This window comes from Oryctolagus cuniculus, chromosome 21 (genome assembly GCF_964237555.1).
Source record: "Oryctolagus cuniculus chromosome 21, mOryCun1.1, whole genome shotgun sequence".
Lineage (NCBI taxonomy): Eukaryota > Metazoa > Chordata > Mammalia > Lagomorpha > Leporidae > Oryctolagus > Oryctolagus cuniculus.
Window position 1 is genome coordinate 22,522,585 of NC_091452.1, and position 109,610 is coordinate 22,632,194.

Here is a 109,610-nt window from a genome sequence, read left to right on the forward strand (position 1 = left end):
CTCTCCGTGCATTCTCTTCGACGGTGCTCCGGCAAGACAGGGGTGCAGAGTTCTGCAGAGCCTGCTGGAGACGGGGGTGGGGGTGGGCGGATGGGGTGCGGTGGGGGGAGCAGAGGCTCCAAATTGTGGAGAAGGGGCAGGCCGGATGGCACGTGGAGGGTGTGTGTTCCCCAAGGAGGAGGCGTGGCAGGCTGGCTAGGGGCGGAGAGGGTCCCTAGATTCCAATAAGAAGCCCAGAGGATTCTTGAACTTGGGAATGACAGTGAAAACAAATGATTCAGTAGGAGTCTCCTTGCCACCCCGCCGGTCGTGTGGGTGGGGGTCTGGCCTTGGGAGCAACCGGGGTGGGGGACGGGGCCGCTGAGGGGAACTAAGGCTCGGGGAAGGGCGAGGGGCATTCAGGGGCAGGTGCTCTAGGCGCGGCGAGTCGGCACACGAGGGCAGCCGTTCCCGCCGCCGCCGCCGCCGAGCCGCGCGCAGGCCCGCACTTGCAAGCCCGGGACTGGGGACTTGAAAGCGCCGGGCGCACCGCCCAGACCTGTCCCGCCGGGCGTCACCGCTGCGCTTTCGGCGGGAGCCGTAGGAAAATCCCCCTCTCGCCTCGGGGGCTGGGGGAGGTGCGGGGGCGGAGGGAGGCCACCGGCAGACTCCGGGTGCGGCTGGGGAAGATCTGGAGGGGCCGAAGACATGCCACACGCGGGCCGGGCGTTCCAGGAAGCCGCGCGCTGCCTGCGCCCCAGCACGGTCCCATCCAGCCTTGCAAGCTCCCGGCCTGTCTCATCTTTTCTGATTCCTAGTGTGCACACGGCCGAGGCTCCGATCCGGAAACCTGCCCTGACTGCACTAGTATGGATGTTCGGTGGGGTTTAGAACCGGGGTTCAGGACGCTGCTTCCTTCCAAAAGGGGCGCGCGTAAAAGTTTCCATGCAAGCGCTCTGGGGGAGCCGTTGCCTTCATTGCCCCCTAGAAACCCGCCCGGTGTCCTGCAGCTGTCCGAGTGGGATATGAGACCTCACAGACTGACACCAAAGCATCCATTTTTCAAATCACCCCAATGGGCCAAGAAAGGAAAAGCGGTTTGCAAACTGCTGTTCTGACTATTACCGCTGTATTGGAGCCCGTGTGTGGTTACGGCCCGTGGGAAGGTGGAGCGGGGGTCACTGGGCGCCCGGTCCGCGGGCGGACTCGGAGGCAGGGCCCCGGACCGCGCCCCGCACCTGCTGGCCCCGCCCGCCTGGCGCGGATAAACGAGGCAGCCCGCCCTGTGGGTCAGGTGAGGGGGTAATGGGCGTGGCCTGGTGCTTGAGTGGCAGGCGCGGCGTGCGCTCGGGATGGGGCGTGCGTGCGCACAGGCTCCGCCCCTCGGGCCTCGCAGCGCAGCCGGGCGGGCCCCCGGCTCGCCGGGGCGGTGGCGGCGCTGAGGAAGGCGGGCCGGGGCGGGGCGGCCGAGCGGCCGGGGCGGGGCCGCATTCGAGCCCCGCGTCCCGCTCCCATGGCCGCCCCCGGCTCCCCGCGCTGCCCCCTCTCCCCCGGGCCGCGCCCCGGGGCCCCGCACTGACGGCCCATGGCGCCGCCCGCCGCCCGCCTCGCCCTGCTCTCCGCCGCCGCGCTCACGCTGGCGGCCCGGCCCGCGCCCAGCCCCGGTCTCGGCCCCGGACCCGGTGAGTGAGCGACCCCCGGCGCTCGTTCTGCGCGGAGCCCGCCCGAGCGGCGACGCGAGCCGACTCGCTGGGGGAGCCCGTTCCCTCCCGCCTCGGGACCCCTTTCCCAGGCCCCTCAGCGACGCCCCGGGGCCCGGTGGTGTCCTCCGCCTCAGGACTTGGTACTTCTCAGCGACGCCCCTAGGCCAGGACGCTGCCTCAGTGCCTTCGGGAACCCCTTCTCTCTAGTCCGTCAGCGACGCCCCCCACCCCGGGCTGAGCCGTCTCCTCTGTTTCAGGACCCGGGACCCCGCCGCCCAAGTGCTTCATTCTGTCCCCGGGCCGCCCCCCTGTACCCCAGTACTTCCTGGGATCCCCAAGTCTCGGAGGCTGCCCCCGGGCCGGCCCCCCTGCACCCCAGTACCTCCTGGGATCCCCAAGTCTCGGAGGCTGCCCCCGGGCCGGCCCCCCCTGCACCCCAGTACCTCCTGGGAACCCCAAGTCTCGGAGGCTGCCCCCGGGCCGGCCCCCCTGCACCCCAGTACCTCCTGGGATCCCCAAGTCTCTCGGAGGCTGCCCCCGGGCCGGCCCCCCTGCACCCCAGTACCTCCTGGGATCCCCAAGTCTCTCGGAGGCTGCCCCCGGGCCGGCCCCCCCTGCATCCCAGTACCTCCTGGGATCCCCAAGTCTCTCGGAGGCTGCCCCCGGGCCGGCCCCCCTGCACCCCAGTACCTCCTGGAATCCCCAAGTCTCTCGGAGGCTGCCCCCGGGCCGGCCCCCCTGCACCCCAGTACCTCCTGGGATCCCCAAGTCTCTCGGAGGCTGCCCCCGGGCCGGCCCCCCCTGCATCCCAGTACCTCCTGGGATCCCCAAGTCTCTCGGAGGCTGCCCCCGGGCCGGCCCCCCTGCACCCCAGTACCTCCTGGAATCCCCAAGTCTCTCGGAGGCTGCCCCCGGGCCGGACGCCCCCTGCAGCCCGGTACCTGCGAGGATCCCGTCCCCGAGTCTCAGCGACAGACCTCTGGCTGGGACGGCTGCCCCACATCAGGACACCGCACCCCTCCTCTCAAGACCCCCCAGCGACACCCGCCTCGGGCCGGGACCCCTCCTCCTGCCTACCCCGGTGGACCCAGGCGCCTCCCCGCTGGAGCGGCCGCCCAACCCCTGTCTCCGCCTGGGTCCCCGCCGAGCCCGCTCGCCCCACACCTAGCTTCTTGTGGAGCGACTCGTCCGCCCCGCTAGGGTCAGGTCAGGGTCCTCGGGCGACCTGCTGTGCCCGGCCAGGACGCCCCCTCCCTGCCCCCCGGGGCTGCTTTGAACTTGCCCGTGACTCAGGTTATGGCTCCGTGGGGAGGATGGGAGGGAAACTTCCCCGCTACAGAGCTCCTGCTGAGAGTGCACGGCGGGGGGGCCCCCTGGCTTGGGTAACCCCATACTTTAGAGAGGTCGCCTGCTCCCCAGGCAAACCCAGGTCTTCCCTAGGTGGGGGGCCCTGGCTGGGGCTGAGATGGGACTTAGCTTCTCCACTCTGCTTTCCTCACGGTAGATGCCTTCCAAGTTGACGAGCGAGCAGCAGGGTGTTCCCTGGTGGGGCTGGGTTTCTGTGCGCGTCATAGACCTTTGTGAAAGGCATGGGAAGGGTTCATTACCTCTGTCACCGGAGTGGGAAAACCGGACCCAGAGTCACAGCCGGGACCTTGCTGGTGGCAGAGAACTCAGCTGCTGTGTTTACTCATCCACTTGGATTAGTGAAAAGGCTTGGACTTGCTGTTGGTCCCTTACTGTGTGACACTGGCTGTGCCTCCAGTTCCCTGAGCCTCAGTCACGTTTGGGAAGGGGGCGGGGGGAATGATAACTCCTTTGCGGGATGCTGGGAAGAGAACATGATGCACTATAGGTAACACATGGCATGCAGGGAAGGCAGTCAATAAACATATTTTAATAATCCCTTTTATAGTGCTTCACAGTTCATCAAGTGCTAGACACCTCATTTGCCCCCGGACTGCTCTGAGCTTCCCGTGCGGTTAATCCCCACAAAAGGCAAAGCTTGGCGTTAGATCAGTAGAACGGGGTCTCCAAGTGCTGTAAACCTGAGGCGCGCAGTAAGTGGTTTCGGAGTGTTCACTGCCTTCGGAGGGACTCCTACAATTTGATCACTGCTACTGTCTGCCATATGTGAGGAGGGAGGGAGGAGGGAGGGACATTCTCAGAGCCAGGATATGTCAACAGAGCCGTCACCTAGTAACCCCTTAGCTCCAGTTTGCCATCTGCGTGTTCAGGATTGCATGTCCTCTACAGAGAGGCAGGGAGGGTGGAAACAGACTGGGTCCCCTCCTGCAAAGGGCAGGCGTGAGCTGTCGTGTGCTTACGCTTGTGGCAGGTGCAGTCCTTCTCCCAGGTGCTTTGCTTTGCAAGGGTCCGATGCAGCAGCATTGGGTGTGGTTTTTATCAGGAGTCTGGGATAGGGGCAAATAAATAACTATAGTGAAATGATTTATGATAAGTGACAGTCCTCAAACATGGGTGCTTCTAGTCCCAGAAGCAGTTTGGGGAAGATACCATACAGTCATCCGCATCACTTCCTGTTGAGAAACTGCCCGCTCGTTTTTAAAATCCTTTCCGATAAAAAACCACGTTTTCTTTGAGGATATGCCAAGCTTACCATTTTTACATTTCGTGATACTGTAATTTTCTCTAAAATTTTGTGGATGGAAAAAATTATTCCAATACTTATATTCTGCACAATTTTGTAATATTTAAATTACTGGTGGTTTGCATTTTTGAATGCTGACTTTATAAACACAGTTAGCTCATTCCCCATCAATGCTACTTCTAATTACAGTGTAGCTAACCCCAAATGATCCTCCTTTCTTCTCCCCCATTCTTTCCTAGAGATTCTCTCCCTTCTTTCACTACTGATAAGAAGGAAGATAGAGGTTAATGGGAGCTAGAGGAAGGCAGCCAGGGTCCTGGGGCCCGTGGGCTTCAGAGTGGGCTCCCGGCATAGGGCACAGGTGGAAGCGGGGAAGTTTCATGGGTGTTTTTCTGAATTTGGGAGCTCTCAGGCATGTGTCAACAGTTTCTCTGCTTAAGCTGTATAAATCTAAACCGATGCTCATTCTTTTCTAACTCTTCGTCTGGAATGTGTCCTATCAGCCCAGAGCATGTCCTGCCATAAAAGCTGTGAGTTGGGTGAACATTAAGACATCAACAGAGGGCTGGCTCTCTTGGGACTTGCTTAATGCCCATAGAAGTCCCTGTAGGAGCCTGGGGGCTGAGACAGTGAGGGAGTGGAAGCAGATCCCCACACATGCCAGTTACCAAAGGGCTCCTCTCGGAGTGTTTTAAGAAACTCCATTTTGACCTGGTGTCAGGGCACTCTGATCCTTTCGTGAAAAGTTGTCTCAGTCTCTGGACAAACTATTTAAATGTTAGAGATATGCAGTGAACACTTTGATTTGTCTTAAAACAAGAAAGCGTTTCACTTAGGTTCACTGCCAACAAACAGCAATTTGGTTCACTCTGTAGATCTTATTGAAACACTGGTGGTTCCCCATAGTGGGACTAAAAGCCATGAACAATTAAGATAAAATATATTACTTTAAAATAGCCTCAAAATATACAGATTGGAAACTTCTGGTGGTGGGCCATACACCATCTTTAGAACTGGGAAGGCTGGAATGCCACCCGCAGCTCTAGGTCCGGTGTGGACACACATTTTTCATGAAGGGTGAGACAGTAAATAACTGGGGCTTTGTGAACCACATACTGTCTGTTGCAGCTACGCAACTTCACAGGACAAAAACAGCTATAGACAAAATGTAAATGAACAGGTGTGGTTGTGTTCCAGTAAAACACTATGGATACTGAAATTTGAATTTCACATTTTTTTTCTGTGTCACAAAATATTGTCATTTTTTTCAGAATTAAAAAAGTTGAAAACCCAGTCTTAGCTTGCAGGTCCACAGGCTGTACTTCGCCAAGTCTTGCACTAGTTCCATGTCTATTGATTTTTTTTCAATGTTCAGTGGTCTGGAAAAGGTGATATGGAGGCCTGATTTTGGTAAATGATGAATCTTTTCTCATTTATTGTTAACTGACATCAAACGGGAGAAAAGGTTGAAATGGTAAACTTTATATTCTAGCAGAAAGAGGTATGTATGAAGAAAAGTTCAGGCATATACATGTGAGTCTTTAATATGACTTTTTTAAAAAATGGCTTTAAAGAGAGATTCCGTGGGGTCCAGAAGACACAGCCTGCCTTGCTTCGTTCAGCTGGACCTGCAGTTGTAGCTAACCATGGAGCGACCTGCTTCTCAGAGGAAAGGCCAGGCAGCAGGTGGCACCAGCCCTGAGACATAGGAAACCAGCGAGAAGGGGGAAAAAAGAAGAAAGCAGACCTCTGCCACTTTGCTAAGCAGTTAACTCTTATTTCCATAGCAGGACTGTTGTATTTAAAGTCTTAAAGGCAAAAAAACCAACCCAACAATGTGCTTAGCATGGCCGATTATGTTGCTTTAATTAAAACATTTTTTGAAAAAGCAAAATGAAACATTCAAACATACCAAGTTGATTGTGTTTGTCCTGCGGGACAGTTAATGCAAAACACTTGAGAGAGGCCGGAAGTTTGGATCTGTAGCTTTTGCCTGGGTTTTTGCAGAATCAGGCCAACACAGAAGGAAGTTGGTGTGTCCCTTGGCAAACCAACCATCCACGTTTTGAGGTGAGATCCCCAGCACCAGGATACCCTCTTGGCAGGTTTAGTTCCATGCATGTTCAGCGTGACCTTGAGAGACAGCTGGAACCTGGAAGTGTTCCTCGAGGGGGAGGGGGAGCGGTTTCAGGTCCCTGTTTTTTCTCCTTCCCCTGCCTTCATTGCCTTCCTCCCGGGCGGCAGTGCTTCTGCCCCGACCTCACCCTCTGAGACACTGGATTCCGACTGAGCAGGAGAAGGAAAGAGACCATTGTAGAGATGTCAGGTGGGTGTGCCGATGCCTCGCAGATTGCCACTCTGCAGAAATGTGCCTTTTCCTCCTCTCAGGGAATCCTCCACCACCACCACCACACACACACACACACACACACACACAACCTTCCTTTATTTTAAGTCTTCTTTCTAGGTAAACACCTCCCTAGCCTGGACTTGTACCAGACTGAAGAGGAATGAAGAGCCGGGCGCTAGGAAGCACCTTGGCAGACAAAAGATTTCAGGCCACCTCACAGGCAGAGTTGCTCCTCTCCCTCCCAGTTATACAAGAGGACCCTCCCTGGGCTGCCCCTCTGCTGGGCCCAGCTTCTAGTTTCCCTTGCCACGGATTTAATCCCTGGCAAGAAGCCAGAGCATTAAACTTTTATTGTTCAATTTACCACAAGGGCGGGGCCCTGCTTCTAGTGGGCTGAGGAGGCTGCAGCCGCTTCCAAACCAAGTGTCACACCACATTAGCAACTGCGCACTCTGAGGACGGCATTGCATTCAGTTTGGTTAGGTTTTTGGTGAGAACCAGAACAGCGTGCTCACACTTAAAGTTTGAAAGCCAGGACGTAGTGCAGACGGCATAGGCGGCTTTTAAAGATGACGCCCGACAGTTGACGCTGTCAGCAGGTTCTGCTGACTGCCTGGTGTCTTTGCACCACGCACCTTCCTGAGTGCCCCGACGTCAGATGGAAACATGGCGACCAAGTGGATCTCCTCTGGGATAGCAGGACTGCTGGCCAATCCCAGCACAGTATGGAAATTACTTGCTGCTGTTCAATCTATAAAAATTCATCTTCAAAGAAAATTATTGGGCTGGTAAAAATATTTTTAATAATGACCACAGAAGCCATATTTGTTTTCCTTTGATGTTCTTCCGAAGACTCTTCTGGTTCTAATCATATTGTTCCCACATAAAATAGAGTGGAAATCTACAATAATAAAATCCCTATCCCTCCGTCTATGGGGAAACAAACAGGATGGGGACTGTCTTTTTAAGGGGCTTTCCCCTGCCCTCTCCCCAGACTCAAAGCCTCTATTACTGGTGGGTGTTTTGGCATCAGTTAAGGGCCTTCAATCCTTCCCTTCCTCCATGTTTTGCTCTTTCATTAAAGTGTTTCTGTTGTCTAATTATATCCTTTCAATCAAATTAGAGACTACAGCATCTGGTGAGGGCCCTAACTGCTGCCATCTGCACCTCGCACACGCAGGCCTCTTCAGCTGAGAATCGCTCAGCTTCCAAATGGCAGGAAGAGATTTGGAAAAAGTTTAGTTGGAGGAGAGTTTGACTTAAAAGGCACATCTTCAAAGGCTGGGTGCGACGCCCTGCTCGCTGTGATGTGTGCTCGGCCGTACGGAGCGTCACTGGCTCGCTTCACCGAGACTTCTCCAGCGATTCCGGCAGGGGAAGGCTGTCTCAGCTGGGAGGATCAGGCCTTCTCCTCCCTGTTGTGGGCTTGCAGGGGCCCAGGCAGAGCTGAGAATGCCTCTCTTGAGAGCAATCTTTTGTTATGTGACCACTGGTTAATGGATGTGACACTTTTCTGTTTATTTGACCATTTCTTCTGACCCAGTGATTTCAACTGGAGGAGATTTCGCCCCCAAGGGATATTTTGCAATACTTGGAGGCGTTTTTTCACCATCTCAGCTGAGGGCGGACTGCTGGCATGAAGCAGGTAGAAGCCAGGGATGCCGCTGAACGTGCCAGAAGGCCCGGGCTTGTCCTGGAGGTCAGTGGTGTGCAGGCTGAGACACTGTCCTGTGTCATTCTCTTGTCCTTCGTGCAGTTTTCTCTCCTGAGAAAGCAGATTCTCCACTGTCCACGTCCAAACTCCGTAAGTGTTTCTGAGAACAGTGTTGGAGAAACGAGTGGAGTGAGGAGGCCTGTGATTCACTGTCTTTCCACTCTCTCACCCAATTACATTTGAGTCTCAGATAAACCCCAAAGCATTGTTTCAGTACATTTCAATTTACCTGCATTTTTTTTTTATTTGCTAAATCTGGCTACCCTATTCCAGATCCATAAAACATCACGTGAAACTTCACAACCAAAATGAACCTGTGGGCCACCATCTGCCCTTACTTCTGTTGCTGGGTGGCAAGAGAGGACAGCACTGCCAGTGCCTGCCTGTTCATAAGCCGGTGCCGCATGGAGTCCTTCCTTCTGCGTGAAGCTGTCTCCCTCTTGGAACTCCTGACAGCTGTCTCTTGAGTCATATTTGTATGCTGGGACCAGTCACCAAGGGCTTATCAATGCCTGCCGTGTGCCCAGTGTCTGCGACCAGGACTCATCCCTGTGCCCGTTCACAGAAAACCTCAGCTTTTGTGCTTCAGGTTTCTCTTCGAAGATGTGCTCTAGAGACAGCAGCTCCTGGACCAGCTGACGAAGCTGGAAAGTCCGGAGTCTGCTCTCCGCAGAGCACTGGCCGCCCCACCACAGTCAGCAGTGTGAAACTTGTCCAGAAGCTGGACTGCTTCCGGGTCTGATGGAGAGCTGCAGATAGGGCAGAATAGGACTGTGCAAGAGATAATGGAAAAGGGTGTCGATTCGAGCAAGGTGTGCTCCAAACAAACTCAGAATGTAAAAATGTATATTTGTTAAAAAGGGGACGGATTATTGCTCCATTAGCCCATCATCAATGTCAATGATTTCCTTTAAATAGCGGAGTCCCCTGGTGTAAGTAGCCAACATTTTACTCTGAGATACTCAGTTTCCATAAACATTCCGGGAACTTCTCCTAGGTCGTTGCTAGGTCTAGGTCCTGAGGCTGGCCTAGAAGCCGAGGCACTCTGACTGTGTCTGTAGTGGGCACGTTTCCAGTTCCCCAGTCACCTGCTTCCCTCACTCAGCAGACGTTTGTCAGGTGCCTTCTGTGTGTGGTCTGTAATTGCTGAGCACGCGAAGATGAGTAAGATGTTCGAGAAGCTCATGGGCTGCTGGAAACAGGACCAGGTGCCTTTTCAGCAATTACAGTAGATGAGTTGTGCGGCAGGTGCTGTGGGACTTGTTTTGGATCTCTGACTCTTTTTTTTTTTTTTAATGTATTTATTATTTACTTGAAAGGCAAAGTTACAGAGAGGCAGAGGCAAAGAGAGAGAGAGAGAGAGAGAGATGTCTTCCATTCACTGGTTCACTCCCCAAATGGCTGCAACAGCCAGAGCTGGGTTGATCTAAAACGAGGAAGCCAGGAGCTTCTTCTGGGTCTTCCACATGGGTACAGGGGCCCAAGGATTTGGACCATCTTCTACTGCTTTCCCAGGGGCCCAGCAGAGAGCTGGATCAGAAGTGCAGCAGCCGGGACTCACACTGGCGCCCACATAGGATGCCAGCACTGCAGGCGGCAGCTTTACCCAATAAGTCGTAGCACCGGCACCTGGATCTCTGATCTCTACCGGGGTCTTCAGGTTAAGCGTTCTTTTATTTTTTCCTTAAACATTTATTTATTTATTTGAAAGAGTTACTGGAGTGGGGGAAACAGAAACAGAGAGAGAAAAGAGAGAGAGTGAATCTTTGATTCACTGGTTCACTCCCCAAATGACAGCAACACATGGAGCTGGGCTGATCCGAAGCCAGGAGCCAGGAACTTCTTCCAGGTCTGCCACGAGGGTGCAGAGGCCCAAGGACTTGGGCCATATACTGCTTTCTCAGGCGTATTAACAGGGAGCTGGACCAGGAGTAGAGTAGCCAGGACTCGAACCAGCACCTACATGGTATATGGCTTTATCCTCTATGCCACAGCACTAGCCCCTAGGTTAAGCATTCCTAATCTAAAAATCCAAAACCCAAAACATTTTGAGCAACGACACGACACCTGAATTCATTTGACAGTTCCCAGTTCAAAACATAGGTACTGGGCAGGCATTGTGAACTGGATTAAGCTGCCCCTTGGGATGCCTGCGTCCCATAGCAGAATGCTGGCGTGAGTTCTGGCTCCTCTGCTTCTGATCCAGCTTCCTGCTAACGCTTCTGAGAAGCTGGTGGATGATGGCCCAAGTGCTTGGCTCCCTGCCGCCCATGTGGGAGAACTGGATGGAGTTCCAGGCTCCTGGCTTCAACTTAACCAGCCCTGGCTATTGCAGGCATTTGGGGAGTGAGCCAGCAGAAGAGGATCCATCTCTTTCCTTCTCTCTCTCACTTTGCCTTTCAAAAAAAAAAAAAAAAAACCTTTAAAAAGTAAAAAGCATGCAAAAAAATATATATAAAATCACCTTCAGGTTATATGTGTAAGGTATAAATGAAAAATAAATTAGTTTTGTACTTAGGCTTGAGTGCTCTTCCCAAGATATCTCATTATGTCTATGCTGATAGTCTAAAATCTGAAAAAAATATGAAATTTGAATCACTTCTGATCCCCAGCATTTTGGATTTGTGGTGTCATCTCTTCTATACCCAGAGCTTTCAAATGGTTCTCTACCTTGTATCTTGCTTTTTGTTTTCTTTAGTTCTTTTTTTTTGCCTCTTTTTTTTTTTTTAAGATTTATTTATTTATTTGAAAGAGTTACGGAGAGAGAGGAGAGGCAGAGAGAGAAAGAGGTCTTCCTTCCAATAGTTCACCCCCAGATGGCCGCAATGGCCAGAGTTACGCCGATCTGAAGCCAGGAGCCAGGAGCTTCTCCCGGGTCTCCCACACAGGTGCAGGGGCCCTAGGACTTGGGCCATCTTCTACTGCTTTCCCAGGCTATAGCAGAGAGCTGGATAGGAAGTGGAGCAGCTGGGTCTTGAACTGGCACCCATATGGGATGCTGGTGCTCAGGCCAGGGCGTTAACCCGTTGCGCCACAGCGCCAGCCCCTTCTTTAGTTCTGACTTATAATAAACTGAGGTATACCCTTCAGAAAGCTGGACTTGGAGCTTTCAAATATTTCATTCATCCTGTGTCCTAATCTGGGAACTTTGTAGTGTGCAATTCTAGTTTAAGATCGAGGTGGATATTTATAAATAAATATCTAAAGTAGATCTGTTTGTACTTATTATGTCCAAACACTTGACGCTGGCAGAGCATGACTGAATATGTTCTGTTCTTTCTGATGGTAAAGTCCATCAAGGTACTTTGGTGAACGATGAAATGTTTTTTCTTAGCATTCTATTGAGCTGGTGTCTTCTGACCGAGTTGTGGCTTAATCTCTCAGTATATGTTACAGAGCTAGATGCTGATAGGTTAACGATTTTTTTTTTTTTTTGACATGTAGAATCACAGACAGTGAGAGAGAGAGAGACAGAGAGAAAGGTCTTCCTTCTGTTGGTTCACTCCCCAAATGGCCGCCATGGCCGGTGCTGTGCCAATTTGAAGCCAGGAGCCAGGTGCTTCCTCCTGGTCTCCCATGCAGGTGCAGGGGCCCAAGCACTGGGCCCATCCTCCACTGCTTTCCCAGGCCACAGTAGAGAGCTGGACTGGAAGAAGAGCAACCAGGACTAGAAGCTGGCACCCATATGCCATGTCGGTGCCGCAGGCGGAGGATTAGCCTAGTGGGCCACGGCGCTGGCCCCTGATCCTTTTTTTTTTTTTTTAAGATTTATTTATTATTTTATTTATTTGAATGACAGAGTTACAGAGAGAGGTAGAGACAGAGAGACAGGAGTCTTCCATCCGCTGGTTCACTCCCCAGATGGCTGCAGTGGCCAGAGCTGCACTGATCTGAAGCCAGGAGCCAGGAGCTTCTTCCAGGTCTCCCACACAGGTCCAGGGGCCCAAGCACTTGGACCATCTTCTGCTGCTTTCGCAGGCCATAGCAGAGAGCTGGATCGGAGAGGGAGCAGCCGGGACTAGAACCATATGGGGTGCTGACGCTTCAGGCCAGGGCTTTAACCCACTGTGCCACAGCACTGGCCCTTAATGATCCTTTATCTCAAAAACTATCTTTTTGTCTTCAGTTTGATGACTATATGTGTTTATAATATCCCAAATGATAACTAGAAATTCCTTAAGCACTGCTGCTTATTTGTAGTGACTGTTTCCAGCACAGACAGCTACCCTCTCACAGCAATGGCTGTGGCATGTTTTCCAGTGGGTCCTGCCTGGGTAGGAGGGAGCAAATTCAAGATGAGAGCCAGATGGGAAAAGAGTAGCACCCACGCCATTGTGTGCTGGGCCTTCTCTGTCTCAGCAATATTTGTTTTCTGAAATTTTACTTAGCAAGTAACAATTATTTTACAAATAATGACAAATGTTTTCATGTGTTTTCCAAATTTAAACTTCTAATCTTCTCCTTACGGTAGATTCAATATTTCTTGGAATGGTCTTTTAAGTAATTAAAATTTCATCTGTTAATAGCAATTATGAAATTAGAGATTCAAATAGGAGACTTCAAGCCCCCTTCCAACAGTATAAATTCTTTAGTTTTGAGAGGCACAGCCTTGTCTTCCGTTACTGTTTTTAATTAAGGACACCGTCTCCCTAAGTGAAAAAGAAGATCTAGAAGGTGTCTTAGGGGCAGGCATTTGGTGCAGTGGTTGAGTCTGTGCTTGCAATGCCTGCATCCCATATCAGAATGCCTGGTTCAAGTTCTGGTTCCTTTTGCATCCAGTCAACTTCCTGCTAATGGGCACACCCTTGGAGGCAGCAGTGATGCCTCACGTACCTGGGTCCTTGCCACCCACCTGGGAGACCTGGATTGAGTTCCAGCCTCCTGTTTCAGCCTTCCCAGCCCTGTCTGCTGCCGCTGCTGGGGGAGTGAAACAGCGGGTGGAAGATTCTCTCTTTCTCTGCCTTTCAAAGTAATTAATTAAATAAATACATTTTAACCAATTTTCTAAAATAAAGGTATTTTAATGGAAAAGCTACTGAAAAACTTTAAAAGCTTTAAAAACTACAGTGATTATTTCTGTGGCAATCCTACTTGGGCAGAAGTACAGCTTGGTCTGTGATCATTATGTGCTGTTAATATGTAACCCAAGAACATGATGCATGAATGTCTGCCTTGATTTTTAGATGGCTGAATTTATGGCTGATTGAGTTCTTGAAAAGAAACTAAGATTAACTGCAAAACAACATGTTTTCAAGATATCTTTAGGGGCCAGCAGGTTTAGAGGTTTAGAGGTTTAAGCAGCCATCTGCAGTGCCGGTTTAAGTCCCGGCTGCTCCACTTCTGATCGAGCTCCCTGCTAATGCGCCTGGGAAAGCAGCAGAGGGTAGCCCATGTGCTTGGCCCCTGCACCCACATGAGAGACCCAGAAGAAGCTCCTGGCTCCTGGCTTTGGTTTGGCCCAGCCCTGGCCCTTGTGGCCATTTGGAGAGTGAACCAGCATGTCCTGTCTCTTTCTGTAACTCTGTCTTTCAAATAAATAAATACATAAAAGATATATTTTAAAAAATTTGAGAGATGGAAAGATCTTCATCTGTTGGTTTCCTCCCCCACTACCCACAACAACTAGGGCAGGGGAAGGCTTAAACTGAATGCCGACTCAGTCTGGGCCTCCTATATGTGTTGCAGGGACTCAAGTACTCCATCCATCATCTGTCTCCAGGAGCGTGCATTAGCAGAAAGCTGAACCAGAAGTGGGGTAGCTGAGACTGGTACCAGGCACTTCAGTATGGATGAGAGCATCCCAAGCAGAAACTTAGTTGCTGCAGCAAATACCTGCTCCTAAAAATTTTTTATTTATTTATTTATTTATTTATTTATTTTGACAGGCAGAGTGGACAGTGAGAGAGAGAGACAGAGAGAAAGGTCTTCCTTTTGCCGTTGGTTCACCCTCCAATGGCCGCCACGGCCGGCGCGCTGCGGCCGGCGCACCGTGCTGATCTGATGGCAGGAGCCAGGAGCCAGGTGCTTTTCCTGGTCTCCCATGGGGTGCAGGGCCCGAGCACTTGGGCCATCCTCCACTGCACTCCCTGGCCACAGCAGAGAGCTGGCCTGGAAGAGGGGTAACCGGGACAGAATCCGGCATCCCGACCGGGACTAGAACCTGGTGTGCCGGCGCCGCTAGGCGGAGGATGAGCCTAGTGAGCCGCGGCGGCGGCCCTAAAAATTTTTTATTGTGGGAATTTAAGACGTAGAAAAATAGAAGAAAGTTAGTAAGTTATGTGTATCTATCACCCAGCTTCCATAATTATCAATATTATTTCACCTCTACCTGCTTTCTTCTCACTAGATTATTATTTTTAATAACTTTTTAAAAACATTTTAAAGTACCTCTTTATTTTATTTTATTTTTTTTTTGACAGGCAGAGTGGACAGTGAGAGAGAGAGACAGAGAGAGAAAGGTCTTCCTTTGCCGTTGGTTCACCCTCCAATGGCCGCCGCTGCAGCCGGCGCACCGCGCTGATCCTGGCAGGAGCCAGGAGCCAGGTGCTTTTCCTGGTCTCCCATGGGGTGCAGGGCCCAAGCACCTGGGCCATCCTCCACTGCACTCCCTGGCCATAGCAGAGAGCTGGCCTGGAAGAGGGGCAACCGGGACAGAATCCGGCGCCCCAACCGGGACTAGAACCCGGTGTGCCGGCGCCGCAAGGTGGAGGATTAGCCTATTGAGCCACGGCGCCGGCTCAGTACCTCTTTATTTTTTTTAAAGATTTGGGGCTGGCGCTGTGGTGCAGCAGGTTAACACCCTGGCCTGAAGCGCCAGCATCCCATATGGGTGCTGGTTCAAGTCCTGGCTGCTCCACTTCCGATCCAGCTCTCTGCTGTGGCCTGGGAAAGCAGTAGAAGATGGCCCAACTCCTTGGGCCCCTGCACCCATGTGGGAGACCAGAAGGAAGCTCCTGGCTCCTGACTTCAGATCAGCGCAGCTCTGGCCGTTGCAGCCAATTGGGGAGTGAACCAGCGAATGGATGACCTCTCTCTCTCTTAAAAAAAAAAAAAAAAAAAGAGAGATTTATTTATTTAAAGTCAGAGTTACTCAGAGAGAGAGAGAGAGAGAGAGAGGTCTTAAATTCCCACAAGCAATTGGGCCATCTTCTGCTGCTTTCCCAAGCGCTTTACCGGAGAGCTGGATTGGAAGTGGAACAACTGAGACTTGAACCGGCACTCATAGGGAATGCTGACATTGCAGGCAGCAGGTTAACCTGCTGTACCACAGTGACAGCCCCCAGTTCTAACCATTTTGCTGATAATGGTAGAATTTCATTCTTTTAATAGCTGAATAATATTCCATTGTACATACACACACACAAATTTTCTTTATCCATTCATCTGATGATGGATGCCTTGATTGATACCATATTTTGGCTATTGTGAATAGTGCTGCTATAAACATGGTGGTACAGGTATCTTTTAGATATAGTATGTTCATATCTTTTGGGTATATAGTCAGTAGTGGGATTGTTGGGTCATATGGTGAGTCTATTTCTAGTTTGTTTCTATAAGAAATGTCTGTAGTGTTTTCCACAGTGGCTGCACTAACTTACATTCCCACCAACAGTGTATAAGAGTTTCCTTTTCTTGCCAGCATTTGTTCCTCCCTGCTTTTTGGATAATAGCCATTCTGACAGATGAGGTGCTATATGATTGTGGTTTTGATTTGCATTTCCCTGATGACTACTGATATTGAATCTTTTTTCATGTCCAGGTCCTTTGTTCATTTTTTAACTGGATTGGTTGTTGTTGTTGTTGTTGAGTTTTTTGAGTTGCTGATATATTCTGGATATTAATCCTTTGTCAGATATTTTCTCCCATTCTGTCAGATATCTCTTTAATGATTGTTTCCTTTGCTGTGCAGAGGCTTAGATTATTTTTGAACAAATTTGTTAAATTTGTAAATATTTCAGCATATATCTCTAAATGATAAGGATTTTAAAAAACACACAGTAACAGTACAATTATCACACCTTAAAAAATATGGCCGGCGCCGTGGCTCAATAGGCTAATCCTCCGCTTTGCGGCGCTGGCACACCGGGTTCTAGTCCCGGTCAGGGCGCCGGATTCTGTCCCGGTTGCCCCTCTTCCAGGCCAGCTTTCTGCTATGGCCTGGGAGTGCAGTGGAGGATGGCCCAAGTGCTTGGGCCCTGCACCCATGTGGGAGACCTGGATAAGCACCTGGCTCCTGCCTTCAGATTAGCGTGATGCGCCAGCCACGGCGGCCATTGGAGGGTGAACCAATGGCAAAAGGAAGACCTTTCTCTCTGTCTCTCTCTCTCACTGTCCACTCTGCCTGTCAAAGATTTAAAAAAAAAAAAAAAACAAAACGGGCGGCCAGCACTGTGGTGTAATGGGTAAAGCCGCTGTCTGCAGTGTTGGTATCCCATATGGACACCGGTGTGAGTCCCAGCTGCTCCACTTCTGATCCAGCTCCCTGCTGTGGTCTGGGAAAGCAGTAGAAGATGCCCCAAGTCCCTGGGCCCTTGCACCCGTGTGGGAGATCCAGAAGCTCCTAGTTCCTTGCTTCGGATCGCCTGAACTCTGGCCGTTGTGGTCAGCTGGGGAGTGAACCAGCGGATAGAAGATTTCTCTGTCTCTCTGCCTCTGTCTCTCTGTAACTCTGCCTTTCAAATAAATAAATCAGTACTAAAATAAATTAATAGTAGAGGCGAGGGTTGTGGCGTAGTGGATAAAACGGTTCAAGTCCTGGCTACTCCACTTCTCATCCAGGTGCCCGCTAGTGTGCCTGAGAAAGCAGCAGAAGATGGCCCAAGTGCTTGGGCCCCTGCATCCATGTGGGAGATGCCGACAAAGCTCCTGGCTTCAGACCGGCCCGGTTCCGGCTGTTGTGGCCATTTAGTAAATGAACCAGCAGATGGAAGATCTCTATGTCTCTCCTCTGTCTCTGTCTCTGTCTCTGTCCTTCTCTCTCTCTGTAACTCTGCCTTTCAAATAAATAAATACATCTTTCTAAAAAAATTAACATTCTGTAATGCCATCAAACATCCAGTCGTTTTTCAAATTTCCTTGATTATCTCATTAATATATTTTACAGTTCATTCATAATGTGGGTCCCAAGTCTCTGTTACCCCATCCTTCAGTTCTGCCACCTGCCTCCTGAGCAGTAGATAATAGAACCCACTTTGCAGGGGAGGAATCTGAGAGGATAGGTGAGCACCGGGAGCTTGTAAGCCATAAAGCCGCGGCAGACTGCAGAGCCCTTGGCTTGTACTTTCTGTGCTGTGCCGCATCGTTGCTCTAAGTACAGACGAAGCTTTCCTCGGTTCCCCCTCCCCCCCCCCCCAGGCTGTGCTGTCTGAGCCTGTGTTGCTAAGTGTGAAATGTCGCAAGGCCCCAGGGCTCAGCCTGGAAGTCTGTCCACACAGGGTACTGCTGTCCTCTCCACCTGGAAGGGCTGGTGTGTGTGTGTGTGTGTGTTGGCTACCACATTTCAGCTCTCACCTAAGCCTCCTTCCTCAAGTTCAGACTCACATAGCCATCTGCTTATTCTATATCTCCTCTCAGTTTTCCCAAAGGTGTTTCAAACTTAGCCTGTCCAAAACTAAACCTTAATTTCACTGCCAACACGCTGTCCCCCCCGAACCCCCTTTCCTCTGTAGTAAATGGCCTCACTACTCACCCTGTTGCTCTGGCCCCAAACTTGGTGTTCTCTACCCCACCCCTGTTTCTCCCAGACCCTGTGTCCCAGCAAATGCTTTTGGCTCTACCCTCAGAACATATGTGGCACAGCAGGTTAAACTGCCACCAGTGCAGCATCCCATGTGGGTGTCATATCAAGTCCCGGCTATTTTACTTCCAATCCGACTCCCTGCTAATGTGCCTGGGAAAGCAACAGAAGGTGTCTCAAGTGCTTGGGCCCCTGCCACCCACATGGGGGACCTGGATAGCGCTCCTGGCTTCAGCCTGGCCCAGTCTCAGCCATTGCAGCCATTTGGGGAGTAAACTAGTGGGTGGAAAGATCTCTCTCTCTCTTTCTGTTTCTCCCTCTTTTTAACTTTGTTTTTCAAATACATGCATGAATAAATCTTTAAAATCTATCTATTATCTAGAGTCTCACCACTTGCCAGCACCCCACAGCGGCCATCCTTCCTTCTAACCGCCCTGCGGTAACCCCAGTCCACCCCTTGCCTTTCTGCAGCGCTCCCTCCACCCACAGCTGGACAGCTCTGTGAAAAGCTAAGTCAGATCGTGTTATTTCTCTGCTCAAAACCCTCCAGAGGCTTCTCCTCACACCCAGAACAAAAACCAAAATCTAGTTTATGTAACCCTAGAGACCTTCCTGCCCCTCCCTGTCGCTCACCCCCTCCAGCGATGCCAGAGGAGCCGCTTCCCAGTTCCAAAACCTGCCCGGAACAGCGCTGCACGCGGGGCTTCGCACTTGCTGGGCCCTTGCCCGTGATGCTCTTTCACCGCCTCCCTGTGGTTTGCTTTTGCTCCCTCCCTTCATCCACCTCTCTGCTCAGGTGTCTCCTCTCCAGGCCCCTGCCCCACTCTGTCCACAGGAGAACCCCCACCATCCCACTGTGCCCCCTTTACCCCATTGTTCCCTATGGCACTTACACTGGCTGATGCTCCATTATGACTGTGCACTCCTGTTAGCATGTACGCTCCATAAACATAGGGGCCTCGGTGCTGTGATGCTGCCAGGCACAATAGTAAGTCTTGAATCAATATTTGTAAAATGAAATATGACTAATATCCTAGACATTAGATCTATTGCCTTCACTCATTCTCTTTTATTGAATATAATGAAAGATTTGTGTGTGTGATTTTTTTTTTTAATAATATGTTTAAGCCAGTCGTTGCTTATCTGGCCAAAGCTTATGTCAGTTTCATAACAGCAGAAAATAAGAGAGGCAGGGTCCATGTTACCTGGCACACACCCTATTATTCTGATGAAATCAAGACACACAGATAGCTTCATGCTGAGACAACTGCGGTTTGCTCCTCCTGCTTCTTCCACATTGACACGCACAGGGCAAGTCTGGTCCAAAAATGATCCTTAAGTTCTGGTACACTGCCTCAGTTTCCTCAGTGTAACTGTGAACAGGGTTGTATCTAAGAATAGACTGAAACAAACAAGCCTGCCCTTCCGGCTCCGCCTCTCAGATGCCATCTCATTCCCATTCATGAGGACTGTCACGTGTGTGGATGGCTGCCATCTCCTTTTGTATCACAAATCTAGCCGGCTGAGTCGCAGGGAACACAGCCCCACCCGCCCTGCAGGTTGCTGTATATGGCTAGGGGCTGGCATCTGTTGGCCTACATTTCTGGCTCCTGGATAACTCCTTGCCACTTTTTTTTTTTTTTTTTTTTTTGACAGGCAGAGTGGACAGTGAGAGAGAGAGAGACAGAGAGAGAAAGGTCTTCCTTTTTTCCGTTGGTTCACCCCCCAATGGCCGCTGCGGCCGGTGCACCGTGCTGATCCGAAGCCAGGAGCCAGGTGCTTCTCCTGGTCTCCCATGCGGGTGCAGGGCCCAAGCACTTGGGCCATCCTCCACTGCACTCCTGGGCCACAGAAGAGAGCTGGCCTGGAAGAGGGGCAACCAGGACAAAATCCAGCGCCCGGACCAGGACTAGAACCTGGTGTGCTGGCGCCACAAGGCGGAGGATTAGCCTAGTGAGCCACAGCGCCGGCCCACTCCTTGCCACTTTTAAAATGTATTTTTATTGTATATATTTTATATATAGATCACAGTGTTTTGATAGGCAAGATCTATCAGGAGAGAGATGTAGTAACACCCAGCAATTAAAATTGTAGCAGTTGGGAAAGATTGTCCTGATGTTGCTGGAATCATCTAGACTAGCAGCTTGTTAAGCTGATCACACAACAGAGTCACCTGGGCAGGTTTTTAGACACACAGGGTCCCAGGCCTCACTGTAGTCCGGGGTTGGAATAGGACTCTAGTTTTCTCTCCTCCCCACCTCCATCTCTCTCTGCAGTAGATCAAATATAGATATCTCTTGAGACCCACTGTGGATTGGTTCTAGGAAACCCCAAGGATACCAGAATCTGCAGAAAAATAGGAGAGAGTATGTTGGGAAGGGCTTTTTGGGGAAGTTACATTTTGTCTGCCATGGGGCGTATTAGGGGAAGAATATTTCACACAGGAAATAGCGTGGTGTGTTCAAAGAATTAAAAGCAGACCAGCATGGCTGGAGCACAGAGTGGCTGAGGGACAACTCGGCTGCTGGGGGGTGAAGTGGCTGGGGCCGCTCACAGAGGCCTTGTGAGCTCCCATGAACGGTTTGGGTTTCCTTTCAAGTACTTTTCTCTAAAGAACTTCAAGTTCTGCGGGAGAATGAATTATAAGAGAACAGGTTGGAGCTTTGAGACCTGAATTATTCTCTGATGATGAACCAACAGGCCTAAACAAGTGGCACTGAAGATGGAGGGGAGGAGGCAGTTTCACATACACAAACACACATACATGTGCACATATAAAAAGGTATATATATTTAAGGATTATTTATTTGAAAGGCAGAGTTACAGAGAGAGAGAGATCTTCCATTTGCTGGTTCACTCTCCTAATGGCCACAACAGCTGGGGCTGGACCAGGCTAAAGCCAGGAACTCCATCTGGGTCTCCCATGTGAGTAGCAGGGGCTCAACCAATTGGGTCATCTTCTGCTACTTTCCCAGGCACATCAGCAAGGAGCTGGATTGGAAGTAGAGCAGCTGGGACTCCAACCAGCGCTCACATGGGGTGCTAGCGTTGCAAGCAGCAGCTTAACCCATTGCACCACAGTGCCAGCAGCATGAGGGTGTATATTTCAACAAAGTCAGCAGAACAGGCTGGTGAGGGAAAGGATGGGAGAAACAGAGAAGACACCTGGGGGTTCTGCTGGAAGCAGTGTAGGGTGTGGTCATGTACCCCCCGTGGCTTTTTCTGTAAAATGGGGGCATAATAAGGTACCTCTCTACTGGGTGAGTAGCTACTGACGTTAGGACAGCACTTAGCACTTAGGACAGAGGTTGGCACACGACCAGACGCTCTGTGGGTAGAAGTGATGTGGGTGATGGTAATTTGTCCAGGGTCACACAGCTGGTCAGCAGCAAGTCCAGGACAAGGAGCCAAGGCAGAGCGTTTTGGTTTAGTGTGTTTCATGCTACACTGAGCTGCCTCCTTCAATTACCTTTGAACTTTTTTGTTTATGTAGACACTTGGTAGAGGGTTTGGTTGTCTTAGTCCAGGATAAGTCGCACTTGCTATAACATGTGAGTGTTGCACCAAACATGACAAATTGCTAGGGTTTTCTGCATAGCCTAGAATTCCAGATTATTTTGGCTACCCATAATACATGCCATTCCAGACAAAACACAGGACCCCGACAGCAGAAGGAAGGGGGTACTGGAAGAGAGATGTTCTGAGGATGGCTTTTAAATATGAAAAGCAATATCTTCCAGAACGCAGACATGCTCATGTTACCCACATGCATAGGCTGGAGTAGGCGCGTACCCTACAACGGGAGGGAGACAGCATTAAGAGTCCTGAATACTGGAAGTGAGAGGTCAGCGCATGCCAGGCAGGGGAAAGAAATAAAGCTCAGAATGTTAGCGCAACTGCCCCAGATCGTCAGGTTTCTGGTGCTACATCTTCAAGAAGTGTTTGAAGTGCTTCTATCTGTCAGTTTCAACTAAGCTAATTTAAAAATATGGCTCTTTGTATTGTGCCTTTCTCCTGAGCCTCTGTGAGCGTAATGCATCCAGTATGTGCGGGGAGAGCCTGCAGCCTCAGCTCCCCCGCCCCGCCCCACCCTGCCCCGCGTCTGAGAGGCAGCGTCGGGAGGCGCGCTGTTGCACCTGCAGGGGTCTGTCATGTTACCGAGTGGGGCCCGAGACCACTTTCAGCGTGTCTTGTTGGAAAGTTCCAGATAACAGTGAGAGAAATGCCAGCTTGGCCCTTCTGCCCTCGTGTTCACCGTCTGTTGTGTTGCACCTCTATCTCAAACAGCGTGGGGACGACTGTTCTTCATTACCAGGGAATGTGAGTCATTCCCAGATTTGTGTGATTGGGATTCCAAAGCATTGCTGTATCCCATGGTCTTATTAAATCCAAGTGTCAGTGCAGCCTTGCAGACTATAGGGGAGAACTCAGTTACAGCTGGTGACCTGGTTCTGGTTACCACACAGAGTAACTGGCGAGAGAGCCTTGACCCCCCCCTCCCCCAGTACCCAGAATTCCACACGCATGGTTGTTACCAACTGCTCTCCGGTTTGGGGGTTTCCTGGTTGGTTCACTTCATGGATTTAGTGCATTTCAGCTCCCTGTTTATATTTCCAGTGGGGATCTGTATGTTTTATGGGAAAATGTTCTAGTGTCTGCAGACAAGCTAGTGCCAAGATTAGCCTGGCGTTTAGAGGGAGTACCTCGTTGCAGGTTGATTCAGCCCTGGCACTGTTAACTGCACTGTGTCCAGGATCTAGCAAGACATTATCCATTTCCAACTTGGTCCAAAGAAAACAAATAAAACATCAACCAGAGAGGGAGGAGGCTGTAAATGTTGCCAGCAAATTAGTGTGCTCTGTCTTTTCTTTCTCCTAGAGTGTTTCACAGCCAATGGTGCAGATTATAGGGGAACACAGAACTGGACAGCACTGCAAGGCGGGAAGCCATGTCTGTTCTGGAACGAGACCTTCCAGCATCCCTACAACACTCTGAAATACCCCAACGGCGAGGGCGGCCTGGGTGAGCATAACTACTGCAGGTAAGACGGGACCACTCAGTACTGCAAGAAATCTCTAGTCTCCTCTTTTTTTTTTTTAAGCTTTATTTTATTTATTTGAAAGGTGGAATTACAGAGAGAGGTAGAGACAGAGAGAGAGAAGTCTTCCATCTGCTGGTTCACTTCCCAGATGGCCTCAATGGTCAAAGCTGAGCTGATCTGAAGCCAGGAGCTTCTTCTGGATCTCCCACACTATGCAAGGGCCCAAGGATTTGGGCCATCTTCCACTGCTTTCCCAGGCCATAACAGAGAGTGGAATAGCCGGGACTCGAACCTGTGCCCATATGGGGTGCTGGTGTTGCAGGCCGGGGCTTTAAACTGCTGCACCACAGTGCCGGCCCCTAGTCTCCTCTTGTATTCCTTTCCAACCCTACTCACAACGAAGGGAAGCTTTTCTTTCTCCTTCTGGCCATCTCAGAAGGCCTTTCTAAATGTTCTCCCACACCTTACACCTCTCTCTCCACACTTGATCTTAGCCAAAAAGCCGAGAAGCAATCTCTCTCCCTCCCTTCCCCTCCCTCCCTCCTCCCCACCCCCACCCCGCTCTTTTCAGGTTGTTTGTTTGATTCTGGCTTGCAGAGTTTTGTTTTCTGTGTCATCACTTACTTTTCTCTTTGGGAAGGTTGTCTTAGTTGGCCCTATCACCAGAGGACGGTGCACAAGCAGCAAAGCTTCCTAAGCACTGAGGATGTAGTTGGTCAAACCATCTATGACCAGCCCTCTGCTTCTGCCTGCAGTATCCTACCTCTGGCCAGTCCCACATAGCCTTGCTCTGGGAGCAGGTGTATCCATCAGATGGGTGCTGTTTACTTCCTTTCAACAGACTAAGATGTTTGCTTTTTACTTCCTGACTTCCTGACTTCCTGTCTGACTCTAGCAGGGGCTCTTTTTTTTTTTTTTCTCTTAAGATGTATTTATTTATTTGAAAGTCAGATACAGACAGAGAGAGAGAGATCGATCTTCCATCTGCTGGTTCACTCCCCAAATGGCCACAATGGCGAGAGTTGGTGCAGGGTGAAACCAGAAGCTAGAAACTTCTTCCAGATCTCCCACAAAGGTGCAGGGGCCCATGGACTTGGGCCATCTTCTGCTGCTTTCCCAGGCACATTAGCAGGCAGCTGGATCAGAAGTGGAGCAGCTAGGACTCAAACTGGTGCCCATATGAGATGCCAGCACTGCAGGTGGCAGCTTAACCCACTGTACCAGAACGCTGGCCCCTAGCAGGGGCTCTTAATCTGATACACATGATGCTTCACACGTTATTCATGATTTTATGGGAAGATGATCTGTGGCTTCAAGTAGGTTCTCAGAGTTATCTATGATTAGCACAAGTTAAAAATCACTGGGCCAGCGCCGCGGCTCACGGGGCTAATCCTCTGCCTAGCGGCGCCGGCACACCGGGTTCTAGTCCCGGTCGGGGCACTGGATTCTTTCCCGGTTGCCCCTCTTCCAGGCCAGCTTTCTGCTGTGACCAGGGAGTGCAGTGGAGGATGGCCCAAGTGCTTGGGCCCTGCACGCCATGGGAGACCAAGAGAAGCACCTGGCTCCTGCCTTCGGATCAGTGCGATGCACCGGCCACAGCGTGCCAGCCATGGTGGCCATTGGAGGGTGAACCAACGGCAAAAGGAAGACCTTTCTCTCTCTCTCTCTCTCTCTCACTGTCCACTCTGCCTGTCAAAAAAAAAAAAAAAAAAAAAAAAAGAGAGAGAAATTAAAAAAAAAAAGATAAAAAAAAAAAAGAATCACTGGTATGTTTGGGGCCAGCAGTGTGGAATAAGCCACTGTCTGCAACACCAACATCCTATATAGGAACCCATTGGAATCTTGGCTGCTCCACTTCCAATCCAGTTCCCTACTAATGGCCTGGGAAAGCAGCAGAGGATGGCCCATTTGCTTGGGTCCCTGAACCCACATGGGAGACCTGAAAGAAGCTCTTGACTCTTAGCTTTGGTCTGGCCCAGCCCCAGCCATTGCAGCCTTTTGGGAAGTGAACCAGCGCATGGAAGATCTTTCTCTCTTCCTCTCTCTCTCTCTGTAGCTCTGACTTTCAAATCAGTAAGCCTTAAAAAAAAAAAAAAAAAAAAAAAAAAAGCACTGGTATTTAGAGACAGATTCTAAGCACTTTGGTTGTACATTTGTGCAGCTTAAAAAAAATTTTATCTGGGGCCATTGTTGTGGCATAGTGGGTTAAGCCGCCACCTATAACAGCACCAGCATCCCGTATGGGTGCCGGTTTGAGTCCCACCTGCCCCACTTCTGATCTAGCTCCTTGCTAATACGCCTGGGAAAAGAGGGGGGATTGGCTCAAGTGCTTGGGCCCCTGCACCCACGTGAGAAACTCAGAGGAAACTCCTGGTTCCTGACTTTGGCCCCAGCTGTTTTGGCCATTTAGGGAATTCACTCTAAGTGGAGCAGCTGGGACTTGGGCCAGCAGTCATATGGGATGCCAGCATCACAAGTGGTGGCTTAACCCACTGTGCCACAATGCCAGTCCCACATATTAGCTCCTTACTTCCAAAATCCTAGAAATTTGACTCATGGCTCAGCAATATGGTGAATCGAACTGTTAATAGGACGGATACAAAGGAGCCATTGGAAGAGGTAAGAGCGATTACTGAGCTCCACTGGAGCGCCACACTGCATCCGTGGTTCCACCAGCACATTGGCATCTCAGCCATATGGCACTGTTGATCCAGCTGAGCCAACATGTGTGTTACTGTTTATTTTGCGCGTGCTATGTACTCTTGCTAACACTCGAGGGCCCTTCTGATTGTCTTGAAGTCATCAGGCCTCTAGCCCAGGTTTGCTTTATGCTGGTACCTTCAACTCTCTCTCACCTCTGTCTGCACTTATGTCAACTGACCATCCCCCTATATTTGCTGCTGTTATAGCCTTCCATTTATTATTATAAAAATACAAACAGCTTGTTCTAAAAAAATTTCTCAAACACTAAAGATATATTTCTCAATCACTGCTGAATATGTATATATGTATATACATAAATACACTCACACAGATTGTTTAAATAGTTAAAGTTTCCCATTTTACCTCTTTCCCTGAAACCCCCCTCACCAAATTCTACTTCCCAGAGGTAATAATTTGTAAATGTGCTGATTTATATTTTGCTATTTGTTAAGTTTATTTTGTTAAAATGTTCTGGGAAGGCATTCAGGATAGTGGTTAAGATGCCATCTGAGATGCACATATCCCATATTGTGTTCAAATCGCAGCTCCACTCCTGATTCCAACCTTCTGCTAACGTGTACCCTGGGAAGCAACAGGTGTTGGTCAAGAACCTGGGTCCCTGCCACCCCTGTGGGAGACCCAGATTGAGTCCCAGGCCTCCAGTTTCAGCCTGGCCCCGCCCAGGCTGTTGAGGGCATTTAGGGAGAGAACCAGTGGATCCGAGACCTGTGCCTTTCTGTCTGCCTTTCTGTCTCTCTGCCTTGCAGATAAATAAATAAGTTAAAAAACTTTTAAGTTACAGATGCTCGTTAAGAATGCTTTTACATTCTATTTTAAAAGTTGTACATGTTAATTTTTTTGCATAAGTCAAAAAATTAGTCCCACTTATCTCTGGGTTATTGCCTTCCCCTAGCTTTTCTATTTGTAGGAAGAGTTGGGCCGGGCTGGAAGGAATGTTTAGGAAGAAAAGTAGTGTTTGGTTTTGGTTTTATGTGGTTAACTTACTCTCTTGTTCTGAAATGTCTCTTGGTTTATTCTACTACTCTTGCTTCCTGTCAAGCAAATCTTCTTAGAAGAACTCCTGTTTTTAAGTCTGGTTTTAAGGTAAATGAAAAATTTCCAGTGAGGCATAATTTATATGAAAAACATTTTTTTTTTCTAGTAGATGAACACGTATGTCTACGACTTGTATTCCAGAATCTCACTAGTAAATATCCATCCATTAAGAGAAAAGTGGGAGCCAGCATGGCCTCCTTTTTCTTTAGCTTTGGCAGGGTGCAACCCTACCCTTTGATTTGATGGAATGTACCAGACCTGAACTACCAGTTTATACTTCAAAAGGGGGAGAGGCCGAAACTGTTGATTATTATCACATCTGAGTCCAGGCCTTTTGTTTTCGTGCGGGGGCAAAGTAAGGATGAATTTGCTTGTTCCTTATTAAGCTGTTATGATGCTTCTCAAAATGGTTTTGACATTGATAATAAACAGTTGTTTTCTAAGGGCTTTACCCAATACTACATCAAAGCTGAGCAGTGAACAGAGGGCAGAAAATGACAGTGAAATACTGTTTAAAGAGGCCTTTGTACAAGCTCCCCGCCTTTGATTTCTCAGCTGACACCCGACACCGCATTTGTCCTGTGTGACTTTTTTCAGATCCATTACATTTGAGATGTCTGAGTGTTGTCGAGCGATGGGAACACACTTCTTTGGGCTGGGCTCGAAGTGTCTGGATTAGAGGGGGAGGCAGAGACTGGGGAAGAGCAGAGTTGGCACTGGCACCTGCCTTTGGGCCCAAGAACTAAAAGGACCCTTTGTGCCTGGGGGAAGCTTATCTTCTGGGCTGCACAATAGGCTTATCCCACTCTGGCCTGATAGGGGTTGCTCCAAAGCTGGGCTGCCGGGTCTTTGTGCCTGCTTCCGGCCTAACCAGAGTGTCAGGTTTCCCGAATTGTGAGGCGGAATCAAAGGGCTTTTCTGTGTGTCCATAGCCCCTGCCCCGGTTTGATCTGCTTCAGCAGTGCTGCCTATTTTATTGTCATGGCATCTCGGAGTTGAAAAGACCTTCAAAGGGCATTATTATTCCAAGCCACTGTCAATTTAGAAATGTGAAATAAAGGTTTCAAAAATAGTGTTGGTACTGGGAGAGCGGGATCACAAGTTCTGAGACTCTGGCACAGTTTTCTTCATAGTTCTCTGAGGGGTCAATATTTTGAGGAAGAAAAAGGATCCTTTTCTCTCAAACCGGAGTTGACCAGTCTGAGCCTGGTGAAAGATTGCCAGTAGAGGCTGTATCATGTGAATTTTTTTAATGCTAAAAAGTTGTGCAATTAGCATAATTTGTTGTTGTGGTAATGAGAAAATAAAGAAAACCAGAAAAAAATGAAGTTAACAATAGTCGCCTCATCTAGAGCTAAGTACTTACTTTTTTTATTTGAAAGACAGAGAGCTATCAGCAGCTGGTTCACTCCCCAAGTGCCCATAACTGGGAGCCGGGAACTCAGTCCAGATCTCCTGTGGAGGGGGCAGGAACCCAGTCACTTGGGCCCACCACTGCAGATATGGGATGGGGGGGGTCTTACCCCTAGACCAAACCTCTGCTCCTATAGATACGTACTTTCAAGAGTTTTGTAAATATTTTTTCCTCACTGTGTGTTTTCAAAACATGGAAATGTGTCATCTGTTGTGTTTTTACAATTGCCTTTAACAACAACAAGAACAACAAACTGGAAAGGCGTTGTATCTTTCTGTACTGATGTGAGGCTTCCGTGCCACATTCGCCTTCAGCCCTGCTGTCTAGCGTTCCCCTGTGTGGCCATGCCATGTTTATTTAACCGTCATTTATCACTGGACATTTAGTGTTTCCAGCTTTTTCATGAAAATGCCTTACTAAACATCTTTATAAGTAAACATTGCCTTAGAATAAATTCCTGAAGAGGAAATTGCCACATAAAGGGTTTGCATATTTTTAGGGCCTTTGACTGTAATTACCAAATTGCTGTCCTGACCATTTGCGTCAGTTCACATTCTCACTGGCATGCTGAAAACACCCGTGCTCGTTCCCCATGTTCACCTTGAAGGTGCCCATGCTATTCGGCGTGATTAGTTCTGTGGCCAGTTGTCCTAGTTACACCACAGAGAGTCTGTCTGAGCCTGTGATCACCTTTTGTCACTTCCGCTAACTCAGGTGCATCAGAGCTGACAGATCTGCTCTTGGAATAATACCATTCTTTGCCCTCTTGATGAGAGAGAGCACTGAGCTGCATAGAGTATAGAAGCTAGAGCAGTTCTGCTTCTGAAGAACTGAACAGAAATGATCTGCTTGACTGAAGACACCCGAGATGGCCTTGTCTGTATTCTTTCCCCCGACAGAAACCCAGATGGAGACGTGAGCCCCTGGTGCTACGTGGCAGAGCATGAGGACGGTGTCTACTGGAAGTACTGCGAGATCCCCGCTTGCCAGAGTAAGGCTGCGCCGTGTGGTCGCCGGGTCGCGGGCCGTGAGGCCGTGAATGCTGGGGTTGCAGGGCGGAAGCTTCCCCAGAGTCAGTGGTTCGGGCTGGCTGAGTCTATCGAGTAGCTGAAAGCAAAAGCCGTCTTGGCTGAGGACCCTCACCTTTCTTGTTGAGGCTTTTCAAGAAGGGGAAGGCCGGTTCCTCCTCATCCTGCTCTATGAGTATTTCCTTGGTCGGTAAGCCCAGTGAGAATGGCTTCTGATGGTTAATTTCTTTCTTTCTTTTCTCAAGATTTTATTTATTTATTTGAGAGGCAGAGTTACAGACAGAAAGGGAGAGACAGAGAGAAAGATCTTCCATGCACTGATTCCCTCCCAAAATAGTCACAATGGCTTGGGCTGGGCTGATCTGAAGCCAGGAGCCAGAAGCTTCTTCAGGGTCTCCCACCCAGACATGGGCCATCCTCCACTGCTTTTCCTGGTCCATTAGCAAGGAGCAGGATCAGGAGTGGAGCAGCTGGGACTCAAACTGGAGCCCATATGGTATGGTATGCCTGCACTGCTTTAACCCTCTGTGCCACAGTAGATAGAGAAGGCACCAGCTCAATAGCAGACTGGCGGGGTGGAGGAGAAAGGATACATTACACTCCTTGGAATGCATTTGGAATGAATTTTCTTGGATTCAACCTCTTTATACACAGTGTAGCTAAATCATGACCCTGCCTATTATTATTTGGATTTGAACAGATGTGCTGAAAAATGATATTCATTAAATACCACATAAAGCTGATATGATAATTTTTGTCCACATTACCATATAATACTCTGTTTTTTATGATAATAACAACCCAGTGTCTTCAGCCTTTTACTAAATGGACTGTTATCTAACTTTATTCATTCATTCCTATATTCAGTGTTTATTATATGCAAGGTGCCAGGAAAAGAACACCCTGACCCTCAGGTTGTGTAGGCTGGAGGGATTTCTTAAAAGACACTTCAAAACAAGGTAGAGGAGCAGGGATTGGGGTGCATTCAGTTAAAGCCCTGCCCGGGTTGCCCCATTCGATGTCAGAGTGCTTGTGTCCCAGCCCTGCTAAAGCACACCCTGGGAGGCAGCAGATGAAGGCTCAGGTACTGGGGCCCTGCACCCACGTGGGGGACTGGGTGGAGTTTCTGGCTCCTGGCTTTGGCCTGGCCCAGCTCCAGCTGATACAGGCCCTTGCTCTGCCTTTCAAATAAATAAATAAATCTTTTTTTAACAATCAAATAAATATAAATAAATGAACTTTTAAAAAAAGGTAGAAAATATTGTAGAAAGGATTTGCAGAAGGCGTGAAGTATAGAAACTAAAACTAAGTCTGATGCTACAGTTATCTCTCATTATCTCTAGGGGACTGGTTCCAGGACGCTCACCATGAGTACCAAAATCCTCAGATGCTCAGGTCCCTTATATAAAATGTCATAGCATTTGCAGAGAACCTACTCACATCCTCTTGCATTTGAAAGGCAGATATACAGAGAGAAAAGTGGGGGAGAGAGAGAGACAGAGAGAGGTCTTCTGTCCACTGGTTCACTCCCCAAATGGCCACAATGGCCAGAGTTAGGCGGATCTGAAGCCAGGAGCTTTTTCTGGGCCTCTCACATGGGTACAGGGGCCCAAGGTCTTGGGCCATCTGCCACTGCTTTCCCAGGTGCATTAGCAGGGAGCTGGATCAGAAGTAGAGCATCCATGTGGGTTATTGGCATTGCAAGTAGAGACTTAACCTTCCACACCACAAGGACAGCCCTTCTTGTGTTACTTTGAATCATCTCTCGAGGGGCTGGTGCTACAGTGCCTGCATCCCATATGGATGCCTGTTCGAATCCTGGCTGCTCCTCTTCCGATCCAACTCCCTGCTAATGAACCTGGGAAAGCAGCCGAAGATGGCTCAAGTACCTGGGCCCTGGTACCCATGTTGGGGACCTGGAAGAACTTCCTGGCTCCTGGCTTTGGATCAGCCCAGCTCTGGCCATTACAACCACTTGGGGAGTGAACCAGTGGATTGAAGTGCTCTCTCTGTCTCTCTTTCTCTCTCTCTGTAACTCTGTTTTTCAAATAAATAAATCTTTAAAAAAATTATCTCTTTATTACTTATCATACCTAGAATAAGGTAAATGTTATGTAAATAGATGTATACTGTATTGTTTAGGGAATAACAACAAGAAAAAAACTTCTGCGCATGTTCGGTATAGATGCAATTTTTTTCTGAATATTTTCAATATTTAAAACTCAACACACAGATCTGAATAGCTGGTTGTATATAAGGAGTTTATTAATATATGATTCAGAATGTGTTTTTACTATTTTTTTAAAGATTCATTTATTTATTTGAAAGTCAGTTACACACAGAGAGAAGGAGAGGCAGAGAGAGAGACAGAGAGGTCTTCCATCTGCTGGTTCACTTCCCAAATGGCTGCAATGGCCAGGGCTGTGTTGATCCGAAGCCAGGAGCCAGGAGCTTCTTCCGGGTCTCCCATGTGGGTGCAGGGGCCCAAGGACTTGACCCATCCTCTGCTGCTCTCCCAGGCCATAGCAGAGAGCTGGATCAGAAATGGAGCAGCCGGGACTCGAACCAGCACCCATGTGGGATGCCGGCACTGCAGGCAGCAGCTTTACCCACTGTGCCACAACACCGGCTCACGGAATGTGTTTTTAAATATGCCAAAGGAACAGGGTTTCTCAATTCCTGAATCTGAAGAAAAGGATAGTTCGTTCGTAATTGTACCTGGTTTACTTGGTCTTTTTTTTTTTTTTTTTTTTTTGACAGGCAGAGTGGACAGTGAGAGAGAGAGACAGAGAGAAAGGTCTTCCTTTTGCCGTTGGTTCACCCTCCAATGGCCGCCGCGGCCGGCGCGCTGCGGCCGGCGCACCGCGCTGATCCGATGGCAGGAGCCAGGAGCCAGGTGCTTTTCCTGGTCTCCCATGGGGTGCAGGGCCCAAGCACCTGGGCCATCCTCCACTGCACTCCCTGGCCACAGCAGAGGGCTGGCCTGGAAGAGGGGCAACCGGGACAGAATCCGGCGCCCCGACCGGGACTAGAACCCGGTGTGCCGGCGCCGCTAGGCGGAGGATTAGCCTAGTGAGCCGTGGCGCCGGCTTACTTGGTCTTTACTATTCAAGCCCACTGCATGCCCTGCCACCCTTCTCACTGCTCCGGAAGGGAGGCTTGTGCGTGCAGAGGGCACAGAGGGTTATGTGTCCTTCCGCCTCACGCCCAGAGAGCTGTCTGAATTCTGGTGCCTCAGGAGAAGAGGCAGCCCCTGAAGCAGCGCCGCAGGCCCATTCCTCGCCTTTCAGAACTTGAACTTCCGAGCGTCACCACTGGCTGGCAGTTAGGCCCCAGCTTCCCACCTGAGTGTGCCTAAATTTAGTCCCCAAATCGAGAAAACAGTAAGGATCAAAAGAATGGGCTTTTGCTCAGTCTGCGTAATCAGATGTTTAAAATGAAAAGCATTCATTTGGCTCTGGTTATCTAAAGAAGGGGCAGGGGCGAGGAAAGCAGATTTTCCTCGGTCCATTTGCTCGACACAAAGATGGCCTCTGAGAAGCAGCCTGTGTCACTCTCAGGAGTGGCGAGAGGGGATTTCAGTCTGCGCACTTGTGTTCAGAAAGATAATCTTCAACTTGCACTTATAAAATATAATTTGAGCCAATAGGATTCGATTCATGTGGTCATTGAAACTAGGTTCCAGGAGAGGGGATAGTAGCAAAATGGCACAAGCCATTTAGTATTCCTCTCATTCAGAACATGAGAGGTCTTTGGAAAGTTTGTGGAAAAATGGAATTTAACCATCAGCTTACTTTGGTGCAAAAAAAATTTGAAATCCATACCTACCAGAGATCTTCAGAAAGTTGATAGAAATACATATGAAAAAACTATGCATGGATTTCAGAATTTTTTTCACATGAAAATAGACTGTCTTTTAGTTCCATTTCCCACAAACTTTTTTTTTTTTTTTTTTTTTAATTTATTTACGGGGCTGGTGCTGTTGTGTAGTGAGTTAAGCTGTCTTCTGCAATGCTGTCATCCCATTTGGGTTCCAGTTCGAGTCCCAGCTGTTCCACTTCTGATCTGGCTCCCTGCTAATCTGCCTAGGAAATCAGCAGAAGATGGCCCAAGTGCAGGGGCCCCTGCACCCACTTGGAAGACCCCGAAGAAGCTCCTGGCTTCAGATCAGCCCAGCCTCGGCCATTATGGCCATTTGGGGAGTGAACCAGCAAATGAAGGATCTCTCTGTTTATCTCTGCTTGCCTCTCTGTAACTCTGACTTTCAAACAAAGAAATAAATCTTTTAAAAAGATTTTTCTATTTGAGAGATAGAGTTACAGAGAGAAAGAGGCAGAGGCAGAGGCAGAGAGAGAAATCTTCCATCTGCTGGATCACTCCCCAAATGGCCACAACAGCCAGGGCTAGGCTGGACCAAAGCCAGGAACCACGAGCTTCTTCTGGGTCTCCCACATCAGTGAAGGGGCCCAAGCACTTGGGTCATCTTCCACTGCTGTCCCAGGTGAATAGCAGGAAGCTGGACTGGAAGTGGAGCTGCTGGGACTCGAACTGGCTCCCATATGGGATGCCAGCGCTGTAGGCGGTGGCTTAACCCTCTGTGCCACAGCACCGGCCCCCCCCACAAACTTTTTGGAGTATCCTCGCATTTTCTAGATGTGCCTCACTGTTCCAAAATAGGAAAATTAAATATTTGAATTTTTTTCTGGGCCTTTGATAATCCTCTCAAAGCTTTACAGCTGGCCTTGAAGTGGTCTGGGTAGGGAGACTTGCAGAGGTGAGGAGTTAGACCTCAATAGCACCTGGTTTGTTTCTGGCTTTGGTTCTTTGGAAAACCCTTTAGTTGGCCCCGTGGGCACCAGGGCTCCCCAGAAAGCTGAACCTCAGCCCTGGAGTCTGGCTAAATATTGTGTTTCTCATGTGTCTGTTTAACATGGATTTAAAAAAAAAAAAAAAAAAAAAAAACACTCTTGCACTGTTTGCAGCAAGAGACCTTGGTAATTGCCTGGTGGATTTAACAGAGATACAGCCTGCCTATTTGGGGCCACTTTTGCCCTATTTCTGGAGTGAAGTCAGAGTTTTCATGAAGAATACTAACCCTCTGTGTGAAGCCCACTGTTCCTGACTAGCATTTTGCTTGTTATACAGGAAAAAGCCTGTGACAGGATCAGGTTCCTGGAAAGTCCGTATCTGAATATGACAGAGCCAGCAGGCGTGAGGGCATGAATGTTTAGGGACAAAGCAGAATCTTGTTGGATGCTAGGCCGCTGTGCAGACTGGAATCTGCCACTTGACGTGTCACATGGCAAGCTGCAACAGGCAGGACACAGAGACGAAGAATGACTCGAAAAGTGTCAAATAGAAATTTGACCTACAGAGCATGGTTCAGAACTTACTGCTGACAGGAAAACAATTCCGATTTGCAATTGCCCTTCAAACTGCTCCTGCCAGTATTTTTCTCAGAAACCCAAGTTCTTACTGCGGCCGGGAGAAATACAGATTTTACTATTTTTTAATTTTGATTTTATAGTTTATTTATTTTAAAGGCAGAGAGAGAGATCATCCATCCACTGATTCACTCCCCAGACGCTCACACAGCCACGGCTGGGCCAGGCTGAAGCTGGGAGACAGGAACTCAATCTGGGTCTCCCACACGGATGGCAGGGACCCAGCTGGTTGAGCCATCACCTGCTGTCTCCAAGGGTTCACATTAGCAGGAAGCTGGACTCAGAAGCAGAGCTGGGACTTGAACTCAGTTACTCTCATGTATTTTGCTGCCATTCATATCTTAACCCTGCACCACATGGCCACCCTGAGATGCAGAGTTTAAAAGCAAATCCCAACATGATCAGTTTTCACAGCAGCTGGAATCCTATCCCCTAGGGCTCTGAGTTCTATTGGCTTGGCTGTTGAGGGGGAAAATCATTTGATTTACAATCGATTGGTCCTTTGTATGTTTCTCTTTTGTGAAGTGATCATCCTCACCATTGTCATTTCTTTCCATTGCATGTCTTTTGAGGGATATGCCTGTGTGTGCCCAGCATGGTCATTGTTTTACTCTGTTTCACCTGTAGGTTCTTTATGCAAGTTTCGTCAGGTTTTTAGAAAGTTAACATTGTGAGTTAGAAGGACCTAAAAATGGTGTTTAAAGGCAGATATAATTTTTAAAGTTTTACTTATTTATTTGAAAGGCAAGGTTACAGAGAGGCAGAGAGATTTAAATCTAGGGGGCCCTAGAGTATGACCAGTGCCGCCGCCTTCTCATTCTAAAGAAGAGCCCCGTTTTCTTTATTTCCTTGAAAACATTGGCCCTGGTGGATTGGGACTACTATTGAGGTCGTTCTTCAGAATTTCCTTTGTGGATTGTCTGGGAATTAAAGTTTGAAATTCTGATAGTGTGCTGTATTATTAAGATTGCCTTTCTGACATCGTGGAAACCAAAGGATTAACTTAGTGGCGACAGAGGGTCTGTCAGCTCTAAGTCATTTTCTTTTCTTCTTTGGGTTTGGGAAATCCCAAGCCCTGGGAGCAAAGCAGGCTGCAAGGGTATCCAGCAAACATTTGCTGCGTGGGAGAGCCTCTCTCTAGAATGCTGGGCCGTCTCCGCGGGTGTTCCCGGCCCAGCTGTTGTCAGCTGAGAAAGGGGTCCCCGGGATTGGACCCTCTGCACCAAACACTCCATCAGCAGCTTTGTCCAGGCCTCGGGGCCTCTCCCAACACCACGCTTCACTGCTGTGGACTGGAGTTCCTCCTCTCTGAATGACACCTCTGTGTGCACCACTGACACTTTACAACTAGGAAGAAATCCTTAACTGTAGCCAAAAGCCCAAGCAATATTGAAGGGAGCTTTAATGATATAAATTATGCAGGCTAATGTGTTCTTTCTTTTATCACTTCTGCCTTTCAATTACAACTACTCCATGTCTTTGTTGAATGGAACACTTTTAGACTGCCCAAATTAGCATGCTTAAAATTCTGTTTCCTTGTTTATTCTTATTTTATGTGATTAGTTTTGTTTTCCTAACCAGATTTAGCTGTGCAGGAATGGGGACTGCCCTGGGATCTCTGTGTAGGAGAGATTAGCGTAGAAAGAGGGCCTCCAGGGCTTCTCTTGAAACTGCATTCACAGAGCAGGCATCTGGGTTGAACCTGGATTTTGTGTGTTTTGTGGAAGGTGCTGATGGAATTTATGGTGCCTTTTCCCCCTCCAGACTTTCCTTGGCAACCACTAAAAAGAGCAATGTATTTCAACAATCTTCTGCCACACCAAGCACAGAGGAGGCCGTAACAGGTGCTTGCTAAATATTCTTCCTTGATGTCCTGAAGTCACGTCCCTTCCCACAGGAGACACCACAAGCCAGTGGAAAGAATGTGGCTTCAGAGTCACCCAGCTTGAGTTTGAATCATTACTCCCTGAATAGCTTTAGGCCAAATGACTGCCCTCTGAGCCTGGGCTTCCTCATCTGTGCCTTCCAGGGTGATTTTGAAGATTAAACAAAGAAAATGAACACCGGTCCAGGACCCGGCTCATGTTAGGCATGGAGGTCCCAGCAGGCATTGTGGTGATGAGCTTTCCCCGGGGAGTGGACTACCATCGGCCTGTTCCTGTCATCCAGCTCCTGGACTCTGCTGGCATAACCTGCTTTTTATTTTGTCCATCCCTTCTTGATCAGGGGGTTTTGTGTTGGGTCTCAGCTGCTGCAGCGGCTGATCCCTGGGGCCTGCTGTGGCGTTGGACACAGGCAACATAAGAGGCCCCACATTTGTGCTTATAATGCAGTTTTATGCTTTCAAACCTGGCATGGACTCCAGTATTTTTTGTTTTTGGCAGTGCATATTACTTAATTTTCCATTAAAGAAAATACAGAGTTTCTGAACCCAGTGGACGTTTTCCTTGGTGACAGAAACAAAGGGCTTTAAAGCACAGTGAGTAAAGCACACTGGCAACATAAAAGGAGGAAATCATTCGGGTCAGAAAGGGTGACTGCCCTGAAAATCTTGCCCCTAAGGAATACACATAAAGCTAAGCTACGGCCCCTCGGTCTTAGGATGTGATCGGGAATCTGAGCTGTAAACATAGCATGAACCCGGAAGCTGGCACAGCAACTGCATGAATGAGTACTGTGTTGTGGAGGGTGTGCTGTGAGGTTTTGAAGAGGAGAACTCAGCCAGGTTTGTAGGAATTTGGAGTCAAGTGAATGGGGCCTGGATGGGTCCAGGCACAACAGGTCAGGGAACAGCATGATGGAGGCTTGGAGGAAGGACTTGGAAGTGACAGACATGTAGGTTGCGATCCAGGCTTCCTGGAGTAGAGGAGTGGATTTAGAAAGGAGTCAGGCCAGACCTTGAAAGCCAAAGTTGATTAGATGCAACTGATAGGCTAAAAGCCTTAGATTAGGAAGATGAGCCCAGTGTCCGTTTACAGGATAGATCAGAGGGAGGAAGTTTGGGGAAGAGGAGGCTGGGTGTAGGTTTCTTTTTTCTTAAGATTTATGTATTTATTTGAAACACAGAGTTCCAGAGAGAGAGAAGAGATGGAGGGAGAGAGACATCTTCCATCTGCTGGTTCACTCCCAAAATGGCCACAACAGTCAGGACTGAGCAAGGCCAAAGCCAGGGGCTTCTTCTAGGTCTCCCATGTGGGTCTCCAAGCATTTGGGCCATCTTCTGCTGCTTTCCCAGGCACATTAACAGGAACCTGGATGGAAAGTGAAGCAGCTGAGACTTGAACCCGCACCAATATGGGATGTTGTGCTGCAGGCAGTGGCTTAACCCGCTACACCGCAGTGCTGGCTGGCCCAGCGGAATAGATTTCTTTGTGTGTGTGTGTGTGTGTGTGTGTGTGTGTTTTAATATTTATTTATTTGAAAGGCAGAATTACAGAGAGAGAGAGGTCTTCCAACTGCTGGTTCACTCTCCAGATGGCCACATCTGCCAGAGCTGCACCAATCCAAAGCCAGGAGCCAGGAGCTTCTTCCAGGTCTCTCACGTGGGTGCCGGGGCCCAAAGACTTGGGCCTGCTTTCCCAGGCCATAGCAGAGAGCTGAATCGGAAGTGGAGTAGCCGGGACTCGAACCGGTGCCCATGTGGGATGCCGGCACTGCAGGCGGCGGCTTTACCTGCTACACCACAGGCCGGTCCCTGTGTATAGATTCCTAAATGAAGAGATAAGAGCTTGGGCTATAATAGGAGCACTGAGATAAGACAGGAAGGGTTAAATCCAAGATGCACTTAGGAAGAAGCTAGCACTTGATGACAAGTGGAATATCTCAGAAATGAAGCAGCGGGAAGAGTGGAAGATGGCTCTGTGATTCCTTGCCTGGGAGATTTGTGGCGATGTCCCTGAAAGAAAACAAACAGAAACACAAAGTCCAAGCCAACAAACTGAGCTCTCTTTCCCAGGGACACAGTTGTACCATTCTTCTTGAACTTGTACTGACCTTTTATCAAATAAGGTGTTTCAGTTGTTCACTGCTGCGTAGCAAACCACCCAAGCCATGGTGACCTCAGCCACCAGTTCTGGGAGCTGGCTGCGTTTCAGCTGGGTGGCTCTCCTGCCCCTCTCACCCAGGCTGCTTCTCTCAGGTGGCTGCATGCTGCTGCACGTGCTGCAGGGGCCAGGATGTCCAAGAGGGCTTCAGCCTTCTACCCAGCAGCTTCTCTTTCTCAAAGGGACCTCAGACCTCTGCTTATGGTAGTGACTTCCGAGAGAGGGGAAGCAGAAGCTGCCAATCCTCTTAAGCCAAGAACTCAGAAGTCCACCACATTTACTGATCAAAGCAAGTCACGAGGCCAGCCCAGGCTGGGGAGGAGGGGAAATCAATTCTGTCTCTTACAGTGGGAGCAATAGCATGTTTCTGGAGGAGAGAGATTATTAGCGCCTTCTTTGAGATTATCTAGTATATTAAATTACCAAGAATTAAGTTTTAGAGAAGCATTTCCCACCAGGAGGACACTACTGCTATGAAACATCTAGGCCCTGTGGGATCAGGATTCTTAGAAGCTCTTACTGCCTTCTCCTAAAGGTAGAATTTCATAGAGGAAGAAAAAGATGTGCTTATTTATTTATTTGGGTGACTTGATATGAGATTCAGAGGTATGTGTAAGGTTATTTGAAAAAAAGAGTTCATGTTTAGTTCTATAAAGTTATAGGTAGGGTGAGACTATACTATGATAAGGATTTGGACAAAGATGGAAGGTAAGTTGTGGATGGACAGGGCAGGCACAATGTACTCATTTTTTAAAAAAGATTTATTTATTTATTTGAAAGGCAGAGTTACAGAGAGAGAGAGAGATCAATCTTCCATCCACTGGCTCACTCCCCAAATGGCCACAGCGGCTGCAGCTACACCGATCCGAAGCCAGGAGCCAGGAGCTTCTTCCAGGTCTCCCACATGGGTTCAGGGGCCCAAGGACTTGGGCCATCTTCTGCTGCTTTCCCAGGCCATAGCAGAGAGCTGGATTGGAAGTGGAGCAGCCAGGACTCAAACCGGTGCCCATGTGGGATGCTGGCACTGCAGGTGGCGGCTATACCTGCTACGCCACAGCGCCGGCCCAGGCACAGTGTACTCATGGCCATGAGCCTGAGAGCGTGGATGATTCTGAAAGAAGGCTTCAAATGCTTCGTTCTCTAACAGAAAACTAGTGGCATCGTTGCATGCGTATTTGCTTCTTATTCCCGTGGATGGGATAAACTTAGCAGCTAATCAGGCACCAGCATGGGGATGTCAACATGAGGTTAAATGACATTTAAAGTAAGCAGGGTGGGCAGTGAGGCACAGGGGGTTAAGCCGCCACTAGGGACTCATGCCAAATCAGAGTGCTGGTTTGGGTCCCAGATGCTCCACTTCCAATCCAGCCTTTGCTGATGCATCCTGGGAGGCAGTGGAAGGTGGCCTTGTTTCTGAACAGGTGGATTTCACTTGTCACCAAAAAAAAAGAGGAATTCTGCAGAGCCTTGGAAAGTGTTTTCTAAAATATAGAAGAGCTTTGCTCTAGTTTCATAAAGCATGTATCCCAGTTCTTTTCATAATACTGGAAGGGAAAACATAGTAGCCAGGGCTGCTGCTTACATGAATTACTTAGCATTACTTACATATGGGGTACTTTCTGAAAATATGTACTCAAATTGAGTCTTCTGTCCTTGACAAGGATTGTTTGGTTGCCAGGACTGGAGCTCACTAACCTGAACTAAGGGAATTTATTGGAACGACATTGGGGTATATCACAGAACTCAACCCCTGTCTCCCAAGAACCGAGAAAGCAAGCATGTACGCCAGCCCTCTCTGGGGCCACATGGCCTCCCATCTCTGCCTCTCTCTCAGCTTGTTGTCCGTTCTTCTTCTTCTTTGTAGACCAGCAAAATGGGCTCACTCATCCACTCATGTGGCTGAACATGAGCTTTGTTGCCTCAACTCCTATTGACAGTCCATTCATTAAGTAGATCCCAGTTCCAGCCTCCTAGAAGATAGCACCTAGTGCCCCAGGGTAAGTCTGTGCAGGCTGTTGCCTGCACCCAGCCAGCAGACTGAGAAGGTGCCTTGGGTGGTAGGTGGTTCTCAGGGAGGATCAGCCCAGCAGTCAGCTGTCGAGACCCTCATGGTGGCATGTGTGGCACCCTCACAATGAAGCCAAGTATGATGGGAGTTTAGTAAGCTTGCGTGGTTGCTTCCCAGAAGTGCTTTGTGGTAGTAAACAATAGTTCCAAGGTTAATCTGAATGGAGGACCATCTCCACTCAGTTGCCCCTAAAGTTTTGATTGTGCTGAACTCTGAAGAGGATGTTGGTACGGTGGTCTTCCTTACCCATGGTTTTGCTTTCTGCAGTTTCAGGTACTTGTGGTCCAAAAATATTAGCTGGAAAATTCCGGAATTAAACAATTCATAAGTTTTAAATCACACCCATTCTGAGCAGCATGGTGGAATTTCATGCTGTCCAGCCAGGAGCCAGGAACTCCATCTTGGTCTCCCACGTAGGTTACAAGGGTCCGAGCACTTGGGGATGCATAAGTAGGAGGCTGGATTGGAGCAGGGCGACCAGGACTCCTACTCTGATGCTGTCGTGCCACAGTGCTGGCCCCATGAGTCATCCCTTTTCCGGTGTGTCCACCCTGGATATGCTGCTTGCCTGTTGGTCACTTGGTAGCTTTCTCAGTTATCAGATTGACTGTCGTAATTTTGCAGTGCTTGTGTCCAGATAGCCCCTATTTTACTTTATAATGGCCCTAGAGCACCAGAGGACTGATGCTATCAGTGCAGGTATGCCAAAGAGAAACCACAAAGTGTTGCCTTTAAAAGTGAGAAGACAAGGGCCAGCACTGTGGCGTAGTAGGTTAAGCATCTGCCTGTGGTGCCAGCATCCCTTATGGGTGCCAGTTCAAGTCCTGGCTGCCCTATTTCCTACCCAGCTCCCTGCTGATGGCCTGGAAAAGCAGTAGCTTGGGCCCCTGTACCCAGGTAGGAGACCCAGAAGAAGCTCTTGGCTCTTGGCTTCAGATCAATCCAGCTCTGGCCATTGCAGCCATTTAGGGAGTGAACCAGCAGATGGAAGATCTCTCCCTCTCTCTCTAACTCTGCCTCTCAAATAAATAAATAAATCTTAAAAAAAGTAAATAAAACAACAATGATAAGGTAAAAGTTTTCTACTTAAGGAAAGAAAAATATCATAGGTTAAGGTTGCTAAGATCTACACTAAAAATGAATCTCTACCCAGAAATTCATGGTAAAGTTGCTGTCACATCTCATCCTGAAAAGCTATGGACACAGTGCATGATAAATGTTTAGTTTAGACAGAAAAGGCATTAAATTTGTTTATAAGAATACTTCAAAATTTTGTGGGAAAATTAGATAAGTTTATTTTGGTTGCAAGAAAATCTTGAAGTCCATGTGTAGTTTTTTTAAAATGACACGCATTTTCTATGAACTTTTTGAAAACCCCTCATGTATGTGAATAGGAAAAAAACTGCACAGGGAGTCATTACTGTGGTGGTTTCAGGCATCCACCAGGGGGCTTGGAACATATCTTCTGTGGATAAGGGGGCTCCCGTCATTAATTGTCATGAGTTCAGAAGCCTCAACTATGATAAACAAGGGGTCTATTTGTAAGCCAGGGTGATTTCTTACAAATTGAAAATGTTGAAGCCTCTCTGGTAAGAGGAAAAATGCATGACCCAGCCACAAGGACTTTAAAGTGGCCTTGAAAGTAAAAAAGAATTTGAGAACAAATATCCTTTTTCAAACTGACTTTTCCTCCCTGCTTCTGGGAAGAGCTAAGGGTGGGACACAGTCTGGAAATCCACTCAGTTGACGGGCAGTGCAGGGCTTTTGAAGACTCCATGACGTGTCCTCCCCGGCGCGACGTGGAGCCACACTTTCCAGTGCGAGTCAGGCAGCACCCCGACAAGCTGCCCACCTCGCAGAGGCTCCCTCCTGGTGCGGAGCGTTGAGCGGTCAGGCTTGACTCTCAGAGCTCACTGTCACTCAGTTCCCCAGACTGGGCCTCCAAGAAACAGGCAGGAGCACCGAGGAAAGCGGCACGGAGTGGGAATCTGCAACCCCAGAGCTCTCCCCTGCCCCCAGTTCCATCTTGTGTGTCCCCGGGCAAGCCCCGGACCTTTGTCTGGTTCAGTCATCCATTCTGCCCTGCTTCATGTGAGATGACATGCATGAAGTTCACTGTGTGCCATGCACATGTGAGGCATTACAATTTTAATATCCAGAAACAAACAGTTTGCTGAGGTGGCTGCCTTTGATTTGGTCTTTTAAGCCAGTGCTGTTTTCCTTTTCTGTTACTCCGTGAGTTGTTCTTTGGGGATTGATGACAGCCATGTTACGTACAAGACAACAAACACTCTATCAGCTCATGTTGTCCTTCCGGGCCTTTGGTACTTTATTTACATTATCTCATTTTGTTTCTTACAAGAACCCTTTGAGGCCTGTATTGTTGCTCATTTTCAGTTGATGAAACTGAGCTTAGAAAGGCCGTGATGGAGGAGTCGGTGCTGTGGCACAGCGGGTTAAGCCACCACCTGCAGGGCCAGCATCCCATATCAAGTCCCAGCTGCTCTACTTCCAATCCGCCTGGGAAAGCAGTGGAAGATGGCCCAGGTACTTTGGCCCCTGTGCCCATTTGGGAGACCCGGAAGTAGCTCCTGGCTCCTGGCTTCTGGCTTCAGCCTGGCCCAGCTATTGCTGGGGAGTGGACCAAAGGGTAGAAGATCTCTATCTCCCTCTTTCTGTAACTCTGCCTTTCAAATAAGTACATAAATCTTTAAAAAAAAAAAAAAAAAAAGAGAGAGAGAGAGAGAGAAAGGCTGTGATGGAGGGGCCAGAATTTACCCTTTTGCCCTAGGGTTTATCTCACTGCAAAATGCGAAACACACACAGCTGCTGCCGGCCACACGAAGGCACCTGTGTCCTCCAGACTACTGCCAAGCCCTGGGGAAGGGAGTGAGCAAAAACAGCTCCTAAGCTGTCCTGCGGCTGAGCAAGTGGGGAGCATAAAGGCCCTTGCTGTTTTAGAAACTGTGTGTTCGCATTTTCCATGCAGTTCTGACAAGCTTTATCATTTTCTTTTTTTAATTAATGTATTTGAAAGGTGGAGACAGAGATCTTCCATCCACTGGTAATGGTCACATCAGCCAGGGCTGGGCCAGGCAGAAGCCAGGAATTCCATCTGGGTCTCCGACATGGGTGGCAGGGGCCCAAGTACTTGGCCCATCTTCTGCTGCCTTCCCAGGCACGGTCACAGGAGGCTGCATGGGAAGCAGAGCAGCCAGGACTGCATCAAGCACTCAGATATGGAATGCTGGTGTTGCCAGCAGCAGCTTAGCCAGCTGCGTCACAGTGCCAGCCCCCAAGCTCCATAGTTTTGTTCTAAACCAACAGAGTAGAAAATTAAGAAGACTGAAGGCACTGATGCTAATAAGCAGATGCGCCCTGAAACCCTTCAGATCTGGCGTTCTGGGTTTCAGCAGTCCTGAGAGCAACCGCTTCAAACTGAGCGTCTGAGTCTCCTCAAAGTTCTTATGCTGCGCCCTAACCCCTAACGTGATATTACTTGGAGATGGGAGGTAATTAGGTTTAGGTGAGGTCACAAGATCGCAGCGTCCCTGTTGGGGTTGTTCTCCTCATAAGAGCGGTCACAGCAAGAAAGTGGCGTCTGCCAGCCAGGAAGAGGGTCCCTTCAGGACCTGTCTGCTGGTCCCTCAACTTTGGGCAGCCAGGGAGCTTTGAGGAAGGGCCCCACGTGCCTCCGCAGCTACTTCTGCTTTTCTCTCTCTCTGTCACTGGTCACACTCACTTTGCTGTTGTTCTGACAAAGGTCAAGGTCTTTCTTACCTCGGGCCTTTGCCCTTACTGTTCCTTCTGCCTGGAATGTACAGTAAAGATTACTCCGACTGCAGTGCACTGAACAGACTGAGTACAGTAAGCCTGGGGATAGAGTCCAGTGAGGTGGTCTGAATGGGAGGAGGTGGTGACCTGAACTGGGGCAGTGGTGGTGCATGGAGAGGCATGGGCACAAGTGTGTGACTTTAGGAGATAGAATTAGCGATTGGCTTGGGGGGGCAAGGATGACACTCCAGGCGGCAAAGTTTGGTCTGATGCCACATCATTCCCCGTGTGGTATGGTTTGGGACATCACTGTCCCACTGGAATATAGGCTGTCTGGGTTTCATCACCCAATCATGTTTCAGCTGCTTTAATGCAAATCGTGGCCTTACGTCTAACCTTAACATTTATCACTGTATTTCTTGAGCCTTCTATAAACTAATGTGTAATAACTTGTGAGCATAGTGAAATAAATCAGACAAAAAATCAGAGTAAATAATAAAGATGATATGATTAAGTAGTTCTTGTTAAGAAGCATTAAGTGAGGGCCAGTGTTGTGGAGCAGTGGATTAAGCAGCTGCCTGCGATGCCGGCATCCCATATGGGTGCCAGTTCGTGTCCCTGCTGCTCCACTCTGATCCAGCTCCCTGCTAATGGCCTGGGAAAAGCAGCAGAGGATGACACAAGTGTTTTGGCCCTGCATCCATGTGTGAGGCCTGTAAGAAGCTCCTGACCCTGGCTTTGGCCTGGCCCAGCCCTGGTCATTGAGGCCATCCGGGAAGTGAACTAGCGGATGGAAGATGTCTCTCTCTCTCTCTCTCTCTGCCTCTCTCTCTTTCTCTCTCTCTCTGCCTCTCTGCCTCTCTGTAACTGACTTTCAAGATACATAAATAAATCTTTTTTAAAAAGAACCATTAAACGCATGGCTCAGTTTTCCATATGCAAGGGCCTTTAACTAACTCAGCTGATATCATTTGCCTCTTACCAGAGATGCTTAACTCACTGCAGTTGTTCAAACCCTAAAACCCAGACATTGCCAAGCCAGAACCCCACTGAACACTGGATTCCTACTGCACAGAGGTCTTGTGTTTACATTTGCTACTATAGAGATTTGGTTTGTTTCCGAAAGATGCATTTTAACATTTGTGTGGTGAGCCACATTTGTTATATTTGAGCCATGTGTGACGCAAGGGAGAAGAGTAACCACTTAGCTTAGGGGGGGTGGGTGAGTCTTGGGGTTAGCAGAGGTACTTCCTGCCAATTTAAAATGAGCTGGTTAGATGATGGAGAAATAAAAATCACGCATATATTTTTATATGTTCAAAAGCCTAATGTGGAGATTAAGTTTATTAAACTGGACAGTGCTGCCTTCCAGTCATACACATCAAGGAAGAATGCTATCTAGGAGTCTGTGTGTCTGTCACTTTGAAATTGGATAATACATAACTCTCAACTGACCTAGAAGTCTTCTAGGAATAGAACTCATTCATGTCTTATTATGTCTTCATTTATATAAATTGTGAGGAGCTAAACAGGAAGGGAAAAGGCTTCAGTTGATGGTGGATGACACCATACATTAACAGCACAGATGGGAAACCAAGGTCCACGGCCCACAGTGTATTCATTCTTTTTTCAATAAATATTTATTTAATGTGTGTTATGTAACTATTAGTTATTTATTTAAGAATAATTTAAATTATTCTAAAACTTAGTGAATTAAAACAGCATGCCTTTATTGTCTCACTCAATCTGAGCATGCAGACATCTGGATGATTTAGCTGCATTTTCTGCTTCAGGGTCTCTCACAAAACTGAAATCCATGTTGCAGTCTCCTCTGATGGCTGGACTGGGGAAAGAGCCATATGCAAGCTCACCTCGCTGTCGATGGAAGTCAGTTCCTTGTGGACTGTTGGACTGCAAGTCTGTTTCTTTCTGGCTGTTGACTAAAGGCAGCCCTCAACTCCTGCCACACGGCATCTGATGTGGCGGCAGTAGGGAGAGCCTGCTGGCTGGCTGAAGTCGCGGTCCTTGTACCCTAATCACAGGAGAGCCTTCCCATCAGCCTCGCCACGTTGTCTTGGTCAGAAGCGAGTTGCTAGTTTAGCCCACACTCAGGGGGCTACACAAGGGCATGAATACCAGGAGGTGGGGATCTGTTTTAGGCCGTAAGGGTTGCTACAGCAAAATGCCATAGACTGATGGCTGAAATAATAGGCATTGTTTCCACAGTTCTGGAGCCTGGGAAGTCCAAGTTCAAGGTGCTGGCATATTCGGTGTGTGGCGGGCCCCCTTATCACCCTCTTGCTATATGCTTACATGAGATAGAGGCAAGACTTTCCCTTCTTACAAGGCACCAGTTCCAACGTGGGGCTCAACCCTCAATACCTCATCTAAACCTAATCATCTCCCAAAGGCTCAACCTCCAAATACTGTCCCACTGGGGATTTGGGCTTCAGCATATGTATTTTGGGGGTACAGGGGATGAGGGGGCTGCATTCTTCCTTTGCATTTATAATTCACGGCTAACACCAGATATGTGAGTGTTTCCCAAACCAACCAATTCTCCAACTCTGGATACCAGTTGGGTGCCCCATAAATAAAGTATGACACTGACTACCTAGAGTTAATGCAGCCATAGGCTAATGGTGATGCACCCCCCATTCAGATGCCAGTCACAATTAGTGGGTCCCCAGGTTACCCACCCTGGAACAAGAGATGCTGCACTCACCCAGGAAATTCTAAGTAATCAGGATCTGTGGCAGAAACTGGAGTCACAAACCAAATATTAGAACAAAAGCCGCTCTGACCACTGTTACTACCCAGGAAATTATAAAGGCTTTGGGAGCTCTGTGCCAGGAACCAGGCAGGGACCAAATGTGTATTTCTTGTTATGTCACGCAGGCCTACAGACGTTGAGTCTGCAGCAGGATCTACCAGAGATACCGCATATGTTTAGATTCCTTTATTCTGAGAGCTTTCCCTACTAGGCCAAGCCTTCTCATGTGTGGTTTTGATGCACTGATAAGCTCACCGTGAAGGCTGAATAATGGTCCTGCAGAGATGTCTACTTTGCAGTCCCCAGGGTTTATGAATACTTTCTCTTGGATGGCATAGGGACTTTGCAGATGTAATTAAATTAAGGGTTTTGAGATGCGGGCTATCTTGGCAATCTGCAAGCTTCCGGTGTAATCACAGAGTCCTCATACAGAGAGGCAGGAGATCTGAGAGGCGGTGAGGGGACAAAGGAGCGAAGGAGGGTAGCAGAGATGATGGTGGAAGCAGCGGGAATGGTGCAACCACAAGCTAAGGAATATGGGCAGCATCTGGGAGATGAACAAGGCAAGGAGCAGCTCCTCCCCTGGAGCCTCCAGGAGGAACTGAACTCTGCTGGCACTTTGATTTTAGCCACGTAAAACCCATTGAGTGCTTCTGACCTCCAGATCGGAAAGATGACGCATTTATGTTGCTAGCAGCCAGTAAGTCTGTGGTGATTTGTTCCAACAGTACTACTCAGCAGAAGTCCTGGGGGAAATCCGTTTGTGGTGCATTTTAAGGAGCAGGGGTCAGCACTATGGCATAGCGGGTAAAATTGCTGCCTGCAGTGCCAGCATCCCATATGGGCACCGGTTCCGGTCCCGGCTGCTCCACTTTCAATCTGGCTCTCTGCTATGGCCTGGGAAAGCAGTGGAAGATGGCCCAAGTGCTTGAGCCCCTGCACCTGCATGAGAAGACCTGGAAGGACACTCCTGGCTCCTGGCTTCAGATCAGTGCAGCTCCGGCCTTTGCGACCAACTGGGGAGTGAACCAGCGGATGGAAGACCCCCCCCACCCCCCGCCTCTCCTTCTCTCTCTGTGTAACTCTGCCTTTCAAATAAATAAATAAATAAATCTTTAAAAAAAAAAAAAAAGGGAGCAAAGAGTTATGTAAAAGGGATGGGACGATAGTCCTCCAGGGGTTGTTCTTGCCTTCAGTGACTCCGAAGCATAGTTTATAATCGTGCTTCTCTGTTTCTAGGAAATTGTTCCTAGTTCTCTTCAATACAAAATTCTGTCAATGCTGAACAGGTAACAGATGTCTTGGGGCGGGTTAAAGAGGGACCTGGGTTTCACATACTCGTCAAAATAAACAAAAACATGGTGTTTAGCAGAAGACACCAAGGCTTCCTAATTTTTTTTTTAAACATTTATCTATTCACTTGAAAGAGAGAGAGAGAGAATCTTCCATCTGTTGGTTCACTCCCCAAATGACTGCAACAGCTGGGCCGGGCTGAAGCCAGGAACCAGGAACTCCATCCAGGAACCAGGAACTCCATCCAGGTCTCTCACATGAGTGGCAAAGACCCAATCACTTGGGCCATCTTCTGGTGCTTTTCCTGGCACATCAGCAGGGAACTGGATCAGAAGTGGAACAAGGGCCCACGTTGTGGTGTAGCGGGTAAAGCCGCTGTTTCCCATATGGTGCCAGTTCGAGACCTGGCTGCTGCACTTCTGATTCAACTCCCTGCTGATGTGCCTGGGAAATCAGCAGAAGATGGCCCAAATGTTTGGGCCCCTGTACCCATGTGGGAGATTCAGAAAAAGCTCCTGGCTCCTGGCTTTGGCCTGGCCCAGCCCCACCCATTGCAGCCATTTGGGGAGTGAACCAGTGAATGGAAGATCTCTCTCTCTCTCTCTCTCTCTCCCTCTCCCTCTCCCTCTCTGTCTCTCTCTATCTCTCTCTCTCTCTCTGACTCTTTCAAATAAATAAAAAATAAATCTTAAAAAAAAAAAAAGAAGAAGAATAAGTGGAACAGCTGAGACTCAAACTGGAGCTCAAATGGGATGCTGGTTTTACAGGTAGCAGCCCAGCCCCAATGCACCACAACACTGGCCCAGGGCTTCCATTTAAAAAAAAAAATGTATTTATTCATTTGAAGGGCAGAGTTACAGAGAGGTAGAGGCAGAAAGAGAGGGGAGGGGGTGTCTTCCATCCACTGGTTCACTCCTCAGATGGCTGTAGCAGCCAGAGCTGCACTGATCCAAAGCCAGGAACCAAGAGCTTCCTCTGGGCCTCCCAGGCAGGACTTGGACCATCTTCTACTGCTTTCCCAAGCCATAGCAGAAAGCTGGATCGGAAGTGGAGCAGCCGGGACTCAAACTGGTGCCCATATGGGATGCCAGCACTGCAGGCGATGGGTGGCTTTTCCTGCTACACCACAGTGCTAGCCCCAGGGCTTCCATTTTTAAAGCTTGCTGTTTATTTACACCTCAGTCAGGAGTGGGAATATTAACCGAGATGAAAGTATCTGGCACAAATCCGTTTTCCTTCTTGCTGTTTCACAGCCAGATGTTGTAAAATTCTTTTGTTGTTTTTCCCCCCTCCAGTGCCTGGAAACCTTGGCTGCTACAAGGATCATGGGAACCCCCCTCCTCTGACTGGCACCAGTAAAACTTCCAACAAACTTACCATCCAAACTTGCATCAGCTTTTGTCGGAGTCAGAGGTTCAAGGTAATTGCTCTGTGGCTATGTAACTCTCAAGAAAGAGAAAGTGTGAATTCATTTTCCTGAGTTAGTTTAAAACTATGTGTAAATTTAAAACAACAACAACCTGTCAAGCCATACAGCTCTACTTTCCTGCCAAGGAAAAGTCAGAGGCTTTGGAAGTGCAAGGCAGTGTTCCTGTCTGCAGAGGAGGCGGGGGGGGGGGGGGGGGGCAGCCCACCGTCTGCCTCCCTGTTCCACCTCCGACAGAGCCCCTGCTGCCTTGTGCTCTTGTGTATTGTGAGCAGGACAGCTGGGGCTCCACAGAGGGGCTGAGAATAAGCCAAGACGGTGCTTGACTTCCCTGCTAGCTTAAGGGGCCCTAAGCCTGGATCCCAGTCCAGAATGGTTTCCTTTCTCCCCTCCCCCTTCTTTTCCCTTCCCCTCCCCCTCCCCTCCTCCTCCCCTTCCCTTCCCCTCCCCTCTCCCTTCCCTTCCCCTCCCCTCCCCTCCTCCTCCCCTTCCCTTCCCCTCCCCTCCCCCTCCCCTTCCCTTTCCCTTCCCCTCCCCCTAATCTCTCCCTCCCTTTCCCTTCCCCTCCCCTCCCCCTCCCTTTCCCTTTCCCTTCCCCTCCCCTCCCCCTCCCTTTCCCTTTCCCTTCCCCTCCCCCTAATCTCTCCCTCCCTTTCCCTTCCCCTCCCCTCCCCCTCCCTTTCCCTTTCCCTTCCCCTCCCCCTAATCTCTCCCTCCCCTCCCCCTCCCCCTCCCCTCCCTTTCCCCTCCCCTCCCCTCCCCCTTCCTTTCCCTTCCCCTTCCCCTCCCCTTCCTTTCCCTTTCCCTCCCCCTCCCCTCCCCCTCCTCCTCCCCTTCCTTTCCCCTCCCCTCCCCCTCCCCTCCCCCTCCTCCTCCCCTTCCTTTCCCCTCCCCTCCCCCTCCCCTCCCCCTCCCCTCCCCCTCCCCTCTCCCTCCCCTTCCCCTCCCCTTCCCTCCCCTTCCCTCCCCCTCCCCCCCCCTTCTCTTCCCATTCCCTTATTATTCAGCCTGCACTCATTAATCATTCGCAAGCAAAGATGGCAGCCTGTCACAGTTCAGAGTCTGTGTGAAGCAAGGGCCCCAGTAAGGCAGTTGACTCAACATGACCTAGTGATTGGTTGCTTGCAAAGGGATTGGGCGTATAAATGAATGCATTGAGGATAGTGGCAATGAGGTTTCTTACTGTTGGGGAAGGAAGTTACTAATATGGAAGCCTGAAGCTCAGGGAAACTGGAACAAAGCCTGTAGTATTGGATGGGAAGTGAAGTTTTCAATATAAGGCATGGTTTTTTGTATGTAGAGAGGTAGATGCAGAAATATATATCAATGTGCAAGTCTGTGTGTGTGTGTGTATGTGGTGTGTGTGTGTGTGTGTGTGTGGTGTGTATGTATGTATGTGTCTGTTATATATTCCTTAGCTTTGTCTACTGAGGGCCTTGGAGCAGTGCCATGCAGAGAGCGGAGTACACTCAGTACTCTGGTCCCTCCCCTCCCCCTCCCCCTCCCCTCCCCCTTCCCTTCCCTCCCCCTTCCCAGGTCCTGGTTTCTAAGCACTATTCTCCACTGAAAAGAGCTAGGACTCCTTGAACAGGGCTGGTTCTGAGAAAGTGCGAGGTGAGCCTGCAACGTCTCACGCACAGACATAAGGAATGATGTGGACTTGGTAAAAAGACAGAAGAGACATCTTGAAGGGTCAACCACTGACCTGATGTAACATAATTTGAGCTTCTAAACAAATAATGATAGTGATAAACACATTCTATGGGAATAGAGAGAGAAAGTTGCATGAAGAACAAAGATTTCCCCATAGGGGCCAGCTCTGTGGCGTAGCGAGTAAAGCCGCCACCTACAGTGCCGGCATCCTGTATGGATCCTGGCTCAAGTCCCAGCTGCTCAACTTCCAATCCAGCTCCCTGATAATGCACTGGGAAAGCAGCGGGAGGTGGTCCAAGTCCTTGGGCCCATGTACCCACTTGGGAGACCCGAAAGAAGCTCCCAGCTCCTAGGTTCAAATAGGCCCAGTTCTAGCCATTGCAACCATCTGGGGAGTGAACCAGCGGATGGAAGACCTCTCCCTCTTTCTCTGCCTCTGCCTCTCTGTAACTCGGCCTTTCAAATAAGTAAATAAATCTTTGAAAAAAAAAAAAAAAAAAAACTCTCCAGGCTGGCACTGCGGCTCACTAGGCTAATCCTCCGCCTTGCGGCGCCGGCACAGGGGGTTCTAGTCCTGGTCGGGGCGCCGGATTCTGTCCCGGTTGCCCCTCTTCCAGGCCAGCTCTCTGCTGTGGCCCAAGAAGGCAGTGGAGGATGGCCCAAGTGCTTGGGCCCTGCACTCCATGGGAGACCAGGAAAAGCACCTGGCTCCTGCCATCGGATCAGCACAGTGCGCTGGCCGTAGCACGCCGGCCGCGGCAGCCATTGGAGGGTGAACCAACGGCAAAGGAAGACCTTTCTTTCTCTCTCACTGTCCACTCTGCCTGTAAAAAACAAAACAAAACAAAAAAACAAAACAAAAAAAAAAAACTCTCCATAAAATACTTACTAATTATAAAGTGAAAACAAGCAGTTCTGCAGTGGAGAAAACTGGCCTATACTACCTTACTCAAGTGGTTAAAGTTAGTACTACCAGTGACATCATGAAACACAGAGGTTGTAGCCCACCTGATGGGACAAGGGCACAACATCATTGGTGATATTCGTGCCCGGAATGCATGATATAAATGTAATCATGAGAAAACGTCAGGCAAATGCAGACTGAAGACCATTCTACAGGACAGGCGCCCTTTATTCTTCAGAGATGTCCCAGAGGTCGAGGAAAGACTGACTGACAGCTCCAGATAAAGAAAATTGAAGAGATCTGGCAGCCAAACACGTCTGTGGGCCTGGGTTGGCTCCTTTTTCTGCAAAGGATACAACTGAGGCAGTTGCCAACTTGAATGGTGTCTCTCAATGAAAGGGATGTAGCAGCTGTTTGTACCATTCTTGCCGTTTTTCTGAAATTACTTCAAAATAAAAATATAGGAAAAACACAATACCCATTAATGATAAAAGTCCTCAACAAACTAGGGATACAAGGGAATTTCTTCAACTTGATAAGAGTGTCTACAAAAATACCTGCAGTTAACATTAACCTCAATTCTGGAGGGTTCAGTGCTTCTCACCCAAGGTGAGGAATAGATAGTGATCCCTCTCTCATTTCTTCTGCTCAACATTGTACCAGAGGGCTGTTTTTGTTTTGTTTTGTTTTGTTTTGTCAAGGGAAGGAAATTGGGCAAGAAAGAAGAAAAAGAAGGCATATCGTTTGAAACAGAAATTTTTCTTTATTTATTGACAACGTGAGCATGTATGCAAACAGTCCTAAGAAATCTACAACATAGCTATTAGAACCAATAAATAAATTAGCAGGATTGCAGGTTGTAAAGGCTGGTACTAGAATGTATGTGGAACGGCACAGGACCTAGAATAACCGAAGGAATTCTGGGCAGGGCCAACTCTGGAGCTCTCACTCTACCTACCTGAAGACTTTCAGTAACGCTGAGTAGTCTAGAGTCTAGGGTGATATTGGCGCAAGGTTAGTCACAAGAATCGTGAGTCAGCCAACAGCGGCCAAGTTGTACCACCCACTTTTTGTTTGTTTGTTTGTCTTTGGTAAATAAGGTTTTCTTGGAATATAGCCATGCCTGTTCATTCACATATCCTCTATGGCTGTTTTCGTGCTGCAACAATAACTGTGAATAGTTGAGAAAGAGATTGTATGGTTCACAAGGCCAAAAACATTTACTGTCTAACCTTTTATGGAAACAGTTTTCCAACTCCTGCTGTTAGATCAGTGGAACCCAAAAGGGAGTTTGGAAATAGATTTGCATTTTTATGCACAATTGATTTTTTTTTTTTTTTTTTTTTTGGACAGGCAGAGTGGACAGTGAGAGAGAGAGAGACAGAGAGAAAGGTCTTCCTTTGCCGTTGGTTCACCCTCCAATGGCTGCCGCGGCCGGCGCGCTGCAGCCGGCACACCGCACTGATCCGATGTCAGGAGCCAGGTGCTTCTGGTCTCCCATGGGGTGCAGGGCCCAAGCACTTGGGCCATCCTCCACTGCACTCCCGGGCCACAGCAGAGAGCTGGCCTGGAAGAGGGGCAACCGGGACAGAATCTGGCACCCCGACCGGGACTAGAACCCGGGGTGCCAGCCTCACAGGCAGAGGATTAGCCTATTGAGCCAGGGTGCCAGCCGCACAATTGATTTTTTAAAAATCTTTTTAAAATTTATTTCCATCTTTTTGTTTGAAAGTCAGAGAGAAAGAGAGACAGAGAAGTCAGAGAGAGATCTTAGTTCACTCCTGAAATGCCCACAGCAGCCAGGGCTGGGCCAGGCAGAAGCCAGGAGCCAGGAGATTCATCTGGGTTTTCCACATGGGTGGCAGAGGTCCAAACACTTGGGCTATCTTCCACTACTTTTCTCAGGCACATAAGCAGGGAGCCAGAGCGGAAGTGGAACATCCAGGACGTGAACCCAGCTCCCATATGGGATGCCAGCATTGTAGACAATGGCTCTACCCACTACACATTTTTTTTAAAGATTTTATTCATTTATTTATTTGAAAGGCAGAGTTACAGAGAAGCAGAGGCACAGAGAGAGAGAGAGAGAGATAGGTCTTTCATCCGCTGGTCCACTCCCCCAGATGGCTGCAGCCGCCAGAGCTGTGCTGATCTGAAGCCAGGAGCAAGGAGCTTCTTCTAGGTCTCCCAAGGACTTGAGCCGCTTTCTCCTGCTTTCCCAGGCCATAGCAGAGAGCTGGATCAGAAGTGGAGCAGCCGGGACCCGAACCAGGACTCACATGGGATGCCAGCATAGCAGGCAGCAGCTTTACCCACAGTGCCCCACCCCCCACTACACATTTCAAATAAATCTTCTTAAAAGAAAAAGAATATGGAGTGACTAGAACTCTCATACATTGTTGTTGCAAATATAAAATTGTACAGTCATTCTGGAGAAGTTTGGCAGTTTCTTATAAACACACCCTTACCATATGAGCCATCCGTGCCATTCCTAATTATTACCCTAGAGAAATGAAAACCTGTGTCCACACAAAAATCTGTGCACACCTCTCTCTCTTTGTCTCTCCCTCTCTCTGTAATTCTGCCTCTCAAGTAAATAAATAAATCTTAAAAAACAAAGAGAGAGAGAGAGAGAGAGAAAGAGAGAGAGAAAGAAAAAAGAAAAGAAAAGAAAAGAAAAGAAAAGAAAAGAAAAGAAAAGAAAAGAAAAGAAAAGAAAAGAAAAGAAAAGAAAAGGTGGAGCAGCCAAGATTCAAATTCATGCTCTCATGAGCTGCCAGCATTGCAGGCGACCACTTAACCCCCTGTACCACAGTGCCAGTCCCAGCAATTCTGTTGTTAATCATGAAAAATTAGAAACAGCCCAATGGATGAGCCAACTGTGGTGCGTCCATACAATGGACTGTGCTTGGCGATAAAAAGGAGGAGCACACACCGATCTGGATGAACCTCAGTGATACTATACAAACTGTTACCTTGGAAAACTGGTCCCTGGTTGCCAGCGATCGTGGGGATGGCTGCAGAGCAGCATAAGGGAAGTGTCCGGGGCAACGCAGCTGTCCTGTATGCTGATTGTACTGGGAGTTCTACCAACCTATACCAGTGTTAAAATTACAGAACCGTATGGTAATATAAAAAAGAAACAGAATGAAAATTTTACATGGGGCCCGTAGTGAGTTTTTTGTATCAGCTATTAAGCACTTACTACCTGGCCCATAGTCAATTAGTCAATAAAATATTTAGCTGTTTTATTGATGGTTCAAGTTTATGGGATCATCTCCCTGTGCCCCCACATTTTTAAGACTTATTTGTTTATTTGAAAGGCAGAGTTATGGGCGGGGGGGAGTGGAGAAACAGAGAAAGAGAAATCTTCCACTTGCTGGCTCACTCCCCCAATGGCTACAACAGCCAGAGGTGGGCCAATCTGAAACCAGGAGCCAGGAGCTTCTTCCAGGTCTTCCACATGGGTGCAGGGGCCCAAATACTTGGGCCATCTTGCACTGCTTTCCCAGACACAATAGAAGGGAGCTGGATCGGAAGTGGAACAGCCAGGACACAAACTGGTGGCCATAAGAGATACCAGTGCTGCAGGTGGAGACTACCCGCTACGCCACAGCGCCAGCCCCGATCTTCTCCCCTTAAAAGTAACATAAGTACGGTGGAAGTGTAACATTAAGAAGAGATGCTCACTAACAGAGCAACACGAAGCTACTGGTCAGCCTGGAATCAGTATTGGGAGGGGAGCTGGAGAGAGGTCCCAGGAAAGGGTGACCTGGGACGGCGAGCCAGGTACTGGGGCCCGAGCTTGCCAGGCTCTGTCAGGCCGGCTGACACCTACGGTGATGCTTCTCTGTTGTGGCAGTTTGCCGGGATGGAGTCAGGCTACGCTTGCTTCTGTGGAAACAATCCCGATTACTGGAAGTATGGGGAGGCAGCCAGCACCGAGTGCAACAGCGTCTGCTTCGGGGATCACACCCAGCCCTGCGGTGGCGACGGCAGGATCATCCTCTTTGACAGTGAGTATTCCCTGTGCTGTCACTGCCCGGGTGCAGAACCCTTGCCCCAGCGCCGCAAGCCTGCCTGCCCTGCCTCCCTTTCATTCATTGGTTTTCTCACTTGGCAGTTCTTACGCAGCTTCCTGTAAGCCAGGCACAGATCACACTCAGCGCTGGCCCTCCACAAGGGAGGACAGACACTGAGCAAGTGGTTAGCTCCAGTTCCTCCAAGTTGTTTGCAGAACGTGGCCTGTGGTGAGATGCTTGGACAGCCTAGAAAAGATAACCTTTCCAATTTTGCATAGATAGATAGAGGTAGATAAAATTATTCTGTATCATCCTTCATAGTGTCTCCTTTCAGTAGAATTTCTAAGCCCTTTTTGTATTTGGAATTCACCTCTTCATGTAAAGCATCCAAGAGAGCATGCCTGGCGTTGAGTCTGCCCAGACCCACGTGCTCTCTGGCCTGCCACGCTTAGGAGATGCTAGCTCGGGGCAGAGAGAGAGTGTGTGTGTGCGTGCGCGTGTGTGTTGTTTTGAAAGATAGACACACACACACACACACACACGAGAGAGAGAGAGAGCGCAAGAGAGAGAGCTCTCCCATTTGACAGTTCACTTCCCAAATGTCCACAGTAGCCAGAGCTGGGCCAGGTCAAAGCCAAGAGCCAAAAATTCACATGGGTGGCAGGAACCCAACAATTTGAGCCATCACCTGCTGCCTTCTGGGTGCATATTAACAGGAAGCTGGAACTGGAAGTGGAGCCAGGACTTGAACCTGAGCACTCCTAGACGGGATGTAGGCATTAACTGCTGTGTCAGATGCCTGCCCCACAGAATGTGTCCAGAGTGGGGTGTGAATCTAGCCCTTGACCTCTCGCCTACACCGTGTTCTAACCATTGAGCATCCTGACCCCTGTGGTAATTTACCTGCATCCCCTCAGTGGTGGTGAGACTTTGTGAGAGGCACAGCACCCACACAACACCAGATGTTAAGATGATAGAAAGGACATGGTCACCACTGAGGCAGGAGAAAGAAAAGGCCTGAGAATCTCAAGGAGTACTATGATGTCTGTAGTGTGTTTGCTGGTCTTTGGGCTAGAGGAGACGCTCCTGACATCTCAGCCAGGCAGTGGCTCAGTTTTGAGCAAAAATGTCAGATGGTGTATTAGTTTCCTAGAGCTGCCCCCACAGTGATCACGAACGAGGTGGCCTTACACAGCAGAAATGTGTGCTCTCACGGTTCTGACGGCTGGAAGTCCAAACCGAGAAGTCAGCAGGTCCACACTCCCTCGGAAGTTTCCAAGGAGACCTTTTTGGCATCGGGCGTTTGCTGTCAGTCGTTGGCATTTGTGGGCCTTATAACTGCACCCCAGTCTCTGCCTTTTCTTTCACATGCTGTCTTCTGTGTGTGTGTGTCTCCTAAGGATACCAGCCATTGGATTTAGGGCCCACTCTTACCTAGTATGGAAAGTACCCTGTCCAATTAGGATGTCAAGACAAATACTCAAATTGCTACTCTTGTTGCGGCTACAAACAGAACCTTGGCTAATGTTTAAGGGACTTGCTGCTGTTCAGTTGGCAGATGATCATGCACTTCACACTTCTTTAACCTTTCACTCCAGGGTTCACTGTTACACAGTCCTGAGCCTTGACACCTTGATCCAGAAGAATATATGTGCTGAGTTTACACAGTGGTTCATATACTTTTAAATAAAGAAAGGAAACACACATTTCTTGAGTACCTTGAGGCTTTCTGTTATGTTTTGGGTTTTTTTAAAGGTTGGTTTATTTATTTGGGAGGCAGAGTTACAGAGAGGGAGATGCAGAGGCAGAGAAAAAGAGAAATCTTCTGTCCGCTGGTTCCCTCCCCAAATGGCCACAACAGCAGAGACCCAAGCACTTGGGCATCTTCTGCAGCTTTCCCAGGTGCATTAGCAGGGAACTGGATCACAAGTGGAGCAGCCGGGACTCAAACAGGTGCCCATATGGGATGCTGGTGCAGCAGGTGACAGCTTAATCTACTGTGCCACGGCACTGGCCCCTTTGGGGGCTTTCTAAAAACCGTCACCTGAGGGCCTCCTGGCAGCATTGCTAAAATGACTCTCACTTTACAGAAGAGAGCCCGAGGACGTGGAGAGAATCAATCACTTGCGGGGCTCACGCTGCCCCGAAGCTGTGGGATGAGAGAGGAAACAGGAGCAGGGTATGTGGTTTTCTCCCTGTTTCTCAGCTTTAAACAGAATGTGGTGGCAATCGGAAAATGGAAAACAAGCCTTGGTAGTGACGTGGAGGAAATGAAACCTCTAGTGCTGGTGGGAAGGCGGAGTGACGCCACAGCCATGGAGAGCCCTGGCAGCTCCTCAGACGTGAAGCACAGAGCAGCTCACGGCCCAGCAGTCCCCGCCTGTGTGTACTTCCAAGGGACTTGGAAACAGGATGTCCACAATAAGATTCGTACACGGCTCTCTATGCAGCATGATTTAAAAAAATAACCAAAAAATGGCCACAAGTCAAAGGTCTGTCACTGATGAATGGATGAACAAAAATGTGGTCTATCCATACTACGGAATAACAGCCATAAAAAGAAACCCACTGGAGCCGGTGCTATGGTGTAGTGGATAAAGTCACAGCCTGGGTCACCGGCATCCCATATGGGCACCAGTTCAAATCCCAGCTCCTCCACTTCTGATCCAGCTCCCTGCTAATGCACCTGGGAAAGCAGCAGCAGATGGCCCAGTGCTTGGGCCCCTGCACCCACGTGGGAGACCTGAATGAAGCTCCTGACTTCCGCCTGGCCTGGCCCCAACCTTTGCGGCCATTTGGGGAGTGAACCAGCAGATGGAAGACCTCCCTCTGTGTTTCTCCTTCTCTCTCTGTAACTCTGCCTTTCAAATAAATAAAGTAATTCTTAAAAAAAAGAAAACAGTGCTGATGCATGCTACACCATGGGTGAACTCTGAAAATGTCCAAATGAGAGAACCAGACACAAAAGGGCCGATGTTTTATGATTCTGTCGATATGAGGAAGTATCCCGAATAGACAAATCAATATACACAGCAGGTAGGTTGATGGTTTCCAAGGACTGGGGAGTGGGGATGAACAGAAGTGGTCCCTGCCACCCAGATGGCAGCCTCGGACTGACTTCTAGGGTCCCGGCCTTGGCTGCAGCCTAGACCTGTCTGTCGCGGACATTGAGGAGCAAACCAGTAGGTGGGAACTCTCTCTCTCTTTTCATCCCCTTCTCTCTCTCTCCCTACCTCTAAAAAACAAAACAAACAAAACCACAGAACTTGTTACATGGTTAGCTGCTTTCTAGCTCACTTGCATGCCAGACTTTTCTTCCTCCCGTGCTCTGTCAGGAAACTGTGTGGCCTGACTGCTCAAAGCCGCTTCAGAGTGCTTAGAATTAAATTCCCAGTGGTCGTCTTGGGTCCTCAGCTTCTGAGTGTTGAGCTCTTTGTCCCCAAAGTCTGCTTTTTAAAATCCCAGCATTATGCTGTGCCCCAGGGAATTTGATGTCCAAGATGTTGTTTACAGATCCTGACATAGATGGGAACTTGCAGATCAAAAACAGGAGTCCAGAGCAATCAAGCATGGCTGGTCCAGAACACCAGGGTCTAGTAGGTTTCCTCTGTGCAGGTGTCCTTTCTTGTGCCTCAGTTTCCCATTTGAGTACTGAGCGTGGACCTCTCACGTGAGTGTTGTACCCTGAAGGAATTGCAGATGGCCAAGCAGCCACAAGCCCTTCTCTCTCTGACTGCGCCTCGTCGAGCGTCTCCCCTGTGGGGAGCCCCGAGTGTGTTCACGTGCTTCATCTCATCTGTTGTCACACCGTCCTGTGATACGGGAGCAGGTGCGGGGCTCCCCAGCCCCCAGACTGAGAGAAGCAAGAGGCCTGGGGTCACGTGGCCCTGCTGGTCCCAGATCCAGACTCTCCGACTCCTCTCCTGCCCCACTGCAGGCCACTCCACTGTGCTGTGTGCTAATTCTAAGATCCCCTGGGCAGACACACAAAAGACTCCATAGTCGTTTGTTCAGGGGCTAAGTCATTCATTTTGTGATTTGATCCTGCCACATGAGATGATCTGGTTTTATAGATAAACACAGTATCCCAAGTGGTATCACGTTCGTGAGGAAGAGTTGTTGTCTGCGCCACCATGCCCTGGGGTGGGGCCCAGCCTGAGGCCCCGGTGTCTTTGTCTCTCACAGCCCGTGTTGGCGCCTGTGGCGGGAATTACTCAGCCATGACTTCCGTGATCTACTCTCCTGACTTTCCGGACAACTATGCCACGGGCCGCGTCTGCTACTGGACCATCCGTGTGCCGGGAGCCTCCCACATGCACTTCAACTTCACCTTGTTCGACATCAGGGATTCTGCAGACATGGTGGAGCTGCTGGACGGCTACACCCACCGTGTCCTGGTCCGTTTCAGCGGGAGGCACCGCCCCCCTTCGTCCTTCAATGTCTCCCTGGACTTCATCATTCTGTATTTCTTCTCTGATCGCATCAATCAGGCCCAGGGATTTGCTGTCTTATACCAAGGTAAGACAGCCTCAGCAGGGGCTGTGTGGGCCTCTCTTCCTCACCGAGGTGACCTCCAAACCTCGGGCGGCTCTCGGCGGGCAGACCAGCAGTCAGGAGCTACTGACTCAACTTGTGGATTCTCCCAGTGTGGTGGCCCTTTCCCCGTCTCCCATTTCCTAACTTGTTTATGTTTCATGATACAGCAGAGATGAAACCTGTCAGTTTGGCTGCTTTAGTACAGTCATACACCACTAATGACATTCTGGTCAACGATGAAGTGTGTATACACAGTGACCCCATAAGATTATAAGGGAGCAGAAATATCACTGTCTCCAAATATTTGTGCTGTACCTTTCCTATGTTTGGAAATGTTTAGACACACAGACACTTCCCGTGGGTCACAGTTGCCTCCAGACTTCGGTGCAGTAACATGCTGTGCCGGCCTGTAGCTCAGGAGCAGCGGGCTGTCCCACAGAGCCTGGGGCTGTAGCACGCTGCACCGTCTATGTGTGTGCAAGCACCCCCTGTGATGTCCACACAGTGATGGAATCACTTTACAGTGCGTCTCTCTGAACACTTGCCCGTCCATGGTTTTAGTGCTGGTAACGGCTTCCATGGGAGGGTTAGAAGAACAACCAAAAGTAGGAGCTGAGGCCTGTGGAATGGGAAAACGCTCCAGAGGTCATTTGGTTCACCTAGGTACCAGCCAGCCCAAAGGCTGACTGTCTTCAGACCCTCCACACTCTGCCCTCGGATGTGAACATGTGTGTGCTGGCCACCTCTCCACCAACACACAGGAAGCGGAGGGGCCTGGATAGCAGACCTCCAGAGGAGTTCAGGTGGCATGTGCTGTAGGAGATACCGGGAAGAGGAGCAGGTGGGATTTGGGCTGAGAGACGGGAAGAGGCCTTCCAGGCAGGGAGAGACAGCTGCAGAGCACAGGGTGGGGTAACCCGAAGGCGTGGTCAGGTGTCGGCCGAGAGACCAGGCATGTAATTAGAACTTAACGGCCACTGCCTCCTGCCTCCTGCCTTCTGCACAGCTGGAGCCAGAGCCCAACAGGTTCTCCTTTGGGGCCAGCAGGACCAATGGAAGGAATTGCACCCAGTGGCGAATCAATGAAAAAGACCTCTTCATAACCAGCGCCCTCCGCCCCCCGCCCTCCGCCCTCGCAGTTCCTGGTTGTGGCCATCCGCTTTCCCCAGTTAATTTGATGTTTTTAATGCCTTCCAGCTGTCAAGGAAGAACCACCGCAGGAGAGGCCCACTGTCAACCAGACGGTGGCCGAGGTGATCACAGAGCAGGCCAACCTCAGTGTCAGCGCTGCCCGGTCCTCCAAAGTCCTCTATGTCATCACCACCAGCCCCAGCCACCCGCCTCAGACTGTCCCAGGTAGCAACTCCTGGGCTTCATCAGTGGGGGTCGGAAGCCACCGAGTTGAAGGTAGCGTTGTTGGCAATTGCAGAAACAAAAGTGCTCTTGGGTGTTTCTCGTTCAGAGGCAGATTGGGCTGCTGGCTCTGTGGCCATACTTTGTCCTGGCCTCTGAGGGACATTTTCCTATTAGCTTGGAGCCTTAGTCCTTAGAGAAAGTTCTCACCTCTGAAGATCCAGCCTGTCGCTCCCCCTCTTCGTGGAGGAACGACACAGGACCCTGCGCTGTTCTTTTGTCTGCTCGGCCCTCCCCGGGTTTGCTGCTGGTTCTTCCCGGGTTGGCTACCGACCCTTCCACCTCCGTGGAAGGGCGGTTCCCCCTGCCACCTTCCCCACTTCCGCGGGGGAGCGGCACACCGCCGGCCGGCTCTCTCGGGGGCTGCACAGGTGTTCCTTCAGATAGATGTTCCCGGTGCGTGTTGTCTCTCTCCTCCTTTATAGTCCTCTTCCACCAATCCCAACTCTGCTACCCACACGCCGAGTACGCTGCTCTCCTCCAATCAGGAGCAGGTCCTGCTGTTTATTGGTTGAACTGGAGGCAGCTGCGTAGAAGCTGCTTTCTCCTCTCCCAGCGCCATATTGTGGGAGAGCAGATGCATAGAATAAGTCTTAATTCCAGTAACTTAGTCCAGTCCGAGTTGCTCCCCACAGCCTGCATGCCTTTTTGTACATCGTTGACTAATCAGCAAATCCAGATTTTCTCACTTTGAGACTCTCTTTCTGGAGCCCCAAGTTGTACCCCTTAAAGTCATTAACATGTGCAGTTCATCCATCCAGAAGGCGTGTCAGTGCTTCTGTGGGGCCAGGCACCGGCCGAGACCCTAGACCGCACCAGAAGCCCAACACAGTCTCTGCCCTGCCGTGCCAGGTGCCGGATGCTGGCTCACTTGGGTGCATCCTGCCCCAGTCCCTCTTTTCCGCCGAGGAAGCGGTGCCTCTATGGGTGTGGACAGCTCGGGGGACGGGGTGGTGACGGCTGCAGGCCCGTCACGGCAGGCAGGGAGACGGCTCTCCCTGCCTGCTGTGCTTCTGTCAGCCGTGGATTCTGTAGGATTTCATAGGTCACACATCTCACTGGGCCCCACAGAGCCCTCACAGGTCATCTGTGGTTGTACAATGGTTCCTGTGGCACAGAAGAATGTCCACCACCCTTCTGACTCTGAGTCCAGGGTCCTTTGGACCTGGCACCAGCCTCTCCTGAGAGGCAGTTCTAGAACCAGGCAATGTAGAACGGAGAAAGCCCGGGGTCCCTGCTCAGCCTGGCTGTCAGCCAGTCCGCTACCTTTTGCTGGCTACCTTCCCCGGTGCCCACCTGCAGGGGCCCCTCAGCCAGCCCTGCCTCTCCAAGCTGCCAGTGTTCACTTGGGGCTTTTGTTAGACCTCAGTTTGGAAACAAGGCACAAAGAGGCCCAGTAAACTCTGTCTGTTCACTTGCAGGGTGGACAGTGTATGGCCTAGCAACTCTCCTCATCCTCACAGTCACAGCCATTGTAGCAAAGATACTTCTGCACGTCACATTCAAGTGAGTATGCGAGAGAGCTGCCCGTTCCGGGGGTGGGGGTGGGGCAGAGAATGCCTCTTCTAATACGCTTCGTCACTCAGGGCACGGTGGTATCAGAACGTGATTCCAAATCCCTTAGTCCTGGGCAGCAAAAAGCAGTAACCCATCCTCCTCCCTGGAGTGAAATGTGCAACTGGACAGAGCCCACTGGGGCCTGAGCATTAGGTCTGCCCCTGTGTCCAAAGGATCTGATTTCAAGGAGGATTGAAACAGCCCTGGCATGAAAGCAACCCTTTCCCTGTGTTGGCTCATGCTGGGCTCTTACTCAGAGATCTTTATGAGAGAATGAAGATTCCTGGGACAGAACCACACATGTTCCCGTTGTCTTCCAGAAACTGGAAAGCGTTCTTGGGAAAAGAATTCTAATGTTTTGTTCACTATAGTTTAATAATTGTTTTTAAAATGTATTTAAGAAACTTACAGAAACTTCACCCTTTGATTCTGACCAAGTTCATTAAAAAAAAAATTCCTCCCTTGACTTTGCTGTTTGGGTTTAACAGTTTCACCTCCTAGGAGAGGGGAGTTTGTTCTGATGTTTGTGAACCTACAAAGGGGAGTTGTCCTTATTTTTTTTCCTAACTTGTATTTATTTATTTGAAAAGCTGAAAGAGAGACAGAAGGGGTTCCCCTCTGTTAGTTGGGTTCCCATCTGCTAGTTCGCTCCCCAAATGCCCATGCGGTTAGGCCCGTGCCAAGGACAAAGCCAGGAGCTGGGAACACAGTCCAGGCCTCCCATGTTGGTGGCAGGAGTCCAGCTAGTGAAGCCTCGCTGCTGCCTGCCGTGCACTGACAGGGAGCTGGAGTCAGGAACCAGAGGCATTCGGGTAAGAAGTCTTGACTCCCAAGTCAGTTGCCCACCCCAGTTCTCCCTAATGTTTTCTAGAGCCCTGGTTGGTCTTTCCTGTGGTTCCCAGTTCAGGCTCTTCTCCCAGTTCAAGGCCTTCCGGAACAGATGTTCTACAGAGGCCTCTTTCCTCTGACCTTCCCCCCACCTCGGCCACAGACTGTTTACATGTGAAATGCAGGCCCCTCCATTGTCCTGCGAAGGCCGCCTGTGGCAGTGTTGGGGCTGCCGTAGCAGACCTCCCCGCCTGGTCGTGAACTCTCTCCAGTTGAAGCAGTTTACTGAACTCCTTCATGCTTCCTCTGTATACAGTTGTCTCTCAACATCCTCGGGGGATCGGTGCCAGGATCCCACTGGATACCAGAACCTGCAGCTGCTCAAGCCCCTTGTATATAAAGTGGGGGAGGAGGCGGGTGCTTGGCGCAGCAGTTAGGATTCCACTGGGGACACGTGCATCCTGTGTCAGAAGGCCTGGGTCTGTCCCAGCTCTACTTCCCACTCCCAGGCTCCCGTCAGTGTACACCGTGGGTAGCAGCAGGTGATGGCTGCCACCTCGTGGGAGTCCCAGGCTCCTGGCCCAGCCCCAGCTGTTGTGCACATTTGGGGAGTGAACTGATGGTTGGAAGATCTCTGTCTCTCTGAAGAGAAATAACTTTTTTAGACTGTAGTGTAGTATTTGCCTATAATCTGAGCACATCCTCCCAGTCCCTTAGGTTTCTTATAATACCTAACACAATGTAAATGCCGCACGAGTAGTCACTGTACTGTTGGGGAATAACCACGCTATAAAGAACATAGAGAAGCACGATATTGTTGGTTAAACGTGCCGGTGTGGACGCTGTGTAGATGGAGGGCCAGTGGTTTTTCCTGCATTTTGTCAGTTACGGTTCACACGCTCTGGGGAGGCCGACTGCACGTTCCCCACAGCAGCAAGAGAGCAGGACGCTTTCTGTGAGGCATCACTGGGCACGCCCCTGTGAAAAGGCACACCGCGCTCTGTGACCGCAGGGCCAGCGCGGAGGACGGCAGAAGCCGAAGGGTGGGGTCCTTACTTCAGGCTGAGGGGGTTTGCTTTGTCCTGTTTTAGCTAGGCTGCCTTCCAGGTAAATGGCATTTGAAGAAAGAGCTCTTTTATTTAAAATAATAATAATAATAATAATAATAATAATAATAAAAATGAAGCGCAATCTGAACACTCGCAATCGGCCGGAGCAGCGCTCTCTTACTGGCAGAGCTGCCGAGGTGAGGCTGCCCCGGTGCTGTGCTGCCGCAGGCCACTGCCCTCACCAGCAAGGTGCCTGCTGCACGTCCCGTGTGAACGTCAGTGTTGTGGGTGCTTTGTCCCGTGCTACTTTGAAACTTTCTGTTTGGCAGATCCCATCGTGTTCCTGCGTCCGGGGACCTTCGGGACTGTCGTCAGCCAGGGACTTCAGGGGAAATCTGGAGCATTTTTTATAAGCCTTCTACATCGATTTCCATCTTCAAGAAGAAGCTCAAGGGTCAGAGTCAGCAAGATGACCGTAATCCCCTTGTGAGTGACTAAAACCCCAACGTGCCTAGGACGTGCGGTCCCTCTTAGACTCAAGGCTGGTGGGGTCGACCTCTCCTGGGCTCCTCGGACTGACTCTTCGCTGCCGCTCCCTCCCCCTTGGCCTCTCCTGGGACGCCCTCCTACAGACCAGGAATGGGTGCCGCACAGCAGGGGTAGGCCAGCCCTGAATTCCTCCTGCTGCACCGGCAGGAGAGAGACTCGAGGCCTGGCGCCCAGCCCTCCCTGCGTCCCTCTCCCTGATCTGACGGTGGGGGTGTCAGTGCAGCGGGGCCAAGGAGACGCAGGTGGCCGTGGCTGGCCCCGGCTCAGGGACGCTCTGGATGCGGTAGGGTGGTGGGTAGGGTTAGCACATGTTAAGGTTCCTTGATTCTCTGTTGTGCCACACACGGATCGGTTTCTCCTAGGAGAATTCTCAGGTTCTTTTGAGGGCTAGCTGGTCCTGCACAAGTGTGGACTCCTGGCGTTAGCACCCGCAGGTGTGAGGAGAGCCCATGCTCTGTGCTGGCCCTGGCGCTTGGCTCTGTGGGTACTGGCCTGGGATGCACCTCCTCCAACATGGAGGGCCTGAGAAGGGGGTCTCGTAGTCCCCTCATGTCAAACCTGACACCTTCCGCACGCAGGCTTCTTTCGTGGCCTGCAGAGCAGCTTCAGGAGTGCTCACAGAGAACATGGGGCACACCCTGCTGGGGGCCGTGAGGGGCGCTCGGTGCCCACATGTGGGATCGGGGTTGCCTGGCCTCACGGTCATGTGGAGCGCGAGCCAGCCCTGGTCTGCCCGTGTTCTCTCAGCTGACTCCCAGTGCAGAACAGGGAGGGTAACTGTGGTGTGGCCTCTGGGCAGCGCTGCTGAGACATGGGGCCTGCCACCCCCCTTTGGGTGTCTCCCATTTTAGAAGAAGATGAAAAAAACACCGAGAGTTGTTCTCTGCACTCAGTGGGCACAGAATGGCACTAGGAATGGCTCAGAGGGGGAAGAAGGGGGCTCTTGTCCACGCCCACACCACCGTGTCCCCCACACAAGGGGGTGAACTGCAGAGATGGCTGTGTGGAAGGGAGGGCTTGGGAACTGGAGATCAGGCAAGGATAGGCCCTAAGATTGAGAGCTCCAGCTGCACGGCACGGCCATCTGTGACATGGAAGTCCCCACTTTCTGGAAGCAGGCCTTGTCAACAGCAGCTGGGCAGGGCAGCTTACGCCTCTGAGGGCCGGGCCCAGGCTTTTATCAGAGCCTGGTTTTCCCACAGGCACTTGGGCCCGATGGTTGTTCTGCCTTTGGCTCTGGCTCCTCCTCCCCACTTGGAGCACTTTGCTTACCTCTCCCAGGTCCCTAAGCAGTGCCTGCTGCAGCCTTTCCTGGGGTTCTGGTCGCCTGTCTGTGCAGGTGCTCCTGGGAGGGCAGTGAGGGGGTGCCTGCAGGGGCAGGTGGCACTCAGCACCCCAGATCCCCTCCCAGTGAGAGGCGCTGGGAGGCAGCAGGGGCGTCCAGAGGAGGGAAGCAGGGCGGCATGCCCACAGGGGGCGGGGGCGCTGGCCCAGGCGCCGTGCGAGGCCTGCTGAGAGTCTGGAGTGCTCAACGCTGTCTTCATGCTTTGATCTGGAGCAGCTGGCCACTGGCCGCTGGGCCCGTCACACGTGAGGTCCCCTGGAAACAGACCGACATGTGCAGTCTCCCCTCCAGGCTGATCGGGGCTTTTGTGGAATCTCCTCTCAAAGGCAAGCGACAGGTGCGTGCCGTCACAGCGGGCCCCGTGCCCTGGGTAGATGTCTGTGTGGCACAAAGGGAATGTGGAATTTGGCCCCAGGGAGGGCTTGCCTGGCTGAGGAGCGGTTGTTCAGCTGCCCTGGGACTTCCTGCAGGCCCACCCTGCCCTCCCCACGTCTCAGGTCCCCGGAGGCCAAGCCCAAGGCGTGTGTCGTCTGAGCAGCAGCTGGAGCATCCCTTTCTCAGAGCCCAGGAAGGGCTGGTGCCGCCCCCGCGCTGGCCCTCCTGGTGACCCAGGCACAGCCCAGCACCTCTGGGATCAGCTTACTATCCAGGGAGCTGCCGCGGGACAACATGGGAGGACAAGGGCCGTAAATCGTCCCCGCCCAAACCTCCGTAAACATCAGCTCCAGCCACAGTCTGGCCCCAGTTAGGGCCCGTCAGCAGCGCCCCACACAGGGCCGCTTGTGGCTAAGGAAGCACCTGACAGATGAGTTATCGCAGGAGAGCTGAGGTGAGCTCTGAGGAGAGGGCACTTGATCTTGTAAGACTCGCCTTTAGAAGAGAGGAGGGGTCGGAGGTTAGGAGAAGGGTCACCCGGAGGAGAGTCGATGAAAGAACAGAGCAGGGAGGTGCTCTGAGGCCTGTCCTCGGGGGACAGCAGGCACCCAGGCCCTGCCTTCTCGCCTGCATACCCACAGAAGGCCCTCGTCTGCCCATCTTGTCACCTCCCATGGTGACTGTGCCTGGGGAACACCTCACGGCGTCCTCGGTCCCTCTGACGAGGCAGGCAAGAGGTACACGGTGCCACACGATCGCCCCGCTGGTCCTGTTGTTCGCGAGGCAGAGGACGAGCAGCAGTGAGCCCCGGGGCCGCTGCCACACCGGGGCAGGGGTGAAGCCTCTCTGGTGTGAATGAGGCCCTCGAGATGTTCTGCCGTCTCAGTGTGGGCTCCGGCTCAAGATGCCAATCAGCCAGAAGCCCACAAAGAGCAAAGCACTAGCAAGTATCGCTGCCCTGGCCCTCGGGCCGCCCCACCCTTGTTGACAGTCGGCCTGACAGATCCAGGACCCCGCCCGCAGTCCGGCCGTGCTGGCTCAGCACCAGCGGGCTCCAGGCCGTCATCCACCCCGTGCGTCCTGGGCACCACGCACTTAAGCTTCACCAGCACTTAGAGGTGGCGGCCTCCGCGGTCCCACCTTCCTGTCTGCTGAGGCCACGCCAGGTCTCCACCACGCCCCAGCCCAGGGAACTGGGTTTCCGATCTCCTGTTTGGTGTTGGATGTCTGCTTTCCTTACTACCTTGGGAATTCGTAGCCTTTTGATGGTCTCATCTGGTGTCTCTGTTTACCTTCCTCACTGTTCTACCTCCTGGCCAGGCGTCTCAGCTCAGCTGCCCTGGTGTGGGGTGTTTCTCAAACCTTCCAGCCGCAGCTAACCCCCCTCAGGCTGGATGGCTCAGGGGTGACGGGGCTTCACCCCGCCTGCAACCCCCGGTGGGCCTGTCTCACAGGCATCTGTCTTGCTGAGGTAAGCATACTCCACGAGGCAGAAGTGGGTGTGGAGGGAAGTCCGAGGTCCGACTCCCGCTTCAGGATGGAAGCGTCTAGAAGCACGGGCTGGAGGCCCTTTCCTGCCTGTGCGAGGAGCTGCGTGGAGACTGCCCGCCTCCAAGTGCGCCTCCCAGCAGGGGCTTTGACTTTGGATGACAAGGCTTTATGTGTAAATATGCTCTTAATATGCAACTTTGAGAATAAAATAGAAACATCATGTATTTTAAACTATAAGATGAAGTGTGACGCACTGTATACAATTTAATATATATTTTTAGGATTTTTGTTATTTAAGAAAATGGAATGTAATGGTACTTAACTTTTACAAAAGAAAGAAAAATGTTATTTTTACTGTCTGGAGAAAATAAATATTCTCATTGTTGTAGACACGGTGATGGGCCCCAGGCTGTCGTTTTTCCAATGGTCTCTCGTGCCGCCAGAGACTGAGGGGCGGAGGAAAGTGGCACGTGGTGGGGTTTGGAACTTCCGCTGTCGCGCCTGGTCCCGCTCACCATTTGCCTGCCTGCTTTTTCCTCGTAGTATTTCCGGGCTTCCTCCAGTCTTGTCGCAGCTTTACCGGCTGGTAAGATCTGCAACAGTAGGAATTCCAGATAGACACGGGCTGGGCAGAGGCGGGGGGAGGGCCAGGAAGAGCACGCTGCTCTGACGGGAAAGATGAGATTGAACTGGCCCCGAGCCAGTCAGGCCCCAGCGTCCCCACCGGGAGCTCCGGAGGCTGCGAAGAGGAGCCGAGGAGGTGTGTCCCCAGTGCTCACGTGACTGCCCTCCAAGTGCTCTCTACTCCGCCCCCTGAGCGGTCAGTTCTTCCTCTGCACCGCTGTTCTCCCCACGCTGCCCTTGCCAATGGTGCGCGCCAGGCGCTCCACTTAGGAGAGCCCTCGACGGGGTACCGTCGTCCTCACTGAGGCAGCCTGGGACAGCGGTAGGGGGCACAGCCCTGGGGTCGTCCTGCTGGGATCTGGGGGTTCAGATCCCTCCATTCATGGGCTGCAAGGCCAGGGAGGGGGAAACAGGGAGAGCCTTTGAAGGGCTTCAGCGCCGAGTGACGTCAGACTCCCCATTTAGAAGGCTTTCCTCCCTGCATTCAGAAAAACAGACGAGCCCGGGGTAAGAGCGAGGGCAGAGAGACAGCCAGGAGGCTCGCGGATATACACGTCTGGCCGAGAGACCGGGGAGGGGGGCTGGCCAAGCCCCCAAGCCAGTGCTGTGAAGAGGGGAGGGCTCACCACCCCCACAGGTCAGGGGCCGTGTGACCTTGGCTGAGTAACCCAGCCCTGTGCGCCTGTTTTCCCATCTGTCGGGTGGGGCAGTCACAGCACCGTGGTGAGCGTGAGCTTGCGTGTGTCGCTGCCTGCACTGCGTTTTCACTGAGCGGTAGCTGCTGCTCTTGCTCCAGAACAGAAGTAGAGTTAACAGCAGTGGTGGCCCCGATGATGCTCGGGTCCTCTGAGCTGGGGGCTGTCCTCTGCAAGAAGGTGTGAGGGAGCACCTGCTGAATTCGTTCAGACCATGTCCAGCGAGGTCACTGTGGGATGGCGAGGCAGAACTGTCCGGTGGGCCTTGGACGTGTGGCCTGAGACCCAAGGAAGGATCTGGCCTGAGGCGCACAGACCATGGGAACATGGGCACAGACGGCCTCCTCGGGGGGGAGTGTGTGGGAGTTCCCAGGAAGCCACTGAGGACAGTGTCGGGGCCCCTGGGCAGGACAGGATGAAGGGACTGGCAGAACAGGGGGCCTCCCCGAGATGCCAGGGTCAGGGTCAGGGTCAGGGTCAGGGTCAGGTTCCAAATCAGGGTCAGGGTCAGGGTTAGACACGAGTAGTGTCTAGCCTGGCTGTTTCAAGCACCTGCAATTCTAAATTCTCAGGGGATTATGGGTGCAGTGAGGACTCCCTGGCCTAGGCAGTTTGTGCCAGGGTTTAGGGCTCTTGGAGAAAAGGTGGGACAGGCCAGTCCCACCAGAGCGTCACCACCACCTTAGACACAGACCTGGGAGTCTTTAGTCAAATGCAGCTTCCTAGGCTCCGCCCCAGAGCTACCACATCAGAGCTAAGAAATTTCCAGGAGGATTTTTTTTGAAAGGTAGTGAGAAGGAGATGTCTTCATCCACTGGTTGATTCTCCAGAATTCTGCAATAGCCAGGGCTGGGCCAGGCTGAAGCCAGGAGCCACGAACTCCATCCTGGTCTCTCCCACATCAGTGGTTGGGACTCACGTGCTTGAGCCTTCCTAGGCACATTAGCAGGGAGCTGGAATGGAATCCGAGCGACCAGGACTCAAACCGGCACTTCCATATAGGACGCGGGTGTTGCAAGCAGCAGCTTAACCCACTGTACCGCAGTGCTAGCCACCCCCCTTCTTAACTTATTTATTTATAATATTTGTTTATTTATTTATAAAGGCAGAGAGAGAGGGAGAGATCTCCCAAACATTGGTCCACTCCCCAAATGTCCACAACAGCCAGGGCTGGGCCCCGTGGAATTCCGGAGCTGGGAACTAATCAAGTCTCCCACAATGGGGGCAGGGACCCAAGTCCTTGAGCCATCACCGGCTGCCTCCCAGGGTGTGCGTTAGCAGGAAACTGGAATCCAGATCAGCTCTGGGACGCAAACTCAGGCACTCCGTTACGGCATGCGGGCGCCCCCCCACCCCAGCATCTCGACCCCTGTGCCAGGCACCTGCACCTGCTGGACCGGGGACATCCTGGACAGATGATCGCTAAGGCCTACGGAATTTGGTCCTAGACAGAGCCACGCAAGTTCCCAGCAGTATGTGGTGGCAAAGAGGGCTTCCTCCCAGAGACCCCCTGCAGGGCAGAGAGGTGGGGGGGAGGGGGCACAGCAGGTCTTGCGATGCTTCTCCAGGAGGGTCCTCACCTGGACCTGAAATGTGTGCCCTGCCCTTTGCCACCGTCCTCCCCCAGCAGCCGGCCCTGACGCCGCGGCGGCCAGGCGGGTAAAGAATGTTTATCTTCTCGCAGCTTCCCTTCTCTTTCCCAAAAGCTCTTTCCTTCCACGAAGGAAACTATTTTTAATGGCAGGAAACGGCTGGTGGAAAACACGTAGGGTGGCCCTGCTGGTCAATTCTTAGAGTCACACTGGGCGGCAAGAGAAAAACAAATAAGTAAACGCAGCCAGAGTGCGCAACCGTCCCGATCCTGCCTCTACAGCGCGACCCCGGATTGAGGGGCAGCGGGGCTGGGAGAGAAATCCCCGAACCCATCCGAGTGCACTTGGGGGGGGCCTCACATTGTCAGACCCACCCTCCGGGAGCCAGCGCTGGGCGGCGGGCGTCAGGCAACCAAAGGCTCTTCTTCCTGCAGAGTGGGAAAGGGCCCGACGAAGGTGACCTTGTCACAGGCCTGGAAGTCACGTGACCAGCTCCTCTCCCCGCAGGGCTGTGCGTGCCTGGAACTGCACGGAGAACTGGAAAGCTTCTGTTGCCCTGGCCGGCAGGGCCGGGTCCCCATGGGCGACTGTTTTTGCTCAGCTGAAAGGGACCCTGGTGGGGGTGGAATATTTCATCCTCAAGAAGCAGCAACATTTGCTTGTAGCTGGAAGTCTTCACTCCTGGTCTCCAGCTGTTGTCTGGAGCCACCAGGCCCCCGCCGAGTGGGCCTACGCCCAGCAGCGGGGTGGGCCACGGCGGGCAGAGCCGACCCGCCGGTGCAGTTTATAAAACCCTCGCGTGCTGGGAAATGCTTTTCTGTTGACTTTGCCTACCGCCTGCTTAAAACTGTCCGAGGGGCCGAGCAGCCACAGGGGAGCAAGCCCACCGGCCCTGGCTGTCGAGTCCCAGCCAGGGGCTCCTCCCGCCGCCTCTGACGCAGTCCTCACGGCAGCTGTGCGGGTTCGGCACTGTTGCACGGCTGGCCCTTCACCAGGTGCGGGAAGGAAGGCTCACCGAGCTCCCTGGAGAGGCACAGGAGGCAGGGCTCGGACCTCCCTCCACGCCTGCGCACTTTCCGGGGAGATGAGATGGGTGAGCTCCAGTTGTGGAGACAGGAAGGGGGGGTGGTAAGGGGGGGTCCTAGTGCCTGGGGCTCCCCTGGGCCCTGGGGGCGCCACAGTCTTTGCTTGAAGGGTCTTCGCGGCAGGGGAGGGCCGGCGGCTGAGCTGTTCCCCCAGCGGCTCCAAGGATGATAGAGGCCCCAGATCCAGGCCGGCTGGTGGCCCTCGCATTGTTCCGCGTCTCCCAGGATCTCTTAATTATCAGCAGTGTGCTACCCTCAGCAGTTCCTCGTTTCCCTCCGCTAACAACCCCGCTCTGGACCGCAGGCCCAAGGGTCCGTTGGTGAAAGCTGGTCCCTTTCCCGCGTAGGGAGTGCTCCGGTCTCCTAGAAGCCTACCTTTCCCCCCAAGCCCTGCCAGGCCGGCAACGCCCACCCTGTTGCTTGCTGCCCGGCTGGGCCGGAAGTCGCCATCCAGACCCCTCGGAAAACGGGGGAGACCGAGCCTGCGTAACTTGCTCCAGCCGCTTGCCCCCCACAGCCGTCCATCTTGGAGGCTCAGGCGGACCCTTCCCCGACTTCTCCGTCCCAGGCTTCCATAGGGGCAGCTGCCCCAGAAACGTCCTCAGGGCGTTACCTGTGCATTGTTTGGGGCGACAGGGACTGGAAGCTGGGGCTGAGGAAGGGTGAAGGTAGGGTTAACCTTTAACCTCCACTTACTCATCTGTGAAATGGGCTGTTGGGAAGAGTAAATGAGATAAGAAAAGTCACACGTGCAGCCCAGTCACTGGCAGGGCTGAGCCAGGCCAACACCAGGAGGGAGCTCGGAACTCAGCCCAGGTCTCCCACGCGCGCGGCAGGGACCCGATTACCTGTGCCATCACTGCCGCCTCCCAGGGTGCACACCGGCAGGATGCCGGACTCGAACCCAGGCCTCGTATTGCTGTGAGGCGCTAGCACCCACGCAGTCTCTTCACCAGTATCAACCACCGCACCAAACCCCTGCGCCTTCACTATTTTGTAGCCACCAACTAAGAATGCTGGTGTCTGGGGGGGCCTCTGTGTGCCAGGGGCCTGGCTCGGCGGAAGTGCCGCACACGCCCGCCGCGGGGAGCCCAGCGGGGCCCTGCCCCTGGGACTGGAGAACCCCATTTAGAAAGCGCACTGCCTTCGAACAGAAGTCCCGAGCTGGTTCCTTTAGGAAGCTGGTCTCCCCCAAACGCTCCCTCTGTGCCCCACTGCATAAAACTCTGCTGCCTCCCCCCCACCCCCAGCCGTGGCTCTTTGGGGTGAAAGCGCCCTTCTCTGATGGCCTAGAAAAGGGAACCAATACAGGATTCGGGAGTCCTAGTGTCTCCCTCAAGGCCCCCGGCCGAGCCCCGCCCTTCTGTGGGTGCCCGCCCCGCGCAGCCTTGCTCACCAGCGCCGCCCCGTGGCCAGGCTGGCGACCTGCGGAAGAAGGCCGGCGCTGAACCGCCTGGTCCGCCGGTCCCTGCTTGACTGTCATGGACGGCTGACCCTTGGGGCTCCGAACCTGGACGTCAGAGCAGGACTCCCGCTCCCACCGCGGCGCTCGGAAGCTCTCCGATTCGCTGCCTGCCCAGAGGCAGTCCCGAAGGCCCTGAGCCCACGGGACCCAGCAACAGAAGGGCATCCTTAGAGAAACGATGCTGCCTCCACACTACAAATACCGACATTGCCCTTCAAATCGACGGCACTCACCTTTGCAACAGGGAGAAAGGAGGCGAGGAAGTGGAGATGCTCACACTTTATTTGATAATATTTGCATTCAGGAATTACAGGTGCAGTTTTGAAGATAAAATCCACATTGATTATTCCAAAAAAAATTTTTTTTGGAAAGCCCAAAACCAGAGAGCAGTGTAAGTGTCTCACCATCCTACTGTTCAAAGGCCAGGAGCACTGCCGGGTGTCACTCCCCCTGCTTGGGCAAGTCTCTAGGGGTCCTGCGGAAGCCCCTCAGCTGCCCGGCATTGCCCCCGCCACCCCCCCAGAGACACCTGCCAGTGTGCAGACAGGGCTTCCCTGGAGCCAAAAAGGTCCTCTTTGTGAACTACAGTATAAACATCTCCAGGCCCCAGGCCCACTTGCAGTACAAATGTTTATGTCTTTGGAAAGAGAAAAGGAAGAAGGGCTCAGGCCAGTTCCCCCCAGCAGTGGGGCGTCTGATCTGCCAGCTCACGTCTGCAGCAGGGCCAGGGCCGGAGGATGAGCCGTGTGGGCCCGGGCCTTTGGGAAGGGCCCCACTGTGTCATTAAAACTCCACCGCCACAAGCCTGGCACACTGGGGACCCCCGGGGGACAGGTCACCTCCAAACCGTGACAGCAGCCATGGCAGGAAGAGGGGCAGGAAGAGCCAGAGTGAGAGGCAGCGAGCAGCCCCCGGACAAGCACCCAGGGGAAGTTCACGGAGGCCTCGAGGGGAGGCCATGCCGGCCGGCCGGGAGTGCTGGGCAGCTCAGCAGGAAGCCGGGGAAGCGGGGGAGAGAAGCAAGCCCAGGCCTTGGGGAATTAATTCCAGCTCATCAGCGGGCGGCTGGAAGGGTCCCTGGGCCAGCGGGCGGCTTCATGAGTGGGACCTCCGCAGCCCCACGCCCAGCTCCAGCTGTCGCTCGCTTGAAACACTCGATCATACTTGAGGAAGGGGCCCCACGTTTTCATTGTGCCCTGTGCCCCACGAGTCACGCAGCCAGGCTGAGTCCAGAGAGAGCAGCCGGCACGGTGCGGCCACGGTTTGTCCTCATCTGAAAGCCACGTTGAAATCTGGGGGCCACTGGGGCGGCGTTGGGAGTTGGGGCCCAGTGGGAGATGCTGAGGTCATGGGGGCAGAGCCCTTGCGAAGACAGGATGATGGGAGTGGCTTCGTTCTCATTCATGAGATCCTGTCGTTATGCAGGGAGGTGTCCCCTCCGTCTGTGTCTCTCCTGCACGCACCTGCTGGCCCTCTGCTCAGCCATGAGTAAGCAGCGCAAGGCCCTCGCTGGCAGCAGGCTCATGGGACTCCCAGCCTCCAGCACCACGCGTCCGAATCCGCTTCCTTCCCGAACAGCCACCCGCTTTCAGGAGTCTGCTCCAGCAGACAACGGTTCAGGTGGCCCTGCCCCGGGGCCTGGGTGCTGCCGCTGGGGCTGTGCTCCGGCCTGGTGGGACAGCAAAGCCACCAGCAATGGGCCCGGAGGAAGCCCCGGGGTGCCGTCAGCTCAGGCGTGAACGTGCGGGAGGCACAGGCCAGACGCAGGTGCTGACCTAGAGGGATTTTTTGTTGTTGTTTTTTTTTTTTTTTTAGAAATTTTTATTTATTTATTTGACAGAGTTAGACAGTGAGAGAGAGACAGAGAGAAAGGTCTTCCCTCTGTTGGTTCACTCCCCAAATGGCCGCTACGGCTGGCGCTGTGCCCATCAGGAGCCAGGTGCTTCTCCTGGTCTCCCATGGGGTACAGGGCCCAAGCACTTGGGCCATCCTCCACTGCACTCCCTGGCCACAGCAGAGAGCTGGCCTGGAAGAGGGGCAGCCGGGACAGAATCCGGCGCCCATATGGGATGCCAGTGCCGAAGGCAGAGGATTAGCCAAATGAGCCACGGCGCTGGCCCCGACCTGGAGGTTTTCACAGAGGACCACGCACTGCGGAAGCCACGTGATGTTGAGGATGGGGCACGTGGGCAGATGCAGTCCTGGGTCCCAAGAGCAGAAGGTGGGGCGTCGGCTGCCAGCAAAGCAGCAGGGGGAGGGAGAGCCCGAGGCGGTGAGCGCTTCCTGACTTCTTACATCCAAAGCAGCTTGCTTGCTTGCTTTTTAAAAAGATTCATTTATTTGAAAGACAGAGTTACAGAGAGAGGGAGAGACAGAGAGAGAGGTCTTCGATCCTCTGGTTCACTCCCCAGATGGCCACAACGGCCGGAGCTGCACTGATCTGAAGCCAGGAGCCTGGAGCTTCTTCCAGGTCTCCCACGCAGGGGCCCAAGGACTTGGGCCGTCTTCTACTGCTTTCCCAGGCCATAGCAGAGAGCTGGATTGGAAGCAGAGCAGCTGAGTCTTGAACCAGCACTCATATAGGATGCCGGCGCTTCAGGCCAGCTTCAGGCGACTGCGCCACAGCGCTGGCCCCCAAAGAAGCTTTCAACAATGCCTGGCTTTTTTTTTTTTTTTTTTTTTAAACACACACACACACACACACACACGGAAGCCACGATGCCTTTTATGATGCAGCCTCGGAAACCACACGCCATCATTCTCGAGGTGTCCTGGGGGTGTGAGGCCTGCCCTGTTCAGTGGGAGCCGCGACTGCACCACGGTGTGACTACCAGGGCATGCAGCTGGCTGGCGGCTCATCCTGGAGCCTCGCCCTCACCACGTGCCACCCTGGTGATGTCACTCACTCATCTCAGCGTGCTCAGTGGCAGCACTTCCCCCTGCAGAACAGAGACTGCCACAGCTCAAACAACCCGGGAGTGGCAGCTCTGGGTCCTGCGAGCTGTCCAGGGACACAGCGGAGGTCTGTGGTGAGCTGGGACCGCTACATAAGGACTGACAAATGCTCACCAAACACCATCTGGTTCAGCAGTTAAATTGCCGTCTGGGGCACCCACATCCCGTCGCGGAGTGCCCGGTTCAAGTCCTGGCTCCTCCACTTCCAATCCAGCTCCCTGCTAATGTGCACCTCCAGAAGCAGAGGGGATGGCGCAAGTTACTCGTGTCCCTGCCCACCCATGTAGGAGACCCCGATGGAGCTCCTGGCTCCTGGCTTCAGCCTGGCCCAGCCCTGGCTGTCGTGGGCATTTGGGGAGTGACCCAGCAGATGGAAGAGGTCTGTCCCTCTGCCTCTGCCTTTCAAATGAATGAAGATAAGTAAATTAAAAACAAAACAAGGCCGGCGCCACGGCTCACTAGGCTAATCCTCCGCCTTGCGGCGCTGGCACACCAGGTTCTAGTCCCGGTCGGGGCGCCGGATTCTGTCCCGGTTGCCCCTCTTCCAGGCCAGCTCTCTGCTGTGGCCAGGGAGTGCAGTGGAGGATGGCCCAGGTGCTTGGGCCCTGCACCCCATGGGAGACCAGGAGAAGCACCTGGCTCCTGGCTTCGGATCAGCGCGGTGCGCCGGCTGCAGCGCACCAGCTGTGGCGGCCATTGGAGGGTGAACCAACGGCAAAGGAAGACCTTTCTCTCTGTCTCTCTCTCACTGTCCACTCTGCCTGTAAAAAATAAATAAATAAATAAATAAATAAATAAAAACAACAACAAAAACAAAAACAAAAAAAAACCCCTGCTCCATTAGATGCTGGACTGCAGGGACAAGACCTTGAGCTGCTCTCCAGCTGCCCCGTCAGGCAGGGAGTAAACAGGCTCCCAGCAAGGTGCTGTCTCTCCCCAGCTCCCCCTCTGTTCTCCCCAAGACCAGCGGCTGCCACTCAGATAGGGCCAGATCGCAGGACAGGGTCTGGGTCACGTTTACCGGTGGGCAGGGTCACTGTTAGAACATGTATCTCAGGGCCAGCATTGTGGCATAGCCCGTGACACCGGCATCCCACATGGGCACCAGTTCGAGTCCCAGCTGCTCCACTTCTGATCCAGCTCCCTGCTGATGCACCCAGGAAAGCAGTGGGAGATGGCCCAAGTGCTTGGGCCCCTGCACCCACGTGGGAGACCCGGGAGAAGCTCCTGGCCCGGCCCTGGCCGTTGCAGCCGTTTGGGGAGGGAACCAGCAGATGGAAGATTCTGTCTCTCCCTCTCTCTGTGTAACTATTTCAAAATAAACATTTAAAAAAATAAGAAATAAAAAGAACATATATCTCATACACGTGCACACGCATGTGCAAGCAAGCGTGCAACATGCCTAGGCACACACCCTACACACGCACTCTCCTCTTAGCCTTCTGCCTCTGAGTGACAGTGACCAGATGGTTCATTTTTCCCACAAGTGTTTGTTGAGCACCTGCTGGGTGCCTGGTGTGGTGCTGAGTGCTAGTGACACACGGCATGGGCCGTGGCACCACTGGCCACGCACCCTCGTGGGGGTCACTTTTCATCTCACGCCCACTGCAGCTCACTCACCTCTTTGATTTTTTTTTTTAATTTTTGACAGGCAGAGTGGACAGTGAGAGAGAGACAGACAGAGAGAAAGGTCTTCCTTTTGCCGTTGGTTCACCCTCCAATGGCCACTGCAGCCGGCGCACCGCGCTGATCTGAAGGCAGGAGCCAGGTACTTCTCCTGGTCTCCCATGGGGTGCAGGGCCCAAGCACTTGGGCCATCCTCCACTGCACTCCCTGGCCACAGCAGAGAGCTGGCCTGGAAGAGGGGCAACCGGGACAGAATCTGGCGCCCCAACCGGGACTAGAACCTGGTGTGCCAGTGCCGCAAGGCGGAAGATTAGCCTAGTGAGCCACGGCGCCGGCCTTCTCTTTGATTTAACATTTGGGTGCAGCAGGGGAAGTTCCCCCTAGACCTTGAACCTGAGCCTCGAACCCCAGCCCGATTTACCAGAAGCCAGAACTAGCTGAACGGGTTTCCAGCAGCATTCTAGGGCCTGTGAAAGTCACAGGTGCCCAGCCTCTCCCCGTTGTTTTAGACACAGTAAGATGGGACTTTCAGGAAATCAAGGTAAGGCAAAATTCTTCCTTAATGTCTATCTATTTATTTGAAAGGTGGAGTTACTGAGGCAGAGAGAGAGAGAGGTCTTCCATCCGCAATGGAATCCGGACTGGACTGAGTTACTGGAATTAAGACTTATTCTATGCATCTGCTCTCCCACAATATGGCGCTGGGAGAGGAGAAAACAGCTTCTACCCAGCTGCCTCTCACCAACTTGACAAGCTGTAGGACTTGCTCCTGATTGGAGGAGAGCAGCGTACTCGGCGTGTGGGCAGCCGAGTTAGGATTGGCAGAGGAGGACTATAAAGGAGGAGAGAGACGGCATGCACGAGGAACATCTAAGGGGAACATCTAAGGGGAACACCTGTGCAGCCCCCGAGAGAGCCGGCCGGCAGTGTGCCGCTCCCCTGCGGAAGTGGGGAATGTGGCCAGGGGGAACTGCCCTTCCACGGAGGTGGAAGGGACGGTAGCCAACCCGGGAAGAACCAGCAGCAAACCTGGGGAGGGCCGAGCAGACAAAAGAACAGCGCAGGGTCCTGTGTCGTTCCTCCACGAAGACGGGGAGCGACATAATGGTGCCGTGACTCGGATAGGAAACCTAGGAGGGAAGAAATGGGAAGAAGTGGAAAATACCGGAGAGAGAGACTAGCAAAGAGCCTAGGGAAAAGCCGGACAGAAAAGGTGCCGGAAGAAGCTATCGAAAGCCTAGGCATAGACTCGGATATGGACTGTGGGAAAGAAGTTAGGATTTAAAGTGAAAGCAAGAAGAAACTTAGACTCAGATACGGACTGCAGGTTGAAAGTGAAAGTGAAACCTATAAGAAACTTAGACTTGGATACGGACTGTGGAGAGAGGCCAGGAGAAATGAGGGAGGAATATTGTTGGAAGAAAACTTAGGGAAACATACCGGGTAGAGAAAAATGTTAGGGAGGATGAAGCCGCGAGTGCAGGCCGAGGCGGAGACATAAGCCACCTTGGAATTCTTCAAGTCACCCCGGGGAGCAAGAGGCGAAGATCTGGAACCAGAGGCAGAGACGTGGGCCGCCAGGATTCGCCAGGTTAGTCCGGGGAACTTGGACTGAATGCCGGTGGTGGCAGAAACATTCGCGGAAGCCGCCGCGTGCAGAGAGAGCACGGGGCGTGAATAGATAGGGAACGCGGGGCTGGCGCGAGGCCGTGGTGCGGGGGCGAAGTGCGTGGAGACCGCGAAGCGTGCGCGCAGAGCCGGGAACCCGCCGGCGGGGCGAGGCGCCGGGAAGCCGCGCAGAGCCGTGAAGCTGCCGCGGGGCGAGGTACCGAGAAGCAGCCTCGGGGCGGGCGCCGCTGGGAAGCCGCAGGGATAAGAGAAACAGAAGTTTAGAAGTAAAATGAGAGAAATAGGAATGCTGGAAGATAGAAGTAAAATGGGAGAAATAGGAATGCCCGGAGATAGAGAAGTAGAGAGATAGAAAGGCCTCCCCACAACACTGCAATGAGAAGGCTTGGATTCGGTCTGCCTGATTAGTGAGGCGATGAGCACCTGCGGGCGGCTAGCAGCTTATGTGCCGCAGGTCACCGAAAACAGGCACGTTATCAACACCAATAAGTCACCCCACAACATGGCAATGAGAGAGCTTGGATTCGGTCTGCCTGATTAGGGCGATAAGCACCAGCAGGCAGCTCGACCAGAGTATGAGCTGCAGGTCACCGAAGATAGGCACGAACCAACACTAATAAGTCTCCCCCACAATACGGCAATGAGAAGGCTTGGATTCGGTTTGCCTGATTGTTAGGGCTTGTAAGCCCCTGCAGGCAGAGCAGAGCATGCGCTGCAGGGCACCGAACACAGGCACGCATCAGCGCCTAAAAACCTCCTCACAACATGGCAAAGAGAGGACCCGGATTCGGTTTGCCTGATTGATAGGACTTGTAAGAACCTGTGGCAACTCTAGCAAGTAGAGCAGAGTGTGTGCCGCGGGACACCCAAGACAGGCGCGTATCAACGCCAAAAATAAAAAGAAAGGGGGATCTGTGGGGAGCAATCCGGACTGGACTGAGTTACTGGAATTAAGACTTATTCTATGCATCTGCTCTCCCACAATATGGCGCTGGGAGAGGAGAAAACAGCTTCTACCCAGCTGCCTCTCACCAACTTGACAAGCTGTAGGACTTGCTCCTGATTGGAGGAGAGCAGCGTACTCGGCGTGTGGGCAGCCGAGTTAGGATTGGCAGAGGAGGACTATAAAGGAGGAGAGAGACGGCATGCACGAGGAACATCTAAGGGGAACACCTGTGCAGCCCCCGAGAGAGCCGGCCGGCGGTGTGCCGCTCCCCTGCGGAAGTGGGGAATGTGGCCAGGGGGAACTGCCCTTCCACGGAGGTGGAAGGGATAGTAGCCAACCTGGGAAGAACCAGCAGCAAACCCGGGGAGGGCCGAGCAGACGAAAGAACAGCTCAGGGTTCTGTGTTGCTCCTCCATGAAGAGGGGGAGCGACAGCTGGTTAACTCCCCAATTGGCTGCAATGGCCAGAGCTGTGCTGATCCGAAGCCAGGAGCCAAGAGCTTCCTCTGGGTCTCCCATAGGGGTGCAGGGGCCCAAGGACCTGGGCCATCTTCTGCTGCTTTCCTAGGCCATAGCAGGGAGCTGGATTGGAAGTGGAGCAGCCAGCAATCAAAGCAGCACCCATATGGGATGCCGGCACCGCAGGTGGTGGCTTCACCCGCTACACTACAGCCCCAGCACCCCCCCCCCTTTTTTTAAACTGTTCTTTCGTTCCCTGCTTCAGATTGTGGTGAGAAATTTTTAAATTTTTCAAAATTTAGTTTCATTTGAGAGACAGGGAGAGCTCTCCCTCCTGCTGGTTCACTCCCTCCACCCCCAAGTGCCTGCAACAGCCAGGGCTGGGCCAGGCAGAAGCCAGGAGCCCAAAACTAAACTCAGTTTGGGTCTCCCAAGAGGGCGATGGGGACCCAAATGCCTGAGCCTCACCACGCTGGCAGGAAGCTGGAATCAGGAGTGGAAGCAGGGGCCGGTGCTGTGGCTCAGTTGGTTAATCCTCCTCCTGCAGCGCTGGCATCCCATATGGGTTCCGGTTCGAGACCCGGCTGCTGCCTTCCTATCTAGCTCTCTGCTATGGCCTGGGAAAGCAGTAGAAGATGGCCTAGATGCTTGGGCCCCTGCACCTGCATGGGAGACCTGGAAGAAGCTCCTGGCTCTTGGCTTCAGATCAGCCCAGCTCTGACCATTGTAGCCATTTGGGGAGTGAACCAGCGGCTGAAAGACCTTTCTCTCTGTCTCTCCCTCTCACTGTCTGTAACTCTACTTCTCAAATGAATAAATAAAATCTTAAAAAAAAATGGAGGCAGGAAACACACGCAGGCCCACTGACAAGAGTACTGGTGTCCCAAGCAGCATCTTCATTACTGTGAAACACACCCGCTCCAGGAGTGGCTTCCAGACATCACTCGTTCTGCTACTGGCCTTATCCTGCCCAGAGGGACCCATGCGGGCTCCCCGGGCACAACTGGGTGTGGCCGTCAAGGGGTAGAGGGACGTCCTCATGTCTCTTCTGGCAGAAGCAGTGAGCCCAGGCCCAGCGCAAGCTTTCCCAAGAATCTTCCAGAACCAAGTGGCGTGTTGACTTGCTATTCATCAGTGTCCTTGTGCCCACATCTCACTGAGGGACCTCACGGGAAGCGAGATTTAGGCATTCCTTGGGGCTGGACACCATCCCTGAGCACTTCCCAGGGTTGCTGCGACCATAAGCCTTTGGCACCAGCTTGGGGGGAGATGAGGATAGGGTGTTGAGCGACGGCAGGTGGAATGGGCTCCTGGTGGGTGGGCCCGCCTGTGCAGCACATGTGAGAGACCCTTGCACCTGCCCATGGAGCTCATTGCACCACACAGCCGAGAGGCTCACCTGTCCAGCCTTTGGACGCGTATCGGCCCATGAATTTGTCCAGACCACTCTCTGAATCCCCTCCCCTGGCCTTCATCCTTTTACCCTGCCCCTCCCCAGGCCTGGCCCATCACTTGCTAGCGGACAGCAGCCACGTGGTTCAGTCGCCCCTGGGGACACCCACATCCCATACTGAGTGCCTGGGTTTGGGTCTTGGCTCTGCTCTCTGTTTCAGCATCCCAGCTTCCTGCTAGTGGGCACCCTAGGGGGGCAGCAGTGATGCCTCAAGTAGTTGGGTCCCTGCTACTCCCATGGGAGACCCGGATGGAGTTCCAGACTCCTCGCTCCTACCTACCCATCCTCAGCTATTGAGGGTGTTTGGGGAGTGAACCAGCCAATGGAAGTTCTCTTTGATGCTGTCTCTGTCTCTCTGCCATCTAAATACATAAAAACCATCTCTAACAGTGATGCCATCGACAGCACTGAGCACAGCACCTCCCAAGCTCCAGGCACTGTTGCAACACCCTCAATGCACGAACTCACTTTGTCTACACAACAGCTGCAAGGATGAGAGCCGCCTCTTGGCTCCACCTTGCCCTCGGCGCCAGGGCTCATGCAGCCCACATCCTCCCTCCCCCAAGCCTTCACACGCAGCCTTCCCTGAGCCCTGGACACCCCGTACCCTCACTGTGCCAGGAAGTCCCGCCTCCTGACAAGTTTTGGGGGAGCCCCGCCCAGTCGCAGGTGGATGCCGTGCCGCTGGCTCCCCTCCATGTGCTCCCCACACTGGCAGAAGTGGAGCCTCCAAGGAAGCCTCTGAGGGTGGTCAGAAGGTGGGGGGAGGGCTCTGTTCTTCCTGTCCCCCACCCTCTTCCTGGCTGAGTCCTGTTCTCCCGGGGTCTCTCCGTCCCTATTGGGTCTCCAGGCCTGGCTCCGTGCTCTGCCATCTAGTAAGAAACTTGGACTGAGTTGCAGGCTCCTGGCTTTGGTCTCACCTAGCCCCAGGTGTTGCTGGCATTTTGGAAGTGAACCAGCAGATGGAAGATATCCCCCTGTGTCTGTCTGTCTATCTGTCTCTCTGTCTCTCTCTCTCTCTTTCTCTTTCTCTCTGCCTTTAAAAAAAAAATAGAGGCATTTTGTAAAGAACACTGCTGGGATTGGTAATGCGTTAGTGAGGGCTGGGTGGTTTGTAAAGAAGAACAAGGCTTTGGACACAGGCTGGAGGTGGAGTAGACGGGCTCAGGGTGCAGGTTGATGGAAGGTCACAAGTTTGGTTGTGAACATCTCAATTCACGCTGCGTCTCAGGGTCTGCGTTAGCAGGAAACTGGAGTCAGGAGCCAGAGTCAGGAATCAAATCCGAGTATTCCAGTGTAGAATGCAAGTATCTTAACCACCAGGCTAACTGCCCAGCCCTCACCCTTGGTTTTAAAGGACAGTCGTGCTGAATGTAGGATCCTTGGTTCACCGTGGTTTTCCTGGCTGTTCTTTGCCTTCCAGTCTCCATTGTTTCTGATTAGAAGTCAGCTGATGGGGGGCAGGCGTTGCGGTGCAGTGGGTTAAGCCATGGCTTGGCTTGTCCACATCCCATAGGGAAGAGCCAGTTTGAATCCCAGGTACTCCACTTCCAATGCAGGTCCCTGTTAATGAACCTGGGAATATGGCCCTCTGCCACCCACGTGTTTCTGGCTCCTGGATTTTGCATGGTCCAGCCCTGGCTATTGTGGCCATTTGAAGAGTAAATCAGCAGATGGAAGATCTCTCTCTCTCTCTCTCTCTCTCTCTCTCTCTCCCCCTCCTCCTCCTCCTCCTCCCTCCCTCCCTTCCTCCCTCTTTCTCCCTCTATCCCTCCCTCTCTTTTTCTCTTTCTCCCTTCCTCCTTCTCTCTCTCTCTCTCTGTCACTCTGCCTTTCAAATAAATAAATAAATCTTTTAAAGAAACAAGTCAGCTGATGGTTTATTGAAGGGCTCTTGTATGTGACGAGTAATTTTCCTTGTGTCGCTTTCAAGAATCTCTCTTTGGGAGCTGGCATTGTGACACGATGGGGTAAGCCACCGTCTGCAACGCTGGCATCCCATGTGAGCACTGGTTCAAGTCCCAGCTGCTCCACTTCTGATTCAACTCCCTGCTAATGCACCTGGGAAAACAGCAGAAGATGGCCCCAGTGCTGGGGCCCCTGCACCCACAAGGGAGGCCCAGATGGAGTTCCAGGCTCCTGGCCATGGCATGGCCCAGCTCCGGCCCCAGCCCTAGCCATTGTGGCATTTGAGGAGTGAGCAAGCAGATGGAAGACCTCTCTCTGTGTGTCTGCCTCTCCCTTTCTCTCTGTAACTCTGCCTTTCCAATAAACACTTAAATCTTTAACAAAAAAAAAAAAGGAAGAATTTCTCTTTGCTTTTGAGCATGTTTACTATGTTGTGTGTGAGTGTGGATTTCTTTGCACTTTTCTACTTAGAGTTCGTTGAGCATCTTGGATGTGTGGATGAGCGTTCTTGTCAACTTTGGAGTCACCAGCTATTGTTTCTTTTCTTTTCTTTTCTTTTCTTTTCTTTTTTTTTTTTTTTTTTTTTTTGACAGGCAGAGTGGACAGTGAGAGAGAGAGACAGAGAGAAAGGTCTTCGTTTTGCCATTGGTTCACCCTCCAATGGCCACCGCGGCCTGCACGCTGCGGCCGGAACACCGCGCTGATCCGATGGCAGGAGCCAGGTACTTCTCCTGGTCTCCCATGGGGTGCAGGACCCAAGTACTTGGGCCATCCTCCACTGCACTCCCTGGCCACAGCAGAGAGCTGGACAGGAAGAGGAGCTACCGGGACAGAATCCGGTGCCCCGACCGGGACTAGAACCTGGTGTGCCAGCACCGCAAGGCGGAGAATTAGCCTAGTGAGCTGTGGCGCCGGCCGCCATTGTTTCGTAAGGTATTTTTTCTGCTCCTTTCTCTCTCTCCTCTCCTTCGGATGATCCCATTATGCTTGCTGGTGTGCTTAAAGCTGTCTCACATCTCTTTAAGCTTCTGTTCATTTTTCCGTATTTTTTTCTCTGTGTTCTCAAGAATGCATAATCTCTGTCAATCTCTCCTCAAGGCCACCAATTCTTTCTCTTGCCTGTTCAAAGCTGCTGAATCTCCCACTTGAAGTTTTCATTTTAGTCACCATACTCTTCAGCTCTAGAATTGCCATTCGGTGCTATTTTACTATTTCTGTCTCTTTATCGATATTCTCTATTTCATAAGACATTTTATCTTCCTTTATTTCTTTAGGACTTCTTTTAGTTATTTGAACATATTTACAGCAGATGCATTGAAGTCTTTGCTAAGCTGGATTCTGAAGCCTCTTAAAGGTGTTTTTTGTTGCTTGTGTTTTTTTCTATGGATAACCACATTGTACTGTTTCTTTTCATGCCTCATAAATTTTCATTAAATCTGCACGTTTTAGTTTTGAAGCAATTGCCTTCAATTTAATTTTTTGAAGACATATTTATTTATTTGAAAGGCAGAGTTACAGAGAGGTAGAGGCAGAGAGAGAGAGGTCTTCCATCTGCTGGTTCACTCCCCAAATGGCCATTACGGCCAGAGCTGGGCTGATCCAAAGCCAGGAGCCAAAGGTTTCTTCGGGGTCTCCCACATGGGTGCAGGGGGCCCAAGGACTTGGGCCATCTTCCACTGGTTTCCCAGGCCACAGCAGAGAGCTGGATTGGAAGAGGAGCAGCTGGGACTCAAACCGGTGCCCAGATGGAATGCCAGCACAGCAGGCAGTGGCTTTGTTAGGCAGGAAGTTAGGTAAGAGCTTATGTGTGTGTGACAAAGGCCTCTGGAGAAGACTTCTACGTCCAGCATATGCATCTACATCTCAAAGTTATCCCGATAATGCTTCTGGGGCAGCCCAGTGTTCGCATCCTGCCCTGCCCCCTTCTACCTGGTAACCTGCCAGGTGGAGGTCCCCGCCCCTTCTGCCTGACAAATCTTCCACAATCTCCCAGATGCAGCCCAGTATCTGCATTTCAAACACCCTGCTCCGGATCCCCATTCTCTAGGGGGTCCTGCTCACCCTTCCTCTGAACCCAGGATGGCACCAGCTAGGCTTCCTCCTGTCTGATACCTTCAAGGAAAAACTCAGATAGGAGCTTCTTAGTATTTACAGCCATAAAATCCTTTGTTTCAGGAGGAAATGTGTGAAGACAGAGACCCATCTCCTTAAACACCCCCCCCCCCCAACCACGCTCAGCCCTCTGCCTCTCTGCTGAGTTGCCCGCCTGGTCTGGTCAGGTGTAATCTCTGCACTCTCTCTCAGGTCCTGTCTGGAGAGGTGCCCATCCGCTCTTGCGGATGTCCCTACCCTAATAAACTTTGCTACTTCTACTTTCCACTACTCTGTCTCACGCCTGAATTCTTTCTTGCGCGAAGACAAGAACCCTCCAATTTCTCCGGTAACAGCTTTACCCACTGTCACAGCACCAGCCCCTCAATTCATTTTAAATATTTATTTATTTATTTGATTTGAAAGACAGAGCCAGAAATCTCCCATCCTCTGGTGCACTCCCCAAATGCCCACAACAGCCAGGGCTGGGCCAGCCTGAAACTAGGAGCCAAGAGCTTAACCCAGGTCTTGCACATGGGTGGCAGGGACCCAAGGACTTGAGTTGTCACCTGTTAACCTCCCAAGGTGCCTGTTAGCAGTGTGGGAAATAAACCCACCTGAGACCACCGACCCAGCCAAGGATGGGCTCAGCAGCATGAAGGAAGCCGAAAGCGAGGCGTTTATTGATGCCAGGTCTCGAGAGAGCAGCGACCAGCAGGTGGAAGCAGGCACCTCCCCCCCCCCAGACTTAGCTCCTTTTGTCCCTGCCGCACAGAGGTCCCCAGTTCCTCAATGGCTGAGAAGAGGTGCAATCTAAACCCAACAGGGCGCCTAAGGGAGGGTGAGGGAGGGTAACGGGGTGAGGGTTCCTGGCAGACCTAAGACAGGGAAAGGGCAATTACATCGGGTATCATCAAGGCTCCAGGACCTGAGACCTGGGAGCACCCCGTAACAGGCCTCCTGGGGCTACAGATTACAGAATTGCTGAAGGTTGCAAAGATAACAAGTGGTGCAAGGTTTGCAAAGCGAGTGCAGCAATTGACCTACTTTGGGTTTGCAGCCCTCTGTCCTACATCCTACTGAGGCCTAGCATCATGGCTGCACTAAGGCCAAGCAAAGTCTTATGAAAGTACACCCGGGTCTTTCTCACAGAAGGAAACTGGACTCCAGAGTGGAGCTGGAACTCAAACCCAGGTACTCTGGTATGAGATGCAGGCATCCCACGTGGTGTCTTACCAGCTGCACCAAATGTCTCCCCCTCCCCCCCCCCCCGACAAAACTTACCATTTTGGACAATTTACTAAAGCAGCTCTAAAACCTGACACTCGTCTTCTTTCAGGACATGTTGGCTTCTGTGTCTGTCTAGAGACATGGCTGGACCGTTGCGTGAAGCCTATCCCTCCTCAACGATGCAGCCTCTGGTTTCACTCCTCAGAGCAAGCAGCCCTGGGCATGTGCACAGTCACCCTGGGTGACAGCGGTTTTGGCCGGACTCTCCTGCTCTGTTCCTTGATTTCTCTGTCAGGCTGTCTGCCCCTGTGGGACTCACACCAAGCTATTAGATGATTGTTCTCAACAGTGCCTTGGGGGAAGGAATTGCTCCACTTCCCAGGCTCCTCTGCAGGGGTGCTCTTTGAGGTCAGCCTCTGAGGTTTGTTACAACCCCAGAAGGGTCCTTCTTCTTGGTCTCTTGGTCCAACAAGCTCCTGGCTGGCTATGGTTTAGCCTCCTCTTAATTGCTTACCGCAAAAATCTCCATCGCTTCCACCCTGCAGCTTGAACTGCTCCACACTCAGTTTCCTGAGAAGGCTCTTCCCTCGGGCAAAGCTTCAGATCTCCCTGCAGGCAGAACCTCTGCTCAGCTGCCTTAAATCTGGGGGTGAGGAGAGCAGCCTGCTTCCCTCAGAGTGACACCCTCTACAGGAAGCTGGCTGGGGCAGTAGCTTCTGGTCTCCTTGGCTCACACTCCCGACATGACACTTCTGCCCTCCGTAGAGCTGGAGCAGACACATGTGAAGGGTGGCCCCAGAGCATTCCATAGACGCCATAAGCTAAGGGTGGTGCCCAGAGATGCAAATCACCTACCTGGAGGTGCATCATGGGAAAAACCCACCATAACTAAGAAGGTACTGCAGTTACAAGTATGCTCCTTGGTTGAGTCCATCTTGGAGCAGTCTCTGGCTATCTTGCTCATTACTTCCTTGCAGCATGCTCAATGAAATCTAGCCCCGACCCTGTTCATACACTGAGTTAGGGAGCTGTCCCCCAGCCCCCACCCCGTCTGACTGCTCTGCTGGATTTTCTATTTTTTTAAGATTCCTTTGTTCACTTGAAAGGCAGGGTTACTGAGTGAGAGAGAGGAAGAGGGCAAGGAGAGATCTTCCATCTGTTGCTTCATTCCCCAGATGGCCTTAATAGCCAGGGCTGGGCCAGGCCAGAGTCAGGAGCCCAGAGCTTCTTCCAGGCCTCCCACACGGGTGCAGGGGCCCAAGGACTTGGGCCATCATCTGCTGCTTTCCCAGGCCATAGCAGGGAGCTGGATCGGAAGAGGAGCAGCCAGGACACAAACCAGTGCCTGCATTGGGTGCCATTATCTTGGTTGCAACACTGGCCTCTCTGGTGGCCTCTCTTGCCACCCACAGCACCAGCCTCAATGGGTGACAGCAGCCAGGTGTTTTTGGGCCTCCTTCCCCTGAGGCAGAGTCCACCCTATGAGAGGGTGCCCAGACCTCTCAGCCGCACGATTCAGAGCCGGAGGGGGAGAAGTGCCCTTGTCCTGCCCTTCCCGCGATAGGTAGGAAGACTGAGAGCAATAACTGAGCTGGAAGGTTCCTCATAACTTCTCCACACCCTGCTCTGTAACTCCACCCCCTCATGTGTCAATCCAGTATGCCCGCTTTCCCATGATGCACCTGCGTCACAGGTCCAGGAAGGAGAAGGCGCCCTTATGGGCACGTGGAAGTTAAACTCCCTGTGGAGTCACCATGAAACTCCCAGAAGGCCTCACACACACTAAAGCCCGCCCAAGCCCCCACCCTGTTCATACACTGAGTTAGGGAGCTGTCCCCCAGCCCCCACCCTGTTCATACTCTGAGTTAGGGAGCTGTCCCCCAGCCCCCACCCTGTTCATACACTGAGTTAGGGAGCTGTCCCCTAGCCCCATAAGAGGGACTGTCACACTCAGGAGTGGCCCTTTTGCCTTTTGTCTTCCTGAACTCATTGTTGGGCCCCCTCCCACACGCCGGCCTTAGGCAACTCCCAGCCCACTCAGGCAGGCATCTTGCCCACACTCACACGTGGAGTTTACCCACCCACTCAGTGGAACAAGTCCTGCTCTCACCTGCGTGCCTTACCTGAGCCCCTGCTTTAAACTCTCATCTGTGGGGGCAAGAACTTGGAGTAAAAATGGAGCTACGCATGTAACGCATAGCCCTCTGCTGAGCCGGCGGGGGCCCTGGGTTCCCGGCTGCACTCACATGGAGTAGAATTTCCCTCAAGCCGAGCCACCCAGGGCGCACGGGGAAGGAGAGGAGGGGCTGTGGCTGAAATGCCACGGAAGCGCGCTGCTCTGAGAGTCAGAACATTTTCTTGAATAAATATTTCTTCACTTGCTGTAAGCCCCTGCGACAATCCCCAGGGGATTTCAATGGTTGTTTAATTTTTTTTAATCACAGTTGTTTCTCTGGGGAGAGAACTTTGGAGCTCCTCACAGCGCTTTTCCGGAAATTATACGTGTCCCTGAATATGCGCATAATACAGTACACGAAAAGTTATACTGGGGCCAGCACTGTGCAATAGTGGATAAAGCCACCACCTGTGGCGCTGGCAGCCCATATGAGTACCAGTTGGAGTCTCTGCTGCTCCACTTCTGATCCAGCTCCCTGCTAATGCACCGGGGAAAAGCAGCAAAAGATGGCCCCAGCGCTTGGGCCCCTGCACCCACGTGGGAGACCCAGAGGAGGCACTTGGCTTTTGGCTTCTGCCTGGCCTAGCACTGGCCATTATGGCCACCTGGGGAGTGAACTGGCAGATGGAAGATCGCGCTCTCTCTCTCGCTCTTTCTCTCACTGTAACTCTGCCTTTAAAAGAAAGAAAGAAAGAAAGAAAGAAAGAAAGAAAGAAAGAATTAAAAAAGAAAGGAAGGAAGGAAGCAAGAAAGAAAAAAAAAATAGTCACATAGCACAACCAAGTGAGGTTTCTCCGAGGCATGCAAAATTGCTTCAGCATTGGGAAATCAATGCAATTTACCATATTAACCAACTAAAAAAATAAAGTTATAAGATCATTTCAACCACAACAAAAAGCCATTTGGTAAAATCCAACATTCATTCCTGATTTGTTTCAAAAAATGAAGCAAACCGGGAACGGAAGGGAACGCTTTGCCTAATAGTAGACACCTACACAACAAGCAGAAGGGGGGACTGGCGCTGTGGTGTAGCGGGTGAAGCCATCGCCTGCAGGGCCAGCATCCCACATGGATGCGGTTCAGGTCCCAGCTGCTCCACTTCCGATCCAGCTCTCTGCTATGGCCTGGGAAAGCAATAGAAGATGGCCCAAGTCCTTGGGCTCCTGCACCCGCACGGAAGACCCAGAAGAAGCTCCTGGCTTCAGATCGGTGCAGCTCCGGCCATTGCTGCTATTTGGGGAGAGAACCAGAAGATGGAAGACCGCTCTCTCTCTCTCTGCCTCTGCTTCACTGTAGCTCTGCCTTTCAAATAAAAAAATAAATAAATCTTGGCCGGCGCCACGACTCACTTGTTTAATCCTCCGCCTGCGGCGCCTGCACCCTGGGTTCTAGTCCTGGTTAGGGTGCTGGACTCTGTCCCGGTTGCCCCTCTTCCAGGCCAGCTCTCTGCTGTGGCCTGGGAGTGCAGTGGAGGATGGCCCAGGTGCTTGGGCCCTGCACCCCATGGGAGACCAGGAGAAGCACCTGGCTCCTGGCTTCGGGTTGGCGCAGCGCTGGTCATAGCAGCCATTTGGGGAGTGAAACAACGGAAGGAAGAGCTTTCTCTCTGTCTGTCTCTCTCACACTGTCTAACTCTGCCTGTCAGGATAGATATAGATAGATAGATAAGAAGATCTGAAGAAGGAGAACTCCTATAGCTAACATTCAACACTGTCTTTATTGAGTTCCAGACTCCTGGCCTCATCTTGGTTCAGTGCCACTTGTTGCAGGCATTTGGGGAGTGAACCAGCGGATGGAAGAACTTTCTCTGTCTCAGTCTCTCTCCGCCTTTAAAAACAAACAAAAAGGCCGGAGCCGCGGCTCAATAGACTAATCCTCCGCCTGGCGGCGCCGGCACACCAGGTTCTAGTCCCGGTCAGGACAGCGGATTCTGTCCCAGTTGCCCCTCCTCCAGGCCAGCTCTCTGCTGTGGCCAGGGAGTGCAGTGGAGGATGGCCCAGGTGCTTGGGCCCTGCACCCCATGGGAGACCAGGATAAGCACCTGGCTCCTGCCTTCGGATTAGCGCAGCGCGCCAGCAGCATCGGCCATTGGAGGGTGAACCAACGGCAAACGAAGACCTTTCTCTCTGTCTCTCTCTCACTGTCCACTCTGCCTGTAAAAAAAAAAAAAAAAAAGAAAGAAAGAAAGAAAAATAAATTAATTAGAATTAAAATTTTAAATGGATTATCAACCTAAATGTAAAAATATAAAAACTTCTGGAAAAAAATATAAGAGAAAAATTCTGCAACCTGGGCTGGGAAGAGTTCTTGGCTACGATGCCAAAATCATGATCCATAAATCAAATATCAATAAACCAGACTTTACTAAAATTACAGAGCTTCCGTTCTTTGAAAGATACTGTGAGAAGAATGAAAAGACAAATCACAGATGGAAATAAGAAGTTTGTAAATCAGGTAGCTGATAAAAGACTTGTAACCAAAATACTTAAATGACTGAAACTCAAAACACACAAAAACAAATCCTTTTCTTTTTCTTTTTTTTTTTTTTTTGACAGGCAGAGTGGACAGTGAGAGAGAGACAGAGAGAGAAAGGTCTTCCTTTTTGCCGTTGGTTCACCCTCCAATGGCCGCCGCTGCAGCCGGCGCACCGCGCTGATCCGATGGCAGGAGCCAGGATCCAGGTGCTTTTCCTGGTCTCCCATGGGGTGCAGGGCCCAAGCACCTGGGCCATCCTCCACTGCACTCCCTGGCCATAGCAGAGAGCTGGCCTGGAAGAGGGGCAACCGGGACAGAATCCGGCGCCCCGACCGGGACTAGAACCCGGTGTGCCGGCGCCGCAAGGTGGAGGATTAGCCTATTGAGCCACGGCGCCGGCCAAAAACAAATCCTTTTCAAAGAGTGGCATGGGGAACTATGTGAATGCAAACTTTACCAAAAAAAAAAAAAAAAAAAAAAAAAGGATGGGTGGCAGAAGTACCGTGCACACGTGCAAAGACGCTCACATGTGAATTTGAGCCGCAGGAAGCCCCTCACACACCCAGTGGAAGGGTCAGCCTGGCAAAAGTGGGGGAGGCACGCCAGCCTCTGGACTGGCTGGCCGTTTCTCTCACAGCTCGCCTACCCCCGCCCCACCACCCAGCGGTTCCGCTCCTCGGTCTCTCCACCCGAGAGTAGCGAAGATGTCCATTAACCCGAGACTCTGCATGTCCGTGATCCCAGCAGTTGCCTCCTAGCAGCCCCCAGCCGGACACCGCCCAGACGCCCGCCAACAGGCTGCACCTAGGAATAAAAAGCAAGGGACCACTGACGCATACAGCAGCACGGGTGCATCTTAAAACACTCTGCGACGGAAGAAGCCAGACCAAGAAACAGTGCATACGGTGTGATTTCACTTATATAAGGTTCCAGGACATGCAAAACTGTCTGTAGTCACAGAAAACACAGCAGAGTTTGGGAACTGGGGGCCGGGGGCGGATAAGGAATCTTGTGGGGGTGGTCCTTAGATGCACTGTCTGGATTTTAGAGATGGTCTCCCCGGGTGTAGACAAATATGAAACTGGATCTAAACTGTCCACTTTGCTGTCCGCTATGCCTCCGTGAGCCTGTCTAAAATGGAGAACATGGTCTGACTCGGGATGTAAAGTTGCAGGCGCTCCTGTGCTGGGCGCTTAGAGGCCGTCTCGCCTGTGTTACCAGGGGAGTCGGGGTGCAGAGTGGATGCCCTGCCCCAGAGCCGGGGCCCTGACCTGAGTGTCTCCTGCCTCCCAGTCTGCACCCAGAGTGGTCGTCTCTGGGGCCTCCAGGGCACTAAGATTCTCCTGGGTACAGTGCAGGGCCCAGGGCCTCTGAGCCCACACGAAGCCTGTCTGAGGCTTCCCTTCGTCTCACTCTGAGGACAAAGACGCTGTCAGTCAGTCTGGCATTGCTGCAACGAGATAGCCACAATGGGCTAGCTTTAGAAAGAAGGGAGTGGGGCCAACGCTGTGGCATAGTGGGGAAAGCCGCCGTCTGCAGTGCTGGCATCCCATATGGACGCCGGTTCAAGTCCTGGCTGCTCCACTTCTGATCCAGCTCTCTGCTATGGCCTGGGAAGGCAGTAGAGGATGACCTAAGTACTTGGGCCCCTGCACCCATGTGGGAGATCTGGAAGAAGCTCCTGGCTCCTGGCTTCGGATCAGCACAGCTCCGACCACTGTGGCCATCTGGGGAGTGAACCAGCGGATGGAAGACCTCTCTCTCTCTCTCTCTCCCTCTCTCTGCATTTGCCTCTCTGTAACTCGGCCAAAGGAAGGAAGGAAGGAAAGACGGGCAGTCCCTCCAGCCCACAGTAGTTCTGGAAGTTCAAGGACACGGCACTGGCCTTGTCTCAGCTCTGAGCCATGTCACATCGTGGCAGGAGTGCCTGTGGGAGGAGGGATCACACCTCGGAACAGGAAGCCAGAGGGTGGTTCAGGGGTCAGGTTCAGACTTGATGAGAACTTGTCCTCCCTCACTCCAGGAGGCCATCATTCCCTTCCAAGGGCAGCCTCTGCTGGCCCAAGGGCCCCCCACCCCAGAGGCCCCACCCTGAGCACCAAGTCACCCATGGACTTTGGGGGACAGACAGCATGCAAACCACAGCAACAACAATGGTGATTTTTCTTGTGCCGCATGCCTTGGCCACTGCCAGCTCCTTAGGAACAATCCCGGCCCTCGTAATGGCGCAACGCTCCTGTAAAGTCGCACAGGGCTCCTTCCCCAGGAAACACCAGCCTCCTCCTCGCCCGTCGTCCTTCAGCTCTCGGTTAACAAACATTCTCTTTGAGGCCGGTGGTGTTAAACCGCTGCCTATGATGCCAGCATCCCATATGAGCGCCGGTTCAAGTCCCAGCTGCTCCACATCTGATCTAGCTTTTCTACTAATGCGCCTGGAAAAGCAACAGAAGATGGCCCAAGTGCTTGGGCCCCTGCCACCTGTGTGGGAGACCCGGATGGAGTTCCAGGCTTCTGGCTTCGGCCTGGCCCAGTCCTGGCCATTGTAGCTGATGGAAGATTCTTCCTCTCTCTCTCTCTCTCTCTCTCTCTCTCTCTCTCTCTCTCTGTAACTCTGCCTTTCAAATCAATAAGTTAATTAACATTTTTTTCTCTAACCTGTATCCCCAGCCCTCCCACACCCCCTCTTTGTCCCTAAACAACATTTCCCGAGCACAGTTGTGTGTCAGCAGGTGGATCTCAGGTCTGTCTGTGTGGCTGGTGGTGCCTGCTCCGAACTCCCAGTGCAGAACCCGAGCCTGGGCTGGGAGGAATCACTCGGGGAATGTGTGTGGGACAAGTGAGGACATTCCGCTGGAGCTACCCAGGGTGCTCCTGGCCGTGAAAGTCCACGGTGGCACGCCCGGCAGGAGGAATGCAGAGCTACCCTTCATTCAGACCCACGGAGGGGCCATCCCCCGAGTCAGGCCCCAAGACAATCTCGCCCTTTGTCGGGGCTGTGGGAGTCTCACTGAGGCGCAGAGAGCCGGCAGTCTCAGATCAGTCGCTTTTTGAAACCATTAGCTCACGAAATTAAGGATTCCGTTGGCGTGCCCTGAATTTCTGGGCCCAGCAATTAATGCCTTCCAGATTAAAGGATTGTTGTGTTTCTGATACATTATTATGCGGAGTGGGCTTGCTGTGAATTCTAAAACTTCCACCAGAATCCTCATTAACTGGGACCCTTTATCTGTGTGCAACTCCTAGAAGCGTCCAACAGCCAGAAAGCGAGCCGATGCATCCAAAAGCACATTCCGGGGGCGTCCTGGCCCCCTGCAGGCAGCTGCTCCCCCTCTAGTGGCGCCAGGGCCATGGGCTGGCGATGGCTGCAGGCCGTGCCTCACCCCAAGGGAATCTTCTCCTGCCATCTCCTGCTTACACAGGAGGTGGGGGCCACTGGTTAGGTGCAGTCCCTGGCTAGGCCAGCGGGGGGCCCGCATCTATCAGACCCCCAGGTCCCGGCCCCGGCTCCTGGCTTCCACTGTGGCCCCAACTCCCTAGGGGCACAGTGTGGGTCAAGTGTGACCCCAGGGCCGCTTAGCCACCATGCACCCAAGCGCTGCCCCGACTCAGGACGGTGTCCAGAGCCACTTCAGTGGGTCCTGGGAGCAGTTTAGGGTGGAGTGAGCAGGTCCAGTCGAGCGTGAAGCTGACCCGGGGGCCACTCTGGGAGCACTCAGTGTCCAGGCCCAGGAAGGCTACTCCACACTGTCCGTCAGGAGCAGGCTCCTCCCCCCTCCCCAGCCTCAGTCTTCCTCCTGCTGTATCTGGGAGGTTTTCTAAGGCAGATGCCAGCCTGGAGGCGGTGATGGCAGAATCAGAACTCGGCAGCAGTAGCCTGTGAGGGGAGGCATCCCAGACCCCATCAGACGATTGGCTGAGCTGCTCAAAAATAGGCCTGGGTCCCTGCAGCGTTTTGGCAGCTTCCCAGTTGTGGTTCACGCAGGTTCACCCACCTAGCATCTATGCACACAGCTGCTTCCTCACCCCAGCGTGCCCGGAACCAGCACAGCCTAGCCCAGGCTGGATCCCAGGCTAGAAGCCAGGGCACCTGCTGTGAGTGTCCCCAGAGCTTGAGGTTGAGGGGTGGTGGGACCTTTAAGAGGTGGGGCCTAGCGGGAGGTGGTTTCCCGTGGCCCCTCCCCCTCGCTCTGGCTTCCAGTCTTCACCTGTGATCTCTCCCTCTCGCAAAGGTTCCACAGCCCTTGTGCTGCCTTGTGCCGCCACGGGTCCTCACCAGAGCTGATCTGACGCCAGTGCCATGCCCTTGAACCTCCCACACGGTGAGCTCATCAGTCCTCTTTTCTTTATAAAGTTCATAGGCACTCCTCTACCATTCCCCACTCCCCTCCCACACCTGGGAGGCTTCCAGGATCCTAAAACACCCCCTTGCAGCTCCCCAGAGGAGGGGGAGGGAACAAGGTGGCCCCCAAGGCAGACGCTGTCCCTGGGCTTTCTTGTCCCGCGGCCACAGAGGCAGAGGGCCACCAGTGCCCCAGCCGAGGGGACTCAGGCCTTCCCACAGCACAGAGCAGTCCGCAGTGTTTTTCTCCCAAGGAAGAAAAATTCCACCACCTCACACCTGTTCCTGTTTCCAGACAAACAGAGAAGAACAAGCCTGGGGCGAGCTGGAGAAGCTGGAAGCTTTGGGCCATTCCAGTGGGAATGTCAAAGGGCGCGGCCGTCTGGGGAGTGAACCAGCGGGGCGGAAGACCTCTCTCTGTCTCTCCCTCTCTGCCTGTAACTCTGCCTCTCAAGTAAATAAGTCAATCTCTCGCTCGCTCTCTCTCTCTCTTTTTTTTTTTTTTTTTTTTTTTTTTTGGCCAGGCAGAGTTAGACAGTGAGAGAGACAGAGAGAGAAAGGTCTTCCTTTTCCGTTGGTTCACCCCCCCCAAATTGCACTGCGCCAATCCGAAGCCAGGAGCCAGGTGCTTCCTCCTGGTCTCCCATGGGGTGCAGGGCCCAAGCACTTGGGCCATCCTCCACTGCCTTCCCGGGCCACAGCAGAGAGCTGGACTGGAAGAGGAGCAACTGGGACAGAAGCTGGCCTCCAACCGGGACTACAACCTGGGGTGTCGGCGCCGCAGGTGGAGGATTAGCCAAGTGAGCCGCAGCACCAGCCAATAAGTCAATCTTAAAAGAAAACCAAACAGTAGGGCTGCTCCCCAAACATTAAACACACAGGGGCTGGCGCTGTGGTGCAGTAGTTCAGCTACCACCTGCAACTACGGCATCCCATGTCAGGGCAGAGCACTGGTTCGAGTCCCGGCTGCTCCACTTCGGATCCAGCTCCCTGCTAATGCACCTGGGAAAGCAGCAGAAGATGGCCCAAGAGCTTGGGCCCCTGCCACCCAGGAAGAGACCAAGATGGAGTTCCTGGCTCCTGGCTCCTGGCTTTGCCTGGCCCGGCCCCCGCCTTTGCAGCTATTTGAGGAGTAAACCAGCGGAGGGAAGATCTCTTTCTCTCCGTCACTCTGCTTTTCAAATAAAATAAATAAACCTTAAAAAAAAAAAAACACTAAACATAGAATTATACTTCTGGGTGTAGACACAAAAGAATTGCAAATAGGGTGTAGGCCCATGTTCATAGCAGCGCTGTCCACAACAGCTCAAGTGAGAAGGTAACCCCAGTGTTCATCAGTGGACGGATGGATAAACGAGTTGTGATGTAGCCGCACAATGCGATATTGTTCGGCCTTAAAAAGGAAAGGAGGTGCAAGCGACTGGTTTAGCATTAGGCAGCAGTTGGGCTGCCCGCAGCCCGCGTCAGAGGGCCTGGTTCTGAACCAGCTTTCTGCCAGTGCACACCCCGGGGGGCAGTGATGATGGCGCAGGTATTTGGGCCCCTGCTACCCACGTGGGACACTTGGATTGGGTTCCCAACAACTCCAGGCTTCAGCCTGACCCAGCCCCAACCGATGTGGGCATTTGGGGAATGAACCATCGGACGAGAGCTGTCTTTATTTGTCCATCTCCCAAATAAATAAATACAGAAGTAAATAAATACAGAAGTAAATAAATAGAAAATTAAAAAAAAAAAAGGAGAATCTGGCTTCGGCCACATCACGGATGAACCCAGAAAACATTATGCTAAATGAAATGGGCCGGTTGAATGATTCTGCTTGGATGGGGTGTCAGGGTTGCCGGGGGCTGGGCAGGGAGCTGCTACTTAAAGGCACAGTTTCAGGCTGGGAGGGAGAAGCCCTGGAGGTGGGCGGTGCTGAAGGCTGCACTGTGAAGGCAGCGTGTCAGGCCGTCTGCAATCCCCAGCTGCCAGGTGCCTGCCATCGTCCCATTTCACAGGTGAGCCATCGAGGAGTCGCTGGCTCCTGCCCCTGGGTACAAGCTCTCCCCATCACCTCCTATGCCCTCTCTGAGCAGAGACCCTGTGGTTCCAGTAGCTCTCCCCCACCCCACGTCCACACGCCCACCCACCCTAGGCCCCTTCTCTCGGCTTCAAACAGCTGCAAAGCTGCAGAAAAAACCCCCTGCGTTAGCTCCCCAAGGCTGCCACGGCAAACTGCCACCAACACGGTGATGGAACCACGGAAACCTCTCCTGTTCTGGGGGCCACAAGTCCCCAACCAAGGGGTCCTAGGGCCAGTGCCCACCGAAGGCTGGAGGTGAGCGGCTTTCTCGCCTCTCGCCATGCCCGGTGGCCCTGGGCGCTCCTGGCCTGGCGGCTGTGTCACTCTTTTTCCTCTGTCTGCCTCTGCTCTGTGGGTCTCTGATGGGGACATTTCTCGTTGGACTTCGGGCCCAAGGCAGGAGGATTGCCTCTCCAGATCTGTGACTTAGTTGCGTCCGCCAATTCTTCCAAATGAGGTCACCTTCACAGGTCCTGGGACCCGGACATAGTTCTGCGATGCCACCACCCAACCCACTGCACTCCCTGGCCCCCGATGGCATTATCCGGGCTGCATCATGGGGACCCCCATCCTGGGCATCCCAGCCTCCAGCCCATGTAGCCAGAGGAGACCAGAAGCCTGTCCCTGGCTATTTCAACTCTCGCAGCAGCTCCCGGGGCTCACTCTCGGCCCCTAAATCTCCCTTGGCCTGGCCCTGCTGACCGCTCAGGCACAGGGTCTGTCTGCTCCCCACCACCCACCCTGTTCCTGCCACTCTGATCCGGTCTTGTTTCCCGAGGGGTGCCAGCTTTCTCTGGCCTCCAGGCCTCCCCCGTGATGTGCCTGCCGTCCCCTCTCCCTGCCCGTCGGCCCCAGGTTTCACCTGGTACCTTTTGCTCGGCTCCCACATCCCAGGCTAGATGCTGCCCCTCGCCCCAAACCTCCCTTGGTAGCCTGTGCTGTGAGGGGCGCCCTGGGGCCGCTGGCATCATGGGCTGTCAGAGCAGGTGCATTCCCCTGTCGTGGCTGTCCTGACCTGGAGCTCCGCCCACCAGACCCACGTGCTGTCTGGACTGGGAGCTCCGCCCACCGGATGGGGGAGGGCTTGCAGAGTCTCTGCTGGGGAGCAGGAAGGTCAGATGTGGCCGCGCCTTTCCCACCGCCTCCCACTCTGCCCGGCTTCCTTAAGTTCTGAGACTGGCATTGTGGCACGGCAAGTCAAGCCGCTGCCTGCAACACCAGCACCCCATATGGGCACAGGTTTGAGTCCTGGCTGCTCCACGTCCCATCCAGCTCCCTGCCAAAAAAAAAAAAAAAAAAAAAAAAAAAAAAAAAAAAAAAGAAAGGCAGACAATGGCCCAGGTAGATACTTGGGTTCTTGCAACCCACGTGAGACATCCAGGTGGAGTTCTAGGCTCCTGGCTCTGGTTCTGACCCAGCCCTGGTTATTGTAGTCATCTGGGGAGTAAACCAGCAGATGAAGATCTCTCTCTCCCTCTCTGTCTTTCCCTCTGTGACTCTGCCTTTCAAATAAATAAATAAATAAATCTTAAAAGAAATACCTAAATTCTGTTTGAGTGTGTATGCTCATGTGTGTACACATGTAAGAGTTTCCTGAGACAGTTCACACGCCGCGCAACTCACCCATTTAAAGGGTACAGCTCAGTGGTAGCTGGTACATTTGCAGCGCTGTGCAGCCATCAACACAATCAACCATTTTATTTTATTTTATTTTATTATTTATTTGAAAGGCAGTGTTACAGAGAGAGAGAAGGAGAGTCAGAGAGAGAGAGAAAGAGGTTTTCCATCTGCTGGTTCACTCCCCAATTGGCTACAATGGCCAGAGCTGTGCTGATCTGAAGCCAGGAGCTTCTTCCGGGTCTCCCACGTGGGTGCAGGGGCCCAAGGACTTGGGCCATCTTCTACTGCTTTCCCAGGCCATAGCAGAGAGCGGGACTGGAAGTGGAGCAGCCGGGACTTGAATCGGCACCCATATGGGATGCCAGCACTGAAGGCGGCAGCTTTACCCACTATGCCTCAGCGTTGGCCCCAACACAATCAACTTTGAACGTCTCCATCACCTGGAAAAGAGTCGAGTACCTGTTGCAGTCACTCCCCACACCCCTGGCCTGCTGTGGTCCTTGGCAGGCACCGGTCTCACACTGTCTCTGTAGGCTGGCCTGTTCTGGACACCTGATATAAATGGAACCCATCCTACCGTGTGTGGCCTTTTCTCTCTGACTTTTTATTTATTTATTTATTTTTTGACAAGTCAGTGAGAGAGAGAGACAGAGAGAAAGGTCTTCCTTCCATTGGTTCACTCACCAAATGGCTGCTACGGCCGGCACTGCGCTGATCTGAAGCCAGGAGTCAGGTGCTTCCTCCTGGTCTCCCATGCAGGTGCAGGGCCCAAGCACTTGGCCATCCTCCACTGCACTCCTGGGCCACAGCAGAGAGCTGGACTGGAAGAGGAGCAACCAGGACTAGAACCCGGCACCCGTATGTGATGCCGGTGCCACAGGTGAAGGATTAACCAAGTGAGCCACAGCGCCGGCCCCCCTCTGACTTCTTTTATTCAGGATCATGTTTCCAAAGTTCGCTCCTGTTGTAGCCTGAACCATCGCTTCGTTCCTTTTCATGGCTGAATACTATTCCATTGCATGGATATCCACTTGTCTATTGTTGGATGTCTGAGTCGCTTCCACTTTTCGGCCACTGTGAACAACGCTGCTAAGAACGTGCACACACAAGTTCTTATGTGACCGTGATGTTTTCATTTCTCTTGGGTATATAATCTAGGAGGGGTGCATGTGGTTTGTTTATTTTGTTTGTTTTTTATTTGGTTTATTTTATTTGGTTTATTTATTTGGTTCACTCCCCAAATGCCTGCGGTGGCCAGGCCTAAGCCAGGAGCCAGGAAGTCAATCCAAGCCTCCCACGTGGGTGGCAGGACCCCGGTCACTTGAGCCATCACCGCGGCCTCCCAGGGCCTGCAGAGCAGGGAGCTGGGGTCCGGAGCCAGAGCGGGGAATGAAACCCTGGCCCTCTGGTGTGAGATTCAGGCATCTCAACCAGGAGGCCAACACTTGCCCCCACTGGATGTGTTTTTACAATTAAAACTAACTTACATTCTCATTTATAAAAGCGATACCTTAGAAATCACCCAAGTGACAAGTGAGAAATGAGAAAACATTGGCGCCGGCACCGTGGCTCACTAGGCTGGCTAATCGTCTGCCTTGCGGTGCCGGCACACCGGGTTCTAGTCCCGGTCGGGGCACCGGATTCTGTCCTGGTTGCCCCTCTTCCAGGCCAGCTCTCTGCTGTGGCCAGGGAGTGCAGTGGAGGATGGCCCAGGTGCTTGGGCCCTGCACCCCATGGGAGACCAGGAAAAGCACCTGGCTCCTGGCTCCTGCCATCGGATCAGCGCGGTGCGCTGGTCGCAGCGCGCCGGCCACGGCGGCCATTGGAGGGTGAACCAACGGCAAAGGAAGACCTTTCTCTCTGTCTCCCTCTCTCACTGTCCACTCTGCCTGTCAAAAAAAAAAAAAAAAAAAAAGAAAGAAAGAAAGAAAACATTGGCACACCCACAGTGTCCGCTGAGAGAGCAGGCAGGGGCTGGTGTTGTGGCAAAGCAGCTTAAGCTGCCGCCTGTGACACCAGCGCCCCATTGGAGGACCACCGGTTCAAGTCCCAGCTGCTCCATTCCCGACCCAGCTCCCTGCTGATGGCCTGGGAAAGCAGTGGAGATGGCCTAAGTGCTTGGGCCCCTGTGCCCACATGGGAGACCAGGGTGGAGTTCTGGGCTCCTGGCTTCTGGCTGGCCCAGCCTCAGCCATTGCGGCCATCTGGAGAGTGAACCAGTGGACACAAGATCTCTCTCTCTCTCTGCAACTCTGCCTTTCAAATAAATAAATAAAAAGAGAGAGAGATCAGGCGTCTGGCTGTGCAGGAGCTCCTGGGCCGGGTGAACTCACAGGGAGCCTGGCCGGCCCCGCCTGGTGCGGCAGGCAGTCCCCTGACCCCACGTGTGCCCATCCAGAAAGACCGATTCAGCAAAGATGAAACATGAAGGCAGCTTGCACTTCAAAGGACACGCAGCTCAGAGCTCCAGGAGGGAGGATTTTCCACTGGCCCGGCAGGAAGACAGTCAAAGGCCTGGAACCTATTCTTTGTTTGGCAAAAAAGAGAAAAAACAAAACCCAAACCCGAAGGCCAGGGACTCCAGCTCTGCAGGTGGCTGGATGCCGCGGGCTCCTTTTTTTGTGAGCACTGTTTGGCTGCTGCTCCACCCTTAGAGCAGTGCGTTAACGCTCACCAGATCCTGAGGAGCCACAGAGGGATTCCTGGGGGAAAAAGGAGGATTCTGTGAAACGCAGCAATTTCTAAGAGGAGGACAGCCAAGAAGCCCGTCTGCTCCTTTCTAGTTTCTTCCAGGCACGGCTCGCAAAGCCCAAGGCTGCGCAGGCAGACAGCCGCAGGCCTGAGGGAAGGGTGCCGTCTCCCCCTCCAGCCCGGGAGCTGCTGGTGCCCAGAGGGAAGAGGCCTGGCCGAGTGCTCTCTCTAAGGTCATCGTGGAAACGTAAACCTGACGTTCTGAACCACTCATGACTCGTAAGAACAGCTGCACCTAAGTGCTCCCTTCCTCCCTTTTTGATTTTTATTTATTTATTTATTTGAAAGGGAGAGAGAGAGAGAGGAGAGAGAGATCTTCCATCTGCTGGTTTACTCCGTAGATGCCTGCAACAGCCAGGGCTGGGCGAAGCCAAAGCCAGGAGCCTGGAAGTCAGTTGCGATCTCCCAGGGACCCAAGTACTTGAGCCATCATCTGCTGCCCCCGGGGCACACATTAGCAGAAAGCTGGAGTCGGGAGTGGAGGTGGGACTCGAACCCAGGCCCTCATTATGGGATGTGGGCGACCCAGGTGAGGGCTTAGCCACTGCCCCAAGCACTTACCATTGCTTTCTTAGGTATATTACTGTGTATACATTCATCCACAAACTATAAGTTCGTGGTTTTTTTTTTTTTTTTGCTTTTTTTTTTAAAGATGTAATTTATTTAAAAGACAGAGTTACAGAGAGGCAGAAGAAGAGAAGAAGGGGGAGGGAGGGGAGGGGGGAGGAGGGGGAGGGGGAGGAGGAGGAGGAGGAGGAGGAGGTCTTCAATCTGCTGGTTCACTCCACAAATGCCGCAAGGCTGGAGTTGTGCTGATCCGAAGCCAGGAGCCAGGAGCTTCTTCTGGGTCTCCCACACGGGTGCAGGAGCCCAAGGACTTGGGCCATCTTTCGCTGCTTTCCCAGGCCATAGCCGAGAGCTGGATCAGAAGAGGAGCAGCCGGGACTTGAACCAGCGCCCATATGGGATGCCAGCACTGCAGGCTTTAGCTGTACCCACTTTGCCACAGCACCGGCCCCTTGCTGTTTTTTTTTTTTTTAACTTAAAATTGTAATGTTATTTATTTATTATTATTTTAAAGGTTAATTTACTTGAAAGGCAGATTTACAGAGAGGGACAGACAGAGATAGATCTTTTCTTTTTCTTTTTTTTTTTTTTTTTTTTGACAGGCAGAGTGGATAGTGAGAGAGAGAGACAGGTCTTCCTTTGCGATTGGTTCACCCTCCAATGGCCGCCGCGGCCAGCGCGCTGTGGCTGGCGTACCACGCTGATCTGATGGCAGGAGCCAGGTGCTTCTCCTGGTCTCCCATGGGGTGCAGGGCCCAAGCACTTGGGCCATCCTCCACTGCACTCCCTGGCCACAGCAGAGAGCTGGCCTGGAAGAGGGGCAACCGGGACAGAATTCGGCGCCCCGACCGGGACTAGAACCCGGTATGCCGGCGCCGCAAGGCGGAGGATTAGCCTAGTGAGCCACGGCACCGGCCCAGAGATAGATCTTCTGTCCACTGGTTTCACTCACCACTCCCCAGATGGCTGCAACAGCAAGGGCTGAGCAGGTCAAAGCCAGGAGCCTTGGAACTCCATCTGGGTCTCCCATGTGGGTGGCAGGGACCCGAGCACCTGGGCCACCATCAGATACATTAGTGGGGAGCTAGATCAGAAGTGGAAGCAGCTAGGACTGGAACTGGTGTTCACAGGGGATGCCAGCATCACAGGCTGCTGTGCCACACCCTCCCTTACAATTTTTATTTTTAATGGACACAGAATAATTGTATATATGTTCTTTATATACTCTGTTTTTAAATATTTATTTATTTGGGGAGGAGAGGCAGCCCTCAAACCCAGGCACTCTGATGTGGGATGTGCACATCCCAATTGCTAGGCCAAACACTTGCCATCCCATACTTTATTTAAATATTCTTCAGGGGCTGGCGCTGTGATGTAGTGGGTAAAGCTGCTGTCTGCAGTGCCGGCATCCCGTATGGGTGCCAGTTTGAGTCTCAGGTGCTCCACTTCCAATCCAGCTCTCTGCTATGACCTGGAAAAGCAGTAGAAGATGGCCCAAACCCTTGGGCCACTGCACCCACGTGGGAGACCTGGACGAAGCTCCTGGCTCCTGGCTTCAGCCTGGCCCAGCCCCGGCCGTTGAGGCCATTTGGGGAGTGAACCAGCAGATGGAAGATTCTCTCTGTCTGTCTCTCCCTCTCTCTCTGTAACTCCGCCTTTCAAATAAGTAGATACATCTTTTGAGAGAAATGTTCTTCCTAGCAGTCTACCCGGAGATAAGTGCTGACTCCCCCTCTTTCAGGGGAGAACCCTGCTGCTCGGAGCAGGGGAGCCGCAGGCAGCACTGTAGTTGTAACGCCCAGGGGGCTCCCACCAGGACTGGGCAAGAGCGGCCCCTGTTGGGAGGGAATGGGCACAGTGCGGGGTCCCGGAGCTAATGCCAGGCCTGGCCACCTGCTCCCACAAGCCTGCTGGCCGTGTGATGGTCACCGCCCTCCCTGCCCCCCACCCCCACCCCGGCTGTGCAGGACACCTCCCGATGGGCCGCCTGCGACAGCACACAGCCATGCAGGAAGCACTCAGTGCCTCCCCGCCCTGCTGTCTGCACGCCCTGTTCTCCCCGGGGTCTGTGCTCTCTGCCTGTGGGTTCTCCCGAGCCGCCTGCACCCCAGCTGCAACTACTCTGTGCAGCCCTGCGGACTCAACTCCTCTCCACTCTCCCTCCCTCTCCCTGCCTTCTTCCACTCTCCTCCCTCCGTGGGACTGGGGCCAACACAGCCAGCTTCAGCATTGTGTGACCCTGGCCTGCAGACGCTGAGCCTGCCCTGCGGCTCGGTGCCACCTGCCACAGTCCCCATCTCCCCACCTGCCTCCCAGTAGCCTCCTGAGCACGGGCTCAGGCCTGCCGAAGGCAGGGGTGCCAGGTCCTTCCCGGAAGAGCAGGGAGAGGCATCATCCTCTAGAGTCCCCCCCCCCCCCGGCCTCCTGAGGGCTTGGGGCCAGGGCTGGACCATTGGGACCAGCTCCCACGGTCACCCTGGCCCTGGGGCTCGTCTGCCCGGGTGCCGTGGGGGCCCAGGCCTCCCCTCCACCCACCCAGGCTGCAGGCAATAAGGCCCCTGTGCCTGGGCTGGCAAGAGCTGCTGTCTCACGCACACGTGCATGCACACACACGTGCATGCGTGAACACGCATACAGATTTCGTTCTGAGAGCAAAGGGGGACTACGCTATGCACAGTTTTTGGCATCAGTATTCAAACTGACGCCTATGTGTGACCCCTCGGGGACGCAGACAGGTCAGCCTGGCCCCAGCACAGACCCGTGCGAGCGCGCACGGGACCCGGGCTTGGGGGTGTGGGACACTTTCCCGCAAGTGGAGAGGGGTGAGTCTGAGCTGAGACCAAGGGGAAGCCGGTTCTGGCGAACAGAGGGCTCTGCTGGTGGAGAGCCCAGGGTGAGCGGGGCCGGCGATCTAGGGACAGAGGGGACAGGCTAGCCGGGCCACATTCCGTGTTCACCCCGGGGCGCTGGAGCCCTCCCAGGGTTCCTTGGCTCCACTTGCCTTTGGGAAGATTCTCACCTCACAGGTGGGTGAGGCCGTGGAAGGGACCACAGCCACCACCCGCAAGGGGGTGGAGGCCGGGTGGGGTGGAGCCGTGGAATGGGCAGACAGAGGCTGGACGGCAGGGAGGGGCGGGGGAGCCTGGGGGCCAGGTGTGCATCTCTCCCCGCTACTGTGCAATAACAGAGCTCCCTGGGTCCGAGCCTGGGCTGGGAGCCCCTTCCTGGTGGGCCCCGCATTTCCATCCACCTGCAGGGGCTGTCCCAGCCCCACTGGTCCCAAGCCCAGGCAGCCCAGGGCCTGTCAGGTGTGGGAGATGGAGGAAGGACAGGCTCCACACGCGGCGGGCAGGGGCCACTGGCCAAGCCACGCTGCGGAGGGCCGAGGCTCTGCAGGGGGCAGTGCTAGGATGGCACCCTGGTCCCGCCCCCTTTGCCTGGCACTCAAGGGAGCCCGGTGGCCTGGGGGACCCTCCCCCAAGCACCTGTCGGTCCTTCCAGGGCTCTTTCTACGTCTCTCTGGCCCCTGTGTCTCCCTCTGTCTCTGGCTTCCTCGCTTTCTCCCTCTCCCTGTCTCTGAAATCACCTCCCCAGAAGGGAAAACCATTTATCTTGGGGATGGCCAATGTGTGCCTGGCCCACCAGGGAGCCCCAGGGACTGGCGAGGCTGGGGGAACAGTCCCAGGGTCTCAGTGACTCCCGCCAGATCCGCCTAACCTCAGGGTCTCCTGGTCCCCCCCCCCAGAGCCCTAATTTACGATTTCCCGACAGCCTCCTTCCTCCCTCGCTCACTCCCTTGCATCCCCGGTGCCGGCTCAGGGAGGCCGGAATGAGCTGGGGGAGAGGAGCAGCTCCCTGGAGCATGAATAACTCGGCAGCTGCAGGCTCCAGCCGGGCTCCCAGCAGGGCCAGCGGGGCAGCCCCCGTGCCACAGCAGGCCCGGCTCTTTCATGGCGTCCGGGCGCTGCCCAGCGTCCTGGGT

The 109,610-nt window shown here is 52.3% G+C and overlaps 1 protein-coding gene across 2 annotated transcripts; it reads left to right on the plus strand.

Moving 5' to 3' along the window:
• Positions 1 to 1,421: 1,421 nt before the first annotated feature.
• Positions 1,422 to 70,273, plus strand: KREMEN1 (kringle containing transmembrane protein 1). 2 transcript variants are annotated; one of them, XM_008274630.4, is made up of 9 exons: positions 1,422 to 1,661; positions 22,972 to 23,134; positions 29,207 to 29,298; positions 50,026 to 50,150; positions 56,576 to 56,729; positions 60,921 to 61,253; positions 62,469 to 62,678; positions 64,106 to 64,190; positions 66,448 to 70,273. In XM_008274630.4, the coding sequence occupies exons 1-9, from the start codon at positions 1,565 to 1,567 to the stop codon at positions 66,614 to 66,616; spliced, it is 1,428 nt and encodes a 475-aa protein (XP_008272852.1). In that variant the 5' UTR covers positions 1,422 to 1,564; the 3' UTR covers positions 66,617 to 70,273. The 2 variants fall into 2 exon arrangements, with proteins under 2 accessions (XP_008272852.1, XP_069921876.1); XM_070065775.1 differs by having other exon boundaries at positions 1,424 to 1,661; positions 62,469 to 62,627.
• Positions 70,274 to 109,610: the final 39,337 nt, after the last annotated feature.

Excerpts from the sequence above, each read along its gene's own strand:
- KREMEN1 (XM_008274630.4), top strand. The coding sequence starts at position 1,565 with ATGGCGCCGCCCGCCGCCCGCCTCGCCCTGCTCTCCGCCGCCGCGCTC. Across the intron at positions 29,299-50,025 it reads CGAGATCCCCGCTTGCCAGA|TGCCTGGAAACCTTGGCTGC; the intron begins GTAAGGCTGCGC and ends TCCCCCCTCCAG. Across the intron at positions 61,254-62,468 it reads ATTTGCTGTCTTATACCAAG|CTGTCAAGGAAGAACCACCG; the intron begins GTAAGACAGCCT and ends AATGCCTTCCAG.